Genomic DNA, 112,298 nt, shown 5'->3' with positions numbered 1-112,298 from the left:
TCTGAGCTCACCTGTGCTGTGAGCCTGTGCCCAGCACCATGAGACCCCTGAATTTGCAGAGAAGATATAAAAAGGAACGAACCAGGGCATGTACAACCCCATCCCCTGTGCCAGGCTTCCTGGAGACACACCAGAAATGTTGCAGGGTCTCTCTTACACTGGTTGTGACTGGGGTACAATGCTGAGTGAAGAGGTCTGCTGAGGGCCCTGCCAGGCAGACAGCCTGTCCACACAGCGCTCCAACATTTTGTGCTCAATTAACCTCATCACCTTGCTGGTCCAAACAACTAAGTGAGTTTGCAAAGAGGAAGAAAAACCTCATTTCCATGGGCTGAGCCTCAGCCTGCTTTTCACTGTAGCTCTGGCATCGCTTTCCTTCCTGTGTAAGGCTGGCTGGTGCAGGGGATCAGACAATCCCAGTGTCTGCAGGAAAGCATTGCCAGGAATAGGTCTGTTCTGTTAACTCTCAACACCCCAAAATCTCTCACAGGGTGCAAGGGGTGTAAGCTTGGGAGCCTCTGCCTCTATACCATAACCAGAAACTGTTTGCTCTTCTCCAGGAGGGAGGGAAGTGGGGTGGGCAGCTAGTCTGGGACAGTTTTCCCAAGACAAGGCTGAAAGTCCCATGAAGAGCACTGGCCAAACTGTGAGTGGGGAAAGGGAGAAATCACAGGAGCTGGTGATCCCTGTCTTTTTCCCACTCAGAGCTTCCACACCAACAGGCTGGGTCTTCACAAGGCACTGCAGGAGTGATAGGAGGTAGAGAAACCACCCTGTTGATAGGAGAGTGACTTGGCTCCGGTATCTGAGCAGTTTGTTCCTGACAGCCGGCGTGCAAGTATCATGAAATCCCACTGCGGTCTTACGTCTTTTCAATAAGATAAGGAGGCATCAGCACATACGTTAAACCAGTCAAGCCCTTCCAAGTGTGCTTTCCTACAGCTGAAGGGGCTTCTGGTTTCTCCAGAGAGTGGAGCCATGGGTTTTCTTTGGTCAGGGAAAAGCATGTCAGTGCCATCCTGATCCACAGTGGCCTAGAGCAGAGACATGGCTACCAGCCGTGTTGAAATGCTCTGGGTGAGGTAAGGATCAGACTCCATTACCTAAGCTGCATCCCTGACTCCTCTGGTATCACGCTTGTCATGAGGGCCTAGTGGTTATTGTGTTACTGTGATCTCTGCCCTCAGGAAAAGCATGAGATCCTCCTGATGGAGTCCTGCCCATCCTTCTGCAACTTATGGCAGTGGGGCTGCGTCTTGAATCCCTGCTAGCTGTTCATGGAGAACAAAAAGCATGTTTCACAGGGGGGTTCTAGGAGCTCAAAGCTTGGATTTTGTTCTATTCCAGCATAAAAACCTTGAAAGTTCAAAAATCTTCTGTGAAATGTGATTTTAGAAGCAATTTTTGATTGGGCAGGACTGAGTCACAATCCCAGTTTCATCTGTAAAAGTAATGGCATGTAAAATAAAAACATTCATTCTGAAAGGCAAAACATTTTACTGCCTGAACTTCCCTCACTGACACTCCAGGACAACTGACCCACCATGGCAGAGCCATCTGGTTTCAAGGGAATGGCATTTTCCAATTAAAAAATTTGGTTTACTCTTTCCTCACCAGCTCTGCTCATTTACAACCACACCAGGTCAGAGAATTGATGGAGGGAGCCTAAACCATCAGAAGCAGGAGGCAAGAGAAAAGAAATGTCCTGCTTGGACCGAGCCTGTGGTGTGCTGTGTCAGGGGGAATGTGTCAGTGCGTGTCAGTGCATCCTTCTCTGCAAAATACTGATTTCACTCATGGCCTGGGGGCTCCTTTTTTTTCCACCTTCAGCATTGGGAGACCTGGTAGAGAAGGTTCTGGACCTTGCTCTTATCTCAGCAGAAATGACACACTTATGCCAGGTCAGCAAATTCAAGTCTTTCAGAGGCTGGGATAAATGTCAAAGGGCTAAATGCAACCATGGCATGAGAAGGTACAAAGAAAATGAGATTTCAGAGAAGGAAAAATGAATGTGAGACCATCAGCAAAGCAGAGGTGAGGCACTCTCAACACCAGCTGGATGGAGGAGAGGGCACAGGGAGGATGGAATCCAGCTATGTCTTGTTGCCACAAACTGTAGGACACGATCCAGCAGCTGGGCTGCTTTCCCCTACATTTTCTTGGCTACAAAGAAAGGGCACAAGGCCATACAGCTCCTATGTGAGCTACTGACCTGAAACATCAATTTTGTGCATATTTCCTAGAGTGGGTTTGGACAAAGACTCAAAGCGGGTATCACAGGATTGAAACGAAAGCTAAGAGTTGAAGCTAGTTTTACCTTCCTAAAATAGATCAGGTCCTGGCCTTGGCATCATCCATCTTAGTCTGAGACCTTGAAGTAGCTGCTTCCTCTCTCCTGTGTTTTCCCGCTTTCTGCGATAGTCCCTGTCCCAAGTTGTTAATGACTGTTTCCCGTGGTAGGGCTCCTTAGGCTCTTCTCCGAGGATCACAAAGTCAGCCAGTTTCCATGTCTGCCATTAATGTGAAGGACTTTCATACACGCCTTTGCAAAACTACCAGATTTCTCCTTTGTATTGCTAAATACTCAAGTGTAGAAAAGTTTTAAACTTTTACTGTCAATGGCTTAATACAGACTTTCTACATGTGTGAGGTGGAGGTCTGGCAGCAGGTAAACATACTATTAAAGCTCCAAAGACATCAGGAAAACACAGACAGGAAGTGAGACAAACCCCTGCATCTTCCCTGCTCAACAGGAGAGAGAAGACTGAAATGCCACCCAAGTTTTTTTCTTCTTTACACCTCATGTCATGTTGCCTGAAGTTAACACTTAAAGCAGACAGCAAGTCAGAGGGATGGTTTTTTCACATTTTTATTTACTAAGGTTTTTATTGTGTGTTTTATATTGCAAACCCCACCCCTAGAACTCTTCCCTCCCTTCCCCCCAAAATAAACCAAAAAATAACAGTAATAATAAATATAGTTCCACCTACTGAGACAAGCCTAGTGTTGACTGGGGTCCAGTCAGAATAACTCAATATTGGCTACTGCACTGCTAAGAACTGGAAAATCAAACAATATCCCCATGAAAAACAAAGCAAAGGAACCCAACTGAAGAAGGATGTTCACCAGACTGGTGGATGGAACGCACATCTACCAGAGACAGCCCTCAGGGTGTTTCTGTGCACCTCCGCTTGTCTGAGTGTCCACAGGGGTTGTTGAGATTCAGTACCAATGCAGCAGTCACAGGACAGCCATGAGAGCTTGGCATTGCTGGGCTGAAGACCTTTCCCACCTGCTTATATTAGATACCCTAGACCCAAACAGCTCCCAGGCTCCTGAGATGCTCATTCTAGGGGCCCTCTAGCATACAGGGAAAAAAGATTGCTTAAACAAATATAAAACTTAAAAGGATATTGTGAGTCTTCCTTCTAGGAACTGCCTCCTACCTACCTACGACAATATGAGAGGGTCTGTGAGTCTGCTTCAATTCCATCAACTGATTCTGTTTCAAGATGAACCTGTACATATTTGGAAAATCAGGATCTATATATTATAATTATCACCTGCCAATCAGTCCTACAGGAGGGTCAAAACTGACATGTATTTTAAAACTAGGATAGATAGATATGTAAATATATGTGTGTGTGTGTGTGTGCATGCTCACACATGTGCATAAATAGACTACATATGTGTATAACTATACTATATATATAAAAGCATGTGTGTATATATATATATAAAATCTACACACACACACACACACACACACACACACATGCACCCCTCCCACCACACACACTCACACATATATAGTTGTATGTAGCTAGTAGAAAAAACAGAGTTCCCCTGACCCTTTAAGGAAGACCAAAGCCGATTACATCTGAATTCTGAGCCACCAAAGCACATTGAAGCAGGAGTGCCCAGGAATGCTTGCAGCAACATTCAAGATACAGGCACATGTCAAGAGTTTTGCAAACAATCCGATATAAAAAACAACTGTCAGCCAGTGTTTTGGGAGAGAGTTGGAAGGAGGTCAAAGAGGGAGTTACATGGACCTGTATCATTACTGTGATAATAGTAAGTTTTTTGGCACTGCTGCATGAAGTCCTGCTTTCCCCTCTGAGGGCTGGAGGGACCCCATGATAGCTGGAAACAGAGGGAGGCTGGACATGTGTTTCTAACAAGTGTTAGAAAAGTTGAGCACCTGACTCTTTACAGTGAGGTGGCCGGAGACACCTCTCGGCCCAAGAAAAAAAATGAGAGGAAGAAAGGATCAAAGTAAAAGGAGACATTTGCTCTAGAGGTAAAGGCTGTAGCTTCTCAGTGCGGTGTACACCCAATGGCCCCTTACTATCTTCATCCCACTTTGACTACCTTAAATCAGGGGAGCCCAAAAAATCCAGCTCAAGGTGCCTGCCAGGCCCCAGATGTGTCCAGTGATGCTGCAACTGCAGGGCAAGACCAAAGCCAATCAGGTGCAGGCTGTTATTGCTGGTGAAATCAAGCAAATGATTTCAATTCCCCCATCAGAGGAGAAGCATGGACCATGGCTGGCCAAATTTCTGGTCTAATCTTGTTTAATGGTATAAATATAGTTGCAAATCTGGAGGATTCTTGGCTGGGCACCAGTATTACCCTTGGTGCCCCAAAGCTCAAACTCCCCTGGGCTAAGGAGGAAGAGGGCTGGGGTGACTGCACCCCACTTTTCAATCTTTTTCTACACAATTCTCTTCAAAGCAGTCAGCCCATGGACACTGAGACATTAAAATGGGAAAGGGAAGGTTAAACTGCTGCGTCTTTCTCCATCCCTCCCCTTGCTTTGCACTCCTCAACCTGGAAGGCAGCACACAGGCTTTCCAGTCCATGGAGAGGTTGAAGCTTAGGCTCTTCTGTTGGCTGGGGTGAACTGCCTGGTGTGCTGGCAGAGAGACAGGACTTCTCCCACAACCCACATCCACGACGCCTACAAAAATAGAGAGGATATTCACTGCCCTCCTTGTGACTTACAAGGGATTGCTTCTTGTTCCCACTAGAGCATCAGTGGAATAAGAGACAAGCATCTGAAGTCAGGCCCGTCCATCTCCTGGCCACCTTCATCTTCTTCAGATGGAGTTCAAACAAAAAATTGGCCCTTCTGAAACCCCTAGAGGGGACTGCATTAATGAAACTCACCCCTCCTGTTGCTTCCTCTGCAAACTGCTGATCACAGGAGAAAACCTAGGAGTAAGTAAAACTTTCTGACGCACACAGTGAGCTATCCAAATCCCCCCGTAACTAGGTACTGGGGCCCAGATTCACAGCTGGTGCAAAGCTGAGACCAACTGCAGCTGTTCTAAAAACACCATCTATATGCCTGACCTGATGTTCCATTTTACAGCCCACGTCAACCTCAGATCTTTGTCTCAACAGGAAAACCTTTTTTGGTGGCTTCTATGGCTGATCATTCACATGTTCCAGCTCAGGCACACGCCTTGTCTGTGTGTTACCTCGTTGGATTAAATTTGCTGATATCCTTTTTTTCCATGTATTAAAATATTCTATAAAATCAAGTGACCAAAAATCTATAGCTCTAAGAATACCTGGTTATCTTCTTTTTTTGTTGTTTTTCGTGTTTTTTTTTTGTTTGTTTCTAATCACAATTAAACCTAAACAAAAGAAATGAAGGAAAAAGGTCGGGCGGGGGGGCGGAAGAAAAGGAAAAAATGATTCATGAAAGTCTAATAAGCAACTGAATTGCACGGCTGACACAACAGCTCTCAGAAGGAGTCCTCACAAATTGGAGGGCAGTTTGGATCTGACAGGTTCCAGATCCCCTGTGAGCACTATGGATTCTTTCCGCCCACCAGCAGTCAGAGAAGCAGCGCTGGCCCCAAACACCAGTGGATGTGGTAAAGAACCTGAGGACATCTGACGTGGTAAAGTCACACGCCCAGGAACTGAGCTACAAGGCTTCCCAAGAAGTCCAGTCCCTCCACCAGGAAAAGGAGAGAAGCTGGAAACAGATTCTCTAGAGGAATGAGAACTTTGACTCAGCGTCTGAGCCAGCTCTTGGGGCAAAGATGGCTGGGAAGCAGAAATCAACTTGATGTCCTGGTTCAGACGTCCCGGTGGTACAGGTGGCGTGCTCTTGGACTGCAGGATCTGCAGAGGTGGGCTGGCGGTTTGAGGCAGGAGCAGAGATCCATGAGAGCCTGAAGCCCCAGAAGGGCCACACTGAAAAGTTCTTGTTGCCACTGGGCTCTGAGTGGGAGGACTAAGGCCAGAAGGGGTATAACAGGGAGAGGCAACACCAGACTGTTGTAGTGGAGACATGGAAGCAAAACGTGGCCGTTCTTGGTGGAGCTGGGCTATCGTTCCAGTTAAAGATCCTAATGCACTTGGATGTGTTTGGCACAGGCCTGAGGATGGCCCGCCAGAGGCTTGTGCCATCTGGCTTAGGCTGGAGGATGGAGAGCTGGAAGAAGGAGGGGGTTGGAAGTGATTCATTCCTGCCAAAGTCCCACTGCCTGAGAGCTGCTGTAACTGTCCCCCCTGCAGTGGTCTTGTGGTGGGCTGGAACTGGTTGAGAAGACTCGGGGGTGAGTTTGATGAAAGCTGAGTGAGCGATGTTGATGGGGAGCTAGTTGTAGCTTGCTGGAAGTGCCCAAACCCACTACTGGAAAGGGCTGGCTGCTGCTGCTGCTGCTGCATGGGCTGAGCTGTACCTAAGGGTGATCCAGAAGGTGCATGTTGGAACTGGCTCAGTCCCACTGAGGATGCGCCACTCAAACCTGGCTGGCTTGAGCCACCTGGAGGGGATCCCACCTGGAACTGGCCTAAGCCAGCGGCAGCTGAGAATCCTGCGAGCTGCTGGATGTGGAAGGAAGAGGATGAAGGGGTTTCTGCTCCTGGTGTATGCAGCTGGGATGGAGTACTGGAGGGAGAGCCAAGAGCAGAAGGGCCAGTTGACGGGATTAGAGACTGAAGCCTTTTCAGTTGTCTTGGAGTCTGGTTGGACTGCTGCCCCAAGGAACCCAAGACAGACACTGGAGGACGGAAGATGGCTGTTGGGAGGCGTGGGTGGTGGGTCAGAGCTATAGCGACAGAAGTGGTGGCTGCTGCAGCTTGCAGGGGTGCCTGGATCAGTGGCGTCCAGATGACAGGGGTGGGTGTGGATGCGGCAGCAGCAGCAGCGGCAGCAGCAGCCTGGACATTGTGAGCACAGTGCGCCATCTCTCTGTCATGCTGCACAATCTGCTGGATGATCTCATTCTCTTGGTAGTTGAAAACACCCGAATTGAGGTCATGCTGGACTTTATGCAGCAGAATGGAATTTTTCTTGCCTGTAGAGAAATTGAAGAGAGAAAGAGTCATTCTGATATATCAAAGCATGGGAGGCTTCCTCAAAGCTTCCTGCCAGTCTTTTCTCAAATTGTTGGCACTGCCTGCCCTCCACTGTCATTATGGGATCTGTGTAAAGTCTCTGTGCTCCAGCAACAAGATGACAAACATCATCTTCTGCTTTTGTTGTATGATCAACAAAACTGAAGATCTCATAAAAACGTGTCTGTCAGGACACACATATCCTTAGTTAGACAGTAAAGCCACTTTTGACAAGCGTAGCAGCAGACTGGTAGCAAAGCTTATGAATCTGGAAGATTCCCAGTTTGAACCTCATAATATGAACTTCCATTAGAAAAAGAGAATAAATCCAAAGGCTGCAATTTTTTTGTGTGTTTGCATAGGAAAACCTCAAAAATGTAAGTCCAGTGAAGTCTCCTGAGTCTTCAGCTACTTTCCTTCAGCTACACCTCTTCCTTATGTCTCATGCAACCTGTTCACTCTGGAGTCCAATACATGTTTTTAGTTAAGGGAAATTTCTCCATGAATAAAGGACAGAAGGACTTTACATGTGGGAAAAGCTCATCTGGCCCAAGTAAGAGACTTCAGACATGCTGCAGCTACCATCTTATTTGGCCATGCCCTTCTAGCCCCAACTTCAAGGAAACTGCAGGCTAGCAAACATCGTTCCAGCTGGACTTCCTAGCCTGCAGCAAAATATTAGCTCAGCATTTTGCCTTTTCAACTGGCTGGAAAACGTGGCATAATGAGTTTGTCTGGTCTGAGAGCACACCTGGCACTGAAGGGATGCACTCTCCTGGACTGAAGGACAGAGCCATTCAACACAGGGGTATGAGATGCTGCCAGGGATGCCCTTCCACCAGAGCACAAGTGCCTTCTCAAACGAGAGGATTACTGAGAGGATTACTGATGTGGACAGGCTCTCTGCATAACAGCTTTTACACCTCTGTTCTCGTAACAGCATGCAAACTGGTAACTGTGCCAGCACTGATTTATAAGGAGGTGGTATATGCTGATCTCAATGATTTTCTTACAGAATTAGTACAGTTAGATCCCTGTTCTTGTCTTTTCAAGGGTCCTCTACCCTGACAACACATGCAAGTTTGAATTGATGACCTATCAATGCAAAGGAAGCACCTGCCTATGGGCTTCCTTTTCACTTTTGTTTACTGAAGCTATTTGGATTTGAAGAGTTCAGTCTAGGAAGTTCTGTGTGTGTGTGACTATGTGCGTGCATGTGCATACCTGGCCCTCTGGTTGCGTGCCTGTGCACAGCTCAGTTTTTAGCTGAAGCTCATTGGGTGAGTGCAGAGAGGTCACCTCTAGATGAGGCACCAGCCAGTTTGGATCAGATCAAAAGCTGTATTAACCCTCCTTCTGAACTGAACAAAATGTACCCTCAGGCTCCGCATCCATTAGCAAACCTCTCCTCTGATTCAGATGTCATTTCTGCTGGTTCCTGTCTGATCACTTCTAGTTCCCGTACAGGTCCAGGGCAAACAGACAGCACCTTGCCCATCTTGCCAGTTGCCACGGATTTACAGAGGATGAGATAGCAGCAGGTATGGAATGGAGGCCTGGGATGTGGAAGGGCCTCTTTTTCTGTATTTTAACCCCCAAATCATGTCATGCTTTAAGAACTAAAGGCTGGCAGCGCAGCTCATATCAATGAAGTTTTCTGCAGACAAGGAAGGGTTTGTCCATTAAACTTGTCCCCACGCTTTCATGAAATCACAACTTTCAAGATAAGTCAACCATTGATACTATTAAGACCACAGTATGATATTTAATTTGTCCCACACAGCATTCTTGTTTAAGCTGGTCAGCTGATAGTTTCCAAGAGTGGACTGCCATGTTGGGTAGTAGTTCCCAGTGAGATTCCAGAGGAATTTCCTTCCAGTCCTATACCAGTCAGAGCTCAGATCTTTATATGCAGACTCGGGTACATCTCTGTGCATAGATGACATTGTTGTTTGGGTTTTTTAGTGTACCGTTTACATCCATACAGATAAAAGAGTAAGGAGTTTAAGGACATGCCTCTTGTTCTAGCCAAATGTAAAAACAAACATCTGCAAACAAGCAAAAGAATTTGAATGACACTCTGAAAAGGGTAGCTGGTATCCTGGTGTCCTAAACGCTGAAATGCTAGTCTTGAATATAACTAGCTAAGTTCCAAATCTACCATCAGAAAAAAAAGTAAAAAAATTATTGCACAAATAAGGAGGAAATTGCAAAGTTTAAAGGAGATACTAGTCACTATCACACATAATGCTAGGAAGGCATATAGTGTGGTTTAATTCTGGTGTCTAACTGCAAAGCATGAAAAGATACAGAGAACACCCACAAGAATCAGGCCTGAAAAACATCAGTAAAACACATTCAGCTTCTCTCAGAAGAGTTGATTTGACACTGATTTATTGGAAACTTCACAGATGAAGGAAGCTGCTAAGAACTACTCCCTTCAGTTCCAGAAGGACTCATGAGACACTGTGGTTTTAGACAAGCCCATAAAGAGAAGGATCAATCTAACTGTAACTGTAGTTAAGCATTGGAAGAACACACTAAGGGTTTTTCCTTTACTGTACTTTTTAAAATCAAGCATTTATTTCTTTATAAAGGATGAGACGTAGCTCTAGCAACCGAGTGCTACACAATAGTGCTATGCAATTGTTCAGAGTGGGTAAAGCTTGCAATCTATAGTGGGCTGAACTGCACCATGAACCCAAACCACTAAAATGCTGACGAGGGTTTTGAATCTGGATCTGCAACTGGCACGTTTGGGGGATGTCTGTTGGGGGTAGTGGTATGTGATGCTTAATGCTTTTGTGTTTTACCTACTGCTAATCGCTCCCTCCAAAAAAAGCAGTATGGTATATGAACTGGCCTTTCTTTTCTCACCTTCGGAAAAGATATCACATCTGGAAGGATGCAGTCCTGAAAGCAAACAGTGTTCTGAGCTGTCGTTACAGAGCTTGTCTGCACGGGAAATACATGTGTAGGGTATGTCTATACAATACATACATAATGTCTGTTTCATTGTATACTGGACTAGAATAAGACAGCACTGGATACCCCTAAACAGACACATTTAAATGGTTCTACCTGCCATTCATGCAGTCAGGTGCACTAGAGGGAGCAGAATGTCACCTTTAAACTTAAAAGAGCGTTTCTGCAGGGAACATACAGTGAAAGGGAGTGAATGGCACAGAGGGTCACGCTGCACACAGACCCCCCACAGAGTACTTTCCACCTGGTATCTACTAGAAGGACATACACGCTCACAAATAAATTAGATCGCAAAGAGCTGCTTAAACAGAAAGACTGACTGCTCCAGTCTGAAGAGAAGGAGCAACCTATCTAAATAAAACTGACTGGTAAGAGAGAATACGGCCAGCACACTTGAGTTAAAGAGGGATTCAGACTGCAGGTTTGTAATGGAGTTGATGGTACTTTTTCCAGAGTTGAAGGTACAAATCCCAGCATGGGGAATCTGTAGCTATCTTGCACAACTGCAAGGTCAGGATGCGGATGGGAGACAGCATGCTGAGTTCAAAGCAGACAGGCAAAAAAGCCGCCTTACTACATTTGCTTTCTTGATAACAGACTGTAGCAAAACCAGGCTGAAGAGGAATGGCTAGGAGTAGAAGAAGGAGAAACAGCAGATGTTGCTAGTGCAGCTTTCCAAAAAGCTCAATACCAGCAACTGCTCTGTGTTTCCATCATTACACTTCATCTCACTCTTTTAATTCCATGTCACCTGTCTTTGGCTTCTGATTTGCTTGTCTGTGCTTGAATAGCCTGCAATTTCCAATGCTGCTCTCAATTCAAATGAGAACCCATAGCAATGTTAATCAGAGCTGCATGGATGAATTGAGGGTACTGATGTTTTCATAACCTGAGCTCTTGACAACACAGAAAGAACAGAACAGCAGACCCTGGTTTCCTTGGCAGAGCACTAAATAGGGAATATGCTAACATGTTCCAAACATGCATACAATTTACTGGAAATGGTGTGATCAAAGCTCTTAAATTTGTGTCAAATTGATAAAATAATTCCAGCAAAAGCCTTGGAATGATTATTTTTGTTACTTTTTAAAACAGAACATTTTGGTTTTCCTTTGAAATTACATTACACTTAACTGTTTTCCTGACACCAGCTTGAATCTATTAACTGTTTTATTAGACCAATTTTTCTTTCCTGTTTTGCCAAGGAAGTCTCAAATTTCTGCTCCAGAACATTTAAAAACATTACTGAAAACATTATTTCAGTTATTGAAGGGGAGAGGATTTTTTCAAAATAATTTTTCAAAATTTTCATTTATTAGAAAACTGAAAAATTAATTAATTCCACTATTCTGAAGAATTGCATCATTTACATGATGCTTCCACACACCAATATAAGTCTTACTAGTTGCTTCTGGAGAAAACCCCCCTTCCAGACAGCACCAGATGAGAACAGGCACTCAGCAGAGTCCTGGTGGGACAAAGACATTTTCTCAGCAGGTCTGTCTGACTGAGGTCCTGCATGAAACAAGCCACCAGTTGAAGAAAGCATTAGGAGCAAGGTTGTTTGGGCTAGTGGTTCTCAGATTATTTTTCCTCCTCATCTTACTTATGAAACTTCTCCAGTTTCAAATTCATTTTTCCTGCTCTGGATTTGTTGTCATAGCACCTGCTTCAAAAGGAGAGCAGAAAAGACAGGAATCAGAAGACTGAAAGGCTGATTAGTTTGGCTCTGTGTAACCCTAATTGAAATTATGTTCTGCAGCTCACAGCTACACTCAGTGAACCGCAATAGAGTCCTGTGTTCTTGCTAAGGCAGGGAGAAGCTTCATTAGGAGGAAGGAAAAGGGACTCCCGTTTCGCCTTCAATCTAATCATGAAAGTATGGAGGCTCTATGTTAAGAGTTTCTCCTATGTTATTTATCCCACATAGATTAAAGTGCTGAGCAGAGTCTAAGGCACCAAGGTAAATCAATCCACCCAAGCATTTCTCCCAACCCCAAAAGCATTACACAAATTCACTGAGATGCCACGGAACTGGCACAGGATCCATCTGCAATTGCCTCAAGCACCAAGTCCCCACCCTTGGCTACTCTGTGGTAGCTCAAGGCCCCCCACCTTTCTACAGAGGAGAGAGAAGCTGCCTTGGGCTTCTGCAGGGCAAGGGGTGTGCGACACCTGCTGAAGGGTGGACCAGGTGGCTCCCAAGCAGCCACTCGGGCTGGATGTATTCCTGAACAGAACTGAAGGACAGTTCAACTAATGGAGGGAGCTACAGGAGCACAGTCAGTTAAAGGACTTAAGACTAAAAGGTCTCCCATGGCAAACTGACTTTTTTGTTCTCTTTGTGTAGCTCCTAACACAATATGATTTTTTCCTATAAGCAGACATAAATAAATATAATCAGTGGAGTGCTCTGGGTTCTAAAAACTCCATTCTCCTCACTGCAACAATAGGCTAAAGCGGGGGGGGCGGGGAGCAGGGGTAGAGGAGGAAAGATATTTAGAGCCTAGAAGATGTTAATAACAAAGCTACTGGTGCTTTGAAGTGCAGTGCGGTATGTAAAATGATGGAAACTAAGCAAACAGGAGTTCCTTCCTTAATAAAGAATTGCACACTCAGATTTTCCTCAACTGTAGACAGCGCACAAAAGAACAGGGAGAAAGGCTCATGTGATTTCATAAAAGGAGCCAGCGCTCAATAATAATTCTTCTATCAAATAATCAAAATTAGCCTTCTGTTAAAATTCTGCACAGACACAAGGGAAATTAGCTGTGACTTTCTGTTCATTTCTCTTTTCACTTCTGTCTAAGCCTACTGGCTGCAGTTTAAGAATTCAGGTCACTAAATTGCTTTCTGCATTTGCATGTATTTGAAATAATCTCACTTTATTAGGCTGGCTTATGCCCTGGCCTGCTGTCGAAGTGGCCTCCCCCTGCCACATGGTTACTTCTTTCAGGTCTTGGCTTCTTACTATTCATATGACTGGATACTAAACACCCTGCTTGGATCACTGGTTGCAGCAAAGGGCTCACAGCACATTGCAGCTTTAAAGGTGGTCTTTGCCCTCCCTTGCCTATGGGTTACTTGTGTCCTGAGCTGGTCTCCTGTGGTAATTCAGCTTGCTGCCATCGTCCCTGGAGGGGCAATACAGCAACTGGCAACTGCAGGCAAAGAATCCCTGGACATACTCAGTAACTGGCAGTTTGCCACAGCTGCTTCTGTGCCCCAGGGGAAGTCTTCTGCACTGGGACTATATTGCTTGAAAGGTCTTGGCTGCACCAGTTCTTGCAACTGCCTTAGGAGTCCACGTATACCTTGAAATCAGCTGGAACACAGATTTCAAAATAATTCTTAAATCCCCGTCTATGTACTCTTTTCCCACTCAAGCCTGACTTTCAAACGTAAGTTAACTCACACTGAACTGTATTCACTATCAGGTAAAGCTTTCTACTCAGAATTGAAGTACCTCTTGGAAGCAATGCAAAGCCAGCTGAATCAACTCTAAGAGCATCGACTGAGGAGTTCAGCGTAATTAATCTGCTCTAGGTTTCTAATTCAGATTAACTTTTTTGAAAGCCTGGATGCGTAAACACGTTACAAACTAGATGTGCAGTTCTTGATGAACTGCTCTGCAGTAGTTGCTATTTGTGTACTCTTATGCCATGATACGTACAAGGCAGCACCCACCTGCATACTGCAGTGTCATTTCTCTCTTGCTACAGCTGTATCCCTTGTTGGTACATTTAAAGTACAACAATATCTCCTCCCCTGCTCTGTCCTCTGCAAGCCTATGTGGAGTTACACCTGTGCACAGGGATTTTATTGCAGGAAAGCCAAATACCATATTGAAAGTGAAACAAATTTTATCACCATGGAGCCCATTGTACTGGTTAGCTGAATTCTTACCACCATCTTCAAAAACAAAAATGAGTTCAAAAATCTTTCCAAGTGGATGTCTTCCCTCCCTGGACCACTCAGGCCTGCCACTGATTGCTTCTCCTCTTCTATAAAATGAATAGATATCTTCCAACATATGTGGCATCTCTTTTAACAGACAGAATGCAACCTTTAACTGGGTGAAACTGCTGTAGATCAAATGACACACACTGAGTAATGTTATCGGATAAACCTCATGACAGTTAAACAAAGCTTAAAATAAATTAAGCTCTTCCCTCCCACTCTTCACATTTATACCATTCATACAGTGCTTTGCAGAAAATAAATCTGAATATATAGAGCTATCTAGAGCAAGCTGTTTGTGAACATCCATGAAGGGGTATAAAAATTGTGTCATTCTGGAGTGCCTGTGATGCCCTGTGCTGCCCAAAGCATGGTGTCCTGGCTGTTAGTTATCACTAGAGACTGAAGCCAAAGAGCTGCCTTCTCCTCAAGTGGTAGAAGTGCTTGTGTCTGGAGCCAAAGCTCCTGCACTCAATTCTCAGTGTCCTACTGGAGCTGACAGCTGTGACAGAGATATTCTGGAAGACTCTGGACATTTTGGCAGTTTTTCTGTCAGTTGTGTGTTTTGCAGTGTGGGCCGGTTGCAGATAGCTACAGGACTGACTTCAAGATAGGACATGTCCCCTGAGTCCAGAGATGTGTTGGCAAGCAGGTCCTACTTCATGTAATTGAAGAGCAGGTTGAAAATTATTTTTAAAGATGTTGGAATGGTAAAATGTTACCTGAACAGGTGTTTTATTTTGATGCAGATAGCAAAGAGCTGTGGAAGTGGCTCTCTAAATATAAAAGGAATCCAGTAACTTGTGGGAACCATGGAGATAGGGTACAGATATATTGTACCTCCTAGAATTCCCTCAACTCTCTCACTTCTGCTTCATGTCTCCCAGGAGTCCAACTACTAGTGACTCTTGCCTAGAAGACCGTATTTCCCAGAGAATTAGCACCCTGCAAGGTAGACATAGATTGGGATAAACTGATGTGACCAAGGTCATTTACAAAGTCAAAGACGGGTCTCCTGAGATCTCATCACCACCCCTCACTGTCCCGTCTACTGTGGTGTCTTGGGCTCTATTGTCCTTCTAGAGTTGCATGAAAAATGGCAATTCCCAGTTCACCTTTATTAAGCTGAAGTAATCTGCATTCACTCATGGCTAGTAAGTTGCTATCTTTCCTTAGGCTAAACAGAAAATACTCTGAGTCTAGGCCTTCACTTCCAAATACAAAGAAAATCAGATGTTCAATTCCTGCTTAAGTCCAAGTTCCTACCCTGCACATCTGTCCTAGATAGCATTTCCCAAGTGTGATCCACCTAAGATATTTTAGATAACCACCTTAGGAGAAGACAAATCACACTTTAAATGCCTTTTTCTCTCTGTCAGCTATGTAAGTCAGACTCAGATCTCCACATTGTAGTGCTGGAAAACATGGGAGAGGATTTCAAGTCAGAGGAACACACATAATGGTATTTGACCTTTGATTCCTCATAAACAGTTATGTTCATGGGTTATTGAGGTGATGAGAGAGGACACAACACAGGAGAATCTGTGTTACCTTGTCAGCCACTGATACCTTCACCTGCTCAGTACTTGGCTAGTAAGATTCCACCTCCTTAAAGGGCTGGGCAGAGTTTAATGTGATTTTGAAATAAAGCTTTCTCCCAAAGCACACACACTCTAGACTTGTATACCTGGGCCACAGGAACTTTGACCCTTATGTCACCTGTGCCTGTACCAGCAGCCTCAAATCAGATATATATCTCCTTATGACCAAATCTGCTTGCTCATCTCATGTGCAGCTCTTTGGGGATTACTCACCTGTCTAAAGGAAACAAAATTTGGGACTACAATGTGGATACAGTGTAAAATTTACACTGAGTACATATTGTTTTATTTATTCACATTTCAGTCCACTTCGTGCACCTGACACAAGGGAGTAGGCAACTAAAAAGCATTCAAAGACCAAGCTCCACCTTTGTTAGCATTATTTTCCCTGTAGAAGAGATGAGGAATTGAGGCACAGAGCAAAGGCACGACAAGGACAAGGACAAACAGGGAATCTGTGGCAGAGCTTGGCACAGATCCCAGATCTTCTCATTCACAGTTCACCTAGCCTAACACAGGCCAGCCCTTCCTCTGAGGCAGCAGATCCCAGAGTATTAGTCATGACCTAGACAAGTGGGGTTGCCAACCCAACAGGATTTCAATTGCAGAAGCGTGATCATGAGCTGACAAACAGGGTGCCCAGTCAAAAAGTGTGGGAATAGCTGTTTTTGTGGCTTGCTATATGACAAAGCTTTTAAAACTTCTACCACTATGATCTTGAACAGACACTTTTGTACTGCAATAGCATTACATAATTACAGTTAAGAGACTAGCATTGTGTTGTCTCAGCTTTTCTTTGGTTTTTTTAGCATCTGGAACACCTGGAGGAAATGCAAGGCACTTTTAATCATGGGTTAACTGGGATCCTTGCATCAAAACATACACAACTGGCACTTCAAATGTATGCATTTCAAACTACATGGCAAGAAATTCCTGATGAAAACGGAAAAATAACTTCCTCTGGCTTTCACCTCTCACCACTGGCCTTGATATAGATGGTAAGCAACCTTATGACAGACCTTTATGGTATCTATTACAGCACAAATAATTGTCCCCCAACATTTTTTGAATGCATCAGTTAATTTTGATTTGACAATATTCACAACACACATTGTATTTACTTTCAATGAACATTTGAGTGCTTGTGTTTTACAAGCACAAATACATGTGAAAATCTAATGTGAAGCTTCAATGATGACTGAAAGCCAGTTTCAAAGCCAGTCAGGAACAGAATGATGTGACTTACGTAGCTGACACATCACAAACTGGGATGATTAGCAAATGCTTGTCAGACAAAGAATTACTCACTGGAGAAATGAATAGATCATTTCAGCACACAAACACCACAAAGAATTTCACAGCCTGATCAAGAACAAGAAAAAGAGGAAGATTTAATCTGTGATAAAATTATCATTAATCAGTGATTGGCCTAATTTCCTTGAGTATCAATCTTCACTCTCTGAGCCTGTGGAGAGTTAGGTGTGTGACATTCTGCAGGTTGAGGAGTTCTTTAGAGTCTGAAGTTACCCAGAGAGCAGAGTTAAGCCGGGACACAAATCTTTGTAGAATCCCAGCCTTAGTCAATTCATGAAGACTAATCTCTTCCAGTCTTTAAAGAGCTCTGCAAGTGCAAAACACCTGGGAAACTTCCCTAGCCATGCATGGCACAGGCAGGATGCCAATATCAATTCCCATTAACAACAGAGTTTAGAGGGACACATCAACATGCTCTTTGCCAAGCGATCAATGTAGCTGACAGCTCCCTGGGGGCTGTGCCCTTCCTGCTGCTGCACTGCCCATCTACCAGCAGGAAGCGATGCGGGCACACAGATCAGGGCACATCTGCCCCTCTCCTTCCCCTCTGCCTAGCCACAGGCTTTCAAGCTGTGTTTGCTCTGCAAAGTGAATGCCTCATCACACCTTCAGTCAACCAGTACTGCTCCGGTTGCTTCAAGGGATGAGGTCTTACATCCTCATCCTGTCTCCCTGCTACCTAGATGAGCTCACACTATGCTTTCCAAATCCTCCACATAGCAGGTAATCCTATCAACATTCCTCCCGTCACTGACAGGATGGACTGAGATTTCCCCCCCTTGCCCTCTTGATTCCTTAGTGCACAGAGGGAATACTGGATGGATCTTATCCTGGTACCAGAACAGAGAGAGCCCTCTGAATCATTTCGTGTACTCAGTGAGGCATACGTTTCTCAAGGACAAGTTGTCACCTGGGTGAAAGGGAGTTAGTGAATGCACCACTGACTTGGAAAGAGGCTCCCATTTGCTCCCATCTTGTGTACAGATCCTGAGCTGAAAGTAACAAGAATCAAAAATATGGTCCAGCTTCTGTTCATATCTGGCTTTTATGAACTGCTATTTCTTAACTTCAGTCCTCTCAAATAATCCCTCTGCTTCCAGAGAGTCACAGCAGAATGCAGTGATCTTGACCTCCCTAAAAAGTCACGTGCTGTCACACATCTACTGCATTACTCTTTCTGGATGGGGCATGTTTCAGAGGAAGGTGAAGAAATGCCTTATTTATAGACAGGGATTTCCATGGGATCCGCCAGTTTCAGTAGGGTACACATAACTCCCGTAGGCTCTTCGGGAAATTCCAGCCAGGGAGTGTTTGGCACAGAAGGGTTGGAAAGTGCTATGAAGATGCTATTTTGTGATAGTAGAGGATGTAAACGAGAACAGGCAGCTCTCAAGTCTGATTGTCGGGGAAACCAGGGTAGCACTAGGATTTTCAATGTATGACTGAAAGTCTCTGCCTTTTTACGGCATAGGGAATGACGTTGTCTCAGGTCAGCAGAATGGCAAAAGGAGGGGAGGGCAATGCCTGAGCTCCGCACCAAAGGGCCTGTTGTTTCAGTTGCTCTGTGTCACCTTCTGACCTTATGCTGACATTTTGCAGCTGTCTGTGGAGCGGAACTTCTCCTAAGGAGAGAAGCATGTGAGGTTCTTTATGCTGGTTCAGAATTTTCCAGGAATTTTAGTTACATGTGCAGTGGCACACAGAGCAAAAGACAAGAAGCATAGGATGCCCTGCCCACCTGTATACATGGTCACAAAGAGCATGAGGCTAAGAAGCTGAGCAGCACTGACCACCCAAAGCTGGAGAATCTGAGCTAAAGTCAAGCTGGCTCGTCCCTGGTTGCGCCTGACACTACATTCTCTCAGCGGTATGTACAGTCTCATTTCAATAACCCAAGCGATGGGACTATTGCCACTTACACTAGGGCCTCATTAGCGTATGCTTTGCCAAACTCAACATATTTAGCTTATAACCTTTTCCTCAGGGGTCACACTTTCTGATTTGCAGCAGATAATGAGATGCACAGAATACAATGTTCCTGGCATGAAAAGCCCCAGAGGCACTGTACCCCTTGCTGGGATGCCAACTTCTTCCCCACCCCCCTCACCCCATTATTCTCCTTGCCTCCTGCAGTGTACTCAGACCTACGCTGACCTTTTTCATTCTGAAAAGCAATGAAAATGCATGCAATTTAAAGAGATGTATAAGAAGCTAAAGTTGTTAGACCGGGACTCTGAAATGCTTGGCCCTTGACTCTGCAAAGACTTCTTGCATGACCTTGCATAAGTCACTTAATATCTCTGTGTTAAATGTCTCTAGTTGTGACCAAGGAATGTTATCCTGGTCTTCTCTAGTTAAGACAAGGATGTCTGCAGCACAAGTTGTCTCCCACAGTACAGAAGAGCATCCTGGGATTGGTCACTATGAGCTATAACAATCCAGTAATACTCTTTGGCTAAACTGTGTTTAATTTGGGCTGTGGGAGACTACGTGTTTATCAACTGTGTACGCATTCTGAGCTATAATTCAAAACTTAGTGAATTCACCACCATGGCCCTGATGGCCTCAGACTGCCAATCTCAGTTCTTCAAAAAGACTTCTTGGAAACGAATGGAAGCACGAGCCAGCCGAAATGTGTGTATTTGAGAGAGAAAGAGAGAGAAGCAAATGGATTTAACTGATTGTGAATGGGGCTCCTTGTAGGAGCTGAAATCAGGCAAGGAGAGACAAGCTGGGGTCTCCTTCAGTTCACAACTCCAGCAAAGGAACTAAGGATGAAGCCTGGAGATGGGGTGTCAGGGCAGCAGGTAATGGGAAGGAGACTCTCACACCTTCTACTTACCAATTCTGTCCAGCCGGTCAAGAGCCACGGTTTCAAAAGCTCGCCGCATCATGGGATACTCTTCCAGCACCTCGTTGAAGTTGTCCACCGAGAGGGAGTAGAGCCGGCAGTAGGTATCAGCTCGCACACTGGCTGTGCGCCGGCCACGAGTCAGCAGGCAGATTTCTGGAATCAAAGACCCAGCCTGAGAACATGGGGATAGACACCATCGCCTCTGCAATATGAGACCTGGCACTGTCACTCACAGGCAGTCCTGCCTGCCACCCAGTCTCCTCTCTAGCTGGACTCTACCTGGTCTTCCACTGAAAACATCAACAGTGGTAATATTCTGCATATGCACTAACATTTAAAAATACCAGGGGGCTCAGTTGTGGCAGCTGCTGCACACATTTGCACCTCAGGGATTCTGCTGATCTAATTAGCCAGACAAGTTTTGTTATGGTGGATTATCAAAGATATCATTTGCGCATTCAGACTGGAGAACCTGTCTTTCTTCAGCTCCTCATGGGCACTGGGAGCAGAAGGTCAAGCTCTGCTCTCATTGAAGCTAATTCTCTCTCTAGATTTGTAGTAAAGACTCCGTGCTGACCTGGGGCTTTGGTGCCTGGTAGTAATTTTGATCACCACACCTGGAAGATTTGTCTTTTCAAAGTTTTCAAAGCTTTCTGTAGATATGCCACAAGCTTACAGATTGTCAGGCAAAGTCAAGCTAGTGGCACTTACTAATTCCTGGTGTGTTTACACAGCACTCATCTACTCCTAGGAGGATGCTCAGCTGGTTACGGTACAGAAAGCCCTTGACTCTTCCATAAATGCCTCGCTCGGGCACAGACACTCCTTGAATGCTCAGCGGAGCTCCTGACTCTTGCTTTTCCACTGACTGCACACAGAGTATGGGCAGCTACAACAGACACTTAAAGACAGATAGTATGACCCAAAGACTGACAGCACTTTTCTGTGTGCTGTCTGTTGGGTGTCAATCCACTAGCATCACTCTCAGGATTCACTCTGGGTCTACCCCAAAGCATTGTCACAGCAGCACTACAAGGTTGTAGTGCATTATTAGGCTGCTTTCCTAAGGAAATGATGCTTATGAGACCATGCCATGTGTGTGTGTCACTGTGTGTATGGTATCTAAAACACATAGAATGTCATGGGCAATTTTAATCAAATCTGTTAGTCAAGGTATCCTGACTCCAACCCTGTAACTCCAAACCCCAGCAAACAGACCCAGCTTGCTAGGGACATGCAAAATAATCCGTAGGAAATATGGGGATTTTTTAATGATGCATGATTGGGATTTTTTAATGGAGAAAAGGCCCATTAAAAAGAAAGGAAAGGCAGGTTTCATTCTGCTCCCTCTCAGAAGACCATTAATTGTGGTGCCTCCAGTGCTTGCACAGAAACATCCATCTACCAGAGAACTGTTTGTCTTGGGCTGTCAGTGAGGTCTCCACAGGGCTCTGATAGGAGGGGTGTGTCCATGTTACTAGTAAGAGCACCATCCTAGATCTTCTCTTATAGTCTTTTTTGGCCTCATACTAGTTTCACTGTTCTAGAGCTCTGCTGATGATACATTATGCCTGTCTGACATTTTGCTGAGCCATGAGAAGAACAAGAGATGGAGGGTGGGGGAGGAGGTGCCTGGGTTATCAGTTCCACATGTTGCCATCCCTGTTCGTCCAGGACAAGTTAAGGAATGTATGAGCAATAGCAGTGGGTGTCGCTGTGAAACAGTGATTGACTTAACACGCACCTCCAAAGTAGGAGCCATCTGCCAGCTTGGTTTCCTTGTTGCCTTTGGTGAGGACGCTCACCACCCCATGCTGGATGAAGTACATCTTCTTGCCGATGGTGCCCTCCCGGATGATATAATCCCCTGGCTGAAACACCTCGAACCGCAACTTGGTCAACATGGACGTCACAAAGTTGGGATCTGCGTTGGCAAACAGGGGCATGGAGGCAACCAGCTTCCGGCAGTTGAAGTTTATGATTTCCTGACCATGATGTGATGCAAAAGAGAGAGGAAGAGAGGGGGAGGGGGAAGAAAAGATGGGACAGGGAGCAGAAAAGACACACACATGTGTTTAGTCAACATCTAATAACCTACGATGTTCCCTCCACCTGATCTCCACATTACAAGGGGGCGGGGGGGCGGCAATGCTGTTCCCTTAGTCTGGCTCCTCCAGTGCAGGCTGGAATGGGCTCTGGATGCTCAAAGCATATAGCAGGGTGAGCTGAAGCGACAGCTCAACACCGTGCTTCCCTGCTTTCATTCATATGCTTTCTCTCTGGGTAGGGACAATACCCCACAACCTCCCAAATACACACAATATACCTCTTTCTGCAGGAAACCTTGGACTGTGAGAGAGGTGCACAGAACCAGTGAAACTCTGTATGAAAGAGCCCAGGGCTCCTCTCTGGGAAAATGTTGTAACTCAGCTCAGCAGCTCGACGTTCTCAGTTGCCCTTGCTTGTCAATGAGATACTGAACAGCACAAATGTGCCAAGATGCTCTGAGAAAGACTTATCCTGCGCAGATGGGGACAGCATCAAGAGACGGGAGGAAGAGGTGCCCGCCAGTCACTGGGTCATGGGCTGGAAATCAACCACAGAGGAAGAAAACCCAATGCAGCTGTTCGGCTGTCATACAGCAGACAGGGACTGTGCCTCCTCCTGTGGCTTGGTGTCACTTGGAGGGTATGACAGCACTTTCCACTGCACAGGATCTGCTCTGTGCCATGTCAGCTCAGACTCAGAAAGTGGCAGAAAGTGATACTGAGTAAATCACCTCAGCACAAGGCTCCCCAGCCAAGCAGGGGAAGGAGCATCTGGATGACTGGAGCAGGACGAAAGAGGGCTGGGGAAGCATTGCTCTCTTCCTCACCGAGATTCTTTTCAGGGTTGCCCTTTGAGACTTTGGCAGAACTAGTTTTAAAATACATCTGGTAGATCCTCAGCTCTTCTCTCTCCTATGGAGGTACGTTATTGGGAGGAGGAAGACAGAAGGAAGACTGCTTCTGGTGCTTCTGGGTAACATATTGGAGGCATATACCAGGGAGAATCTGCAATGCTAGGCTTCAGCTAGAGAAGGGGATTTTCTATAAACTCTTTTGAAGTGGGAGCCCTGCCAGAAGGCTCCTCCTTCCTTTGACTCTACATGCTGTTACAACTGATGGATGGGGCACAGATGAGGCCAGCACACCACATAGTGATTTATATAAATACATGAGATACAGCTTAATATTAGGGAGCATGAGGTGGGAGCTTAATGAGATGCCAGGCAGTGGCGCGTGTTTGTGTGGGAAGGGAAGGGGGCTTGCAGAAGTGTGAGAGAATAGCAAAGTACTTTCCAGAGTGTTCTCCTGCAGGGGCTGACATCGCCGGACATTGCCATGGCCTCAGAAGGTGCCAAGATGTACCTATCACATGGTGAGTGGGCGGCAGGGCCTGTATACTGCAGCCCCCATTGCCTTTACGTCAGACATCACTTGTGCTGCAGCAATTAACAGACATGGGCAAGAGTCCTGCCAATGCCAAAGGCCTGGGTTTCTCTCTCCACAAGCAGTGACTTCTGCTGTGACCAAGGCAAGGGAATACCGGACATACACCAAAGGCTAGGACAGTCACTCCCGCTGAATGAAACTCTCCAACAGAGACATAGACAAGCTGTGGACCATGTTCTTCTTGGCCTTGCTCTCCCAGAAAGTTAGGCACAGCACAGGAACAGGTACAGCCCCAAGAAAAATGGGGCCTTTATGGCTGCTCAGACACATGAATATGATATCTCTGCTGGGCATGACACTAGAGCGCACACACAGCCAGTGCTAATGGGAAAGCCGGCCTCTCACAACTCACATCACCTGATGGTGTTATCTGCAAAGCACTGGGACACGACATTGCACACCAGGAACTCCACAACTGCCAAAGACGACAGGAACATGCATTGCCCATTCACTGCCCTCTCCTTACCTCTCGGAGGGGCTCGCTCAGTTCTCCCAGGATGCTCTCCTCATCAAACATCTTCCCCTGGTAGCGGTGCTCATAGTAATCATGGATGCGCTGCCGCATGTCTGCAGGGAGCTTGTGGAAGGACATATACTGTTCCACTTGTTTGTACTGTGCAGGGAGACAGAAGAAGAGAATGAGTTACCAGTACATACAAGAAATGGCCCCTGCTCACAGACAAGCACATGCTAGACCATACCCATACCTGTTTCTTTCACACCAAGCTGGGCCCAGGAAGGAAAATCTGGTGCAGGAGACCACCAGTCTGAATGCACAGGGAGTTTCCAGACCTTTTGTTATATTCTCCAAATGGCTGCCCCATGTTTTAACCTTTAAACTTACCCTCAGCCAGCTACACTGCGGACACAACTCCTCATTCCCTGGGTGCTGGGCAGCCCAGGTGTTTGTCTTCCCCTAAACACACAGCAAAAGCTGGGAGCAGAGATGAGTAAGAAGTGCTCAGCTGGGAATCTCCTCTCAGCAAATACTGCTGAGCAAAGACTGCCCAAACCCTGTGCAGAATGAGAGCAAGGGAAGTACAATGTGCCTTCAACAAAAGGTTTTTTCATGGCACACAGCAGAACTGCAGCCAGGGTGTATGACCCGGCAGCTTTGGCTCTAGACCAGTAAATGATGTGCAGCACCTCGAGGCCTCAGCCAAGCACAAGAACCCACTGTACCAGGGGCCGCAGAAAACAGTTCTTCCTTGGATGTTCATAGTCACATACAAACTAAAGAATGCACACACACAGAAATCTGAATTATTCAGTTGAAGCTGCAGTAGCCGTGGCCTGCTTTTCCTCTCCTCTAGAGTGTTCTTGTCCGCCCTGCTATGATGGCACCTTTGCTTTCCCACCTAGGGCTGCACAGGTCCCAATTTTCTTCACCTTTTGCTGGGTCCCTATCGCCCCATGCACTTGTGCTATCTAACCTGTCCATATTTTTACCTAATGATTTGCATTTCCATCATGTCACTTAGAGGGGAATAGAAGGGCACATTCTCCCTAGTGCTGCCAGAGCAGTTTTTGGGGACGAATGGTGCTTTCTATGAGTAAATGACACTTCCTCAAGGGCACAGGACTGTAAAAGGGCCCACCTGCCTTGAAGGTGCTACATGGACAAGGTGTGTGCATTGCAATGGTCATGCTCCCTCCCACTGGTACGCAGTACAGAGTATGATCCTGAGCATGTACCAAACCAAATAGTGCTGACAAAAGGACCATGCTCCCCTTTTGCCATCTCTCCTTCCCCTCTTCTCTCCAATAAATCTGTCCCTGAATGTTCCTTTACTGCAGCTTGTGCTGAAGAGCCTAATTACAAAACGTCTGCCCATTAGAGACCTCCACTGCACACATCAGTATCACTCTGCTCTCAGTACAGTCTGTGCTGGCACTGCCTTGCATGCTAACAACTTGATCTGCACCGGGGAGGAGAAGGAATTACTCTAAGAAGCCAAGGTGGTAGAGGGGACAGTCGGGGTTTCCTGGCACTTCCAGAGCTTTTTGTCTGTAGCTAGCAGCAGAGTAGCTGACTGTAAATATTCATGATCACTACAGCATGATCAAAGTCACGGAAGTCACCACCTCCCCACAGGGAGCCTGGCAGAGAATTGGCAATGAGCGCTGCACTTTATTATTTGGATGGCTGAAGTTCTGTAGAGACTGGCAGGATGCTGTGTCAGGTGGCACTATACTGGGTGCTGCACAGAGTCTGCAGCTCAAGAATAAGGGAGATAAAGGGAGTGGAAACCACCAGCATCTCACATGCTGGTCTGAGTCCATGAAGAATACTGAGGTTACACTCTTAAATGCAGGAAGTTTCAGGGCTTGGCTCAGATGCCTAAACATAGATGTCTACAGCCACTGGAGATGCCTGGCAAATCAGACATTGGACATGAAGGACACTCATTATGGAAAGTAAAATCCCTAGGCTGACTCAGGTTTAGTCAATTTATCCTAAATCCACCAAAAGTTCTGCTTGTTTCAATGCTGCATTTTTGTTGAATAAATTATTTGCCAAAAATGCCACTTTATACTCTCAGTTTTAGCCCAATGTCTTGAATTGAACCATTGACCAGTGTCGTAAGATGCCTCTCATCACCTGCCACCAGCCACCTGCCTGCTACCCCTCTTCTCTCCACCATAAGCACTTGCTATGAATCTTCAACTGACCTTTGCTTCTCAGGAAAAATATCCCCAAGCTTCTCAGATTCACAAGCAGGTCCGATGGGGCGACTCAGACTCTGCTTATTCACTACTGTACATGGATTTATTGCTTTGTAACAAAGAGTAATAAATTACTGCTCTGCAAAGTCCCTAGGGCTTGTCAGATTCTCTTACAATCACTGTCCCTAGATAAGGCTCAGAGTAAAACCAGGACAAATTTACTTCACCAGAAAAAAAGGTTCTGCTTTCGACTACAAATTAAAAACATGTTTATAAAAGAAAATTGTAAAATAAGAAACCGTAACTCTCTGCCACAGTTAACAAGAGGTACGCTTCTTGGCTCTCCTGTCTTTGCTAGTGCTACCTCCTCTCACCCATGCCAGCTGGAGAGTTTTGAGGGCCCTTAACTCTCCCTTGCGCTGAGATGGAGCCTGCAGAGGTACTCAGAAATTAAAAGCACCAGCCCCTTCTCTCTACATTGGATAAGCTGAAGATTCATGTGGTTTTCCCCCCTTTCTTGGTGATCTCAGCCAAGCTGAAAGCCACCGCTCTCGCAGTGTCAAGCATCACTAGTGACTAGCCACTAAAAACCTGCATGAGGGAGGGTCTTTCAAAGTGCAGTGGGATATACATCTCTCCTCTCAGCTCTAAGCTCACTCAGATCACTCCTGAGGTCACCAGCAACACTCGGCGATGGGACAAAACAAAGGGTTAAGGGTGACATGGTGAACATCAAGAGCAGAGTGCAAAGGGATTAAAGACCATGCCTGATAACCCTGAATTTACAGGTCTTCCTTTTTTTAACTGAGGCCCTGATACCATGCCAATCTGGCACTCTCTAAAGCCACTTCACATCCTCTTGAGTTGGCACCCCTTTGAGTGTCCTTCAGATGTGGCCAGGCCTGTCCTGACAGCTCCCTTTTGCCTCCTTTCTCCCTTGTACTTGTCTGTTTAGTCTTCCTACTCGTCTCCCATGTCCTCAGTCTGACCTGTGCTCAGAGGAACACACAGAGATTAGTGGCCTCTCTGAGTTCAACTGAAAAGACTGATTTAGACTTATTTAAATCTCTCTGAAGACAATCAAGTCCATTTAAATCCTAACTCATTTTCTTAAGTCTGTTTTTCCCCAAATAAGCCCTTGAAGGAGATATTAATATATCAAAAGGAAACGATTTAACTGAGTATTTTTCCTTCTGCAACTGGCCACTTTCCCTAGTTGTCTCACCACTCTGACCACCCATCCACCAAAGCTCAGATCACTCACAGCTCAAAGGGAACCAAATATTTTTAACTCCTGCCGTGCCCTCAATCTCTGTCATAAATCCTCCTCTCTCTGGCAGTAACAAATCACTGGCTGAAAAGGCTCAACTGTTTCCTTTGCCTACTTCTGAATATAAAAAAGATCCTACATCTTAGAAGAGCTGCTCCCATACCAGTCCTGGCGTTGACACCTCTTTGAGTCTTCTTTTGGTCCACACTCAGCACTATTCAGAGCTTCACAGAAACAGTGATTTCCATTTCTTCATCTCAGTTAATTCAAACACACTTACACACTTTCACAGTATGCCTGCTGACATAGGCATGCAAACATAACCTGCTGTAATGAAGGCACTTGGGATGCTTGTCTCCCTCTATCCAAAGATAAATACACATTTCCTATACAGTGCTGTTGTGCTGCTTGCATCCTTCCAAAACCAGGCTGAAATCACTGTGGGGCAGTTTAATCTCAGTCACAGTCCCCACATCAGGACTCCATGGAAGTCAACATAAATGCACTTATGTAAGAAAAATGATAATCAAGCAGAGTAATGTATTTCCAATTAAGTGAAAAATTATGATCCTCTGACAGTATTTTGAATGCTGGTAGTATATATCCTGTGAGATTGGATTAAGATACACATAAGCAGCCACAGTGTGCAATGCTGTGGCTTTCTCAAGTGGATTAGTGCTTCACAGGGGTAAAGATCGAGTCACAAGATTCACCAGATGGAGTGCTTTGATGGGACACAGTTGCATCTTTCTTTTATTTTCTCTGACCTATGAGAAGGAGGAGAAGCGTGGCTCCCCAGCAGTTAGTAATCATCAAAACCAAATAAATGCTGAGTTCCATTTTCTTTTGTCTTTGAAGTCATTCATATTCCCACCCGCAGGATTTGTTCTATGACCAGATCTACATCTTACTCAAAATGATCAAGACACATTCTCATGGAGTCGTATGACTCCAGGAGTGAGGGGTTTAAGGGAACAAAAGTGAACTTCTGTAACAATAAAACTATGCCAACACTGCTGGTGCAATCTTTGTTGGTTTCCCTTTACAAAGCTCCATGCTTGTAGCATATTGTGTCAGTCCTTGCTTACATAATTTTGCTCTTCCCTCTTCCTGAAATTATGCTGAGAACTGTAACTGGTGTAGGCTATCACAGTTTATCCAGAGACTGCCAACATTTATAAATGCAGTTGGCTCTACACACATACTCAGGCTCATGAGCACTGTCCTGCTGTTCTCCAACAAGAATACAGACATTCATAGAATTAAATGTGCACAGGGCTGTCTTCTCTATAGCAACAGGAAAGTGATTGAGAGGAGTTGTATTCAGGTATACGCTGTCCCTTCCATATCCTCCAGCCCCCAGGCAGCAAGAGGGTGGGCTTACTGATGAGGCTAAAGCAGGAGCTGGATTCCTTCACAGAGGGAACCAAAGGAAACTCTAAGTGAACTAGCAAGTAGAAAGATAGCTGGCGTGCCTGCATGAGAGGTGTGGCAGTGGGGAGGATCAGACTGTGGTACATGCAAATTGTAGCAGGTTGTATAGGAAATGGTCGTTATTTCCATACCATTAATTCAACCAGAACAACTCAGACCACATCTAGCACAACACTGAATGTTATGAGTGCTACTTTTGCTTTCTGATTAATGAGCTAAATTTAAATCCACATCCATCTACTCTTCAGTTTTGGAAGCTATTTGATAGCTACCTCCATTCTGCAAAAAGCTTTATGTAATGTCCTGGTTCTGAGTTCCCCCAAAGACTGGGTTGATTTTTGTACCACAGCACTAGCTCAATTTGGTACAGGAAGATGGCTTTTTAAGTATTGCATGTTACATTCTGAAAAACATGGAACACTTTCACCCTTACTGCAGTGATATCTCCAGAAATTATCTTACCTAGAATTAGGCTCTTTATCTTCTTGCTGTGTTACAAAGACCACAAACACTAGCAGAAAATTCCTGGAGCTTTTTTTTCTACTTTCTAGACAACATCTATTACATTGAGGATGGCTATAATGATAAGCTGCCATAGCTGCCTCCCTTTGCTGTTAATCAGTACCTATTGAGGCAAGAATTGTGCTTCAGACAATCCCATTTTCGGGCTGTAAGATGTCAACAGACTGAGTAGTGTCAGTTATGAGCCTGATGAACCAGTTGTTTACTTCTGCCCATCGGGTGCGTTGTTGCAGTGGCCACAGCGCAAGCCAGGGAATCCCACCACAGGGGATGTGCTGTTAGCACACAGCGCTCGGTTGCATTCACACCCGGAGGATGTGGCCTGGCTTTTGCTGCAAGCAACAGAAAAGTCTGCTAACTTCAGGGGTCCCAGGAGAGCAGATCCAAGAACTCTGTGACAAATCTCTTTGCGTTAAATGTGGTGGGCAATGCCCTGTTTGTCTGCTGAGCCTTAAGGTCTAATACTGTGCATCATGGGAAGGTAGTGCAATGATGAATGTATTAAGTACAACTCTGTAAATCATGGTTACAGAAACAGCTCGTTTTCCACGACCAGCTCCAGCCTGGGAAAGGCACCTGAAAAGAATGCCTCAGTGGGTTTGAGAGGTCACATCCTAGTGTAAGTCAGTAGTCCATCACAGGGAACTTTTGGATCCGGTCAACAAATCTTTTATTATTCACTGAGCACTGTGAAACTCAGATCGCAGGACATTTTGGAGATGTCAGCTCATGTCACTCGATCCACAAATCTGGCGGTGTGATGGGGAAAAAAAAAAAAAGAGATCAACACTACTTTCATCAGAAGAACAGGATGAGAGAGATGAGGCAAGATCTGCCACCAGACAAAGGCTGGAGAAGGGGAAAAGGGGACAGCGAGTCTGTGCAATCTGAAATCAGTATTACTGGGAGCAGCCTTTTGCCAGGAGAGACGGCTCAGCAGGGAGGCTTAGCACTTCACATGATGATGTATTTATTTATTTATTTACAGTTCAAGTGCCAAAATTAATTTCAAAACTGATAATGAAGTTTGAAATCCCACACTGGGATACAAAGAACTGCTGAGGCAAAAGCACTTTCCTTTCCATGACAACACATGCAGTGCTCGTGCGTGCACACACTGCCCAGACCAGGCTGTCATCGACGTTGCTCAAAGAACAGAACTATTTGTCTGGCTTCCACTCTCAGAAGACTTCAAAATCCTAGCTAATCTCAGTATCTCTGATACAGCAAACCAAGATGAATCCCTAATGTAAACCTGCTGACAGAAGGCAATCTACATGGCAGCTTCGTTTCTCCTTCTGTAAAGGTGTGCTACAAAAACACTGCAATGTCACTGACTCCTGCCTTCCCTTGTTCAAGTGAGTATGGAGAGAGTACCGCATGTACCCCTGCACTTCATTGCAGTCATATGCTCCATATAGGCACTGCCACCCCTAAGATGGACACACTCGCACATCTGGGCACTGAACTGTTTGCACAGATATCTAGAAGATGTGTTTTACAGCTTCAAAATGGGGCTTCTCTTAGGAACACATGGGTAAACTCTTTCAAGGAACAGTAATTTCACCAATGAAATATTCTCCTGCAAGAACAAAAACTACTTGACCCCAGTTTAGTGAAGGATCGTCATGGTTTAACCCCAACCAGCAACCAAAAACCACACAGCTGCTTGCTCACTGCCCCCACCCCTGGTGGGATAGGGAGGAGAATTAGAAAAAAGTAAAACCTGTGGGTTAAGATAAGATCAGTTTAATAATGGAAATAAATCTAAAAATATAATAATTATTATAATGACGATGATTGTTACTATTAATAATAAAAAGAACAAAAACCAATGATGATGATGAGAAGGGAGATAGCAAAAAGAGAGAGAGAGGACTAAAATCCAAGAGAAACAAGTGATGCACAATACAAATGCTCACCACCACTGATGCCCAGCTGCTCCCCAAGCAGCGATTGGCTCATCCAAGCCAATTTCCCCCAGTTTATATACTGAGCATGACATTCAATGGTATGGAATATCTCTTCAGCTAGTTCGAGTCAGCTGCGGTGCCTCTGCTCCCTCCCGGCTTCTTGTGCACCTGCTCATTGGCAGAGCATGGAAAACTGAAAAGTCCTTGACTTAAGGTAAGCACTACTTAGCAACAACTAAAATATCAGTGTGTTATCAACATCATCCTCATTGAATCCAAAATATAGCACTGTACCAGCTACTAAGAAGAAAATCAACGATATCCCAGAAAAAAAAACAGAACAGGCCATAAAGGGAAAGCAACTTGCACAGCAAGGTATTTTTAAAAGAAACCATTAAGTTTTCATTCAGAAAACATTTCCATCTTATAACCAACCCAGGATTCTTTTGTGAAAAGCATTACATAACCTTAAAAAATTGACATAAATTTCTGAATTTTTGGTTGAGCTGAGCTGAATCCATTATTATTTATACCACACCATTACCCATTTCTTATGAACATTCTTCTAAAATGGAGACGGATGTCGATATCTGTAAAAGGGCAGCTGCCTTGCAGCAGTGGATGCACAATCCTGACCCAGCCTTCCTTACTCAACGTTGACTACTCTCTGCCTGAAAGCATTTAGGGACTTCAAATCAGAGTCAAAGAATAACCTAAGTTGGAAGGGACCTCTGGGGGTCATCTGGTTCAAATCCTCACCCAAAGGAGGACCAGCTTTACATCAGGCTGTACTTTTCTGGTAGCCTCCTTGGACTTACTATCCCATGTGGGTGGGTGTGCAGAGAAGGTGGGCATGGGGGACCCTTTGCTGTTCCAGCCATTCTTCAGTATGTCAGGGGGAAGCTGGGCCCCTCCTGTTAATTTAAGCTTCATCTAACTTTGCTCTTTTCACTTGCTGACTCTGGACTGCAAACCTGCCAGAAAATCCAGTCCTGATAAAGGCAGCACTGAAACACCAAGCCCAGTGCATATCAGAGGCCCTTGCTTCTAGACACAATCAATAAAGCACATCATTTATAAGCCTTGTTATCAACCCCAAATGCTTCAACTGACATTAACATGGGACATAATAGTTCTCAGGCCATCTCTTAACAGACTGAGGTAATAAACAACTAGTATAGTCATAACAGGATAAAACAAGGCTCTCCAAACTTTTTCCAATTGGGAAATTTGATTACATTTTCCAGACACCATTAATTTCTGGAGTGCTGCACACTCCCTACTTTCTCCTTCACCCACATCACCAGAAGACTAAGGGAGATTTGCGGCTTTCCTGACACACACAACTGCGGCATGAACTCTAGGAATCTGGGATGCCACTTGAGAACCTCCAGACATTGGTGCCCAATCATCTTGGGAATGTCACATCAAATCCTCTCCAGACTGGTAATGAGCATGAAATTTCCCACCTGACAGCTTTGTGGTAGAGTAGTGTGGGAATACTGGCAGTCATTGCCCGGCTCCATGCAAACAGAGCAGCTGACACTAGTTATCTTAATGTATCTGTGCTGTGTCGTCCCCAAGGTAGCACTGGCTAAGCCAGCCCTGGAGCCACAAGAATTAATACAGCTTCAGTACAGTGCCAAGCTTGGGTTAATTAGCTCTGCTTAAAGGAGGAGTGGAGGGGGGTAATCAGCAAGGGCATGTTGCCAGGCTAATGTGATTATACTGTATCCAGGACCCCAGCTAGGAGTCTGCACTGAACTCCCTGCACACATTCAGAACACCTAACTGCATAGTAAAACAGCCTAAAAACACAGGAGTAGCCATGAAGGGTCAGGCTGAGGGCTCCTCTCACCTGGTGATGTGTCTCTGACAGTTCCAGGTGCTTTGAGGAAGAGGAGAAAGAATAAAAGAGGCACACAGCAATCCCGCTCCTGGCCACAGCCTCCTAGCTTTTCTGACAACAGCACGTTAAGGATACCCACTGCCAGGGGTTGTATCTGCATCTTAGCATTCAACAACACACAAAAGATCTTCCTTATGTGACTTTGCCTAAAAATTCTGAGGTTCATCAAACTTTGGGCCTCGACAGCACCCTTGCAGCAATGAGGTCCATAGCTCAATTACATACCATTAAAAAAAAATCACTCCCTAAACCTGTTGCTTAATAAGACTCTATACTGCTGGTCTCCAAGAAAGGGCAAGCACTGACTAAGCCCCAAAGACAGATTCTCATCCCTCATTGTAGTAGGTAGGCACAATGCAGTGTTTCACTTCCCCTCTAATAAATATTGGTCTAACATCTATTTTGTCTCCAACAGAGACTGAACTTCCCAGTTGTCATGCCTTTACAATTACTACATTTTCCCCAGTTACTCTCTGTTGAATTCAGGCTGATGACAGAAGGGCTGAAATGTTGATAGTTGGACAGTAAAGGGCTTTTTTGGCTTGGATAGCCAGACCATGGGGTAAAACTGTGGCAAGAAGGACTGTGCTCATGGTTAAGCAGGGCTGTTTCAGGAACTGAGTTGTGATATCATTAGTGCTTCTGTAGGATTTCTAAAGTGATTCTCTCTTTAATGTCACATGCTTGCCCCTTGCAACTGTGGTACAGCATGTGCTTCTTCAGAATAATGACAAGTGAATATGCAAGTATCTAAGTACCCACCCAGTTTCAATATATATTTTAAGAACAAGAGGCACTGGATAGTTCAGGGTTCACTGGATAGTTCAGACAGTGATGGTTCAGAGGGGAGGAGAAGCAGGGGATTGAACGTGGAGAGCTGGGGGAATGCCAGTGTAGCAGACAGATCTTGAGGAGATGAAGCTCTGGAAGGAGAGATTACAGTTTTGCTGGGCTCTGCAATGCTGACAGCAGCAATTCTTACCTCTCATCAGTCATTCTTCTGTATGTACCTGAGAAGATAACACAGGAGAGCCGAGCCTCTCTGCACGATGCCAATCACTGTCTGCATCCTGCTGGGATGGGAGAGCAAATCCCAGAGTCTCTCTCTCCTTTGTTCCAAGGAGTGTGGCTGCAGTAAGCAGCATAATCACTGCTCCCAAAAGCCTCAAGGTTACAGAGTCTGCTGGGGAGGATGAGAGTGTGTGTGTGTGGTGACTTGACATAAATATTAATCCAGCTGAGCTTTAGGATTAGAGAAAGAAATGAATAGGGGAACCTGCAAAAAGCATGAAAATAACTTGCGTATCGGTCTAGTTTATTCATTTCCAGGGTAAGAAACACTCTTCCTTGCTTGTGAGCCTCAGCTAGCGCAGGCTGTAGGGTAATTTCGCACTCAATGATGAACTTACATGTTAAGGCTTGATCTGATCCATGAATAGTTGAAAAGGGCCTTGCGCCTCTGCTCTTGCTTATGGACCTTCTCCATCAGTATGCTACACCAGCTGTGGCATTCACTGGACTCTACAGTAAGCTAATTCCACCCACTAATCTGGCAGAAAACTAACCCAGAAGAAAGAAATCAGCTCAGTAAAGGCCTGAGAAGTATGAAAGTGGTGCACAAGAGTGAAACAGTGTAGTTGAGAATACTGGCAGGGAGCACTGGGTGAGAATGTGTATGTGAGGCTTCCCCTTTTCGGTCAAAGCTGTCATCAGTTCAGTTATAACATGTAACTGTGCAACATGACTTTGGGAAATTTTTCTGTCAGAATCCTTCAGGATGGATTTGTAGTAATATTCTCTCACATGCAGGAAATAGACACCAGTTTTGGGCGCACAGATATCTTGGAGTTAAACACCAGGTTGAGGTTAAGAGATAAGAGTCAACTCCTGATCCTGCCACTGACTCTGTGACCATGGACAAGTAATTTAGGGCACAACAGACTCTGCAATGCAAGATGGGACCGACAGGTCCCTTCTAATTTTGCCACTGGGACTGTAAATAAGACAGTCATTTCAGAGGGACTTTCTGTATCTAAAGAGTTATTCTTATTCAGAGCTTTTTAAGGAGGCACAGAGCCAGACTTACACGATGGCTGTGCTACTTCCAGTGCCTGAGCTGGTGTGAGTGCTCTGTGCCACATGGGACTCTCCACTTGTACTCAGAAACCTCACAACCACCCTGTCTTGGAGAGTGCAACTTCCCTCTCCAAATTCTCCATGCATCCCACCACCCCTTTGATCCTATACAACTTCCCTGCCTTGCAGAAACCAGCATAGCATGAAGTCAGATGATACAGGAGGAGATTTAGACAGGACAGGGATTGAATGTCCAAATGTTTAATGAATCCAACCCAGAGTGAGACAAGCCTGCTACTGAAGCCAACAGACAGCACATCTTGGCTTTTATTCCTCTTCTTAAAAGCCCTGTTTGTACAAGGGAAGAACAAGTTGGTTTGGCAGAGATCTAGAAAATCTGAAACTTCACCACAAACTCACGCCTGAACCTTGCCCTGAAGGTTACACAAGGCAACACCTGTTAGTACAGTTACTAGCTATAACCTTTGGTCCTGTTATGTTATTTCTGCCATTCCTCTTTGCCCTCACTGTTTCTTTTCTTTGGCTACTCCTAGAATGGCTGCTAAAGTCTCTGCAGCCTAAGCCTCTGCTGAGGTGAGAGGCAGAGCCCTGTTCGCAGCCCAAAGGTGTACTCAGCAGAGGTCTCTAAACTGCTGCCTGCTTCTACCAATCGACCTCCAAACTTGTTGAGATTCTTTGCTTGTAATATGCTTCAACAGACACATTGTCCCATGAGGACTGAACTAAATTGAGTTGCAGGGCTGCAAATCACGAAGCGGCCTCATTTTAATCATGGCTATTCAAGTGCTAAGGAATGCAGAAAGTAAATACATATTTGTTTTTAGGCCATCATTTGTCCCATTTGCAAAAGGAAAATGAACGTACTCAATCCCTGAGGCTTTAATCCTAGGAGAATACCTTGGGAAATGAACCTGCTATAACCACTACACATGAAATAACACCCTTTGATAAATCCTCTACTCACTGCTTTTGTCACAAAGCTTTTCTCCATGATCCATTAACCCTCTCATTCACACCTCCACCTTTAAATAAGACTTTAACCTTTCACACTTCTTCTGCCACTGGCACCGCAGTCCCTGCTGGCTTACTGGTGACTGATTTGCCTGAGCACTGACTGGAATCCAACTTCCAGGGTCAAGTTTTGCCCTTGTCTTTAGACCTGGCTTGAGAAAAAAATCATAGTGCCCAGTCCTGCAGGTGTAAACTTGGCTGCGGCTAGGATGACCAGGTGGTTGGATCTGCAAATCAGTCCTTGACTATTATGCTACTTCAAACACATTTGAATAAATACTCTGCATACACAGATTTGATCAGCTTGCATTCCTAGTGCTGCAGTGTCCTTCTCTTTGGCATGCCTTACACTCAATTAGAATTAGTCCAGCCAATCTGTAAAACAGTGGTAAAACTCTATACAAAGCCCAGTGTTCTAGTTGCACCCCAGTCCTCCCCACTTCTCCTCCTGTGTTTTTTCCATCTTTTAGCTCTATCAGTAGTTTGAGATCTTCCCTATCCTCAAAGCATGATCCAGCCTCTGATCTTTATTTGTCTTCACTCTCTCGCCTACTCTCTTTCTGTGGCCCAGCCTTGTAATCCCTGTCTCTCAAACCTGTTCCTAAGCCACCTAATAAATCCTTTCTCCAATCTCCTCCCTCAACTTAAAATTCATCTAGCCTGTGTATAATTTACCCACTTGAATAACAGCAACCCTTTCACCTAATCTAACTGCAGCTGGCAGGGTCAGAATAGGGCTAGCAATTGACTCCTCTTCTTAATCTTCAGAACAAACGTATCCAAAAGACCTTGACCATAACACCTCCTTGCCTATGGTATCCTCAGCCCTACTAAATAAGGGCAGTTGCTTTTGTTGATGCCTGTAAGTAACCTACTGTCTTTGTGGTGGAAGTCCCTTCCTCACCTCTGAGCCACCCAGGCCCTTGCTCTTAGTTGTACACAGTCATTATTCAATTAGCTCTCCTATTTTGTGGAGGTGCAGGCCTACTGGTTCAACCAGAACTTGAAGGCAGTAGTTTTGCCTGTCTATGTCCTAGAGGCAAAAGTCTCGTTGCACAACCAGCCCCCTTGCTTTAGGTAATAAAATGTGATTGTACAGAGGCAATATACTAAAGGCATGGAAAGAGGGATGGAAGTGATACAGTTCCATGAGTTACCACTCATCAGCCAAATCAAGGTGACAGACCCTGTTTGCCCCTTGCCGTATTACGAATTCACAGCACCACTTTAAACCCACTACTACCAGTTACTGCCACTGCAGTGGCAACCCAATCAGCTGTGACATTTCTGTCTGTGTCCTACATTACTCAATTCAACAACTGTCCAATTAATTCGATAGCTACCTGGGGAACCTGTTGGGAGCTTCTGAGCTTTGATCTGTGCTTTGGGGTTTGTTACGTAGTTTCACTCATGAGCACTGAAGTGAATAATCTGGATACTTTTAAACAAAGTACTTGCTAAACAAAAGCTGTGCATTCTGGAACATTCATCTGGGATTTGAAACAAGATCTCAGAAAGGAAAAAGTGACTTACAATTTTAGATAACAGTGACATTGATAATGCTGATCTAAAAAGACAGCCTGAGACAACAAGAATCACCGACTGCTATTATTCACCTGATCTTGCATCTCTTTCCTCATGAGGGTCTGTTTCAAGTGAGTGGTACGAATGACCAATGAACTGCCGTGGTGACAGAGGCACAGCACCTTTGGCCTCTCACATGGGTCACCGACAGCCCTGGCTGCCTCCAGACAGTGCATAAACCACCCCTGGGTCACAGAAGGATTGCAGTCCTTACCTTCTCCTGGTACTGACGCCGTGAGGAGTCCAGAGACTGGATTAGGGCTGTGGCATGGCCGATGAACATGGCATAGCAGGTGGCACCAACAATCATGCTCAGCATAGTGAGCCACACATCTGACATGCCAACAGGCGCCTGCTGCCCATACCCAATGCAGAGCATGTGACTCATTGCCTTGAATAGCGCATAGGAATACTGCTTCCCCCAGGAGTCATTCTAAAGAGACAGATAGACAGACAAAGCTTTAGCAGTGAGACAAGACATTCTCTGAGCTGAACACATTTCAGAAAAGCATACCTAATGTTAGACCCAAAAGTCCATGCTTAACTCTACATGTTAAACAAGCAATTTAATTATTTGATGGCTTGGAAGTGCTGGGCTCACTCAATTTAAAAAAATAATAAAAAGCCCCAATTTTGTCATCTGACATTAACTGACTTTGGCCAGGGTTTTTACAGATTCTATGTACTCTTCCCAGCAAAACTTTCCAGAAAGGAAGTCAGACGGTCTGACACACTGGTAACCCGGGATAAACTGAGATGATGCATTGGGATAATTTCAAAATTACCCACGTGTGGGAGAAGAAACTGAAGCAAATTATTTCTCCACTGGGAAATATGAGTAAAAGAGAACCTGAGCAAGGTTGCCAGCAGCAAAATCTTAAGAGTGGGGAAAATCACTCCCCAGAAATTTATGAAATGGTCAGGATCTCTGGTCATTACCTGAAGAGATGGGAAGGGCAGAAAATTCAGATTATAAGGTCCGGACAGCAAGTTCTTCACAGGGCTTTTTTCAGGGAGCTGAGAAATCTACAAATGGGCTCATCTGAGAGATGCAATAAACCACCTTGAGAAGCCAGCTAAAGTCAATGGCTTCTTTCAGACACCCTCTGCTCTCCACTCCAACTAACACAAGAAGCACCTCAGCAATCACATCATGGGATAGGGAGAAAAAACAGCATAAATTTCATGATTATGCTGATTAGCTTGAGTTCATGGAACAGCTCAAGGTACATTTACTATCCTGTGGGTATTATATGCTAGCAAGTCCTTGCTACAAAACCTTGTAAAGTAAATGCACTGTCATCACACATTGCTATTACAAGGTATGTGAAAAAATACCTCTGCTACAGTGACATTCATTGCAGCACATAGTCTATACATTCATCAGTCTTCTTTCTGTTCCTAGGAAGGTGTTAACATTATAGATGTAGCTATGCAGACACATATGCCATGGTAACTTAGAAGGTCATTGTATAAAAGGCCTCATTTATGGCTTGCCAAATAGACAAGCAATACTTTTGTGAAATTCACTCAGAGAGATGCAGCAGCCTCAGCACCAGTCGCCAGTAATGCTGGGAGCCCTGGAATTTACTGGACACCTCCTCGGAGGTATCTAATCACAATCTAATCAGGTGGGCAGCTGATGACCTTTCTGTAAACAGCTCTTTGAGTGTCAGTAATGTTGATGGAAATTTTTCAGTAAGCTTGCAAGTAGTAAACAGAAGCAAAGCGTACTGCTGCTGTTTGTGAGCTGTGGCAAAGAGCTGGAACCTCTGGAGAGTGTTAATGCTTGGTTAGGAGATAAGCACATGGACAAAGACAGGCGATAGCATTACCCTGGCCATATTCAGTTACATTATGCAAGACAGGCCTGATTCACACTGCAACAAGAAGGGCAAAGCAACAGAAGTGACAGCGAAGCAGACACAGAAGAAATAGCACATTCACAGCCCTAGAAGACGCTGGTCCTGGCTGGCGCCAGCCTGTCTGGGCTCACCTCCCCAACAAAGCAGGAACCTATTCACCTCCTGCACTGGAAAAAAACTACCCTTGAGTCAACAGAGAGAGACAAGAGACAATATGACCATTGGTGTCTCTATTCCTGGTGATGCAGTTGGCTTGCCAGTGTGTAAGGAGCCACAGCCCAAAGGGAAGCCAGCTACAGATGAAGGCAAAGAGCATTTGCAAGGATCCAACCACAGGGGCTGCCTGAGGTATAAGCACCAAAGGAGTGAGTCTGCTTGCTCATTTGCCTCACCCATGTCTATGCTGTGGCTCCTAGAGTCCTGCCCCCCCCCCCCCCCCCCCCCAAAAAAAAAAAAAAAAAGGGGGGGGGGGGGGGGGCATTTTTCCACCACCCTGGTTTTGTGTCATTGTGCAGACCCACTTCTGATTTGTGAAGTCATCAAGCATCTCACACACCTTACACAGGCTTCCCTGCATCTTCAATGTTAACATTTCCAGGAGCCACAGTCCCTTTCCCTCAGCCCTGTAGTACTAGCAGTCATAAAGCTGTGGCCCCTGCACTTACAGAATGGTAAACGCTGTAAACTCTATGGCTTTAGTCCATCTATTGCCCATGCCTCAGCAGGGAAATGCTCATCCTGAGACAACAGGAAGGAGCAGTCACATTTGACCAACCTTTGCTTAAAACGGTGCATCACCTGTAAAGGTGGGCAGCACATTCACAGCTTTACTGTGGTAGAGGCAGTAGTGCAGGTGTTCTGTCCCATCCCTTCCTTGTTAAATGAATTCCTTTCCCATGCAGGCATTTCTCACTGGACACTGCAGAAATGCTGCTGCCTTCTGAGTTCAGTGTGGCTTAACAAGGCAGCACATCTCCACAACAGAATTGATAGCAGGGAAAAAAGAAATGCTGAGGGATTCCAAAGGGAATCTGTGGAGACAGATTAATAATAGCTGAGCTGGATTTTGATATATCAGGAAACTGGTTGCCATGGTCTTTAATGGCCACGAATGATCAGATCCTAAGAGGAATATCTGGGTATTAGGCAAGTTGAAGTTTTAGAAGCCATTCCTCCAGCAACTTGCTGCTCAGGAATGCTGTTCACAAGGAAGCCTGGGTGTGTTTTGTAGGAATTAGTCACCCAAAACTACAACATCCAACATCAAGGAGCCCCCATAGCCTGCGGACACTTCTGGCTCCCTGGGAACTCTAAACTTACAAAATCCCAATTCCAATCAGCAACAGGCCTCCTTGTGAGGGCTGCCTCCTTCATGCCAGACTGAGGAGATCACTGAATAATGACAGACTGAGGGGTGAGAGCTGGAGGAAAACAGGAGTGTTTAAAAAAAGTCCTGAGCGATGTGGTCTGCTGGGAGAAGAGATAAAGGACTGCTGAAAGACAGGCACTTCCATGAAGGGGAAACCTTTCAGAGCAATTCACTGTCTTTAGGACATGACCTCTGAGTGGTTTGAGCATCTGTAAAGAGCACTGGATCCTCATGGTACAGTTTATGTAATGACTCTTTGTTTACAGGCCTCAGTATGTCTTTAATTTTTAGGCCTGCTCTACACTCTTTTGTTTTCCACAGAATAAGCAGGCAGGTCAAGAATGCAGTACTTTAAGCCAGACTAGCAGTAGTGGTTCCAAATGTAGGGTGGACACAAGTTTACTAGCATCATGGTGCCTTATACTGATACAGCTTGTTTGCATAAGCTCCATCCCCCTATACTCAATACTCACTATGCCAGTCCCCATGGTGGGACAGTTGTACTACTTCAAAAACAGAGTAGCTGAAATGGCCCATTAGGGTAGGTAAATGAGGCCTTAAACTGCAGAAAGAAAATGACTCCTCGTTAACCAAATCTCAAAGCAAGCTAAAATGGAGCTCCAGATCTGTGCCTGAACATAGTCAAGAAGGATGTTATCTCAGATACATGCCAGGCACCAAAAGCATTTGCAAAAGGGAGTTAAAATTACTTTGAAGCAGTTTCTCAGACTAGCTTGTTTTTAACATCCACACTGGCAGTACTATAAAGGTTTCACTGGGATTAGTGTCTGGACTGCAATGCCTCTGCTCAGATCCACCCATGAATACTTGGAGACATGTTCCTGGAACTCTTCAAAGGCAGTGCTGGGTTCTGTAGTACCTCACAGAAGTATGTAAAGAAACAGTATGGTGTCTTACAGGATGTTCTGGGTCTGATGTACATGTGATTGTACCTGGCTGAACCCTCACTGGAGAAGACCAGAGAGGAGCAGACAGAGAAGTACTGGCAGATCCTGGGCATAGGGGTGTAGTCCACAGACACAATGTTATGCCTGACTTACACCACTAACATTTCACAGTATTAAGGAGCTGTCTGTAGTGAACAGGCATATTTCAATCTTGTGATCTCCCACATTTGTCTCAGCAGTGATCTTATCTGGCCACGGAGTTGTTACTCGGGGTTTGCTGCTGCACACCACTTGTGTCAAGCTCCGAAATAAGGCCTCTGAGCATCACTGCCCTCCCCTGGACTGCGCTGTAACTGCTGGGCCGCGCAAACAAACCTTTAGATCCAGTTTAAAGGAAGGGAAATAGTGGGATGAGAAATAGACATGACAGGTCAAACTTCACATCGGACTGGGCTTATTTCCAAGGAGAGTTTTGCATGGCCTTCACGTAACAGAAGAGATTTTCTCGGGGCTCTGAGTGCACCAGTCTCAATTGTTCCAATCAGCCTTGCCTGGGACTGCCACCCATGCACACACAGTTCCTGGAGCTCCATTTCAGCGCAGGCCTGGGCACCCAGACTTTGCCTGAGCTAGCTGTACCTGCACCCAGCCCTGGGCCCTGAACGTACACTACAGCCTTGTTTCCAGCCTTGCCTCTGACCCTGTCTCTTGCTGCTCCTGATTAGACTCACTTGGGTAGACCCTGGACACGACTGTCACCCTGCCTTCACTGGAATGGTCAACGGACTGTGTTATCACCACTTCTGCTCTGCCCCCTTGGCTCGGGTGACCACATCCTGGCTCATGTCCCATCATGAAGCAGCCCTATTCTTGCTGCCCCCTGACAGATTTTTTAAAATGTGATAATCTACTACATGGCTTCATATGCCTACTGAGCAAGGGCAGGAGGGATCTGCTGGACCAGAGGCTTGGAGTGAGTTAGGAATCACGCAGGAGATCTATGCAGGATTGCCCTGTCTTCCACAACACATGCTGCACCCGTTTCTCTTCCTCCTTTCTATCAGCAATGCCGCAAGACTGTGTTGGGGGGCGGGGATGGGAGTTTAAGCTCAAAAAGAAAGCTACTCTCCTTCTTTTGTAGAAAGGAAGATGATTAGTATTTCCTATGCAAGGTTGCTGCATTTGACATGGGGATATTTGCCTTCCCTGCAGGGTTTATCAGTTCAGCACAATACCCAAGGGAGTGAGCCACATGTTTCCAGCAGCTTTCAGGTGTCAGCAGAGCTCAGATTTCTCTGATCAGGAGCTGCCAGGCAAGGGTCTTGGGGAGATGCTGCTGCCCACACACATGCTGCTCTGCAGCTGACTCAGTAGCGCTTCTCTTTTAATAATGTGCCCTGTAGGGAAGCTAACGCTGAAGCCCCTGAGTTAGGGCTGAGCAATTAATACTGAAAACATCCTTCCCTGCCCTTCCAGAGCCAGTTCAGAAAGAAGTACAGAAACTCACTCCTCCTGCAATTGCTGAAGGTGAAACATGGTACATGTAGAAAACACCAAGATGAACTGGACCCAGGGATTTATCAAGCCTTTGATATGATTTTGGCAACACCAGACCCTTCACAGATCCCCTGGAAGAGGATCAAACCTTTAGGAAGCAGATGGGAGGTGATGAATCTTCTTTCCCTGCTGCATTTGAATCAGAACTCAGACTGCCAAGTGATAGGTGGGAAACACTGGAGGGGCAGAAGAGCAGCACCAGCATACTAGAGGAGAAAGCCTTCAAAACATTTGGCACCTCACTTTCAGCTCCCCTTGGCTGTAGCAGCTTCAGAAGATTCCTTTTTTTCCTACAGTGGTTCCATCCCAGGTTTTTGCCTTCTGTGTGTGATCAGGGCAGTCATGCACCAAGTATATTTATCTCCTCAAAGGTATGCCCAGGTCAGTACAGAATGTCCCAAAATCCAAACTAGCAACTCCCTCACAAATGCCATCCTAGCCTCCCATCTCCCAACCCTGTCCATTACAGCTCTCAAACAGAGCCATTTCTGGAAACTACCATCAAGCTCTTGGCACCAAAGTCTGAGAATAGCCCAGACCACCAGTTTCTTGTTGTGTCCTGACTCAGTGGAAGCAATTTCCTATTTCTTCACAATAGACTAACAAAAATGGTGGCACTAATTATGCCATCCACATCCATCACTGGTCCCAAAGACCACCTGGAAATCTTCTCAGGAGATTAGAAGAAAGAACCTTATTGTGAGAAGAAACTATCTGATTCCAGAAGAACTAAATATTCTCTTTGTTAAATGTTCTAAACCCAAGCTATTTTGGGGCTGGCATATTCCTGTACAGCTTCTGGAATGGAAGCCACCTGAACTACAGGTGGCGCATATAACCATCTCTCTGGTTCTTGAGTTTCCTGAGGCTGCGTTTCTGAGACAGTCACTGAGACAATAAGGGTTTTTCACTTTTATTAAGTGGAAAAGGTGAAAGTGATTTAGCTGCAAAGAAGCAGTGGAAAAAAATCATACAAGGCAAGTTTAATTCCCAGCTTCACAGGCTCTCAAGGCTGGGAAGACAAACACTGTAGTGTAAGTCTTTGCCTGGTAAAACTCTGCTCTGGATAGATGCTTTCTACCCTGCCCCTCCTGGAGACTGCTGAGCCCTCCTGCCTATGGGATGCATCCCTCACCCCTCTCAGTGTCACTGCTATGAAAGGTGCCTAGGCTAAACCTTTTTTTTCCTCTGTCCTGTCTCCTGACACCCTTCAAGACTCTATCCCTTCACTACACACTTACCCTGATGGTCATTTACAGGTTCTGATCAGTCTGGCCACAAAATTCTTTTCACAGATCATAACAATTTAGCTTTGTTTCCCCCCTCATCAGGCTCTGACCCCAATATGTTCGCAGCTCTTCATTCCACTGGGTTACACAAGTGGTTTTCTGGCTTTACTGCCTCTGAGTGAAAAGTGTCCCAGAGCACATTTGGTTAGCTTGCGCCATGCATTTGTGCCTACTCAGTGCAACCCCAGGTTCCTCAGACTGTTTTAGATACCCACCATCACAGTATTTACTTATCATCAGAAGCATCTGGGGAGGGAGAACTCTCTGAGCCTCCCATCTTAACTTGCCTGGGAGCAACACAGCACAGTGTTGGGAACTGAACTCAGGTGTCCCACGTTCAGTCACTGCTCCAGCCGCTGGATTATTCTTCCTCTCACCGTGTGTCTGCTGTTGCTAGTTACTGCCTTCTGTGAAGGTTTTCCATGTACCAATTAGCAGTAGACCTGGTTGTTTTGATTCTTCAGGTGATTTTGCAGCTTGTGCTGCAGCTCTCATCCACTGGCTTTTGAGCCAAGTGTGCTACTCACACTTGTAACTCTGCAACCCTAGCTTTTACTTCTTCCCTCAGGGTTGGATGGGAAAAGCAAAAAGAAGTTGTTGCCATTAGACAGCAGCCTCCACCCACATATTAAGATAAAGGAAACATGATTCAAATCTGCTGCTCTGAAGCTGTCCTGCAAGGGCACCATGGCCAAGACACTTCATCAGATGGGGAGGATTCTCTCTGCACCTCAGAGCTTTCCAGGATGACGAGCTGTATGTCCTTTTGAACCTGAATAGCACAAGCACAATGGGGCCCTGATCTTGTGTTGTTCCTTCCATATAAATAAGAAAAAGGCAGCGTGGGGGAAGACAAGGCAGCTGCTGCATGGGTTGTTCTTGTGCTGTAGATAAATAAAGGGTTCTAGTCTCCAGAACTGTCAGTCTGGCACCTTTCAACAGCAGGAAATGAATGATGATTGCAGAGGGAAGAAAAGAATAAATAAACACCAAACAGACGACTTTTTCAAGGATGCTCAGTCTTCTCAGGCATGGGCAACATGTGCCCACAGCTCCATATGTGGGAGGCATGGGAAGTTGGCAGTTCTTTTATACATTTTATATTTGTTCTGCTCTGCCCAAGTGCCTGATTATTTTCTTTTTCTTTAAGAAGAAATCGGCTGGGGGAATCTGGAGGTTAAGAGCTGCAGTAAGAGGCAATTTTTTAAGCTTTGTCAGGTTTTGCTGCTTAATCAACTGGACATTGTCCCTTTCAATAAAAGATCCTGAATTCTCAGCGAGATGGTTGACAGGTACTATGAACTCCCCATGCATTTACCATATGGTATAAATCTCTCTCACAGCAAACAGCAGAGTGAGCAGCACAGCTTGGGATGTTATTGGGAAGTCTGGCTACTGATCCTGTGATGAGGGGCTGAACTGTGGCTTGGCAGAGTCTGTTTCAGCCCATTCTAATGGGATATTGTGTAGCTCCCCAGGGAGAAAGGTGGGTGATCACACTGACCCTTCAAAAGGATATGGAGCAGAAGGCTTAACAATTTCCTTGGGACCAGAAATGGGAATTATGGATCAGACCCAGCTACGGCTCTAGGACCTCCTCTGTGCCTCTTGCCTTTGGTTCAATATGCCCAGATCCCAGCAGAAAACTCTTTCTGTTCTTGCTCTCTGCTGTTTCCTGCCAGGAGGGGAAGCCTGGCTCCTGCCTTCTGCTGCAGGCAGCCCGCAGCAGGCTCTGCTGGGGCTGGTTCCTGCTCTACAGCCCTGAGGCTGTCTAGTTGCAGAGACTGCCCCCAAAGCACCTCCATGCCCACAGTGCTGTGGCTTTACAAGGGTCTGCTCTATAGCAGAGGCAGGCCCTAAAAGGAGGTGAAAGGAAATGAGAAGCGGGGTGATGCCATGTTAGTGCTGGGAGGTTGATGCTGAAATGGTGATGCTGTGACTGAGGGCCTGAGTTTAGGGCCATAAGGGAGCAAACAGGACGGGCACTTACCACCATGCGGTTGAGGGACACCCAACAATCGTCAGGGAAGTCCTGCAGCATAGGCACAAGGAACTGGAGGCAGCCATCCCAGTGACACAGCAGCAGCATCATCCCAATCAGGTTCACAATCCTCACCACTGCACTGGCCAGATCATAGGTCATGTGGAAGATCTGCAGGGGCCAACAGGGAGCAGATTAGATGGCAGCTCCCCAAACAACCAACCCAACATAATTAAATGCAGTATCAGGGTTAACAACCTTCTAAAGTAATAGAAAAGGCTGCATCAGCTCAGCTCAGGTCAGACACAGTATGCAAGCAGAACCAGCTGAAAAACATTAAAAACCAAAATATCCAATCAGAATCATTCACCCCTCTTGCCCTTTGATTTTGCCTTCTAATTTACATTAAAAGCTCCAAAACTCATTTTATAAAATAAGTTGGTTGCAAATATTTCTGGAACATTAGCCACTACTCAGAAATAAACTCTTATCATTATATCTTTTTAACTGCAATGCCCTTCTTTGATTTCTGCTCTTGCTGCATATAAGCTACACACTGACCCAATGTGGAAGCTGTCTTTGTACTGGATGTGAGATGCAGTCTTCACAAGTATCAAATGCAAGAAAGAATGGCTTCAGACGCAGCAGAGACTTCTAGAACAGGATCTGATTTAACTATTTTCTTGTATTTCTTGTATTCTGCTGCTCTATCACTTCCAGTCTTACATGAAGGTGGGCAAGGAAAAGAGAAACGTGTCAGAGCTGTATAGCAGTTCTCAGCAAGGAAGCTGAGAAACTGGTAAACAGGCAACAGAAACCACACCTCTGCAGTCAGTTCTCTAATTCCAAGGGAGTCTGTGGCCATGTTGTCCATAGTACTGTCACAAGCAGGACACACTGAGAAATCCAGGTGCCCTCTTATGAAATCTGCATATGCAGTCAAGAATTGCTTGATGGACAGATGCAGGTTTTTCCCTATGGGTGGTGTGTTGTGGAGACACTGGAGGTGCTTGGCTCTTTTATGTCCAGCTTCATGATGACAGTTACGACACACAGGGCATGCCAGTGACTGCTATCCTGAGCTATCCACACAGGTTTGGTTTTTCCAACATTACAACGCACCACAGTGAGAAGAGTTCTGGAGAGTGTGAATGACCCTTGGTGGCTCAGCACAGAGCCCACCTTCTGGCCTCTTTTGCCATTAACACAAAGAGAGGAGACCTCCAAACTGTCACTAGGCAATGGTTTGGGTCCAGTAAGGACCATACACTTAGTCCTCACACTGTGCTGGCTTCCAGCTGAAGAAGCCTATTGCATCACCCTGAAAACAGAGACCCTGAACACATCTGGCATCCTCTCCCACATGCTGCTGTGTCACCACTGCAATGTGGGACGGAGCTGGGATGGACGGAGGCCTGACAGCCATGCCCCAGCCCTGCCAACGTGTCCTGCCCTAGAGCTTCATCTGGAGAAATGTTAATCACTGCTCCCCACACACAGTCTTGCTGTTTCTGGCAGAGGCGGAGTGAAGTATTTAGACAGGTCTGTGTGAATGAAGTGGAAAGACTGCTGTCAACTGCCACAGCTGGGCCTTCTCAGGAGGCCTCCCCATGGTTTGAAGGCACATACAGCTTGACTAGTTTGCAGTCCAGCCCGCAATCTGGTGACACAAAGTTCTAGTCCGATTTAGCGGAAGGGAACAGAAAGCAGAAAAATATGAGGAGCAAAGAAGACTACTGTGAATCAGATGAGGCTGTACATCCCAACTCTATTCCTGCGTTTCCATCCTGACCTGTAGGATGGTATTCCCTTCCAGGGTATATTTCAATCAGCTCTGTCCCAGTCCAGCTACATCAGCTTGAAGCTTCCCACAGAGGTTGTTTACCCCACCCACAGCCCCTCCTGCTCTCTCAGTCCTGGACTCCCCAACAGCCCTGACAAAGCCACTCCACTCAGCCCACAGCCTCTCTGCTATGTCACCTGCAGAGTCCCCCTCCACAGCTGTGCTCTTGTACCTTGGCCATGCCCTGCTGCTCCAGCCCTGCGCGGTCACACTTTCTGTTTCCTGACCTGCCACCATAATTCTCGTTACAGCGTGACTCCCAGTGCTGTTGTAAAACTGACCTCCAAGTAAGCCGTGCAGAGCACACAGTGACACCTATCCAAGCTCACCATTTCCTCAGGGACGTAGCAGGATTAACTGTCAGTTTGTCAGATGTAAAATAAACCTGTAAATGCAACTTTCTTATGTGGCACCAGGCAGTGGGCCAAAAAGCACAGAAACCCTGATACAGGCTTATATAAGATAGGAAAGCAATTTTCAGTTTACCATGTTATTAATAAAAATGATAGTGCAGTGACTGAAACTGCAGGGAGCAGCACACCCAATGCTTCCTGCCTGCTGAACACCCCCAGAGCACTGCCCAGGCTCCACTGAGCCTCAGTGTAGGAAGACAGGCATGCAGCGGGTGACTCGCCCTCCTGAGAATCATCTCTAGAGGGGTAGGTAATTACTAAGGGAGATGACTGTCAGGGAAGTACGTGAAGTGGGGGGCAGGCCATAGGCATGCTATGTGACTGTACAGCTACATCCATGTAACTCCTTGCTGCTGTGACAGAGACAGTCCTGCTCCTCCCCAACCACCCATGGCAGTATGTACTTGCCATCTTTGCCTATACCAGGGATTGGCCTCCTCTGATCCCATAGTGAGTCAGTTAAAGCAGCTATAAAGGCAGAAAATTTTTGTTATAAAAGAAAGGAATCATGGTTTGTCAGTTTAGCTGCCTAAATTGGCTCCTCACTCTGACGTCAGAGCTAGTTGTTCAATTTGCCTGTTTCCACACCAGATATTAACATTTCCCCACCTAATCGGGATGCCACAAGGTCATACTCACTGAGAGATGCCAACATGCTCAATCCAAGCTGCGAGGGAGCCACAGAAGAATGCTGGAAATTAGGATGAATGATTTGGATAACAGCTTCTAAACTCCATTATTCCTACTGCACCCAAGATGGAGCTGAAGCCATGTCACTTAGTGTGAGAAAGGCCATTCTAGCAATATTTCTGGGCTAAAGAAAATACCCAAAATCCAGTATGAAAGGCTGTTCTAGGAAATCCAGCTCTCAGTGCTGACTAGGTCAGTATGAAAGCTGAACACATAATTCATAAAGAATAATTCCTACTGGTTTCATCTTTTTTTTTTCCATTGCAGAAATGATCATTCTCATTTAGATAACTCAAAGTGAATCCAGCCTATCTGAGTGACAGCCACGAGCTATGCTTTTAATGAAGCCAGAGCAGCAGTCTGCAGAAGGATCTCTGAATGGATCTTTTGTGTCACCAGGGTTTTACTGTGTTAATGACTTTTCCTCTCCCACCTATGAGTGTTTTTCGAAGAGCTCCAGCCCTCCTGTAACTCAGGGAACTCCAGCCAGGGACAGGGAGAAAGCCTGTCAGAAAGTGCCCTTCTTACTTCTTTAACATATTAAAAGCAGAGAGTTATCAGCTAGAGGGAAAGAATGGTTTAGGGGAAAAGTGAATGGATATGGAGCTGCTTATATGATAACTGGGATCTATTCTAGTTAGGCTAGGGCAGAAAGCCTTTGTTCTTTGGTGGACCTCCGAAAAACAGGAATAAATGAGTGTGTTTGCTTCTGCTGTTAGGCCCTGCTGTCTCCTCTCACGCACTAACAACTCACATATTCAGTGGCAACTAAGAAATGGCAGCTCTGTGCAGAGTGTATGTCTTGGCTCACAGGTCTTCCTTCACTGCTAGGTCATCACCCATCATGTAAGTCACCCATAAGCACAGGACCCAGTGTTGAAGCACAAAGGTAAGGGAAGTCCCGCCTCTGTATTAACACCAGGGTGCATCTGCCTTTGTAGTGCACAGAGCTCAGAGAGGCCAGGAGCTCAGTGGCCATTTGGGATTGCCCTCTAATGCCCAGCACTGACTACTAGAGGGAAGGGTCACAACTGAGCTGACACAACCTCCCACACAGGTAGAGACAGGATCTGCTTTACGCAAGGGTAGATTTAGCTCACCTACTTTGGACCAAGAGATCTAGACAGCATCATTAGGCACGTCTGGTTTGTGGCACGTGTTTACCTGAGAAGGAGGTGCACTGCATCTGCATCTCAGGAATTTCTGTTCCTCTCTGCTGCCCATAAAGTAAGCCTAGATAATGAACTCCAACTGTAAATGCCTGAACTGCAGGTGAGACAAATCCAATTTCAGTCTCAGGAGTTACCAGCTCATGCCCACTCCTTGGAATACATTTACATTCACATGCAAGAGAAAATAAGAAACACTCACTACGTGGCACACAGGCATAACTGTGAAGGGGTATGAATAAACACCTTTCACTGAAAAGAAGCTCCTACTGTAAATAGCTGCTTGTGTTGCAGGGAATACTAACTCCTGTAGTGTGCTGGAGAGTGTCTAAGCCAGTGCTGCAGTGCTCTAAAGCAGTCTATAGCTCGCCAGGGAGAGGTGGGGAAGAAACATTCTAAAATAGCTGGTCCATGAGCAGAGGAACATTGAGTGGTAATTGGAACTCCTCTGGTTTTCATCCTGAACACTCAGTGCTTTCTTGTCCTGCTGTAACACAACCCAGGCTAGGTCCCAGAGCATCACACTTCCTTCTGCTGCCCCTTGAACTGCTTATGCTTTCCATCTTTCTGCTGCCTGTGATTGGAAAAAAGGAGTGGGGAGGACAAGAAGGACAAAGCATGGATTCACACTTAAAAGCACCTCTTTCCGAGGGTATTGTCTGATAGAGCTAATATCCTTGTTTCTTGATCGTCCAAAACAAGCTGTGGCTTCAGAATCCCTGTTACAAAGTCAGGCCTGTCTTTCTAGCCAACAGACAGATACCTTGCAATGCCTTCTGGAAGGACAGCTTGGGAAAGTGGGAGGGCCAAAACTTTCCTCAACAAAGTCATCTCTAGTTACATGAGTTCCATCTCAGAAATCCTGCTTATACAGAACAAGCTATCAGGATCCTACCAGTATGAATCTAAAATCTCGTCAGCCCCAAATTACTCTGTACAGTACTCCTCAATTGGCCTTCTATTGCAGCAGGACTCCTCTAACCTGATCACTTGAGCTGGAAGAAATCTAGGACACCCCAGAGAAGTGGGAGTCTGGTTCTAGCAGTGAAATAAGGGCTCTGACTGAAATCAGTTGTATGTTTAATTAGGTGTGTTGGTTTATGTTGGCATACAGCTTGGTGTGGCTATCCAAGCCAATAGGTCACCAGAATTTCTCAGATCCTTGAGAGCGATGTTGCATTAGTGCATCTGTCTGTCTAGGCCCACGGAGGCCAGACTGCTCCAAGAGACTGAGAGCCCACCCAGGGGACACTGTGGGCAGTGCTGTGCAGGGGGGCAGCGTGGTCCTGCTGCATGCTGCACCACTCTGCCGGGCCCAGGCCAGCTCCAACAAAGCCTTTGTCTGCGCTCAGCTCCCCAGCACGTCAAGCTGTGCAGGCTGGGATGAGAATGCACATCCCTGCTGGCTCTGCATGTACCAGAGGCACTATGCTTAGAACAAATGGGTTTTCCTGCGGGTCTGGGGACCGCAATTCAGAGGCATACTAATGATTTTGTCTGGAGCCAGCACAACTGAGCCAGAGCTAAACACCCCAACAGAGAGAGCTAACAGCATCCACGCTCGCTCAGCTGAACGCTGGCTCTACATAGAACTGACTTCCATCCATAGGGTTTATGAACAGATTCTGCACCACAGGAAAGCAGTGAAACTGCTTGTTGCCCTTCACTACCACTCCTAGCAACATAGCAGTATATCTGTAGCCTGCATCCAAACTAAGAAAGCCTGCTGGTCCTGAGCCAGTGCTGGTATCTGTATCCACACTATGGTTAATATAAAACTGTGATAAATCCCCTGTGGACAATCAAGTAGCTGTGACACTGCTCCAGCTTAATAGAAAGAGAAGAATTTACTCTTAATTTATGACTTTAAAAACCCGAAGTCCTTAAAAGGAAATACAAATCTCAAAAGAGAATCAAAACAGTATCATATGTCATTCTGAGTGCTCTAAGGTCAGAGTTAAGGTTGTTTTGCTATGAGGAAATACATGTTTCTTTACATTTATGAAGAGTATTTGTGGACTATGGGGAAGAAAGTTGACATGTCTTTCACTCTTCCTTTCTTTACTTGGCGCTTGTAGATAACAGAGGCAAAGATGCATTTTCCTCACAGAGGCATTAGCTGCCTTTTCAAACCTCAGTGTTAATCTCTCGATATATGGGGGATAGGTGGTTGCTGTGAAGAGCTTTTCTGAGCCTACAATACTGTTAGAAAGATCACTATAGAGTGGTTGTACTAAGTCCCCGCATCCTCAGCTATGGTGTCTCTGCATAACACCCATCTACTCACTGACTGGGCCTCATCCTGTTTGGTTACGAAAACAGACTGGTCAATAGTTTAAGCTCTTACCCATTCTGACCAGCATGCAAATTAAAGGCAGCTCATTGAAAAAACAGTCCTTTTGCTCAGGGATCACTAGCACAAATCAGTGCCAAACCTAGCGGCAAGGGGCAAAATGTCACCTTCTCCACACTCAGCAAGTCTTGACGGACACAATCCATGTAAGAGGGGAAGGGCTCAGGAGCCTGTATGTGCAAGATCCATCCTGGGAGGCTGAAGCAAGGGGAGAGACAAACAACATGCAGAACTCACATGATGGGCTTCCTCCAGGAGGAAAAATCCTATCCAGGCACACACACAGCATTATGCATATTAGAGCATCGAAGCATGGAAGCCATGAGCATACACAAGGCACACTCAGAGCCAAAACCCCTGAGCAACTCAGATACTGTAAGGACACAGAAGAAACCAGAGCTGAGAGAGAAAGGGCAGCTCCCCAAGAAACCCAGCCTGCTGAGTAAATGCACACCACTGGAAAACACGTTTCAGCAAAGCAACACAAGAGATCTCAGCGGCTGTTTTCCCTCTCCTGATGCTGCTATCAGAAATGCACCATCAACCTTTCTACTTGCTCATTCCTCACCCTCCCCAACTTTCTATTTCTTCTTCCAGTTATGTCGCATTTAAGCTGTGCCAAAACGTAAACTAATTTTAGTCCAGAAGGTTTGCTGTCTCAAGTAACACACTAGACCACGCATTTGGTTCTTTTGGATGAACAGACAAAATGCTGTTCTTGCCACTAAAATATACAAACATATAAACTCTAGATTTCTGAAGCAACTATTGCTCAGGCTGACCTGCTGAAAGCGGCTTAGCTAAGGAAGAAAAATTATGTAAAGGAACACATTTGGGCTTATTTACAACTTCATAGCGTACTGGGAATTAGGAGTCCCTTCTGAAGGATCAGCTTTGGGTCAGACAGCTTTGGGCTGTGCTAATCACAACGTGCTTGGCGGAATGGCACCACAGTATGGGAGGAAGGGAGCTTTGGGATCCAGATTGTATTGGGACAACGCTGAAAGCACCAGCCAGCACACAGCAGATGGACTGGAGACGGGAAATCATCTGTGGTGCGCAGATACATCTGCAAGCAGTGTGCAGATTCAGGGATGCACTCGACAGTTTGAGATGGTGTGGGATTTGGTTTTGCCTGCTTTTTGCTGTGCCAGCAAGGAAAACTATAGCCAGAAGATCAAGTTTTAGATGAAGGGAAGAGTTTGGGTTTGAATCTCTTTTTATGCTTGCTTTGCACCAAATGACATAATCAATGTCAGCAGAGTTGCTGATGCTGCCTTGAGTCAGTGCGAGAGGAGAAACAGGTCTGTGATTCATTAGGTTTAACGCTCACAGGGGAAGATACTGTGGAGTGTGCTTGTCTTAGAGCTGCCTGGAACATCGAGATTGAAGGAAGCACACTGATTGACAGGTATTAAGAGAGATAGCCAAGTAGATTTTACACTTAAAATATAATAATCCTTTGTGCTGCTGTGGCAGTTTTCATCTGAAGGTCTCAAGGGGCTCAGCTGACATTAATCTGGTATGCTTCAATATCACCAGTGAATGTGTTATCTCCATTATTCTAGATGGGCAAAATGAGGCACATAAAAGGGAAAAGCCACTTGCCAGAGGTTGCACAGGAAGCTGAGAGCAAAGTTGTGAGCCAAATCTAGGGATGCCAGCTTTGATCTCCTGCTGCAACCACTGTCTGTGTATTGTGGCTACTAACTAGAGCCCAAGGAGGTACGCTTCACATTCAGAAACAGCCACTTCAGTGCCAAGGAAAGCCAGAGTGTGTATGTGCATCCAGGGAAGGGAGAAGTGATCTTGCAGCAGCCTGCTGCTGTTAAAGCTCTGTAAGAACAAGATGCAAGCCTGCAAGCCTCTACCTCCTCCCGAGACGATTTAACTCTTCCCAGGCAGCTTGCTTTTAATGGAAGTTCTTCTCCAGGTAGGTGCTGTAGCATCTGAGGGGCCATAGACAGAACAGCAAGAAGCCCGTGCAAAAATTAAAGGAAAAAAAGAAAAAGCATTTTCTTGCCTTCTCCCTCAGAGACTTGTGTCTACCGGAAAATATTTACAGCAGAGAAAGGTGAAATAGCAGGGCTAATTAGCACTGAGAAAGCTGGCATAAATGGCAGATGTTTATAGGTATATATAAACCCCAAAGATCCTGCCACCACCATGTGTTTTGCCTCTTGCACTCTCAGAGTTGAGGTTGTCATGACAACAGCCCCCCTTCCCCTCCCCATGCCACCATTCCCAGCCTAGACTTTAATCTTCATTTTAAGAACTTTTGTCACCACGGCAACGTGACACAGACTTTTAAAAATATTTTCTAGCACAATTCGAACGGCTGTCTTTCCTGCATGGTTTTCTTTAAAGCTCTAGGGAAAAACATTTAGGGTTGGATTCTGCCTCCACTGAACTCCGCTGTAAGTCTCCCACGGGTGCTAGCCAGGAGGGAAGGAGATGGCCAGTGCCTCCAGTGTGGAGGGACAATGGCATTTTTACCTCCCAGGCAATGTGTCCCAGAGCAGCAACACAAGGACTGGGGCCAGGGCTTTTTCAAGAAGGTCTATGACTTTGGAGGAAGCACCCCTCTGCTTTTCAATGGTGCTTATGTTCTCATACGCCTACAGCTCAGGTTTTCAACAGTTCTCTCTCAATATACTTAAATGCCTTTGGAAAAAAAAAAAAACAAATCAAGCCCCTAGAGCTGTAAGTAGGTTAGGTATCTCATTCTCAGTGGGAATTAGATACCTTACCTGCCTAGGCATTTTTTTTAATCTTTCATGGCTCTTATCTGCATCTTTGGGAATTGTAGTTCTTCTGAGAGGCTAGCTATGAATCACTTCTGGAAATAGGTCACAGGCTTTTTTGGAAGTTTAAGAATGACCACAGTCACCAGCAAAAGGTCTGTCTAGCTCAGTAGCTATACATAGATACTCCTAGGGAAAGAAATATCTAGGAAGCTGAGGGGAAAGCAAGCATAAATACCTGCGAAGGCAACAAGAAACACAACTGGTCTGAAACTGGGGCCTCAAGGCCTGGAAATGTCATCAAGAAGGAGCACTAAGTGATCTGAGAGGCTGGTCCACACAGCTCTGCACTGGACTGGCACTCACTGGTATTCATCACTGGAAAAGGCAGCTGAACAGCAAGATGAGGTAATCAATGGATGACTCAGACGATGTAGGTGAGTCCAGGCTGCAGACTATGTCAGAAGGACCTCATTTGTGGTCTGATTTAAAATTTACTGAGCTAAGTGGGAAAATACCCCCTGAGCACACTGAGCTATCAGGCGCAAAGTCAATCAAAACAGTTAGCATGGACAAGTAATGAAATAAAATACTTAGGGCAATATTGATCAGGTTATGCTATTACCTAGGTCAGTGACATCCTTTCCCTTGGAGCACAGATCTATTTTCAGTGAGGAAATTAAAAAGTTGTGTAAATAGGTGTGCTGAGGAAGGGGATCCCAATCTTTTTTCCTCTCAGCAGCATCATCATGTCCCAAAGCTGGGCCATGTCACACGTTGTTTTGCAGCTGTTTGCCTTCCACCAAGTGACAGCTGTTACCATAATTCAAAGATCCCAATTAAGAGCTAGTAATTATAAAACAGTAATTATAGAACACCTTCTGGGACAGTTTGGTCCAGGGAGAAAATGGTGACAGGCAGGTAAGACACAAGTATCCCAGGAAGACATTAGTATCACTGGATAAGCTTACTGCTCTTAACCATCCTCTCTCACCCCAAGACAAGAGGACTTTTTATCAAAGTGAAGGATCAGCTAATGAAAGGGAATGCTCTTTTTTGCAAAAAACATGCAGTTTAGCTTGCGGAATGCATTGACACAGGAATCTTCCAGGCCAGGAATTTGGCAGGATATTAAATACATGTCTAAATAAATAAATAGGTGGCTAATAATACCTTTAAAAATTTGGTTTACATTTTTCCTTTTCAGTGCTTAAAAAACCCTGAGGAATAAATCTACCTGTGAACAGATTATTTTAGAACTGTTGCTTTGGAATTCACCACATGTTTCCTCTGAAGCATTTGATCACTATTAAGAGCAGGAAACTGGACTAAATTAATGTCTGGTCTGCCACAGAGCCACACTGTCCCCATTTACATACATGAAAGCCTGACCCAGAGAACTAGGGTCTGCCAGCTGTATTTGTATCCATAAACATACACCCAGAACACAGGAGAAAGAAGATCAGATCAAGAAAACAGATCTTTCCAGTGAGTAAGAAAATTGTCTTCTCAAAATTCAGATTGCCTGTCAAATAGCCCTGGTTCACATTCTAAAGAAAGCTGTCGCAAAAGAAATTAGCAGTGATCTTTGTCTTCATATTTCTTTCAGTCACTCTCTAATTTTTTAGTTTAAAATTCAGAACAGATTTTAAAAAATCCAATATTGTCATTTAACATACTTATGGATTCATATGATTACCATCTGAAATATAACATAAACTCATTAGGTCCTGGCCAGCAAGTGCAAACTTGCTGAAGAACTAATGCAGTTTACGCTTGATCAATTAGCGTTTCTTTAATGCAGCTTGCATTTCAATCAAAGAGTAAAGCACATGCGTATTAACCCACTATTAAGCCCTATTAGGATGTCTGTAAGAGCACACTGAGAGAAGCTAAGCCAAAACCCGCACACCTCAAAATGGAATGAGCATGTGCCTGCTTGTCTTCAAAACACTTCTCTCTGCATAAGCAAAGCAACATTTGCACATGCAGGTGAGGCCCCCACCACTTCCCAGAAGGGGCTCAAGCCGTTGGAAGCAGAAGAGTTTATAGGCTCTCTCAACAGAAAACTGGCTTACCCTCCACAGCTAGATCTCCATATGGGGGATCTTACAGAAGCAGCACACAGAGATCAGGGCAGCAGCCAAAATGAGTCCTATGGGCTCTCTGAAAGAACTGCAGCTACACATATTTCACAGTCATCTCTCCTGGGCTCTGCTGCGAGCATTTGTTTACAGGATCTGGCTTTCTGTTGACTGAAGTGATGGTAGGTGTTTCCTCTTGTTTTTAAACAGAGCTGATAATGTCAATTTCTGCATGCTGCATGTGCCCACTGAGGCTGGTAGTGTGTTACGTTGGTTATAACTATGTACAAAACCATAACCTACTGCTGCTTATAGCACAGCACAGCCTGACAGGATGGTTCATGTTCTGCAGGGAGATTGAGTACTTTCCACCTAACTCAATCCTCTAAGTTTAATTCAATTACAACAGTGGTAACCAAGCACAACTTCCACCCTTGACTTTTTTTTATGCTGTTAGTGATTGTAACATCCATGAAAGGGAGCAGCCTGGCAGGCCTGGAGACTTGAATGGTTTCATGTGCCACGAGGCAGAGAGTGTGAGCAAAGATAATGAAAGCTCCTCTGGGTGCAAACTTGGTGACACTTTATTTTAACGGAGACCAAAGTTCACAGACTGAGGATGCTCAGCACAATGGCCTGATTTTCAGATGGGCTGAGCATTTGCCTGCAAAGTCTGTGCTGATCCACTCTGGGCACTCCTTCTTGGTAGTAACATTTCAGAAAACAGCAGATTAAATGACTGGTGCACTTCACACCACAGTGACAAACATTTTTGACTGCAGCCCTGGACAAATTCAAAGAGAGATGTGTCAGGCTGCAGGGTAGGCTGGTTTTTGGCCCCCAGTAGCACAAACTTAAATTGCTTTGTTAGTGGTGGTTTTGTCCCTAAACTGCTTTGATGGAGACCAGTCTGAATGTTTCCAACATGGATCTGAATTCTTTTGGGGGACCTCAACAGTTTGCCAGCAGAGCGCCAAAAGATTTCATTGTACAGACTGATGCAAATTTATTTGCATACAGTGTCACGTAGGTCTCATCTGGCCCAAGACAAGTAACAGGGAGACAAATGCCCTCCTACTCTTTCAGTGTAATAATAGCAATATAACCGTTTTAGTATTGCAATGTGCACCTGAGAGAAGACATCTCTTAAAAGAACAGTGCAGTGAAAACATCTCCCTGAGTAACGTACGTCAGAAAGCCTGTACCCTCCCGTAACCTTCACAGAGGAGACAGAGAAATTAGAGATACAAGAGCTGCTGGAGGAAATACAGCCATTACCCTCACATGCACGCAGGCCACACTGATCACAGGAGGACAGTGGAGGGATATGACTGGGTACATTTTTTATTTGCTTTAAGAATCTGGGGCAGAAAAAACCTGGTTTTTAACCAATGAGCAGTGTAGATTATATTTCTGAAAGTATGACAGGTTAATTCCTGCTGTGGTTATACACAGATTATAGAAAAATGAATTAAAAGTCTGAACAAAGATATTTAAAAGCAGTATTTAAACTCTACCTAAAATATTCTTAAACCTCCATTAATATATGCTGGGCAGGAACACAGTCCCTAAAGGCTGCCATTTTAATTAGAAATCCAACAGGAAATGCTGCCTGGTGACAGGTATCAAGACAAAAATCCCCAGAGCTGTAGCCCAGGAGAAGGAGGAGATATGCACAGCTCTTTTAGTGGTATAGCATAATAATATTATAATAATCATAGTAGTAGTATATAATAACAGTTTGACAGGAATGTTGTACATTCAATCAAAATACAAAGATGTTATAAAAATGTGCTGCTGTCCCCTCTGACTCCAGCTGTGCCTCAGAGGTTGAGGCCTGCGGGCATCTCATCAAGTTCATAATGTAAAGGGAGTCCCCCTTCTTATTCACAGTATAGGGCTTTTCTGTTCTTGAAATGACCCTTCAAACTTTGACACCCTTTCTTTGCAGCAGACCTATACCATCAACCATCCAGAAAGCAGAAGATCTTAGTAAGTGCTTTTTAAAAGGCCACAACCCTCCACTGGGAGGTTTTTATCCTTTTTCCCTGCAAAGGAAGAGGCATTATATACTAGGGCCCTGTCTGTCAGCGCTGGAACAGACCCAGACACCACCACAGCACTGCAAGATGCTTGCAAAAAATTAACAAAGTCCTAATGAAATCTCTTCTTGTTGCATCACGTGATCTGAAAGTGTTTTATTTGTATTTCTTTCAAAAAGGCACATTGCAGGATAGAATTATTTAAATAAAACTACTTGCTTTGGCCCAATTTTTACTATTTTCCTTCTGAAATGGCTTTTCTGCTACATCTATTCAACTTTTCCTTTTAATTCTGATGGGAATGGGACCCACCACTTTCTCCTGATACACCATTCTCCTGGCCTGTGAGCCTGACTTCCTTCACACCTGTGTGCACAAAGAATAATTTCACCCACTTCAGTTGAAACTGCAACTGAACAAGGTCAAACCACATCAAATGTGGAGCTCAGTTGCTCCAGAATGCTCTCTTCAGCAGCAACCAGGATCAGCTAATTCAGATCAAGGCATAAGAAACTTCACATCAGGTACAGGGACAGTAACCCACCTCCTTGGAAGACTTCACCTGAATGTGTAATAATGAGAGATTGATTTAAACTTGGAAGCAGCAGTGTTTTTTAACCTTCCAAAGCTCTTGTCTACCTTGTAACTCTGGATATACTTACAGCTCACATAAACATCCAAACTGCCCTTGAATTGTGTTGTCTGTGGAAGAAGCTCCAATGTCCGAATACATGCTGTCTGAAAGAGTATTTCCTTGAATGCGTTTGGAATTTGCTACCTTCTCAATTTCATTGACTGCTCCGTTATCTTTGCTGAATATGGCAGGAAAAATATATTCAGTCTTCATCTTTTTCTAGCTCACATTACTTTACAGGCTTTTTCTTTTAATCTCTTCCCCTTTAAGGAAAGAGATTTCAAACTTCTCATTTATTCCAGGTTCTCAATCATCCTCATCGCTTTTCTCTGAATTCACTTTATTCTACAGCGTATAAGTAGCCCCACTAACTAGAATTGGGATCTTTTTATAATCAGTTATCCTATGATGGCCATTTATACTATTTTTAGTACTTGTCTGCATCCTGTGCTCCCCCAATGCCAGTTCTGGTTTTTTATCTCCTCCAGCAGAGAATCGGACAGTAAGAAAATATACAGAACTTCTATAAAGAAGCTATACTATGAAACATAAACAGAATTGCTTTAAGCATTCACATTTATTCTGTTTGGTTTCTTGTTCAGATTTAGAAGAAATTGAGTCTTTTAGGGGTTCCCTTCATAACATGCTCATTTCAACCTCTCCTGCCTTGCCCTCTATAGTCTGGATCATTGTTCAGCTTCTGCTGCATTGTCTGGCTTAATGATATTTCATTGCTGTGAAAGCCCCCATTTCAGCAATAGGAAAATTTGCCCCATCAGTGTAAGAAGAAATGGGCAGAAGAAATGACAGTAGCAATGCTGAAAAATTACCTGGGGAAATGAAGTACATAAAAATGACAGCATTAATCATTCTTTACAATCCCCTAGCAGCTCACTGCATGCTACCACAGCAGAGCCTCCCATGTCAATACCTCTGAGTATTTATTCAGAGAAATTAAGTCCTGGGTAGAATCTGCTTTACTTCTGTGACTGACTGGGCCTTCCAAGAACTACATCTACACTGACTGTGTCTACAAAGGCTACAGACTATGTACATAGAGGCTATATCTACACTGGAAAGCAAGAATAGACTCCAAGCAAGCAATGGGTATGTATATGGAGCCAGCCTCCTGGCGCATGCTTTTCCATCCTTAGCAGGGGCTGTAGCCCTGGTTCAAAGTATCAACAGTGAATTTAGGAGGGCTGGGTACCTCAGGGTGTCTGCTCCTGGGTGGTGTGCAGCCTCAGTCACACTTCATCTCTCCAGACTACATGAATGAGAGCTGTGCAAAAGGGCAGAAAATACTCATGCCCTCCACCTTGGAAAAAGTAAGGCTATGGTGTAGTCCATGTCTGGACATGTGCTTGTACAGATGCAGTGCAGATACTAGACAAGCTGGGACTCAAGAATTGGTTCTGACCCATGCTAAAGTAACAGCAGGAATCAAGAAAGGCTAACATTGCCTTTTATCCCCCAAAAAGAGCACTAACGGAATGGTAAAACTGCAACAGGAGAGCAGGCCATGCTGTAAGATGGGATGAGGAAGGGAACAGTGCAGCACCTCAGTGGTTGCATTTACTATAATGAGTGTCTTTTCCATGAGCACTTCTAACCTAAGGCAGAATTGTTATTGTCAGCGGTGATTATAAATGAAACCGGATCCCTGACCCCATAAAGCTTTGGCAAAGCAAGAAACGTGAATCAGGACACAAGCGTGTCAGGCAGAAGATGTAGATACCAGCAGCAGCTGCAACGTATGGGATCAGGCAAGGAGAACCAGCAGGGCAAGGGACAGGAAGAATCCTAGACAACGATGAAGTACTACTTTCAGAAAGCTTTAGCACTAGGACCAAATGTGTGTTTATGTAGCTTCCCCCTCCACAATGTGAACAGGGAGTTAAATTGCAGGCAAGGAGTTCTGCTAGAGCAACACAGGGTAAGATACAGTTGGGCTGTCTTGAAACCCAACTTCAGGCAAACTGACCCCTTCTCAGACTGCTGTCATCTCCGCAGCCTGAGAAGGGGTGGTGGGATGCCTCAAAAAGACAAAGGTTACACTGTGCATGGGATGAAGCAAATGCATGGCATCAAACTTGATGTCTTAAGATTTCAAAGCCTGAGTGGGAAAACCAGGTATGAGCCTGCTCCGTCAGTTTAGGGCTTATCATGAATTCAGAACCATGGGATCTGATTTCCCAGTTCCGTGTCTGATACAGTTGAAATCTCACAAAACAAGATTTTGCCTCCTTTCATTAAACTTACAAGAATATCTGTTGGGTTCACAGCACCATCATAGTTCAGACTTTTGTGCACATGGTGGGCAGCTAGCAAGACAGGGGAATTGCAGTGACATTCCTCTTCGTGACCACCTACAAACTGGCAACTTCCTCAAGAGAATTTGCTCTGAAGCATGCAGATGGGTGTGGGCACTCTGAAGAACAGTAAAAAAATTAATCTGAGGGATCAAATATTTCACAACCCCCAGTGGGAAGACTGAAAATGGAAGGGAGTCAGGAACAGATGTCTGATATCCCAGTTATTAGTTTGGATCTCCCTAAAACCCCAGGCACCTCAATCTCTGGAAGGGTTAGACTGGTGCCCTAATTTTTAACAAATGATTGGTATTTGAATCTGAGCTATGTAACTCCCCCTACCACAGAGACAAGAAATGATCTGTCAGGATTTCGTTATAGATCCCATCTCTCATATGTAGACTAAATATCATGGAGGATGCAAACGCTTCTGACAAGTCTAATGAGAAAGAGCTTGGCAATTGTCTCTTCTTCAGATCTGCTGCATGTCAAGTTGAGAAGTTGAGGGGGAAAGTGTTGAGGATCATTAGGGATGAGGTGAGAGGTATGGAGCAGAATGTATTGAGATGCAATTACAGAAAACCCTAAATTGAACATCAAGGGAAAATACTGATTGTAAGGATCTTTTAGCTGCATTACTTTGCTAATGGAAACGTAGGAAGCCACATCATTTAGGGCACCAGAAAACAGGGCTGATATGGAGTACAGGAGGCTTCTGTGAGCAGCTGTGATTGCATCTGGATGTGCCCAACCCAGCCTCTCTTCACTCTGATTCAGTACACCCAAGGTGACCTGTCAAACTCTTGTTATTGCAAATGACATAAAGGCAAGACCAGCAGTGACAGCCATGGACAGGACAGGACAGCCACAAAGACAAGCGTCTGGCCAGTATGTCCCATCACCCTCCAGCAAGCCAGCTGGCCTTTGCTAAGTTGTCAGCCCTGTACACACAAATATACCCATGTACGCAAGATGAAAGGATGTCTCCACTATAACTGATGACCACAGATGACCTCCAGCTGCCACCGCTCCAGGAATCAAGATCTCTCCCTGGTCAGCCTGTGAACTGGCTGACATTGCTCTCCTGTAATTACCAGCTGTGGGGAGCTTAGCCCTTCGCACCTGGCTTCAAGTCTTTCCAGCAGTAAGCAGAAAAGTGCACAGCTTGCTGTCCTGCTCCCAGGAGGCTGCGGACCAAGGACTTGGAGCACTATGCTGCCCTTGCAGTCAAGCCTCCCAGCCAGCCACCTGGTCTGCCACATTTTCTAGGCTTTCAAGACAGTTATGTGCTAACCCCCCTCACATGGTTATGTCCCAAGCTTGTTTCCCCACCGCCACCCTGGCTTGCTCCTGGCCCTTTCTCCTGCCACTTTCCGGATGCCAGTGCTGGCATCTGGAGTTGGCAGCTGCCTCCCATCCATCAGCACATCTCTTTTCTGTGCCAGCTGTCAATTAAGCTGGCGCATCAGTGCAACCTTACCACCTTCCCGGCTCCAAAAAGCAACCCACAGTGCACTGAACTGCCAGGCTCAGAGGCAAGGAGCTGGTTGTAGCTGTCAGACAGGGTAAGCTCTGGACCATTTGCAAACAAGTGATGGGAGCAAGAAGCCACTGTGTGGGGCGCTGATGCCCAGACCTCATGCTGAGGAAATGACTTGTCTGGAACAAAATATGCTCTCTCCAATATGCTCCATCCCTTTTAGCTTGGTCTTTCTACTTCAGTCACTGTGGAAATATCCTCTCCTGCCTCTTCTACTTAAAAGATCTCTCCACAGAATAGTTTCTCCCTGCTTCCAAAACAGAACAGGAAGTATTGGGGTGGTGTCCTACAGCTCACATCTTCCCCAGGAAGGAGGGAACACATGCAGGCAACTTTTCCTCCAAACGATCAGAAAAAATTGCTAGCTAATCAAAACAGGCACTGCTTCGCTCAAATGACTGATTGTAGTACTGGCTTTTCTTCCCTCCCTCACCCCCATTAGCTGATCAGGGTCAAATGCTGGGCTCTGAGGCTGCTTTCCCTCTGTCCGCTGCTGCTGCTGGCCAGAGGCTGCAGGGGTAGGGAAGGAAAGGCTGAAATGAGCAGCACATCCTGCAGTTGGCAATGGCTTAGGCTGGGGCAACATTTATCAGGCAAGGAAATAGCAGAGCAGTCAAACACTTCCACTCTCAGGAGCTTGCTGCATTTGTAGAACACAGTGGTAGGTTTGCTTGAATACAAAGAGCAGGGAACACAAAGCAGTACAAGCCTCCACCGGGGCTATGCAAACCTCGCTGAGGCCCATGGCTTTTCAGTGGGGGTATGATCCTGCCCTGACATGTGAGGTCTCCCCTTCGTGGTGCTATTGATACCCAGCCTAGAGCAAAGTCAGCAGAGATACATATGCATTTTTCTGCAACGCTAGTGAATCTTTAAGGGGAGGAGGGATGCCTCTCCCATGACCGTGCCTGACTGGTTTAGCAGATGCACTGCTGCAGACAGTCTAGGAGGGAGGTCCAGAGAGCTTCCTCTTCTCAGCAGCCGATGGAAAGCTGCTGCCAGCTGCTGCAGGTCTCCAGTCAGCACTCTGTGCAGCACGTCCACATCTGAAGGCTGCAGATAAGGGGAGAGTGTTTTGTGATAAGGTTCCTTTTAAAAGAACCATCTACTGTAGGAGCTTGCGGCATGCAGTGTCTCAGAAAGGGGGGAGGAGAGAGAGGGTAAAGGCCAGAGGAACATGTTCCAGTCTGGCTCCAGACCTCTAGTCTGCATTCCCAGCACTCACAGTGAGCCAGGGTGGAAACTTAAGGGACTTTTTCCATCTTCCTAAAGTGGGCTGTGTTCTTCCTTCCCTGCCAGCTGCTACGACGACCTTGGAGAGGGCAAGTAGAGGGGCAAAAAGTCTGTATATGAGAAGCATCAACATCATGTGCTTTTATCTAATCTCCAGCAATGTTATGGCTATGGGTCATGAGAGAAACTCCAGGAAGGATTCCTCAAGTTCCCCTGAAGCATAGCTGCACTCTACACACATACACTCATGGGGCGCACTGTTTTAGGCAGCAAAGCAAGATGGAGCAGCATCTGTTCACTGCTACATGCTGGCCTCTCCTCCTCATAGTGGATATGAGATCGATCTCTCCTTTTGCTTTCCATGATGGAGAAACCAATCTCTTGCCCCTGGCAACAGCAGAGACCAGCTCTCCACTTTCTGTCCCACTTGCTCTCTGTGGGCCAAGGCAGAGTCAGACCCTAGCTAAGCATGGCAATCTACTGCATTGGAAAGTAATCCATCCCCTGCACAGTATACAAGACAATGCTGCAAGATGAACATCTCAAAAAAAGTGACAAGGTATGGCTGCTTGACACATGGAAAATTTTATCTGACAACAGCCCTTGAAGATCAAACAGACAATTCTGTGCCAGGACAGACTACATGATGCAGCAGGCCTTCCCCATCTCTCATTTCTACTACCTCATTTCACAGAAGCGCTCCTCATTTTGCCTTCCTCCCACCCTGCCAGCCTTCTTCGATATTTCTTTCACATTCCAGAGGGTCTGCATTATGCTGCAGACAAAAAACAAACATGTCTTTCAAGTCTGAAGGGAAGACAGCTGAAAGGAAAAGTTCTTACCTACCCTTCCTCACAGCTACAAGCTTGATTTATCAACTGAAAAAGGCAGTTGGTTGGATGTCTGTGCATCCTGGCAGGGAACAGACATTTGAAGAAGCGCTCGGAGTGCAGAGGAGCAAGGCTCACCCACAGGCCAGGCCTGTAGGGAGGGGGAAGAGTCTGCTGGAGAAGGCACAATCAACCTGAATCACACGTATTTTTTTCCTCTCTCCACCTGTATGCAAATGACAGCCCTTTTTAACCTTTCTGTGCATGAAAGAGTAATATGGAAATAGAGAGGAAGGTGATCAGCATAAGCTCCCTATGACTCATTAGTGGCTCCACTTTGCATCTCCCATGGATGCTCTAGCACAAGGCAGGGATGGAGATATAGGGAGAGCGAAGAAGTGCTGGGCTCATGTGATACCTGAAGTTTACCAGTGCATTACAACACATTTACACAAACCCACCAGAATATTCCCTTCCAGCCGTGGTGGTACTGCCAGCATGCAGGGAGCCCTGGGAGGTATGCAGCTGGCTAGGCTTTCTCTAGATGGTCCCTTCAGATATCCCTGTGGCATGTAAGGGCAGGTAAGGGCTATGATAAGGCTCTGCCAGCCAAACCGTTTGTCAGGGCTGCTCCCAAACTTTTCTGACCTCTGTGATGTGCTGTAACAACTTTCTACTGTAGCAGAGGCACAGTTCCCCTGACCAACAACCACTCGTGTTTTTCATGGAAGATTTGTAAGTGTGGTGAATTTAGGGGGATGCTGCACCCTTCTAGCACTGAAAGGGAGGAGCCTTCTCACTGACAGTCACTCTGACATGTCTCATCTCCCCTAGGTACACCCTGCTACTTGCAGAAACCAGTTAGAGCTGAGCCCAGTAGACAGGAAGTATTTTGGGTGCTAGTGATAAGAGGATGACTGCAAGTTATTTATCTGTTCAGGACCTTTAATTGGTGATCATTGCTGGGCCCTGACAGAAGTCTCTGGACTTTGGCTGCACCAAGGTTAAATAATTAACTACACAATTTCATCTTAATTCTTTGTAGCGTCTGAAAAGCCAGGCACTCTGTTGGGATAAAGTAGAATTAGTGGATGTTTGGGTGATGCATACTGGAGAGGAGTCTAATCAACCCTATTCGAGGGACAGCCTCTCCAAATTGGGCTACGCTGAGACATGGCAAATCAAGAGGAATTAACACCTGGCAGTTTGCTGGGTGAAAAAAAAAAAACTATAAATGGGGGGGGACGGGGACGGGGACGGGGACCAAACACAGCTGCTGTCTTAACTGGTCTCCACCCCCTCCAGGGACTTGAGGAAGAGTAGGCCTGTCAGCTGCTTTAAGGGACATTATCCTCACAGTTTCTTCCCAGTGTTTACAATGAAGGACTGCTGCTGCTTGTTTGATTGCTTGTCACTGCCAGCACAGAGAGAGGTTCTCTCAAAGTTCACCCTCCACAGGCTCCACCATATGAGTGGAGCCAGACCTAAAGTGATCCTACACAAGGGCAGACTCCCAGCTGCTCTCTCGGGTATGGCTCTGTGCCCGCCCCAGCACTGGGCAGTGTTTTGCAGAACGACTTCTCCCTGAGCTCGCTGCCCACAGTGTTACTGCCCTCTCCCCCACTAGTACTGCACCAAGTCCCTTCTTTTCCAATTTGTTTCTAGCCATCTTCAGCTCCTGGCCCACACCTGACTCACTCCTCACCTCAGGATTTCCCCTCAGATCAGGCTCTTCCTACTCCAAATCCATTTACACACTGCACAGATCATCATACTTTCTTGATGATCCATCCTGGCTGGATCCAAACCTGAGAAACATACTCCCCAAATTTCTCCTTTCCTAACCCTCAGGGATCAAAGACACAGAGTAACCATGATACCATCCTCTTCTATGCTCATCTGCCTTGATGATCCCAAGTCAGCAGCTCAAGGGAGAGGATATTAATACATCACAGAATAATGAAAAGCCACATGGAACAGTAGGGTGTGCTAAAATAAAGATATATATCCCACACTGGGTTAGGTTTCTGTTTCTAGAGAAGAGTAGGAACAGCATCCCACCAGCCCTGGGGGCAGGACCTGCCAAAGTGTACCTAGCAGAAAACTGTATGTTTATATCATATCTCCATGGGATTGCTCAGGGTCTATGTTGGAGCAGATCCCAGGCCTAACGGCACCTCAGAAGTGTGAATGAACTGCAGCTGTTTAAGACCTGTGAGGTGACTACATTATTACCTTCGTTTTATGGAAAGGAGCATTGTGGGACTACAGTCATGCGGCTTATCCCAAGCACAGAAGGAAGCTAGAATAGTAATTCTGGTGTTTCTGTTTTCAGATCACATCTCTTACTTTCTTTTTCCAGCTGTCACGAAAGGCAGGATGTTTCCCATGATCAGGCCCCCCCTGATTTCTGGCTCCTCCCTCATAAACACTGGATGAGCAAAAGGCAAAGATAAAATCACCAGCAGTTCAGCAGTTCAGCCTGCTACATGGCTATGCCAAAGTACATAGGGCCACCATTGCTATTTTACATTATCAGGGGAAACAGATTTCTCTTTAGATTAAAAAGCCGAAGTCCACAGTCCTCATTCCCCTTTCCCTCTGTATATGCACACATATACCCTTGCATTCTGCCCTTGACCAACCAGATCGTGTAGAGAACCACTGAGGCAAGAACTGAGAGCGCTGCATGGCCCAGGCTCCTCTGCAGCTGACCCAGCTCAGCACACTGCACAGTGTGTGGCTGGCTGCCACCATCCGTCCCTCTGATGCTGCAGTGCATCCAACAGCAGCACTGCTGAGTCACATACTGTGACTTGCTCGGGGAGCCTTGGGGCAGGCTGGGGCTGCTCTGCTCTTTGGGACCGTTGTGCCACCCATCCACTAAGAGAAGCTTGAAACAAGGGGCCCCAATGAAATGTTCTTCTTAACTTTCGTGATAAAAAACCCAGTCACAGGGCATGGATATGGGGAGGGGGAGAGGTATAACTCACATATACCTGAAAGAATCAAAAAAAGAAAGCACTTACTTTTTTGAACGTAAGCGAATCACAATGGGTAAGGTGGCCTGCACAGTGTGGTGCAACACACTTCAGGAAGTGCCAGGGGTAGGGGAGGAGGCATATTAATGAAAAGCAGGGCAGTTACCATACTCTTTCCAATTTTATGGCAGACTCTTGTTGAGGAACTTCTGGACAGACATTATCCAGCTCACAGCTCTGGCAGCTGCTGTTCTGCAAGACTTGCTTAGGAAGGGAAGACGCAAAGGAGGAATAGTTACCAAATTATCCCTGACCGTGTTGGAATTAAGCAGGTGGCAGATGCTGAAGGAGCACAGAACAGGGGACACACATTCCCTGGAATGAAAACCTGGGGTGAAGATCAGCACTGTCAACAGCACTTTAGAGCTCTTCCCTGGTGAAGTGCTGCTTGAATGAAATGAATAAAAAGGTTCTTGTACTGAAGTCATATAAGTACTTCCAAGTCCTTTTCCAAGAAGACAGTAAGGAAAATTTGGCCATATATTGCAAAGAGATTTCAGAAACATTTTTCATTCTAATGTGAATCTGGGAATATGGAAATTGCCTCACCCTCTCCTCTAGCCCTTGGGATATTCCTGCTTAATCAAAACTGGGAGAGGGAGGAGTTCAAGTAGAGAAAGCTTAAAAATATGCATTCTTATGAGAGAAGCAAGAATAATGTATCATCTCTCAGCCCTGAAAAAGTTTGCACATTGATTTCTGCTTCATAAAAATGAGGTTAAGTTGAATGCATTAAGCTGGCAAACTGGATAATTGCATGTCCTGAAACTGTCTTTGAAACAGCTCTTTTTGCAGTGGTGCTCAGAAAATAACTTCATCAATAAGGCCCTTGCCCATTAAACCTTCACTTCTCTCTGTGCCTTGCTCAGGAGTGAAGCTTGTTCTTCCTGAGAAAGACTTCATCCTCCTTTCACCTCAAACTAGTAGGGAAAGTAAGGCTGTTTTGCATTACATTAGCAACGTTCTCAGGGCTCGGGCTTTCCAGCTCTGGTTCCCCACACACAGTGTATTGCATAAAGGCTGGCAACTTTTTCTCTAGAGTGGAAGTGAGAACTGCTCAGAGGCAAAGCTTGGCCTCGGGTTTTGCTGCCCTGTGGAAGAGCGTTCCTTCTTTCCCCAGCCTTTCTCATGCAGCCCTGCTGGCAGGATGGGTCCTGACCTTTCTGCACGGCTGACATTACCCTATCCCTCTTCCAAAGTGCACAGAACCTTTGAGAACAAGAGCTTGCCTTCAGCTACCTTGTTTGCATGGCAATGCATATGAATTCTTCAACTCACAGTATTATCTAGCGGTGGTGCTGGAGCCTGAGGTCTGAACACTGCACGCCATCCCAGTTAGTGAGCTTTGCCTGGGAGAGGGATTCAGGCTTCTGCTCTGCCTTGAGCTCCACACCACAACAGCACTTGCCACAGGGTGTTGTGTCTACAGACCATGAAGTGTACGGATAATTGGTTGTTCTCTCTCACCAGCCCTATCCACTTACTAGAATAAAATGGACTGGGTAGGTACCCATTACTGTGGATTCCTCTGGTGTGCAGTGGTGCCTCAGAGTGCTCACCAGCTTCGAGGGGGGAGACAAGCAAAGCAAAACAGACAGAAGAAACCACACACATATCTGAAGAACTCCAGATACAGATTAATTTCCAGAATCTAAACCCTTAATGATGCCAGTGACTGGGGTATTTTTCTCTTCCTACCGCAGAGATTTGCTCTCCCTTTTGCTCCAGCAGAAGCAGCTGTTCAGGTCCCCATCTGGCACTTCCCCTTGCTCAGTGACTGGCTCAGAGCCCATGAGGATGCTCTGTGGGGAGATGAAGTAACTGATTTCAGTCTCTCTTGGCAAAAAGCAACTCCATGGTGGCATGCTCCTCCTTACACTCCAGATTCCCCTTTTCTTCCTCCCCCACTAACCAACTTGATTTTTTTCCCATGGTCCTATTTGGGCCAAGGTCCTGCTTTATTCACACAACTTATGGATTTGGTACATTCCTTTCCAACTCTGTCTTTCTAAATACAAAAAAGTGAGGCGAGGAAATGTTGGTCTCTTCAGCTACCTCATTAAAGTTTTTCACTTGATATGAATGCAATCAATAGTGCCTTCCTGGAAGAAGCTTCAATGAGAGGAGCAATTAATTTGCTAACACTTGCAAAGGGTAATGTGCCTTAGACACAGTGGCCTTTGTATAGGGCGAGTTTGGCAGATCATGATTCTCATACTGCTAAAAGACAAGAACACATCGGGCACTGGATCAGCAAGCCAAATGGTAACAGGAATCTCCCTCTGAATGGTTTCAAAAGCTGTATTGGCTGTCCCTAACATCAGCACTATACATGCGTATGTTACATACAGACCATATGACCTATTAACACAAGGGTGTGCAGGCTGGTTAGGGCACACACACAGCCTGAGGTGTTCAATTCCAGCTCCAGAGAGGGCACAGCCCTTTCAGGCTGGCCTTCACAGTGCTTCTTCTATGGGGCACAGTCCTACTGAGGTGTGAATCTGTGTTCCCACACATCTACAGGAACTGGGTGCTGCCCTTGCTGGTTCCCGAGCTCACAGGCTTTTTCTATGATTTAGAAGGCTCCTGGAAGTTTTCCTTAAGCTTTGCAATCAGCGTACGGGGTTGTCAAGACACCTCTTCCTGTTACAAACACACTTGATGTAGGTCACAACTCATATGTCACCTATACAACAGCAACACAGCAGGCTGTGTCAATATGCTGAGGGCCCAGGGTTCCTACATTGCTGCAGCTGGAGCATGCCCCATCAACAAAGTGTATAGCCTCCACGGTATTAAATTTAACAAAATGACACTGATTGCAGGAGGAATCCTCATGCCAGACTCCAGCATTTCTCCTTTGAGGACCCTCTGTTATTGTAACACAACAGCAATAATAAAGCCTGCCAGACATCCCCCCTCCAAAAACAATAGCATGAAGAAAAATGACAGGCAGCTGGCAAGATAAGGGCACTGAGCTGCAGGCAGCTGGTACTGGCAGAAAAACAGAGAGATGTGAGCTCCCCAAGAGAAAGGCAAACTTACCAGTGTCCAGTGAAGGGACACGTAAGGAGTAGGCTAGGAGGAGTCTGAGGGAAGAGGAAAATGAAAGGCTGGAGCAGCAACCAGCTATCACAGTCGTTAGAGATCATTAGGAGATCAGCCTGTCTCTTTTGAAAACCTTTATAATTCCATTCCAGCATAAAACCCAGACTGACAGCCCTTGTGACACAGAGAACCAGGGGCTGGGCACAGGCAAGACCCTCTTATTAACATGCCTTAAACCCTAGCCAGTGGGGACTCCACCTCAGGTGTGTGGGGGAATTTAACCCCATTGCTGCTGCCAGAGGGAGCCTGAGGCTTACCCGGGCCAGTCCCCCAGATGATTCTGTCACACAGGCACCTGTGTACTAAGAACAGATCAGAGAAAAAACATCCATGAGACAGCAACTGACCTTCACTTGCTACAAGCTGGATCTGAACTACTGACCTAGAGACAAATGGCTCTGTGCCCTAATCCCAGCCCCTCAAGCCATCTATTCCCCCTATCATACCATCCTGTTGACAGAAGACACATTAAGCACTGCCAGAAGGTGACTGTAAAAAAACATAAAAGGCTTTTTCCTTTTTACGGCAAACTCCAAACTCTGGAGCTGTGCAGCTATTCAAATATTTGCCTGGCTCCTTATAATTCATTATAACCCATTTTTTCTGATACTGTCTTTGAAACTGTATTCCCATTGCCCAGGTGGGAATCTTAATTTGAATTACAGCAGTAGAACTTCCTGCTAAAGCAGAATTCCACCAAAAAACTTTTTTAGATTTCTTTCTCCTGAAACAGGGCAGGGGATGGATCACTAGCTGCCCACGGGCAAGTGAGGGAAAATGCAATGTCTGCACAGGAATGGAGAACATCTGTTTCCTTCTGTTGTCTGTCATCCCTCTGCAAGTATGTGCTGCATAGGTGAGCACAGTTCAATGTAAAAAGCTGTGGTAAAATCTTGAACAACCTTCTAATATGGCAACAAGAGGTTTTTGCCATCAACTTCAGTGTGGCCAGGATTTTTACTAAAAAGGGAAAGATGCTTGCGTTTTGGGTCACTGTGCAGTGAGAATGAAAATCACTGTAACTTGCATTATGATTCCAATAAGCTCCTGTAATGACATTAAAGACAAATGCATACTAATGCCGCCTTCAGAAATGAGGTAATGCAAATTTAGGAAGAAATCCAGCCCATTCCCCACCCCCACCCATCCCACCACCACAATACCAGTATTGAGTCTGATTTTACTCAAGGGTGGTCAGAGGTTTTAATCAGTTACTCTCAGGGGTCTGCCTTGCTGTTTAACATGACAGAATTGCAAAACATATTGATAAAAAATCTGCTAAGCTATTTTGAACTGCTTATGGAATGGGACCCTGCTGTGCTACTTGAGAACAATCGTTTTGCCCAGCTCCTCCCCTCTCAGGATCCAGTTATGGATTTGGCCTCACATTACATCCCCCAGGCTACTAGCCATGTTATTTTAATTTAATTTAAGGAAGGCTACAAATAGGTCAAACAAAAAGGGAATTAGCTGTTCAAATCAAAATGAAAATCAATTGGGAACCATATTCTCATGGTCTTTGGAAGCCCTCTCCTAGTCTTTCCACATAAACCCTCTAGCCTTTGAATCAATTTTCTGAATATCTCTGAATCTTCTTAAAAGTGATGTCATCTTTCAGATGATGTAATCTGTGCCCAGTAAAAGACCTGAGAAGATACATTCCCTCCATTCTAAAACTTCTATGTGATATGGAAACTCAAGGGAAGAGAAGGACAGCATTCAGAGTAGTTTCCAAGTTTTCACTGACATAATAGTTTCAAAATCACCAAATTGTCCTTTTCTTCAGGTTTCAGCTGCAAAAATTGAAAACTATAATTTTTTTTCTAACAAAAATCTGATAAAATCCTCTCACAATAATTTTATCATTGTGATGTATATCAATACCAGTTAGTTCCTTTCTTTCCCATCATAATCCCTCACATAGATTCTGAAATCAAAATATTTTTGTTATCTTAGCCTATGTGCTATTTGGAAATCAATTTATAGGAGCAGGATTTTACTGTTGTCGCAAAAAATGTTCCTTGTTCATAAGTCAAAATAGTTTGATCTTAAATATAGGTCACTGCTTCCTAGCATGGGGGTAGATGCTGTGCATAAAATAGGGAAAGCTCAGCAAATTGCTGGGGGGGGAGGGGGGGGGGGGGGGGGGGGCGAGAATCAATCATTTTTGCCTAGCAAAACATAAATAAATTGGTTTTTTCCTAACTCACAATCTGAACTGCATTGGTTCAATTTGATTGAGTATGTGGGTTACACAGTATTATTCTGCTTTTATTCTTTCTGCTGGGTGACCTTGGGATAAGGTTTGTAGGATGTTAATGTTCAGTCTGCTTTCTCTGAACACCTTCTCAGACAGCAGTGTGAAGGCCCAGCCCCTGACTCTGAGAGTCACAATGTGCCTCCACCACGTTCACACAGTTAAGAATCACTGGCCAATCCAGATACCCTGAAGATCTATTGGAGTGGTTCAAAGGCCAAGACGACGAGCGCTTCCCGGTGTATGAACAAGGCATGGCTGGAGTATCCATGTTTGTTCTAACCCTGGCAGTACAGCTTCAGATACAGACCATGCCAGCCCTCCTGGATCTCTGCTTATGGACTGGTAACTACCAGACACTGAAGTCTGTAAGATAATATTCAGGCAAGCTAGGCTCGAACCAGTGCGTGTGTGCCTTCCTGTATTGCAATCAAGCTTCCTACTGCAGGGTAGATATGGCAGACACTTCAAAAAGACTCTATTTATATTCTGCCCTACTGGTAAATTCATTCGTTGGACCACTCATGCAAAATGGATAATGCAAATGAAACTGCTACATTTGGAATTAAGCTTATTTTTGTACTCCAGTGAACATGAGTTCATTAGATTGTTTTTCTTCTTGTTTCTTTTTTCTTTAGGTTGTTTGCCCGGCTGTAGTCCCCAATGCACTTGTTTCAGGTCTGGAGGAGGATGCCAGAGTAGTCTGCGGCTGAGCCAGAATGATGCAGGCACTTCAAACCACTGGCTCTCAAGCCCACAGACTCATGACTAGCATTGATCTGGAACTGATGAGTGGCTGGCTGTTTTACAGCACTGCAGCCTTAGAGAAGGCTGCTCTCTCCTCACTGCAGGGTGAGTGATGAATTCATGCAGAGCATGGGCAATTGCAGGGGAAGAAATGAAGAGGCTCGCTGTGAACTCAGGAAGTGACCACTTATCCCTGCACTCACTCAGTTACACTAATGCACAAATGTAGTGTTCATCTAGGAGTCAGAGTAAGTAGAATCTCTGTGTACACTGGGTGCCCCTCTCCTCCTCATGCAGGACCCAGAGCCTCAGCACTAGTTACAAGCAAGGCAGCAAGTCACTGCATAAACTCACTACAAGTGAGTGGGATGCTCTACCCAGACACAACACAGCATGCTCCCTCTCTGACTAGTCCACCCACCTCTGTTAACTCTGCCTCAGATGGCCCTACATTCCTGTAGTTCACACACAAATTCTTCTTCAGTGGACCAGTGTGCCCTACTCACACGTCTTTTTTAGCTTATCTGGTCATATACAAAGAGCCTAAGAGAAGGATACTACCCAGCAGATGAGACATAGGGTGGGATAGTGTAGTGGAGCAAAGGAAAACAGAAGTCTTCAGCAACCCAACAGCTGTCCTCCTTTAACTCTGCACAGCAACCTACCCCTTGCATACATCCAGAGTAAGTCTAGAACACTGCTCCATCCTACAGGAATTACCACTTCCAGATCACCCCTGCTGACCTGTGCAGTGAGGAAAGATTAATGTGAAATTTCAGAGATGGATCATCTGTAGGCACTTCAGAGTAAGAGGAAGAACTGTCAGTGTGGTTCCCAAGGAGCACAACTGTTTACTCCTGCGCAAAGATGGAGAAGCACTTCTCATCCCTGTCTCCTTGTTGCTTTGTAGCACACACTGCACCAATGACAAGGGATCACCCCTTTGCTTTGCTTCCCTCCCCCATGTGAGAAGGTGGAAAACCTCCCAGTATCACACTCTCTCCAGGAAACAGCTGCTTGGGTCGAGCCCTGTTTGAAAAAAAGACTATAGTGTTTGGTCTGCTGGGCTCTGCAATGCATAACAGAGTCTGCATTGCAGTCTCCAACTGCAATCCAGCACCATCTGTCCCTTCCACTTGCAGCACTGCATCACTCCAGGGAGTCTGTTCTTCAGGGGGTATCCAGAGAGTGCCTCGCTGTGCTGTCCCCCGATACCCGTGACAGCCAGTAGAAGGGAAAAATGCCCCACCAATTTGTATTGTGAGACTGAAACTAGAAATGGCTGCTCAGTGAAACTGCATGAGAAGCAAGACAGGAAAAGGGTGCCGATTTGCTTTCATTTCATGATTTTTTTAAGACACATTCAGTACAATCAACAGCAAATATTCTTAAATCCTCTTCAACCACCTTAAAGTCAAGGAGCAGAGACAAGCAGGCACGGAGCTCTGCACTGCTGTGGCTACATGTAAATTTATACAAAGGAGCTACTTTAACAACAGCCTAAGCCACCAACTTGCCTTCCCTGAGCGTTCTCGGATTAGAGGACAGAGAAGCAATGCAACCATGGGACAGCACAACAGACCAGGAGATATGTCATTGCTCTACTCAGTGTCTGACTTACTGAGTCACACCAGGAAGACACTTTTGCTTTATTTATCTCCATCTCTGTATGCACGTCCTGCCTGCTGGTGCTATGAGGCAAATTAACCTAGTAATGAATTCTTCAGGTCTGTAGCTGTCTCTCCATATACACCTGTACAACACCTTGCACAATGTCATCCCAAACTTCAACAAGGCATTAAGCTCTGCTCTAAGTGAAGCATTCACAAATTATAACACCACAAAGATGAAGCCTGAAATTTGTAAAGTATGCACCAGTGCTCTCCCTCTGAGTCTGTGATGCTAGCAGGAGGAAATGGTTCAGCTCTCTCATGAATTAGTGTTCTGACAGCTCGGTGCAATCTAGCCATGACTTGCATGGCTGCTTTCCCTTTGCATTCCCAGGAGCACACTCTGCATTAGATTAGGCTCTGCATCAGGCTCTGCTCCACAGCAGAAGAGAAGGTATGGGGAAGAAGATAAAACTGCCTTGATCAGCTTTCCTTGTCCTGAAAATATACTCCTGACATGTGGAGAAGGATGCAGGGAACACTCTCTCTGCTTTGGACAGCATAAAGACAGGAAAAAATAACTCATTCTCCAGCTACTTGTAAGGTTGTGACTTCATTCACATCATGCCTGACAACTCACCCTGCATACTGGAACTCCCCTGGGAACAGCCAGGGTCCAGGGGCAGTGACGCTCTTGCTTTTCACCAGACTTTTATGTCTTTAAACAGACCCTATTTGTCTGCATATTGCTCTCCTTTCCTCTTCCCCTTAACTTTGTGTCAGAGAATTTAAAAAAAATATTCAAGCCATTTATTCAAAAGATAAGCATGTAAAAGAAGCTGCTTGGATAAACAAATGCCACAGGCTGTGCAAATCAGCTGCCTATAGATCTTTCCTCTGAGCTGTTTCTGGACCTTTTGGGGCTCTGAGAGGGCAAGATCACGCTGTCTGGCTAACTGCTCCACTCACAGGCAGCTCTGTAACTACACACTTCTTGCAGGGGTCCCACCTGTACTTACTCTCCTCCCAGCCCATGCATCATCTCCACAGATTATATATATTATGATCGTGAAGCAGATAGTACAGTCTCTCAAGTGACTAAGTAACAATATGCTGAAGGCCCTCTCAGGAACCTACTAAAAGCAAAGCATTAGACAGTCTCAAGACACAATTCTTTAGCATTCACACTGGCATAAAGTAGGAGAATAGGCATTCAAAGAAAGCACTTTTGTGTAATACCAGCATAAGTGGAGAAAAGATTTAGGATGCAAGTGCATCACAGCCTCTGCTCACCTCCTCCCACTGATGAATGTAGCGGATGAGCCGGGAGAGCCGCAGAAGCCGCAGGAGGCTGAGGATCTTAGTGAAGCGCACGATGCGCAGTGCCCGAGCTGTCTTGTACACCTCAGAATCAATACGGGTTTCAACAATCAGGAAGATATAGTCCACGGGGATGGAGGAGATAAAATCCACCACAAACCAGCTCTTCAGGTACTTCATCTTGATCCTCTGTGGGTCTAGGATGATCTCTGTGTTGTCCTCCACCACAATGCCTGTTCGGAAGTTGAGGACAAGGTCGATGAGGAAGAACGTGTCTGAAACCACATTGAAGACAATCCATGGGGTAGTGTTTTCATCCTTGAAGAAAGTGATGCCCACAGGGATGATGATCAGGTTCCCTACCATCAGGAGCAGCATGGTCAAATCCCAATAAAACCTGGACAGCAAGACAGAGACACATGAGATCAGCTATAAAGTGGGAGATCAGGGAGCCCAGGTCAACAGAATTAACGTGCTTTATACATCTCTACTGTCATTCATTCCCTATGCTCTGCTAGTCTGCCTGATGCACTTAAGAGTACACAAGCAGCTAATTAAGTGCTCAATATCAAAGGAACACTCATCTTCCGGCTTAAAGGGTCCAGAAAGGAATGGAGTACACAGCCGGAAATGCCTACTCGAAAACTTCAACTGGGACTTGAGAGCCACCCAAGAAGAGACTAATAGTTACTGTTGCAGTTACTGTTAGGCTAAGAGAGAGAGAGAACAAGTATTTGGAAGGCCTCAGAGTTCATATGCCATTTGGGGTTAAAATCATCAGGCTTGCTCCTACTGTCTGATCCTCCTTTAGAAGCAGCTAGCACTGATAGCATTGGGATCAGGATGGAACTGGAGACCATCCTGTGATATACAGTGCTCAGTTCTGATTTCTTGCTGAGCCAAGCTTACGCTGAACCTGGACTTTAGGAGTTCAGTCTACACTCTATAGACTCCTATGTTGTACAGAAATAATCAATAAAGCTTGGAGTCACATGCCTGGAAATATCTATTTCATTTCTAAAGTAAGCAACTACAACATTTAACTAACGTTCCATGAAGCACAGTCTCTAAGAAGCTTATCTTCACTTTAGCGGCAAGTCAATATTATCCAGCGGACCTTACAGTAACACTCATTTTTGGTTTTGAAGACACACACAGTCTGAATATAGTTCCTAAATTATTTGTTTGGGATTTTTTTAAAGATTTTCCCCAGTTATTACTGTAAGAGATACACAATCACACAATGTTGCCACAACTCACCCAGAGTGAGGACTAAAAACTTCTCTTGAGTTTCACAGTTTGCAGATGAATCTCACAAAGGAGTCTCACTGCCCAACACAGTGGTGCTCTGGTCCCCTCTCCAAATGTTTCACAGGTAGAGATGCCGATGTATTGTAGTTTCACATTGCCAAGATTTCATCAGCTCTACATTGTATACTGCAGGGCAGTACTATAATATTGTGAGGTATCATAAATAACTTGTATTAAGATGCACTTGTCACAGCGAATGAGCAAAATACACAGAGCAAACCCATTATCAGGTCTGGTTGCTTAAACGTGAAGATGAAACATACACAAAGCTGCAGTGGTTCTCCCAGTCACTCACGCAAATTAGCATGATGTTTATTATATTATTATTAACCTCTTGAGTACCAAATAAGCCTAACTTCCTAGACCATAAAAAAGGCAACAGAAAGTTAACACAAGCAAGAGACTTGAGCCCTCCTTTAAAGCAATCGTCTCAATAGCAGTGAAGTCAATCAAGTGACTCTAGATTTACAATGATGCAATGAAGGAAACTGTTGGGTTTGCTGAAGGAGGACACGGACATGCTGCTCTATCTGTATGACAGATTACAGCCAAAATCAGTGAAAATTTTTAGGAGAAACAGATTTGCCTTAAAGATCCTAAAAATCTAGGTTAGGAAAGAGTTATTCAGCCGAAGTCTGGGCCTTGGACCAGTCTGAGCTGCTGCAGAACAGTATCACTCTATAGTGAGGCAACTGCACCAATTTGTTAAACTCTCAGCAGGAAAACAAAAAAGGCTGAATATGCCTTAAAAGCCTTCTCTGTATAGATTCTCTCTCCTTTTTAAGAACATAACGTTTTAAAGCACCTAAAAGCATGTTTAAGATTCCAGCTAATACACATGTATAGAAAGGGTCACAAACCAGCAGCACACCAGCAATTTTCAAAAACATTCAGCAGAGGCTGATGGGAACTGACTTCGGTATAAGTAAAGTTATCCACTAATGAGGTTTCTAAAAATGTCATCAACTATCTCTTTTGTGCTCTCGAGGTGCCATGGCCCTGCAGGCAAGTAGCACACGATCCTTCACTTAGTAAAAGGTACAGTTGGTGCTGGTAGACACTCAGCAACAAGATTTGTCCATGTGCTTCTAAGATCAAGGCTGTGTCACACAGTAATACGTGTTAATACTGTAAAAATCCATGTTGTGGTCTTCCTTATTAAGGGCCTGAGATGATGCTGCAACTTTCCTAGTCAATTAATATAGATAATCGCACAATAGCAGGAAGTCTGGAAGCAGTGTGTGTATTATTACCGAAAATAATAACCCCCCAGCCATCTTTAATTTGCCTTAGGGGATACAGAAGGAGATACACACAAAGAAAATTATTTTTCCCAAGTTTCAAATAAATGGCATGAGATAAACATGGCCAGACCTGCAGAGATTCAAAGGTAAGTGGCTTTCTTCAAAGATCTCTGGATTTTTGTGCCTCTTACACTGGCTGGTGATTTCAATACTTAGTGGCAATTGGAGACAATGACAAAACTGGCAAGGATGGCTCACAGTTTAAGTAAGATGTTTTACACACACACAACCCTAGTAAGATGCTTTCTGCCTGACTGTAGCACTTCCTGCTACCCCAGTCTCTTATAGCCAAGCATGGTCACGCCACAGTAAGCTCTCTTGCATCCTGATGTACAGCATTTCTTGCTGTTCCAGTTCTAAGGTCTTCAAACACACTTCACACTTTTCAGTCCCAGTCTGCTATTACTGCTGAAACGACTACAGAGAATCATGGCTTCCAATGTGGGCAAGCAAATATGAAGTGCTAAAATTCATTGCCATGTGTTTCTTAAACCATAGTTCTCCTCAAGGGTGTACTAGTGACTCAAGATTATGGTCTCAACTTCCCCTCAGTTCTGACCTTTACAGCCATCACTTACAGAAGGTAAACTTTTGTATGCAATGCACCCCTGCTAATAAAAGGGTATCCAAGGTGTCAGGGAAGAGATAACCTTTGGACTCTACGAAGGAGGAAGAAAAAGCTGAAAACCACCAAGAATTTGGTCTGCACACCAATTCCAGCACAGGAAATTCACCTGCCTTTACAAGGTAAACTGCCTAGAAGTTAAAATCTAACTATTCAGATTCCACAGCTCCTGCACATTATAATTTTACCCACATATTAAGTATGATCTGCTTAGGGGGGCATCACTGGATTTAGACTGAATAGACTCAGGGACCACAACACCTCAGAGACCTAATATCAGCCATGTGTAATTCTGCATTTACATTGAGGAACATCCTTTCACTCCCCATAAATTATTGGTCAGAATGACTAACGGTGCATGTGATGTATGTAAGGGCAAGCACCAGCTATTAATAACACATGTTTTCTGTATTTCTGTTGTTCCTTGCACCCAGGGATTCTGCAGAGCTGACAGTGATGAAATTGGCTCCGCTGCACCCATGAGAGCCTGACAGAGTTATTATCCCTGTCTTGCAGATAGAGAAGCGGCATGGCAAAATTAAGAGAATGGGATTTTTTCACAAAAGTCTAAGGCTAAATAAGGTTTAAATTTGACTCTTGAGTCTAACCAGATCTGAAGCTATTCATATGGCTTGAAAAAGAGTTTAAAAGAGATGCACCTCATGGACACTTCCTCTGACTTCTCACTTCTATTCCTCTTTTCAAAAGCCTAAAAAAAAAGTTAATAAATATTAATATATTGCTTTATTATAGTTGACTCAGTGCAACTGAACAGCTCACAGCACAGGGAACAGCCACCACTATATAAACCAGATGTCTTGTTCAAACGTACTTGGATTTTATACTACATCCTACTCTGTGCATGCTTCTTAGATCTGAAAATCACATTTTAACATGCACCACCACCTCCAATCTTTTCATTCCTAATATATTATTTAGTTGAAACACAATGCGCCTTGAGAATTACTGTGGTAAAGAATATATGCTCTTTAAGCATAGTTGGTGTCACTCAGTTGGATTTGATAATATGTACACTTTGTAGGTATTAGTTTGTGCTTTTTGACCAGAAAGTTAGATCATCTTTCAGTTCTGTCTACTGCATAATGTAACAGCAGGCTAGGAACATTGCTTTCGGATATAATTTTTTTAATTAAATAAACTTTGATTTTCCAAAACTTTTCCATGATGCAGTGAAACCAATTATAGTACATGAGCTCAAGAAGGACTGTGACCAATTGGAGAGAAAATAGTGAATTGCAGAAGTTTGCCTGGTCAGCATCACTGTGTCAGTATGGCATTCAAAACCTGCCTGAGTGGGGCACATTTGTGGCCTTAACTTCTGTTCTTGCTCTGTAGTGTTTGCACTGTCAAGAGAAAATAGACTTGAGCAACCTCACCTCTAAATTAACAAAGCTTTTTTGGATGTTTCCAGCTTCTGCTGAAAGGCAGCCAACTCTGAGTTGAACAGAGGCACTGTCTGAAAGTGCGCAGAAAGGAATCAAAAATAAAAATGCATCTAACTGGAAATGCCAGGGAGCCAGGATGTTCTCACCAGCCATGGAATTTAGCTCAGACACCGTGACCAACCTTCCTAACCTTACAAGAACAAATCTGTAATGAACACGTCTTGCTAAAACCAAAACCAAAGACAAATCCAATTGCTCTACCAAGCCCAGGCAGGAGCACTGGGCTCCGTGCTGATTCAAGAAACAGAGTGCCACCTACTGAGTCACAAATGACATCTCCATCCTCTGCTTTGCACAGGGAGAAATCGCTATGTTATTCCTTTAAAAAACTGACGAAAATCTGCCCTTTTCTCCAGAGTGGCAGCTCCCTTCCCCCGCTCTGGATTGCATATTGAATTAGACACTGCTGTGCTCGCCAGCAACTATCCTGACAGGAAAGAGGTCGCGCTTTAATTCCCAGGACTGCTAGTCAGGCTAGAAATAGAAATCATCTTTTGTAAAGAGCATTAGTAGATGTCAGTGTGGCTAGAGCAGCAACGGTGGGAGGAGAGTTTACTCCAGAAAGCAGCCATTCACATAGGTATCTGAACACAGAGGAGAAAGAGAAAAAGCAGGAAGAGATCCCTCCCTGCCTTTGGAACCATTACTTCTCCTAGATATGAGTAGGCGTATTTCGACTAGAGAGTTACAAACTTTGCATTATTCACAGAGATAATAGGAGGCACATGATGATTCACTGCTCCTAAACACTAAAGGACACTCTACCAGCTACTGAGTACAAGAATTCACTTGCTAGAAGAATTCATTTATTTATAGGGGAGTTATTCAAATACCTGTGCACTTGAAAGCTTCTTTGAAATGAATACCCACCCAAAAAAAGTCAACTGACTTCCAAAAATATTTTGCATGCTAAGTAATGGGAAATGATTAGGAGGACCTACCTAAAGAATAAGACAAACAGTTTTAATTCCTTCTGACCAATCTATGCAAATAATATGTATCCTCTGCCATCCTGAATAAAACCCCTGAGAGCACTAATAATTAGCCATGCATTACAACACTACAAGGAAAAGAGCTCTGCTGTGTCCCAGCCGCCACTAGAATCCCCTGGCTGCCTGCTTCGGCAGCACTGCCTGCTTCTCATTCAGCTGTGGTTGTCCCTGTCTGAACATGGGCTGCACCAAATTCAGCCTCACTGCCAGTTGTTGCTATGCAAATACATAAAATATAACCAGTGAGGATACGCCCAGGGCTGACACAGGTCAAGGGCTACACTCAGATTACCTGCACCTATGGGTCTAAGGAAGATGTTCCAACTATCTCCTCACAATGACAGCAAGGAGGCAGGACTAGGAGCTCTGTACAGCTGGTGGTCTGAACTATTCATCTTTGTTTTGAACTTAGATGCTGTAGTCATCATGATGCCTCAGCTGGGTATGAGAGAGTAAGTGCTGTCAGTGAATTCCTAAGACAGGATACAATTCTGCATGTGATTAATTTTCCTATGAGGAACAAAAGGACTATTAGCTAGTGATGAATTTTAAGTGCTTACATAAGCAGGTGGATGATTAGAGATATCTCACAGCACAGTGACAGTGTCCACTACAAGCAAGGTATATACCTTGCAGCACTTTGCATCTAGATTTCTTAAAACTCATGTTTTGTCTTTGATGGAATTTTCATTGCACCCAACTGTCAGTTTTACTTGAGGCAAGATTATTTTCCAAAGTCTGTATTTAGCCTTTAACTTAGATTATCTCCAATCTACATAATTGCTCACATAATCCGCTCTGAACAGTGCAGAATTCCATACCGTATTTCGAGTTTAACTTCTATTCTCATATTATTACCTTAAAATATAATTACATGGATTTTGGTGAGTGGAAAATTAAGAAAGCTATTGCTTATGTAAGACTTTAAAATGGCATTTGCAGGCCAAGCAAGTAGCATGTTAGCTTTTTATTGCTTCTCTATCATCAATTTTTAAATCTAACACTACATTATTAAACAACAATCAACACCCTGCATTTTTCAAAGTAATGTCCATACATTAATTACGCCCCAACAGACATAATTAAGCAGGTATTATCATCCTATATTACAAATAGATAGACTATGAGATTCTAAAGATTTAAATAACTTATTCAGAGGTAGAACTACCATCGAGGAAATACGGTTGCCTATTTTCAGAAGAGGTTTCCAGTCTTGTTATATACTGTAATAGCAGCAGCAAAGGGGGAAACTTCTTCTTTTCCATTGTAAAAATATAAATATACAAATTACTTAGCAATAATTTTATTGCAGATATAGTACTTCGCAATTTGCAAACAACCCATTTGAGGCACTGATGCATTTAACCAATTATAACATAGTGAGTTGTGAATTATGCCCTTTTTAACTTACAAAACACATTATATCATTATGAGTTACCTTAAATTATTAGTTCTTTGATAGTACCTGCAATACACCCACTCTACTGTCAGGCTTCTTAAAGGGATGAAGACTTGCATGACATTCAGAGGGACCTGGACAAGCTCAAAAAGTGGGCCCATGTGAACCTCATGAGGTTTAACAAAGCCAAGTGCAGGGTCCTGCACCTGGGCCAGAGCAACTCCTGGTATCAATACAGGGTGGGAGATGAAGGTATTCAGAGCAGCCCTGCCAAGAAGGACTTGAGGGTACTTGTGGATGAAACACTGGACATTGAGCTAATGATGTGTGCTCACAGCCCAGAATCCCAGCCATACCCTGGGCTGCATCACAAGCAGTGTGGCCAGCAGGTCAAGGGAGATGATGCTCCCCCGCCATTCCACTCTTGTGAGACCCCACCTGCAATGCTGTGTCCAGCTCTGGGATCCTCAGCACAGGAAAGACATGGACCTGTTGGAGTGGGTCCAGAGGAGGCCACAAAAATGATCAGAGGGCTGGAGCACCTCTCCTATGAGGACAGGCTGAGACAGTTGGGGTTGTTCAGTCTGGAAGTGGCTCTGGGAAGACCTTATTGAAGCCTTTCAGTACTTAAAGGGGGCTTGTAAGAAAGATAGAGACAAACTCTTTAGCAGGACCTGTTGCAATAGGGCAAGGGGTAATGGTCTTAAACCAAAACAGGGTAGATTTAGACTAGATATAAGGAAGAACTTTTTTACAATGAGGGTGGTGAAACACTGGCACAGTTGCCTGTAGAGGTGGCAGGTGCCTCATCACTGGAAATGTTCAAGGCCAGGTTGGATGGGGCTCTGAGCAACCTGATCTGGTTGAAGATGTCGCAGCTCATTGCAGAGGGGTTGGAACAGATGACCTTCAAAGGTCCCTTTCCAACACAAACTATTCTACAATTCTATATGACAGAGATTTTTACCGGAGAATTCAAAAGAATTGAGGACTAGTAAAGCAGATCATCTGTTGAAGATAATCTACCAAGGAATGCGTTTGTCTGAACTACGTAACAGCTCAATGCTCTGAATAAACACAAGTTAGGTAGCTGTTGGCACAGCCCCTGCTGCCAGCTCAGTCAGAACAGACCACAGACAGCACTGCAGTGGGCAGCCCACTCACACGAGCCCAGGCTTTTATTGCCGTGACTATAAAAGTCTTGGACCCTGCACTTCCCCCAGCTCTGGTCAAAAACTGCAAAATGCAACATGACCTCATTACCAGGTGTGTTAACTTTGTCATCAAGTATTAGCGAAGGAGAAATGGCAAAGCCTTTCCCTCATGTGGGCTCTGGCCTCTGCAGGGAGGGAGAGCATGCCACATACCTGAACCTCCAGGGAAATCTCCCCATCAGGGCTCTTCAGGATAGCTGGGACACTCAGCACTGCCTGTGGGAGCTGCTAGAGGGGCCACAAAGAAACGGGTGGTGATTGTCCTTCACAAATACTAGATTTATCAGGATAGAGACATTTCTACAGTCTCCATCTAGTCAGTTTAAAACAGGCTTTGTGAATCAGCCAAGGCAGACAGTCCTGATGTTCTGTGACTTTGCCAGAACAACTTCACTGTGTTTCCTGTTTTTCTGTCTCAGAAAACGCAAGCACTCTGTATTAGCTTTGTGCTGATATGCACTAGTCATGGACAAAAACACATTAAGAAAAGTATTGTTCAAGCATGTTAAAAAAATAAATGGAACCCTATCCCAAAAAGCTGCTGAAACCGCTTTCTTGTAAGTGTATTTAACTTTCACTCAGCTAGAATGATGATAGAATTTAAGTGAATTGGCTAGGATGACAGCACTCTCAACTACTAGGTAGTGCTATCTTTCACTCAAGTTCCTCCAAATACCATACATACAGTGTATGTGAACAACACAGCACGTGGTACCACTAACCTCAGTTTCATGGAGACTGAGCAAACCTTGCAGGGTGTCATCTCATTACAGTCTGAGGCATTTCATTACAGTCAGGACACAGAAGTTCACAGAGGCTAGCTACAGCGCTGCTGCCTGGCTTGCATATGTCCTGGGATAATGACTGTTCTGGACATCTGATCTGTAATATCAATGTCTACCACCTAACCCTGCAGTGCGCTTAATAGTAATTGTATAAGCATTTTCCAGAGTTTTATGTGCAATCTGCTATTCGATAAACGCAGATGTGTTGGAACACTTACACCTAGTCCTTGGTCTGTGGACATACTGTATCACACAGAAACAATATACTCCTGTACTTCATTTCCAGTAATGCTGAAACATAAACATGTCACAAGAATAAGAAAAGGCATGGTGGATTCTGCACAAAGTAGTCAATTGACCACTCTCCTCAACTCCTGCTGCCTTCCTGCCTGCAAGTATCATCCTAACAAACTAAACATTACCTTAAAGCTACATTTAGAACCCAACCTTCCCTGAAAGGTAAAAATAAACAAGATTTCCTTTCACTCTTTGGGGAACGCATGCACAGAAACAGAGATAGCTACAAGAGACCTTCTTTGTTCCAGCTCTAAATTTGGAGTATGAAGGCCAATAGAGCACACATCCCATTTCCAACTAAAAACAGCATTGGTAATATTTTCTCACTTGCCTGAATGCAGCTCATGGAGAATTCCCCTGTAACAAGCTGCAAAAGCAGTGAAATTTTTGTACTGCATGTAGGAAAGCTTATTCCCTGTCTTTTTGAAGGCCCAAAGGACTAACATTTACACACTGAACCTAGACAATTTATTGTTGTTCTCACAGCACCACTGAGGTGATCAAAGTTATAAATTGTCCTGCAGTGGAATTCCACTGCAGGAGACACCACTGGGAAGACAACATGTACAGATTTAGTGGCAGATTTATAAGCACAAGTTCCCTCTCGAAGGAAACCAGGTAAGGGCAACCACTGGCAAACCAAGCTCTAACTTGTCTGGATGGACTCCTCTCCCCACTGGTTAAGGTAGACCATATCAGGCTCCCTCTTGAGGGAAGGTATAGACAAATTGCACACCAGCTGCTGGTGGTCTGGGATCATCTTCTACAGAGCCACGTCACCGTGTAAGACATGTTCTGCTTCATGGCTATCTCATCAAACTTCGTCAGAAGGAACCTGCAGCACCACATCCTCCCAGAGTTAAAGAACTGAGTACAACTTTCTGTTTGTAGCACCTAACCAAAACTCTGCTCATGGCAGAAAGCCCAGGCCAGAGAGCTTAACCTCTCTTCAAATCCCCCCCTATTGCACTCATAAATATTTCTTGATTCCCCCCTCCTCCACCCTCCCCCATGCTGAATCCCAAAGGTTTTCAAGGTGTTAAGATGTGTATTGATTTCACAGAGCTCCCAGGATACATTATGTATGAGACTGACATACTAAGGGCCTGGCAATTCTGCATTGTTTGATCTTCTGAAAACTCTCGCTTGTATGAATATGGAAAAGTTCTGCTTTGTTTGTTGGCCATTGATCCAGATGTTGACCCTTCTCTGTGTGCATTTATCTCTGATGATTTAATAATGAAAAAGGCCAATAAACTCAGGAAAGGAAAGAAGCCCCTTTAGGGGACCTATTGCCATGGAAACATGCCATACGTTGTTGTAGAGAACGGATAGATCAATAAGGGCTGCAGCTTCCAAGTGATCATGAATATGTTGTGGAATGTGAAGGACAAAAGCCTAAAGGTGCACATAAGTTGTGACATTATGAAGTTCAGGCCCCGGTCCATATCCAACATCTAACATGAGTCAAATTCAAAAGTTCAGGCAGTCTGTTACAAAGGTGGATCTGCACTAGAGAGTTCCCAATTGTCTCAAACAGCAGCGATACTGGGCCAAGGGTTTGATTTGTACCAAGTATATGAAGGCAAGTGAATGTATCTTATTTCAGAGTGCCCAGGCTACAGTTTCTCAGAGATATACAGGTAGAAATTTCAAAGCCTACTTCTCTGAATCCGACCTTTCACCATTGCTTGCCAGATAACAGCAGCTCACACTAACAGGATTCAGGGCTGCAGGTACAGACTTTTACATCTATATAGATTATATAGAGATTTATATGTACATATGTATATTAGTTCAGAGTAAATGCTACTGCAAGAGTGGCAGAGGACACAGGATGCCAACTGATGGTACAAGTATCTTCCATCAACTTATCTTCTTGGTAAATTACAAGGATGACAGTCTAGATTCTTAACTATTTCGTATTGACATGGCTCTCTCAATATGAATTTACATGAGAAGAGAACATCAGCCTCACCACTAGGAACCCAAACTTGCTAAAATTAAACATTAACATAGGTCAGAGAGGTTACACTAGTCACATAACTAGGTAAGAATCAGTTTAGAAAGTGGGTGATAGTAAAGGGGACATTGCTCTGCTGTCTGCTAGCTGATGTTTTGCTTTTGATTAATAAATGTATGCCCTCATGCTCTGCAGTAGTCCACAAAGAGGTGACAAACACATGCAGCAGACAGTAGCTAAGTCAGCTGCGAGGCTAAGAAAAAGACTTCTAGCCATTTGAGATGCTAAAAAAGTTCTTCCTACATATTGCCATGCCACAGCTTGGTGTTAAGAATCACAACTCCAGTCTCCCCAAATGGAAAGCAGGGTGAGACAGAAGGTCTCTTATTACATCTAGACTCTCACAGAGGCTCCTAGAGACCCAGGTTTGGGGTACCTGCCATAACCTCTGAACCACACACCACCAGCACAACCATCTCCACAGCAGGTCACCAGCGGGTTTAAGGAGCCTTAGAAACAGCTATGTATGTTGCTTAGCAGAGTATCTGGTCATTTGCATCCAGTTACTTTATCTTACAATGAAAAACCAAAAAACAGAGGAAGAGCTTCCTGTGCCTGATGATGGATAAAACCTGAACCTGATGTAGCTGTCATTCAGCTACACGAAGCCATTTACTCAATGAGATACATCTCTGCTTGCAGGATAAGGCACACATGCTCTCTCGTATTCTCTCTTCAACTTGTAAAGTTACTAGAATTTATGTCTGAGACAAGCAACAGCATCTGCCAGACTTCAGCACCCATGCAATTATTCCTACCACTCTGCATGAGCCCCAGATATGCCAGATGGGGTGGGGAGAAAAAGTTTAACCTCTTTCCTGCTTAATGGCAGAACGGGAATCCAAAAAGCTGCCAGGAAGAGGTAACAGAAAGCAGTTCAGGGTTTTCCAGTGGCCTGCTGGAATGATGACATTCAAAGCTGTGTTACTCTAAAGGCTCAAAACTTCCTAAACCACCTGCTCACTGAGGAGAAAGCCAGTGTGACATAACATGTTGCCTGCGTATAGTTTTCATCCCTGACAAGGACACTTTACCACAGATGTAGTGGTTACACAGCACAGGGGTAAGAAGACCTGGAAGAGAGATTTCACTCCCAGCTTACACTCCCAAGTCAAATGACTTCTTTAAGAAGTATTGCTTCAGTGTTAAAAACATTTTGGCCAACAGCAGTGGCAACTCTACTGCACATTTTCTGCCTACTCTGTGAAAAGAACTATGGCTTTAAGTGTTAGAGGCTGAGGAAGTGCCAAAGAATCAATGTGTAAAGACCATGGATTGGGATGGATGGAGGACGTATTTTGTACTGTTTCCAAACTTCAGCTCCTACTGATCAGTATTACCTTATGAGAATCAACAGAAGAACACTGATTTACATCATTACTTTCAGCCCTGGTGGGAAATGTTAATGCTGCTGTCACTGTTTCAGAGAAGCTTCAGTGTGAAGTGCCAGCCATAAGCGTCTTTCTGCGGGGAAGAGAAGATGGGGGTGGAAGGAAGTAAGACATCTAAAATGAAAATAAGGTAGTGACTATTGTGTTTCAGTTTCAAAAGCAGAAAATATTTTTCCTTCCCAACTTGCCTGCTGCTAACATCGGACTCTTGTTTGCAATGAGTTATTCAGGCTGGATTAGCACACAATGAATCCTCAAAAAGATTAATGCTACTGGGACCTTGGGACTATTCAGGTATCCGACACCCCAGATGAGATGAATCACCTTCTAAAAATGCAGCAGTTAAGGAAAAAAAAGAGCCCAATTGCATCTGATTATTTTAGGTTTCAGAAGAAACGTACTGTGCTAAGGCTGTGCTTATCTAAGGCATCCACGTGAATTCACTATCCTCTCCAAACATCGGATGCTGAATTAAACAGTATGTAGCTCACAAGAGATTTTTCCCTTTTGACCTCAATGCACTATATGGCAGGTGGCTGAGTCTCACCATCAGAATCTGCCAGCTGGAGAAACTGAGGCACAGAAATGCAGTTATTTCCTGCGTGCCTCACTCACATGCAGGCCCACAGCAGAAAGGAGGAGGAGGACCAGGAATCCTGATATCCACTTGAGTGTCTTAAGGGCACTCAACTTAGCTCACAACTTAGCACTTCAGCTCAACAGAAAGGCAGCTCCTTATGCAAGGAGCCACTGTGCTCCAACGCCATTTTCAGTTTCTGAGAAACTATTTAATTTGTTGTCCCCACAAACATTTCTGCATTGAACCCACTGAAATGAGGAAAACCAGCATAAGCTGAAGGGCAGCAGGAGACTGGGAAAAATGAGGACTTGGTGCATACTCCGGGACAGAATGAAAAACTCAGAAACTGGACATTTAAAATATATTCTCCCCTAGAAAGGATACTGACACACTTGCCCAAAGAGGATGCTTCGAATCACCAATTATACAGAACATAGAAAATTCTGTGGCCACATTCAGGGCATATAAGGCCTTTCCCCTCATGTCAGACTGGTAGGAGCCATTTTGGCTTTTCATCTTCCTGTGTGGCATTGAGGCACGCTACGTAACACTCCTGTAAAGGAACAAGTACTAGCATATTCACTTAACACATATCTGGCTTTTGCCAAGACACAGGATGCTGATGGATGTCATCTGCTCTTTCCAGGACATGCTGCAAATTTCTGATTTCTCATCCTTTGCAGGAAGGGCACAACTTTGTGGTGTGGTGGGGGTTCCCAGGGGATTCTCTTTTACCAAAGCTCTAGTTCAGTGGTCTCAGTGACCAGTCCTCTCCGGCTGTTTGTTACAATCACAAAACCTTCTGGTGCAAGTTGTAACTGCAGCCCCTTCTTTCCTCACCATTCCAAATCCCCATTACAACCAATGGGAGTTTGCATAATACCTCTCTTTAAAAAATATGCAAACCAGGAAAACACGGGTTGCAAACCATAGCAGCTTGCTGTAACTCTACTATAACATCCAGTGCTGCTCCTCCAATATGTATAGTACTTTTCTGTCACAGACATCCAGACAAATAGTGATGGGCACCATTAAAAAATACTTAGATAAATTGTTTCCAGTATGGGCTGGACTTGATCTGCTCTATTTAAGTCAATGGAATGCAGCCATTGAGCCCTGAGGGAGCAAGTGCCAGCCCTAAATCATTTCTTTGATTAATTGTTCTTGGGAAGGAAGAATTCATTAAGCATTCTGCTCAGCAATTAGAAATAAATATATTTTTAGAATTAACAACCTGCCAGAAACAAGTTGTTTCAGAAATATATTCAGATTGATGCAGCCCATTTTCCATCAATACAACAAGGAGGCTCCAGGCTGCCAGTTCTCATCCTACCTAGAGGGATACTAAAGAAGGAAACAGGACAGTCCTGTCACTGAGGAACTTCTTGTGCTGGCTACACAACTGAAGTTCAGATTCTGCGAGCTACTTGCTAGAAAATAACGTAGTTTCCCCGTGTATCAGTTTTCCAGACAAAATGGAAATATATATCCTTGCTATTTCCCAGAAATATTACAAAGCTATTTCTACAAACAGCTGGGACAGTGCAGATATGATACTCATGAAAACCCAATAAATAATGGGAAAAAAACCCTGTATTTGCACTTCAGCATCAGGGCTTAGACATGCTACAAAATGAATATGAAATAACAACCTCTGAATATTTTTGGACATACGACCAATATAATTACCACAGACTTCAGGTATAACTGAAACATGCAAGTAGGTTTTGTTGACTCCATAAACAATTACCAAAAGGATAGCAGGGCAGGTATCTGTCCCAAGGCAGTGATATTCAAGCACTTCCCTACTTATTTAAGGTGCAGATTCCACTGACAAATGAGGTGTAAGTGTATATTTTAAATCTACCCGTTTAAAATTTTACATCTCCTTACTTCAAGGCAGGAACTCATCACAGAGCTCTTTCTATTTCCTTTTCTTCTTTTTGTGAGGACAGGGTCTATTCCTGCCTGAAGCCCAGAGAAGTGCATGCAACTGCAAGATGGGCAATAGCACTTTGCAGATGCCACAGCCCTCCTCACCAGTCTACAAAGAGGTCCTTCTGGTCCCAAGTCTGGCAGAAGAAACCCTAAAAGAACCTAAATATGCTCCAGGTACTGAAAGTTACAGCCCCAAAACACTATCCATACTTTTACATTTTGTGTCTTAAGAGAAAAGACATGTCCCATCCTTTGCTTGTGGTGCCTAAAGGCAAGTCTGTTCCCTGCTCTGTTTTGGGATTCTAGGATGGCAGCAGTGCCTCAATGAATTCCAGCTTTTCCAAAAAGCTACACAAGAACACACTCTCAAAGGCCCTCTTCTCCAAAACGTGAAATATGTTTTTGGTTTTTCACTTCTACACATACAGGACCCAATTCAAAGACCACTGTAGCAGGCACTGACTTAACCTTTGATTTCAGCAAGAGCAGGGATGTGCTAGCATATTACGTAAATCAGTCAGGAACTTGTGCACTTCAGTAATACTTGGTTACATGATACCCATGTTTTTCTTCCAGTCCTTCTATTTAAGTAAGCTTAGTAGTAAGGCAAAAGCTAGGGGTTTCCTCTGTATTCCTTCAAATTCCTCTCACCAGAAATACATGTGATATGACTCTGCCCAACTGGCTGGCACTCAATGGATCACAGGAAGGCTGAGAAAGAGAAGTGTAAAGATGGTTCAGTGATGAAGGTACCTGGGAAGAAAACTGCAACTCACTGGAGCCAACATCCTCAGCACCCTCTGGTTTCAGCAAGGAACAGCAGAAGGTCTTTCACTAGAGTCCAGGAAAAGCAGATTAGCTCCGCTCTCAAGTATATAAAAAAACTTCTTAACTCATTAGATATTCAGATCATAAATTAAGGATCTCCTTTATGAAAGACACCATTGAATCAAAAATGGCTATTTTGTGGGCAGAGCAGAAAAGTGGTGTTCTAAAATACTTCCACTCTAGCAACAGATAGCTAGCCTCACTAAATCCATTCCACAAACATCAAAATGTGAACGTAATCTGGTACCTCTCATGCAGTGCAATATTAGCAGGTCTCAAACAGTGCTAGACACAGTGCCCCTACATGCCTCAGAGGTGCATACACAAAAGAAAGAGGCCAGAAGTACCTCCAATGAGTAAAATTGATTCCAAATGTCACCCCCGCCAGCTGCAATGGGTTCTCACCAAGGAATTTGGCTCCATACATCTACTTACAAAAACAACTTTCAAAGAAATAATGATCTATCCTTCTGCATCCACAAGAACCCCAGTGTGTGGAGAAATAATTAGCACTGGACCAAGGCTAATGCTGAGGTGAAACACAGAACAACATACAACTACACTTCAGGGCAGGGTATGAATAAAACTGAGGGACACTATTTACACTGTACCACAATTACTTACAGTGTTTTCTGGCTGCCTATGAAGCCTAGTTATTAGTCTGCTCTGTCAACAGCCATGGATTTTGAATGATCAGGGTAGTTTATATTACTACATAACTCTGTTATTTGGAATATCCTTCCTTCTCCTTTCTGAGCTAACCAGGCCCACATATATTTTTCCTTTGAAAAACAAGTGAAGAACTTGTGAAGATTTCCTCTCCCCTTCTCTTGTGACCAGCTGTAGGAGAGCTATGTTCGACCTTGAACCATTACACCTAGAGGTATGTCTTTTTCCCTACATGTCTTTTTCTCTAACTGGACTGCAGCTTAGTATCCAAGTCTGGGGCAGGCACAAGTTTCCACTTGCCTGTCCTTACTTGAAAGAGGTGCTGAAAAAAAGTGAGCCACAACGATCTGTACAGAAAGCAAGGCTTAAAGATTATTCGTGGGCCAAACTAAGGAAATGTGAATGACTAACATCAAGGCATCTTGTTCAGCTCTTTCACAGCTTGTCTCTGTACATCTTATCTAAGAAGACTGGAAAGAAACGCTGATGGACTGCCATTACTGAGAAAATGTGTGTGTGTTATGGTTACACTAGAGGAAGTGTTTAAGAACAGCTCAGCCTTGTGAAAATAATACCCTGTAACAGCTGCCAAGTCCCAGAGGGGTTACATCTCCTGACTCCCCAAGCTGTGCATGACTTCTATACATCACCATCTCCAACAGCTATGTTCAAGGATAAGGCAGTGTCTTTCATCTCTATGGACAAGTCAACACCTCTGTCATTTCCTGTTCACCACGGGTACTGTGCTCTGCAAAGAGGGTTGTGCTGATCAGGGAATTGAGCTTTTGAGAAATTTTGCTGCTTTTTCTTTTTCCTGCTTTGAAATTTCAGCTATGGGAAACAGAAGACAGGAAAGATGTCTGAGGTGTTTTAGGCAGGAGGAAAAGCAAAAAAAAGGTAGTGGTGGTCTGGATGTAGGAATCACCATCCTGTGGTACCAGGAAGAGAGATGTTTGTACCTGTTTGACGTGCTCAGCTCTGTTTTACACTCCTCACATACACATCACTCATGAGGCATTGTGTTATTGGATGCACCCCCAGTGTTATGTATTAATTTCCAAAGCAGACTTATTCACACACACATAACACATCCACCCACATGCAATAATGGTTAGACAGACACAAAGCCATCCAGCAGCCAATTATTTGGGGTGGGAACAGCTTGCATTATTTCATGATGAAGCTTAGCCTTAATTCTACCGAGCTAGAGAGGCTGGGAGCATGCAGTGCTCTCCTGACTGACTGCGGATCTCAGAGCGGGGCAGAAGATGTCAAGGCAAATCTTTTTTTGTCTGCAGTGCAGATTTTGTTGTGTGAATTTACTTGCAGATGAGGCCTCCAGATCCCCCATTCAAAAGCAGGAGCCCTAGGCCATACTCACATCTGCCACTGTTAACCTAAATTCCTGTTTGTGCTACAAAAGGAGCATGAAACCAGCAGAACTCTCCTTGTCTGGCAGGCTTTGGCCCATCGTTCAATCAATATATGTAGACAACAAGAAGCCAGAGGAATTTGCCCATTTGGGTGATGAATCAGGAGTACATGAGAGAGCCTGTGCTGCAAAGAGACAGCAGAGGAGCCCCATCATAACAGGAAACTCTAAGAGAAGCTCCAAACAATGTCACTTTACATGGGGTTTCGCTAAATCGAAGACCAGAAACTTTCCAAAACAGTCAGGCTTGAGCCAACAGTCATTGCCAAATCTGGAGTCTGATTTAAGTATGTCTTGGACCCAGGCATTTGTTCCAATTCCCAACTGTGGAACAAGCCTAGTTGCTCTACAACCATAGCGCACACACAGTGTATTGCCTTAACCATGGCTGGCATGATCTGAAGCACACTTGTGTTTGCACTAAAAACCAAGGGGTCACAACAGATTATCCGAAAGACTCAACAGCTGACAAGCTTAGAGGATGTTTTCTAAAGCTGGCACACCACTGAAAAGGACAGATATCTTGCCAGCTCCTGTGCCAGACCTTTTATTCAGGAAGTGTTTACTAAAGTCCCATACTCCTGAAGAAAAGGTAGCACACCTTGCAATACAAGTTACAAGTGAGGAAAAGATGGAACATTTTCTTTTTAGAACATCTCCAAACTCTGTGCAGAGGCTGCACAGTTCTCATTTACAGACACAAATTTGACGTAAATGGTTCATCTTGTCTCCCTCCCCATGCAAGCTCTTTTTCCATCTTTTTCCAGCCTAGTTCTAAATGTGCCACACAATATAGCACCATACATGGAACTGTAGAGGCATTAGTAACCAGTTTCCATATTAAGACAAAGGAACCAATTATTCAGAAATCACCTAACAGTACATGGATCCACTCATTTTTGTGTTCCTAACAAAAGATGGACAAGAGATGTAACCAAATGTACAGCAGTACACAGAAAAGGCTAATCATGAAGAAATTCTCATGAAATTGTTTCGTAGATATTAACCAAACCCTTGCTGAAATCTACTCTAGCACCCATGACATTAAAATATTTTAGAGTTCTGCCACACTTTCCATGGTCCCCGGCAGTATCATCACCCTCTTTTCAAAGCTGAGAAACCAAGGCACAAAGTATTCTGTTCAGGATGGCTCACAGGGTCAAAACTAGATGCCTGACCTGCCTTCCAGTTTGTCCTTCTATCCGTTATACATTCCTTATGATTCAAAGTGTATCTGCAGCTAAATAAGCACGGGAGAATGACACAAATGGTTTGTACAGGCATCAAGGAGAACAGACCATAGTTTGTAGTCTAGACTGGTCTTTTCTCCTGCCTGCCCACAAGCCCCAGAAAACCAGGGATGGAAAAAAATATTCCTTTTGCTATTAACAGAAGCATACCTTGTGCACACACTAGTGCTTTAAAGCAAAGGGGGAAAGATCAAGCATCAGGCCTCTGTGCTTAATGAAAGCAGGTTTGCTATTGTTAAAAAAGCTCCCTACAGTCATCATTTCTCTCATTGTTTTGACTGTTGGGAGAGGTAGTCCAAACCCTGACACTGCCAGGAAACGTCACCTTTGCACTGCTTCACTATGCCTAATGCAACTTCTGCTTCTCTGCAGAGAGCCAAGATGTCACTGGACTTGCTCAGCCCACACCCCTGTGCTCTGCACCATCCCTCCAGCCTAGTCACAAAGGTGGACAGAGGTGAGAGAACATACAGAGCAGGGCTGGATAATTAGGGGTCTCCACTTCCTCCTATCCCCTGGAGACCTGCACATACGCACACGCGCACACAACTCCTTTGCAGATGAGACACTGCAGCGAGTAACAATGTTGTTAGCGCTGTGATGAGTTAGCACCTTGCCCTAAAATCACGTGTGAAGCAACGGCTGGGAGGAAGGGACTTATTAATGGAGTCCCCAAGTCTTTGGAATGCAGCTGTTATCTCCCTCACAAGCTTCGGAGCACTGATAACTTTGCAAGACATTTCTTTCCCACACCCAGGCAAATACAAATGTACTTCACTAGGTTTTCCATCCCCCAAATATGCAGGGAGTGGAACTGAGCATCAGAGCGTAAACAGTGCTCAGCAGCTCTCACCAGGAAAACTGAATTCCATCGGAGTTCCTCTGCCTACAGTCTCACTGGAGCTGTGTACAGGGATGAGGAGTTACTCCGTGTACAGTTACTAATTGCCAGCAGTGAAAATAAAAAAAAAAGGAGTTATAGCTCCTACGCTAGTCAGCTGGCAACCTACAGCACCTCTCCTGCCTCTAAGCTCTTTAACAATACATGCATAAACACAGACAACCTCTCCATCCAAAGAGGCAGAGATTTAAATCCGTAATTAGCACATTTGGAGGAGTCACCACAAATGAGATTAGCTTTTGCACATTGCTGGGGAAGCAGTTGTGCCCCTATAATGTCCAAGTGGTGGGCGCTCAAGCTGACCCTGGAATTCCCCTTTAGAAGCTCATCTGCTTTGCTCTCAACAGCACTGTCTTCCACTGCTGCATGCAGCGTCTCTTCAGGAGTTAACAGCCTGGTTTTACTACAGTCTGGTGCTAATACTAGGCACCGGGTGACCATATTTTATGTCAGCCACTGTGAATATACTGCATGGAAGGAATAATTTCAATTTGTAAAGGGACTTCCCAGGTAGCAAACAATTCAACATGGAAAATGGGCAGAAAAAAGTCTCTGTGGTAGCAGCTTGTTAGCCCAGCACCCATCTGCTCTCTCTTCTCCATTTCTGGAGTCCTAGCTGCTTTGTCTGCTGACAAAACCCTGGGTTTAGTGCTGTCAGCACTGCAGAGCTGTAGAGCTGCACAGAGCCAAGCTGCATTCTCATCTGCCTTGTGCTTTACCAAAAAAATTGCCCACTTAAGCAAGGATACCTGAGCAGTTATTACTGCTTGTTATATATAAAGTAACTTTGATTTGGAGACCCCAGAATGAGTTTGCAGTGCCACTTGGTCAAGAAACCTTGTCCTGAATTGTAGGTTGAAAAGCCACTGTTTTACAACTGTCTCACTAAGAAATGCCCAGTGGGAATAAGCACTGTATTGCTGTAGAGGAAGAGGTTATCTAAACGTTTCCGAACAGAACTTAAATCAACCCCATTCACCATAATAACTCTGACTCTTCTGCAACACAGAACAAGTAAATCTCATGAAGTTATAGATCACTTGACACCAAAAAGGTAATGATGTCACCAGCCAGGTGCTGCCTGATTTGAGATGGTTGTGGATACTACACCTGCATCAGTAGTCACAGGAACACATGGGACATGGAGAGCCAATAAAGGAGAAGAGGCCATAGGGCTCTCCACATGGAAATAAACCCATGCTCTGTTACATACCAGCAAAGGGATGTAAGAGCATTTGTCAGATTTTCCTAATTCTTCCTCTTGGCCTTGAGTTCTGGACGTAGTCTCACCCCGCCGCACACAGAAACAGCCTGGACCTTGTTCAGTCACAGACCTCATGGCATAAACATTTAGGGATTAAATCTTAATGCTCTCTCTAGCCACTTCCCTACAAACTGGCCTTTCACTTACACCCCATCAGTGGAAGTGTGGGTTTTTTTTAGTTCTCAGAGACAGAAAAGGAGTTGGCACCTTTCATTTTGAGTGACGTTCATCTGTAGGTAAATTGATCTAATAGCTTGTTAGAGTGCCAGTTAGAACCAACAATAACTCAATTGACCTATAACTGCCTTGGCACCAACACAACTTTCAAAAATAAGAGAAAGGAAGAAATCTTTGCTCTGGCAGAGATGAGAGCTCAGATAGTTGGTTTCAAGAGCAAACTGAGGGATTCATGGGCTTGCTAATGAGATGCTCATAAGACATCAGAAACCAAGAAAAATTCCAATGATTTCAAGCTAAAATGACATTACGTTATCTCCAGACAAAGATCACCCTTTTATCTGTGTAATAAATGACTCTACAGCAGAAAAACTCAGTGCAACAGAAAGCACTAGCAGAGTTACCTAACCAGAATAACACCTTGAAAACTTAAATTTACCTGCTTATAATAGTACTGAACAGTCCTACAGTGATTCTTTGTGTGTCTACCAATAAAAACCTTTAGAAAAAACATTTTTCCCTTAAAATCTGTTTCACAATAATGGAGTGGGGATTGTGCTACTATACAAATTCATCATTTTTAAATGCTTAGCTCTAAGGACTGAGATATTTCAAGTTGGGAAAAAAAAAAAAACAACCCAAACCCAAACATGTAGAGTTTGTCTAAACATTGCTGGGCTGGTAGTGTCCAAGGATGGAAATAGAGATAATGTGGAAGGGTTTTAAATTACTAGGCAAAATGATCTATTCTTAAATCAGGAAGGAAAGCAAAGAGTGAGAAAACTGAGATTGAAGAGTCAGAGGGATGATAGCAACTCAGAATATACAGAACGAGAGAAAACTAATCTGGGGAGACCCACACAGAAAAAACCTGAAGGATGGAGCCTGGCAAGGGAGGGAACTGGACTAAGTGCCACGTGCAACATACTGCAATGGGAACATTGTGGGGAGCAGCAGGTGGAAGAGGCATTACTGGAAACTAAGACAAAGTGGAAGACAGTGATCAGATGATAAACTGGGTATTGGGACCTGGGACTGGCTGGACAAGAAACCTGCCATGAGAAGCCTAGAAAATAGTGATGGAACTGGTGGGGTAAGAAACACAAACTTGAAGTGAGGGATAGGGAGAACAACAGGTTGCAGGGAGATGGGCAGAAGGTATCATGCTTAGGTACTGGGGAGAAAACAAGCACAGAATTTGTAATAAGCAGAGTATATTTCCCTTTGAAGCCTGGAGAGTAACCCAAGAATCTGGTGCATCATCGTTCCTTTGCTGTAACTACCTGCTATGGCCATTGCTTAATTCAAAGCAAAGGGCAGTGCAGCATATCCGTCAAAAGATTCATACTTGCTAATGAATCCAGAGATATTACAATAGGATAGGGACTGATTTGGCTTTTAAAACCTTAACAACTATACAAAAACACTGTATTATAAAAAATTCAAAAGCTCAGGTTACGAAATAGCAGAAAGGAGGTTAGCTGTACATATGTATTATATTACAGTCCTTACATGATTCAAAACAGTTCTTCCCATAGAATTCATGCTTCATTCAACATGAGAGGAAGGGCTTGAGGCAGATGTGGGCTGGAAAGAGATTTTCTATAGAAGCTCATTTCTTGCACAATCTGGAAGGTTTGCAATAAAGAGAGATAAGGAACTGCAGAATGAGATGTGATGGCTAAGGCAGATGAGCAGTGCCCTGGAGATTCTGTCTCTGCCAAAAAGTTCCTGCAGAGGTGTTAAGCAAATCGCTCAGTCCAAAACTGTAATTAGAATAATATTCTTAGGTGATGATTAAAGAGAACACTATGTCATTGTTTATTGCTATGATTTTTTTTTTCTTGCTATAACGACAGATAAACTAACAAACATCAGAGGGTGGGTGGGATCGGCATGCCCATTTCTCAGTCTGGCTGCTCACCAAGCTAGTCCAAGACACGGTCCGAATCAGAATGTCCCAATCCTCTTAAAGCACCCATTACTCTTAAAACAGGTAGTCATTATCTCTGTGCCCTTGTCTTCTGGGTCACAGCAATGTCTGATTCCTCACTAAGCACCCACAAAGGCAGAGCTCTGAACATAAGGTGTGGTGTGTAATGCTTCATACTCTGCAAAACAGGTCCTTAAATTGACTACACCAAGTTAATGAACGTTTTTGACCTTAGTCTCTATGAGTCTCTGCCACCTTGCTATAAACTGGGGATGACGGTACCAGTTTCCTAGCCAAGGTGTCAGGAGGCAAAATGAACATTTACTGCCATTATAGTTGCATATTTTATAAGTGTCAAAATAAAGAAAACGCTATAAAGAAATTAATCTGTTTTTTTCAGAATAGGATCTGAATAAGATGTAATAAATATGGTATACTACCTTAACAAGGAGATAGAGAAAACGTTAAATAGTTTTTCACAAAGGAGCCATCCCTGTGTGTATGGAATGTGGCATGGGCTTCTGTGGAAGAGATAATGTATGCATCTATTGGCAGAGATTTGTGCAATGGGCCTCAATGACGTTTATGCAGAAAATCTTAACCATAGCGCTTTCTTAAATCTCAATATTTGCTTTAGCATTTTTTATACTCTTTCATCTCATTTCCTACACATGAATATACATGAAAATACCGTAATATTATGTGATTATAGTCTTAAAACATACTATGGTGATACACTGAGGTGTTTCATTTACTGAGGCTTTCCTGCTTTCAAACGCTGCCTTTTATAGCAACTGAACGTCTCATACAAAAAACTGTATCCCTGCACTGATTGTCTAGTGTGTTTTTTTCATCCTCTGCCTCATGACATGTGAACTAGGGCATGAAGCATGTAATGGCTTGCCTATGGACATGGGAAATATGGCTGCACTAGTTTGGTCCCCTTAGTTTATGGTCACAAAATCATGTTTCTTCTCCTGCAGCCTGATTCACTGTCCACTGAAGCCACCAACATGCTGTTCACAGAATTTGGATTATTCCTCACATTATTCCTGTTTGGATCCCCTCGTTCTGCTCCAACAAAACTGCCCTGGGAATTGGCAGGAAAGTTGTCTATAGTAAAGACAGCAAGATCTGACTTCAGGAAAGCATCTCCCCTTCCTCAGCTAGCAGTGCTCCCACATGATTTTGAGGCAACTGTCATCAGCATAAACAAGAAACGAAAATAGCCAAGTCTATGAGCTGCCTACCAATAAACCTGCGCCCGATTTGCACATTGTATTAGTCTTCTATGACAGGCGCAGGTTCTGCTACTAATGCAACTGTCTCCCAGACCTCTCCCTCTAAGCAGAGGTTTCACTGAACCAGAATTTCAATTTGCTGTACATATGGCCCACACAGTGGGTAGCTTTCCTTTTACTTTGCTATGAGCAGTGGACAAGTCACATGATGAGAGTTTGCCATTGTGGACAGCATCTGAATGTGGATAGGCATGAAGTGAAGCCGGCACAAGAAGCAGCATTCTGGGCAGCAGGTAAAGAAAAGGGCGTAATTGTCTGAAAGCAGGGAGAGCAACACCCACCTAAGTGAACTGCCAAAGTCAGTGAGCAGTGCCGTATGCTTCACAAATTGTTTACCCTTCTAACAAAACATTTTACGAATGAGAACAGACAGCACAGACAGACTAGCACTCCATGAGGCACTCTAGAAATCACTTCTACTCAGGAAAGCAGAAAAGGTAAACACACATCCTTCCCATTTTTGCTCAATCCCACCAGTGCTATTGGGTTCAGCATTTAGTACTATAATTAGGAAACCCCACTAATTCCCCACAAGAAGGCAGCCTGAATGGCACTGCTTAGAGGTCTGGAGCTGCATGAAGGGAAGCAAATTATTTTGTTCTCCAGGAATTCCCCTACTTTATGTATCACACCTGAGCATCTATTGCTTTTGGTACCACAGAAATCTCCCCAGGTTCCCAAGCTGACAGGGGGCTCTGGCAGAAGAAGGAAATGAAAGAAAGGATCTGTTTGCAGAGAAGTATTAAAAGGGAGAACAGTTAAAAGAAAAATTCTAAAATCTGAAGTTGGGGCTGTTACAGAGTGGAATATTTTCCATTGTTTTCAAAAAGGCAGCAGCTTCTCTTTTCTGTGAAGAAGTTAATAGATTACCGGGCAGTGAATAACGTGCAGTTCTATTATTTACATCCACTGCTTGGACTATTTTGGTCCTTCAGACAGTGTATCTGTTCTCAGGCCTTTCTAAAAGCAGCATGCTACACTTTTTTCCAAGCAATTCTGGGTAACAGCTACAACCAATATGCTTCAGTCAGCTACAAACTAGATAGATCATTGTTTGTCTGCAATTTTTTTATTAAATCAATTGTACTGGATCAATGCTTCCTCTAAGCAATAAATTACAATTCTATCTACACAGTGAAAAAGCTTTCAAACTCACAGATAAATCTTGATCTAGGAAATACAGTTTGGCTCTGCACCGGTGTGTGATCAACCACAGATGCAAATAAACTCAAGCTGCTAACACACACCTGCACCTCGGAACAGGAGCTAGTACTCTTACTTTCATTAGAAATTGCTAAGACACCCTTTAAGTGCTTCAAGAACTAGTCCACTGCATTAGTCATGAGTACTCAGGGGCACAGAGTTTGGTTTTCATAAAGGTCATTTGGTGTCTTTTCCCCTGACAATGGACTAAAAACAGAGGTCAACACAGACAATCTATATTAATTTGCTTTACTCTTGGAGGGTCATAGATTTGCCACTGGAATTAGCCATATTAGATGCTAAAATGATAATTCAATGAGACTATGATGAAAGCCTCAGTTCTATTCTAAAACAGGAACTCCTCTCACACAGTGCAAAGGAGATGCAACTACATGAAGTCAGAGGAATTCACCAATGTCATTTCACAGCAGAATCAAGCCCCAGTAAATAGGGCTGGAGTGTTCCATTCAAAACTTCCCATCTCAAGCTGTACTGAGACAGGAGTCATGAGGTCTTGAGCTCTACCAAAACGCCTGAAGACGCACCTCATTCTCAAGAGGTGAAATTGGTTTCTCAAAAAATACACAAAATAAGATCTGGATCTAAATATTTATTAACTTGAAACTTGTACACAAAATGCTGCTGCACAGCTTTGGTGACAGCGAAGTGCAAGATAATGAAGACTCATGCCTCTTACAAGATCCTAACACCCCAGAATCTGCACCCATCTATAACAAGGAGCAATCACACTCCTTGTTATATTATGCACTGCACAATTTGCAAAGCAGAAAATAAGAGCCCTTTGGGTCAAGGATATACCTCTTGCAAACATTTTGGTAATATCTCCTCTTTGGTGCAATCTGCTGCATTTCAGAGGTCAAAAACTGTTGTTCATATTCACGTGAGTTGTTTCCAAGACAGATGCTATAGCAGCATTCAGAGAATGAGGGAATACAAAACCCCAACAGAATCTGGGAAACTCCCACTCTTCTCCTTTAAGGCAGCCATTGTTCATAGGTCACTTTTCATGGAAGCCCACACATTTTCTCTAAGCTGCATTCATATTCTAACAAATATGTTGCATGTGAACTAGAAACAGGGGTGAACAAAGTTCCCCAGAAAATATACATATTGACCATACATAGTGCATCCAACTCCTCCTGGTGTCTTCAGATGCCTCTCCATTCAACCAGTACCACTGCCCCATCTGATGTTGGTATGTAAAAGTAGGGAGAAAACAGGTATTCGTGTGCTAGGCTTCTAGCATCAATACAGAAGAAACACCAAGTGGCAAGGTATCAGCCTACCTGGAATCTGACCCCAGGCAGAGAGTAGACTGCACCAGGGTACAGATATCCAGCTTACTGTGCTTTCTCTGCACAAATGCAAAGCTACGTCAGGGGAGGACTATTATTATTAATACTAACAAGTCATACATGCATTCATATATATCTGCATGCATACAAACATCTAAGTGTTAGCATACTCAGTGTGACCAGCTGGTTTGGGAGAATCTAAGTTTGCCTGCATATTTCATTCCTTTGTGTAAGGAAGGCTAGGAGTGGCCCTAATGCCAAGCACCTCAGAAATAAAAACTTACCTCATAAATTTATGTGCTGTTTTAAGGAATAAGCATTGGTTCACTAGGAATCTTAAAAAAACCCAAACTCTTAGGACCATCTCATCTTGGCAAGGTGGTTACCTCAGCTACCACTACAATTCTTTTACTGAAGTTTGCCAGTCTGATTCCGTGCTGAAAACAGTCACAAAGATGAAGGCAATAAATCCACTATACAGATACACAAAAGATATGTGAACTGAACACTGCTTTCACGTAAATCCAAATACAATCCCGAGACTAATAAATCCAAAATCCCTTGAGGGCGTGACACACAGAGAACACCTTGCTAAAATAACCCAAGAAAGCACATTAGTTAGTTTTTGTAATTCCAGACTCGTGGCACATAATACAAAGATCTATAACCAAGAATATGAAATTGGTTTTGTTCTTTCTAAAGCTTTCATTTCACTGTTTGTGGGGTACTACTTGATCAGTCACAATTGGGAGGCAATTTTATACTCTTTCCAATTTGGGTTTGAATAAGATTGTACTTGCAAGGACTATATATCATGATGTAGCTACTATGAAACCCTCATATGCTCGGTCAGCTGTGCACTTGGGACACTTGAATGCACTCAATTTAAACGACAGTGCAGTCTTCCAATTCACATAGCCTTCTAATAACATTTGTTAATCCAAGCAAATATCAAGGCATCTGTTCAGTGCCAGTAGTGCTGAACCTTCTAAGCATGTGGGCTCCTTGCTAAATCCTAAAAGGCAGTGTCAAGAGGTTTCTGTCATTTGTCTTTGAGCACCCAAATCCATCCTGGAACCCCTTCCTGCAATTATCTTGCTAACTGTATTTTAGGGAATAATGCAAGGTTTCTTGCAGAGCCCAAGAATTCAATAAATGAATTTTGTAGTATACATGTAGTTTGATAGATGTGTGTTTGAATAATGTTCTTTTAACTGTGTGCTTTTAAATGTGAGACGTAAGCCAGTTGTAATTAAAGTTGAAGCAATAAACCTTAGCCATTGATTGCACTAAGTAATTAATTATTGATTGCAGTACATTACATACATATTGCAGAGGACAATTCACCTGTGCAGTAGACAATACTTTACTCAGAAATACCCCAAAACAAACCCTCTGCTATACAGAACTATACAAAAATTGGCTCTAGGGTTTACAAGTTAATTTTCTTATTATCCTTCATGGAAATGTTGCTGCCTGAGTGAAAGCAAGCCATTACTTTCATAAAGGCAATGTTAACTCTTTCCTATCCAAATTACTTTTGCAAATATGGGTCTACAGATGCAAAAGAGAAAATCTTTCTCTGTAAGACTCTGAAGGTGTTAAGTTCCTTCTTAATGAATGCCTCTATCCCCTGCCACATACCAATTCCTGACAAGCATGCTGCAGCAAGAAGCCCTACAGAACAGCAACAGTAGCAACATCCTTCCCTAACTCTTGGGGAAGCAGAAGGGAGAGGACTTGGAGGTACCAAAATGGGAACTGAAAACATCAATCAGACAGACCGTACATTCTAAACTGGAGATGCAGGACTAGTTAAGCAGCAGACACCATGCTTTTAGTCTACAGTTGTGCATCAGGTGGGAACTTTTTTCCCCATTTACACTGAACTTATGAAGAGGCTTTCCCTTATAGAAAGCCAAAGCAAAAGATATTTATTGGTTTAAAAACACAATTTAAAATTAGTAGTAGTGTGGGGACACTAAAATTAAGCTTAAATATAAATGAAACCTGCAGATTGTTTGCCTGGAACAGATCTTGGATGTGTCCTCCAGCTTCTCTGACTAGGAAATTGCGAAGGAAAGTTATGTCTGGGTGCGTGCATGCAGAAAGGTCTGAGCTGGATGTGGTAGGGGAAGGGGCCAGCCAGCTAGTTTTGAGTGGGCTAGGAAGGGGGGGGGGGGGGGGGGGCGGTCGGTTGTACCTGAAGTCGCTGTAGGGATGGATGATCCAGAACCCGGCAGACTTAACCCTTTCCTGCTCCCTCTCCACGGCCTTCTGGCTGCCAAACATCCTCAAGGAGAATTTGTTGACGCCCGGCTGGAGCATGGCCCCGAATTGCCTCTGCATGAAACCAGCTTGGCCCAGCCTCTGCTCCTCATCTGGGGTGATCTGGTCGCACCCTCCACCTCCTTCCACTTTGATGGAGGTAGAGGAGCAAGCCCGGGGGGGTTGCTGCTGGGGCTCTGGTGGGGACGCTGGTGGTGGAGGCGCTGGCAGTCCCTGCTCCAGCTCCCCACTGCCAGGGGGGCTCTTGTCCTCACTGGGGGAGGCTGGCTCCCCTTCGCCGCCGATCAGCCTCTTCTCCTCGGCCGCGTCGTGGAGGTGCCTGCTGGTCAGCGAGGACAGGCTCCCTTTGAAGCGGCGGCAGTCCCCGTTGGTGCTGGTCTTGGCACCCTTGCTGCCTGCCTCTGTCTCCAGGAGGCCGGGGTCCCCCCCTCTGCCGGGGTCTCCCCCAAGTGCCCGGGTGCTCCCAGCAGAGGGCAAAGGCAGTGGCTTCAGCCTGATGCTTTTCCTCCGGGTGTCCTTGTCGCTGTCTTCCTCCTCGTCCATGATTGATGCCTTGGGTCCTATCTGCTGGGGCAGACTGTAGAGCCTCTTGCGCATGGAGGGGGGCAGCTTGTCCATGACCGATGCTGCTGCTGCTGCTGCTCAGTTAGAGGGAAAGACCCCCCGGCTCTGCCCAAGGAGGGGAACTGACACTGCCCCCAGGCCCCTGCCCCCAGCTCAAGGGGCAGAAGGGACCAAAGACTGGTGTGTCATCTCCTTACCAGACTGTGGCATCCACAGGCTCTGCATCAAAACACAGGCTCTGCATCCAGAAGGAAAGGGGGAAAAAAAAAAAGGGAAGGCAAAAAAGCGCCCCCCCCCCCCCCCCCCCCGCCCGGCTTCCTCTGTTGTCTCGATTTGGCTACTTGCTGCTTGTCTCCCCTTGGTGAGTGTTACTGCAATCCCTGTCTGCTCAGATCCACAGCACTGGGCAAGAAGTCTAGAGGAGAGCCACACACTTCTGGCTGGAAGGCAAGGGAGGGCGGCAGCTGCAGCAGCCGCCTTGCCATGTTGGCTTCGAGATGCAAATGTGCTGTGTCTCCTGGCGGGCAGACATTATCCGGAAAGCGAAGCTCAAGCCCGGGTACCTCAAACTCCTCAACCTGCCGGCCAATAGCACAATGAACTGCAACCTGCAGCAGCCACTGCTTGCTTACATCACTGTCATCACTTACTCCTCAAGCAGCCCCTGCTCCTGGGAATATTCATGAAGCCATCCCATTCTATTGGGTTGCCATAGGAGCGACTACTGCACACAGGCTCTGCCTACCTGAGCCGGCACCCAGGCTTCTTAAAAGGGCAACGTCTGGCTGCTAAGGGTGTGAGTGGCTGAACGGGCGCCGCAACGCCGCAGCTGCTGCTGCCGCCGCCACCGCCGCCAGGCTGCACGGACCGCGTCGCCCTGGCACTGCAGAACTCCTGCCGCTGAGCAAAAGTCACCCGCGGCTCAGCTTTAGTGCCAGGTTTAATGTCATCCTTCGTTTAACGGCAAAAATTACCGGGTGGCAGTGAATTTCAAAATAGCATCATCGTAAACATTTTTTTTAAAAAATAAAGGAGCAACAAGATTCGTTTTCTCTTAGATGCTGACGATCCCTTCTCCTTCTGGAGTTGTGGCTGCCGTGTTGCAGGTTTGCTTGTGAGGACACAAGAGGGTTTTGTGGGAAGGAGCAGATCCAAATCTAAAGGAAAAACAGCTGTTCACCTTGAAAATCTCACTGGCATGCAAAGCAGGGACTTGGGGAGTGCCGGTCTTCTAGCAGAAGTTTGCCTGCTGGGAAACACGTTGTGTTTTGTACCTGTCTGCAAACTACCAGAGGTTTGGAAGCTTGCTTTCTCCTTTGCTGCCTTACTCCCCCGTTAGACATGCAAAACGTTAGTTTCTCCCAGAGGGGTTGGGTCTGTAGAAGTCATTAAAAAAAAAACCCCAAGACGCATCTCAGACAGCTCCCTGCTGCACTGGGGTGGGGGGCTGGGCTGGGGCAGCAGCCACGTGTGGGCTCTCCTTACGGCCTGGGGAAACCCACTATCCCAGCTGAGTCAGCACTTTCTGCGGCTCACCCTCGACTCACATGTCTCCCAGAAGGTTGGTCCTGGGGAGATAACAGCTGCAGGTGGGAATCCTTCCTCTCACTGCTGGCTACAAGGCATGTCATGTAATAGAGGCCCAAGCAGTGGGAAAAAAAGCTAAAATTAGACATTTCCCTACCTTTTGTTCTTTGAGAGTTTTTTCGCAGAAAAGGAGTAAAAGAGGTTGCAATCAGTCCTGCCCTGCACATCTTCGGGAATGCCTGTTTATTCTGTTATGTTTAAGAAGCTCTTACCATTGATAAACTTGTTCAAATCATTTCCTAGTGCAAAGCCTTTGAAACCAGTGGGCTTGAACACAGACTCTGTTTAGCTATATGAGAGACTCTGCATATCTTTTTGCACAGATACAATAGCTGAGGCTTCTAAAGTGTTTGTTGTTTTATACATTTAAATTCATACCTCCTAGGAAAAGGAAACCACATGAACTGCACAGACAGGCAGGGAGGCTAAACACAGGCAATGAATGCCCACTGCAAGCAGTGAGGAAATCCTCACCCCATCTCTGTGCTTCTGCTTTCATAAGCAAATATTCACCTTTCCCCTTCCAGGAGTCACTTGTCACCCTGCCATTTAAAGCAGCAGGATGTTACCTAAGCTCTTACTTCAAAGAAATGCAGCCATCAGCAGTGACTTCACCATACACGCAGCACATGCTTCCCCATCTTTCTTCCCCTGCTTTCTTGCTCTCTTGAATCCTTTCTCTGAAACGTTCACCTGCTCCTCACAACCTAGACTGGCTGTGACTCTTTTGAAATACTCCAAAGTGAAGCTACCCAGTGCAAATATTATTTAATATTATTATTTTCATCACAATTTCTGGTAGAACAAATGTTTCTGGGGAAATAAATCTCAATTTTGAAATGCTCCTGTAGATTAGATAATGTGAACTCAGCCAGTGATAGCATTAAAGGTCTTTTTCCTCCTCCTCTTCCCTCCTCCAGGCACTAGGGATACTGAGGTGTAAGCACTTCTCTGCCTAAGCTGCAATCAACTGCCTTCCAAAAGGATGTGTTTTGATTAATAGGGTGCATAACATCTGAAACTGATGCAGCTTCTTAAACACAGTCCCTAATGTTCCCAGAGGATGACAGAGCAGTAAAGGACATGACAGAGCAGTAAAGGATATGCTCAAGGAATCAAGCTGTTTGTCCTCTCAGCTATAGGTATTTTAGCTGCCTCTCGGAAAATACCCACGCTCTTTATTTCCTGGCCTTCCTGGGATTGTTCTCAGAGTGCTGCCTTATTTGGTGACACAAACAAGATTCTCTTACAGCTCTTAAGTGGGGAAAGAACACACCAGAGCATCCAAGCAGCAGAATGCTCCTTTATCACTTCTGTAGCTAGGAAAGAAATTATCAGGT

The 112,298-nt window shown here is 44.8% G+C and overlaps 2 protein-coding genes across 2 annotated transcripts; both read right to left on the bottom strand.

The window, feature by feature from the left end:
- Positions 1 to 2,958: 2,958 nt before the first annotated feature.
- On the bottom strand, positions 2,959 to 24,167 carry LOC130153255 (potassium/sodium hyperpolarization-activated cyclic nucleotide-gated channel 4-like). The gene is made up of 4 exons (XM_056347815.1): positions 24,037 to 24,167; positions 21,821 to 22,061; positions 20,065 to 20,229; positions 2,959 to 7,322 (listed from the first exon to the last, which is right to left on the bottom strand). Exons 1-4 carry the CDS (start codon positions 24,160 to 24,162, stop codon positions 5,770 to 5,772), a joined length of 2,085 nt encoding a protein of 694 aa, XP_056203790.1. The 5' UTR covers positions 24,163 to 24,167; the 3' UTR covers positions 2,959 to 5,769.
- Positions 24,168 to 37,339: 13,172 nt separating this feature from the next.
- LOC130153008 (potassium/sodium hyperpolarization-activated cyclic nucleotide-gated channel 4-like) lies at positions 37,340 to 109,565 on the bottom strand. The gene is made up of 5 exons (XM_056347399.1): positions 108,722 to 109,565; positions 78,893 to 79,316; positions 46,956 to 47,117; positions 38,192 to 38,410; positions 37,340 to 37,426 (listed from the first exon to the last, which is right to left on the bottom strand). Exons 1-5 carry the CDS (start codon positions 109,423 to 109,425, stop codon positions 37,340 to 37,342), a joined length of 1,596 nt encoding a protein of 531 aa, XP_056203374.1. The 5' UTR covers positions 109,426 to 109,565.
- Between the last annotated feature and the right edge of the window lie 2,733 nt (positions 109,566 to 112,298).

This window comes from Falco biarmicus, chromosome 7 (genome assembly GCF_023638135.1).
Source record: "Falco biarmicus isolate bFalBia1 chromosome 7, bFalBia1.pri, whole genome shotgun sequence".
NCBI classification, from domain to species: Eukaryota; Metazoa; Chordata; class Aves; order Falconiformes; family Falconidae; genus Falco; species Falco biarmicus.
This window is presented reverse-complemented; position numbering and strand designations above follow the sequence as displayed.

Bases quoted from the DNA above. Each gene is read 5' to 3' on its own strand.
- LOC130153008 (XM_056347399.1), bottom strand. From the start codon at position 109,425: ATGGACAAGCTGCCCCCCTCCATGCGCAAGAGGCTCTACAGTCTGCCC. The intron at 38,411-46,955 runs GTAAGTGCCCGT...CTGTCTCTTTAG, and splicing joins TGTCCCTCAACCGCATGGTG to AATGACTCCTGGGGGAAGCA. The intron at 37,427-38,191 runs GTAAGGACTGCA...TTTTGCCTCTAG, and splicing joins GGCGTCAGTACCAGGAGAAG to GACATAGACAGGCAAAACTA.
- LOC130153255 (XM_056347815.1), bottom strand. From the start codon at position 24,162: ATGTCCTTCCACAAGCTCCCTGCAGACATGCGGCAGCGCATCCATGAT. The intron at 22,062-24,036 runs GTAAGGAGAGGG...CATCATGGTCAG, and splicing joins TGAGCGAGCCCCTCCGAGAG to GAAATCATAAACTTCAACTG. The intron at 20,230-21,820 runs GTGCGTGTTAAG...CTTTGATTCCAG, and splicing joins AGATGGCTCCTACTTTGGAG to AAATCTGCCTGCTGACTCGT.